Source organism: Pseudophryne corroboree, chromosome 5, assembly GCF_028390025.1.
Source record: "Pseudophryne corroboree isolate aPseCor3 chromosome 5, aPseCor3.hap2, whole genome shotgun sequence".
In the NCBI taxonomy this organism is placed as follows: domain Eukaryota; kingdom Metazoa; phylum Chordata; class Amphibia; order Anura; family Myobatrachidae; genus Pseudophryne; species Pseudophryne corroboree.
This window is the reverse complement of record NC_086448.1, coordinates 557,237,241-557,381,419: the sequence shown is the minus strand read 5'-3', so window position 1 is coordinate 557,381,419 and position 144,179 is coordinate 557,237,241. Positions and strand designations below refer to the sequence as shown.

Here is a 144,179-nt window from a genome sequence, read left to right as displayed (position 1 = left end):
CCCATTTTCACTCCAGTCTTGGAGAGTGTAGTGAGATGACGTGTCTCCATCCTCAGTGTCTGTGTGGGGGCGGGAAAGTGGCGTGGCGAGTCGACTTACTGCTGTCTTGTGCTGCTCAGTCCAGTCCAGTGTAGTCAGTGTCTTGTGCTGCATCAGTCCAGCCAGTCACAGTGTTGGTCTCCACTGCTGCTATATGTCCCCAGTGCAGCTGGCTGCTGTATAAGTCCCTTGCATTTTAGCTGTGTTGTCTTGCATCAGACCAGGGGTAGTGTCTTGTGCAGCATCAGTCCAGTGACTAGTCACAGTGGTGGTGTCCTCTGCTGCCGTATATCCAGTGTAGCTGTATAAGTCCCTTTTAGTGCTGCTGTGTTGTCCTGCATTAGACCAGGGGAAGTGTCTTGTGCAGCATCAGTCCAGTGACCTGTCACAGTGGTGGTGTCCTCTGCTGCCATATATCCAGTGTTACTGCCGTATAATTCCCATGATACTGGCGTATATTCCTGTGACATTGCCGTATAATTCTCTGAATACTGGCGTATAATTCCTGTGACATTGCCGTGTAATTCTCGAAATACTGGCGTATATTTCCTATGACATTGCCGTATAATTCTCTGAATACTGGCATATAATTTCTGTGACATTGCCGTATAATTCTCTGAATACTGGCGTATAATTCCTGTAATATTTCCATATAATTCCAGTTATCCTGCCGTATAATTCCATATAAATCCACATAATTCCGTATAAATCCAGTCCAGTGGTGCTGCCATATAAGTTCAGTGGTGCTGTCCTGTGCTGTATATTATTTACTCCAAATAAAGGGGTTATTAATATTTAATCCAAATAATTTTTACAGGGTTTGCCCTGTGTGGTGTAGGGGTACGCTCTCTTGTGCCGCATATTGTGGTATATAACTCCAGAAAAATAATGGAGAACAAACATTTTGAGGAGTTAATAGGGAAAGATCAAGAACCACTTCCTCCTACTGCTGAAGCTGCTGCCACTAGCCATAACACAGACAATGAAATGCCATCAATGTCGTCTGCCAAGGCCAATGCCCTATGTGATAGTAGAGGGCATGTAAAATACGAAAAGCCAAAATTCAGTAAAAAGAACCAAAAAAAGAAATTTAAATCGTCTGAGGAGAAACATAAACTTGCCAATATGCCATTTACGACACAGAGTGTCAAGGAACGGCTGAGGTTCATGACTAGTGGTTCAGCTTCACATGACGATGGAAGCCCTCATAACTGAGGCCTTGACACTTATGTTGGTGTTAGATGTGCGTCCGGTATCCGCCATTAGTGCAGTGGGATTTAGACAATTGATGGAGGTATTTATCCCCGGTAACAAATCCCATCTAGATTCCACTTCACTAGGCAGGTGATAGCGAGATTTTGCCATTTAATTCCAGTGATTTGGACGTATAATTACAGTGATTTTGCCAATTAATTTCAGTGATTTAAAATTATTAATTACATTGATCTTGCCAATTAATTCCAGTGATTTGGACGTATAATTCCAGTTGGAATTGTTTGTGTCGCTTGGCTTAGTCATACAGCTACCTCATTGCACCTGTTCAACATCTTTGCATGAAGTGCTGTTTGGGGCCTAGGTTTTGAAAAGTGCCATCCTGTGTGACACTGTCAAATGAGTCCAGGGGTACTGCTGTATTAGTCCTGGGGTACTGCCGTATAAGTCCACCAATTGCAGATTTTTTTTAAAAGTGACTGGAGCGTGCTGAAGATGCTGTCAGTGGACTGAACAATTGCGGCCCACTCTTGACATTCAGCCACTGCGTGACACTACTAGATGGGCCAGGTGGTTGTGTCGCTTAGCTTAGGCCTACAGCAACCTCGGTGCACCTTTTTTTCTTCTTTGCATCATGTGCTGTTAGGTGCCTTTTTTTTATATCTGCCCTCCTGTCTGCCACTGCAGTGCCACGCCTAGATGGGCCAACTGTTTGTGTCGCTTGGCTTAGTCATGCAACTACCTCATTGCAATTCTTTTTATTCTTCGCATGATGTGCTCTTTGGGGCCTTTTTTTAATATCTGCCCTCCTGTCTGCCACTGCAGTGCTACGCCTAGATGGGCCAATTGTTTGTGTCGCTTGGCTTAGTTATACAACTACCTCATTGCAATTCTTTTTCTTCTTTGCATCATGTGCTGTTTGGGGCCTTTTTTTTTTCTATATCTGCCCTCCTGTCTGCAACTGCAGTGCCACTCCTAGATGGGCCAGATGTTTGTGCCGCACACTTGTGTCTCTAAGCTTAGTCATACAGCCACCTCGGTGCAACTTTTAGGCCTAAAAGAATATTGTGAGGTGTTCAGAATAGACTGGAAATGAGTAGAAATTAATGTTATTGAGGTTAATAATACCGTAGGAGCAAAAATACCCTCAAATTATGTTATTTTAGCTGTTTTTATAGGGGTTTTCTTTTCAAAAATCATCCAGATCCAAAACTAAAACCAAAACATGAAAGGGTGGTTTTGGCAAAACCAAGCCAAAACCAAAAAACGAAAATGGAATTAGAACCAAAACCAAAACACAAAACACGAAAAGTGTCGGCTGCACGTCTCTATTAAATAGGCATCTCAGTATTTTTCTATGGTGCTGATTCTGTTATTCAATAAAATGATTGGGTCCACAATACTTGCAGTGGACAAACAACAATCCTTTCTATTCAAGTCAAGTAGGACCACCATACTCGCTCAAGAAGACAACATTTTCTACTCCTCTGTTACTAGCACAGACTAACCTTGGTCATTTTATTTTAGACATGGATGGAGAATTAAGATAAATGCAGGCTTCTTTCAAGAAAATAATAATAATAATTAATAATAATAATAATAATAATAATAATAATAATAATAATAATATTATCGTTGTTGTTGTTGTTGTTGTTATTATTATTAATATTTATTTTAAAGTTTTCTTTCAGAAAAGAAAGATGCCAGCAGTTTTACAGAAATATTGAAAAGCCTCGAAATACACTTGTAGTTTTTTTTTTTTTACAAATTAATGAATTTTCTTTTGTCATAATTTTCTGGGCTAATTCTAAATAATGAACTCACTATACCTACAGTATAATTTCTTTGTGCTATAAATTTGGAATGTAGAAATTGCCAAAGGTACCTACAGTATCATTCTTAGTTCTATTGTTGACAAGCCATGGTAGTATTTGTTTAGCTTTAATAAATTCTCATTAAATATAGAAATCTCCCAGTGCTTAAATTAGTAAAAATACCTTACAACATAAATGAGTGAACTGTTATTTTGTGTCCCATGATATCATAAAGTAGAAGTTGTTACATAAATATACATAATACTGAGCCAAATCTGTTTAATTCCAGTCAGCTTTTATCATTCAATCACCAAGTCTCTGTGCAGAATAGGCCATGCTAATTTCTCCTAGCAACAGCTTCTGCCTATCAGGAGACTCCGTGTACTGTGCAGCTGCCAGCTAGGGAGCATATCTCTAAGTAGGTCAGGCCTGTATTTCAAAAAATGCCACGGTCTGGTAACCCTGCTGTCCCGTCTGTCTCCCCTGCCCCATAATAACCTCAACTGCTTAGTGACACAATGACATAGCACCCTGTTAGAGCACAGTCAAATCATGCTGTATTATTCTGCTCTGAGCATCATCGCTTGATGAAGAACCTTTCCATGACCAGCATTAATCAGAAAGCCATTCATGTCCAGTAGCACTTCACTCTAGAGATGGTTCTTGCATTAATGACCAGCTGTTTGAACTAACACAAACAAAACAATGTTTTCCACATGGTTGACTGCACTGAATTTAATATTCGAATCAGGCAGGTTATTCTCATTTACTGAGTCAACGTTATAAATTGCCCCCTTTCCTTGCAGCACGGTTTTACCATTAGAATATCAATTGGACAAAACAGCTCCAACAGCATACAGTAGTTGACCCTTTCTGTATATTTAAACTTCTTTGGTGAAAGATGTGCTAAAATATATAATGTGTCTGTATGGAAGCAGGTTGTATTAATTTCAGCAAATTCTTCAATTGTAGAAAACATATATGTATGATATGTATTTGATGTATTTGCTGACTTTAGTTGTTACAGTATATAAAAAATTTTGTTGCAATTTAAATTGAAAATGTATAGTGCACTTTATCAGGTAGCAACATTTAGAGCTGGGCAATGAAGTAAGCATAGATACTGGGGTTTGGTTACTGTGGTGTGACATACTGTAATTATAAAGGAATTCTAATATAGCACACATTCATTATTCAGGATAGAACATGGAAGGAAGCCGTACAGTATGTAGTGTGACAGTATGGTACACACGATTCTCAGGATTAAAGTTGACAATAGTTTATTATGATATGATTCGAGCTTATTTTAAGAAAAACATTAATTAGAGATTTGCATTTCAGTTTTGTTGAAAACTAAACACACCTGAACTTTGGGGATCCGAGTAGAACCGATTCCCGGCTCAAGTTACTTATGGGGATCTGAATGGGCCACATGCGGAGTCAGGTCGTCCCTCGAGTTTGGAAGTAAATCTTGGGATTTGAATTGCATGTAAGTATTTCCCTGATTTCAGGTGCCATGGCCCAGATCACTTAGGTGAGGTGGGCAAAACTGACTGGAAATTAATGTTATTGATGGTAATAATACTATAGGAACAAAAGCAGGTTCAATTTACATGATTTCATTGTTTTTATCAATCTTTAAAGAAACCAAGATCCAAAACCGAAGCCAACACACTTGAAGGTGGTTTACAAAACCAAAACCACATGGACTACTAATAGGCATTTCCCAGTGGAAAGGGAAATGGGTACTGTATGTTTCCAGGCCAGGAGTTAAAATTGCAGATTCCAGAACCCTGTGAGAAACATGGACGGAGCCAGTATTGGACTGGTCCACAGGGGTATTGGGGAACCCACTGTGGGCCCCACTGCCTGGGGCCCACCTCCTTCTCTAGGGATCAAATTCTAGATAGTGCACCCGAATTATACATTATACATATTTTACCATGTACTGCACAGGACTATAGTGTATTTTCTATTGTGCATTGCTGTTATTAATCTGGTACATTATCATGCATGCACTAGCAGTATTTACTATATAAATATATCAAGGGGCCCAGATCATGCACTCTATAATTAGACGGTGTGTCCTTCATGCCCCAGTCCAACACTGGATGGAGCTTATCAGACCCGAGAACTGGATGCCTGCAAATGTGCAGATGTGGGAAGGCAACCATAGATGCAGCACCGTGAGATATGCTGCAAGAGACTAGATGAGTAATAGGCCAGGGACGGTGACACAAAGCCAAAAGTGAGAGAGATTGGACAACTGAGAGTATATGCCTAAGAGAGAGCTGTGGATGACACCTGCTGGGTAAGTTGCAGATTGGAATGGATGGAGGCAGTTGGCGTGCACCACTGAGGAAGGACATTCTGTAAAGCAGTCATGTTGGAGGAGTATTCAGAATTAAGCCACAGAACTACTACCTGCTCAGATATGGTAAGTAGACACAGTTAATTCAGCTGTCACTGATTGACAAGTGGGGTGTGTACTGTGTTTGGCCATTAGGGCTGGACAGTTAGGGATGCAAACATATGTAGAGAGGACACCAACTATTTGCTTACTCCACACTACTACTTTACCACTGAGGAGTTGTTTTCTTATGGGAGTTGTGAGGACATTGTGAATATGAGTTCCTTGACAAATGGAACTGTTTACTAGAGACTGTGGGGTTGATGTACGGTATCAAGCAGTGAAAATAGTCGGGAAATTGGCCAGTGGAGAAGTTGCATGGCATGCAAACAATAATACAATGTATTAGAATAATAGTTACACAACAACTTGTGCATATCAAAACAAGTATTATGCAAATGGTAGGAATGCCTCTGCATTTGGTGCTGTATGGTAAATGGTATTTACAGTACGATTGGTGTTGACAACTGACTTAAGTGGTGACAAAGCCTCAAAGCAGGGGTGTTTCTGGAGAGGAGGAAGCCAGTGTGCAGGCTCTGTCTGTGCCCCCTCGCCTCTAGCCGGCGGCAATGCTTAGCTCTGGGCACTAGGGTCCATAGGGGACCCTATCTCTGTCCTAGAGTCTACAGCACATGCGCAGATCTCCAGGAAAATGGCACAGTAGCTATTTTTCCAGTGATTTTTTTACTGTGCATGTGCAAAACACCGGGAAAATGGCGCCGTGCCATTTTCCCAGTGATTTCTACAATGCTGCTGCGCTGCGGGACTGCAAAGGGTAAGTAATACAAATAATGGGTGCAGGGTGTTGGATGTGGGCACCCCTGGACTCCAAGGGGCCCATGTGTACCACACATGCTGCACCCATTATAAATATGCCAATGTCTCAAAGTCAAGGTAAAGCAAATACCGGCATACCACATTCCTGCAGTGTGTGTAAGATGCAGTCTCTAGGTGGAGTCTCTTGGAGGTGATCCGGCTGGAGTTAGCATCCTTTGTTAAGGCACCCTATTTGGTGGTGTAAGTACATCCTGCTGTGATGCTAAATGCACTGGCATCCCAGCCAACCTGCTGTCGGCTGCCACTGGCACAGTGTTTTCAGCAGCAGCTGGCACCTGTATTGTAATGGGTACTCTCTTTCATGCCGTTGCTGTGTGTGCCATGATCAGGAGCATAGAGAGCCACACCAGACCCCGGTAATGAACATTGGGCATAGCCTAAAAATAATACAATGCAATTTTTTTTTTAAATGCGTGCCCACTTTGGCAGTGGGTCCCTCCTCCTCATCCAGCACCATATGCCCAGTGATACTTTTGAAAATGGCGCATGTGCAGCGGACCCGGACACCTCCAGTAGCCTTGACTAAGGTAATTAGTACCCACTCCCCCCTCTTTCAGATGCCAATGGCTGCAATACCACTAAGATCCCTCTCAACCATCACAGCAGAAAGAAAATGCTTAACTGTGAACAGCACCCACAAGTATTACAATACCTGGTACACGGAAGCAACCTGGGACTACACAACTCACGGCATGCACAGCGACAGCATGGAAATGAGTACCTGTTACCACTGAGGACCAGCTGCAGGTGACAACACAGCAGTGGCAGTAGCCAACTGCAAGGAACCTGGAAAGCCACCTGGGAATCAGCTGACTGTATGAAACATGCGGGGTGCATCCAGGTCAACAGGAACCAAAAAAATAAAATAAACAGCCTTAACAAAGGAGGATCTCACCAGAGTGGATTGATGCCCTATGGTGTGTCCTCTTTTATCCTTGCTGCAGTCATGTAAAACAGACCTTAAAGTCATGCCGTGGTGGGACTCGATAGTGCCGAGCACCGTTTTGTGCATTTTTTCCCTTCGTAAATGAATCTTAGTTGCAAAGCAATACTGTAGGATGTACAAGCAGCTTCTGTTGATTAAAATGATATGCAGCATGCCTTTATTCTGTGTGTAATTGCAGCTGTATCCGCATTCAAAATGCCACATTACAGTGTTTTCCAGGATTTTGTAGCACCAAGCATCTTTTTTGCATTTTTTCCCATGAAAAAGCGCCGCCATAAGATGCACAAGCAGCTTCTTCGGATTAAACTGATATACAGCATGCCTATATTCTGTGTGTGACTGTGACTGTATTTGCATATAAAATGTTATGCTACAGTGTTTTCCAGGAAAACACTGTAGCATAGCATTTTGTATGCAAATACAGTCACAATCACACACAGAATATAGGCATACTGTATATCAGTTTAATTAGAAGAAGTTGCTTGTGCGTCTTATGGTGGCACATTTTCGTGGGAAAAAATGCAAAAAAGACGCTTGGTGCTACAAAGTCAGACAGCACTCACGCATTATATGTAATGCAACTTGTAGTGTACGGAGCAAAGATGTAAGATGACACATCTGTACATCTGTACGTCACTTCCAAGAGACTCTACTTCAGAATCCCATCTTATACACACAACAGTGAAGTGGGACGACACAGGGGGTAATTCAGATCTGATCACTGCTGTGCGTTTCCATACAGCGGGCTATGAGATCTGAATTGTACATGTGTCAGAGCGTGTTGCACACCAGCAACAGACATCGGTGCCTAGAGATGGGATGGTGCGAAAAATCCGAACGCACGGGCATTCGCAAAGAGATTGACAGGAAGAGGCCGTTTGTGGGTGACTGTTTTCCAGGAGCGTCCAGAAAAATGCAGGCGGGACCAAGCGTTTCAAGTGAGGGTGTCTGACGTCAGCTCCGGGCCCTGATCAGCAGGATTCCATCGCAGTCGCTGAGTAAGTTCTGGGCTGCGCAGCGACTGCACAAACTGATGTTTGTGCAGCTCTGCTACAGAAGTGAACACCCACTTGCACAGGCTCTCCCCCCCCTCCCCCTACCCCATAGCAGGCGACTATCTGATCGCGGGGCAGCAAAAAACGCAGCCCAGCAATCATATCTGAACTACCCCCACTCTCCGCTTTACCTTGACTGAGACTTTTTCACTATTTAAATTAGTGGTCAACACCACTAATAACTTAAATGTACTTTATAAGTGACACTATCATTTACCATGCAGCACTAAGTGCAAAGTGCAACCATCATGCATGGTACTTGTCTGATATGCACAGATGTTATTTGTGTAATTATTATTCTGACACGCTATTATTATTTTCATGTCATATGCTAAACTGAAGATACATAGATATTTTGACACATTGTAATACTTAAAGTTAGTTACAATATTGATATGATATTGTATTGTTCATGTTTTCATTTAAGTGACCCATTAAAAGTGTTTATACTTAACAGATTGATATTGTGCTGTTGGAATGCAGACACATAAAATGTTTGAAGTCTAAATAAAAGCCACTGTAGTACCTGATGAATAGGTTTTTGTTCTGGTTTTTGCACCTGAGTATTGTTTTTGCCCATATTCTTTTTGATACCATATTCCATCAGTGTATTGCTGTGTTTCCTGACTCCAGTCCTCAGGGACCCCTAAAGTGCATGTTTTACAGACCTCAAAGAGACATAATCAGACCACTTGTGTATGTTTTATTATGTGTGCCACCAGTCAGTAATGAACCTGTGCACCAACTAGGAAATCTGGAAAATGTACACTTTTAGGGGTTCTTGAGGAATGGAGAAGGGAAACACTGGTCTATTGAATTCTGCTTAAAATAAATGCCTCTCCATTTCACGTGAAGTGTCATTTGATTGCCATTTATTTGTCATGCTGTTCTTATGTTCAAAAGTAGATTTTTATATACAGGTGATATTTATCAAGCCTTGGAAAGAGATTAAATGGAAAAGTTACCCAAATAAACAAATCAGCTTCTAACTGTCATTTCAAGGACTGTGCTAGATAAATGACAGACGCTGATTGCTTTCGGTAACTTCTCCACTTTATCTCTCTTGAAGGTTTGCTATATTTAGCCCAAAATCCCAACAGCTGCTTATAGCCATCTTGTCAGCATGTGGTTACCCTGTCAACATTCAGAATGTCACTGTATTGACACATGGGGCTGGATGTTATAAAGTCCAAGTTGGCCTGACATTTTTTTAAAGCAGGAATCATTTACAAGCATGGTTTTGCATTGTACATTATTGCCGCTTTAATGAAAAAAACATCCTTGTTCGTCCAGGAACTCGCACCTCCAGCCAACTTGGACTTCATAACATCTGGCCCATTGTGTCACAGCGTAGTAGTAGTGAACAGGATGTTTCCCGAAACTCTCCCTTGTGTTTGTTTCCAGGATACTCCCCAGAAGAGCCAAGTCATGATTGGAGAGGAGGCTGATTGCAGAAGAAATAGTGTTTGCATTATCCTATATGCATGTACCCTCACATTTTGCATCACAGAAGTGGGTGTTACAATTACAACTGCTTCAAGTTTATTTGCATGATTGGAAAGTCCAACATCCCTCCTTAGAATCAGGTGCAATCTTTATTGATCAGATTATTGAAAACACATGTTACAAAATCTTGCATCAGCAGTTCAGGCCACCACTCCACATTCCCCACTTTTCTATTCACCTACTCTTTTATGCATAGCTTATCTATTCTACATACCTTCTGTATGCTGTATAGTGTTTTATCGTGAAAACAGGCACATAGCCCACAAGATACAGTATTTCATGAGAGTATGAAAAATACTGAGCATATTGAGTAGTAAGGACCCCTTTACGGAGCCACAAATAGCCAATGTCAGAAATATATGGCCTGTTTAAAGTCATCGAGTAACTGTAAGTAAAATGTAGTACCTTGGGCCTAATTCAGCATGGAATGCTGCTGCAGCAGCGTTTGCATGCTAAAGCCCTGTTAAGTGTGCACATGCACAGCTACCGCACTGCGCGTGCACACACAGCGAGATGCGGAAGCATTTCACTTGTGCGGACGTCTCTGCCTGATTGACATTCAGAGGCCTTCGTGGGGCAGAAGGGGGCATCGCGGCGGCATTAAGGGGCATCAACTCGGTGTTGGGGGGGGGCGCGGTCCGGACAACGCAGGCATGTCTGGACTGTTTGTGTGGTGGGCCACGGTGGCTGTGTGACGTCACACGCAGCCGCTGCAACCCAAAGCATGGCGGGTTGCCATCTGCCTTTGTCGTGCAATGCTTTTGCATGTTTGTGGCGTGGGGCTGGATCCGGCATGTGGGACAGACTTGCCCTGTGCTTGGCATCCCACCGCCTGTCAGGGTAATGGATCGTAGATGTGCGTTTTTTCGCTGAATTAAGCACAGTATGTATGAAAATAGTTTCCCAATCACTTCACAAATCTGGTTCTTAACTATTTATTGCTTCTTCCACACAAGCATCAGAAGCAGTTATTATTTCTTCTTGTGTGTGACATTGTATCTGAAACTGAATCTGTATCTCTGCATATGCTCGTGACTTAGACGCTAAGCAGCGAATGCAAACTCCAACATACAGTGGCATAACTCGACATTTTAGTGCCATGTGTAAGAAAGAGTATCGCTGTGATAATATGTAGTTCACTGTAATGTATTTAGCGGTGTGCACCTGGCAGAGAAGGAGCCGGGCACACTCCAGTACAAACATTACAGTGGGCAGCATTGTAGCTAGCAGCAGTGGGGGCGGGGCATGAGAGGCACTGGTGCCATTGCAGTTCCTGCAGACTAGTTCTCCGCCCACAGAGCATATCCACTGCATATACGCTTTGTGCCAGGCACTGTTGACAACACCCTAGTTATGTCCCTGCCAACATATGTGACCTTTGCTATAAGTCACATGACCAGTTATCTATAATAATCTGACAAAACAAACTTGGAACTTAAAAGCAGGTTGTTATATTCAATGGAAGCCCAGCACACTGCATCAGTCAAAGAATACAAGAGATCTATATACTTACCTAGAAATTGATTAAGTTTGATGAGTAAAAGACATAAAAGATGCTAAGGGGTATATTTAGTGAAGCGCGGTTTTTAAGAAGTGGATTCTACATACCATTCACATTCTACTTACCATTTATCTACTGTAGCACCTTTTAGAAGATAATAGCTAGAGTCTGATTGGTTGCTAAAAACTCACAATTTAGTAAATATATTCCTAAGAAAAGCTTTTTCATAGTCCATCAAGAAAATGTCTATCAAGAAAATAAACAAATCTACTCATTGTTGGTTATAGAATATCAAAACACATATCTTTGTATGGCTTTGTATATGTCAAATATGAATAGAACATTGCTCACTGTATAATTAGACAGGGCATAACTTTGTTTAAAAACGAAAAAATGATCAAATACTGACAAAATGAGAGTACATTGGTACAGCAGAGACCTATGTCTGCTCACATTTGGTGAGCTGTGAATGCTTTCAAAACATTTTGCAATGAGAGTTACCTAATGGGAGTAGAAACTTTTCTGTTTGTTCTATTTATACTTTTACTCTCCTAAAATACCAATATTAATAAAATATTGCACTGAGGAACAAGGTTTGATGAGCCTCCCGCAAGGGAAGTAGCTTTGAAGATCTCTTACACACAACAATCAATAACCTTGCTAGAAGAATAAACAATGCTGCTACCGTTTAGATGTGCCCGTAAGTTACTTTCCCTACTAACTGTTGCATATGTTCTCACATTACTAACTTTTGTAGGTTTATGTGAAGAATATTTTCATTTCTAGACAACAACTATGACTGTTATTAAAATGGTAGAAGCAGCAATGCCCTGAGACACAAAAATATGGTTTTTATTCTCTTGTGTAGGTAGCTGCATCCTTTCCCCGTCATTTCATAACCAACACTAAAAATATATGGCAAACAATATCAATCATTCTGTACAAATAAATAACTAAATAAATAAATAACAAGTTGCTCCAGGAGGGTTGGGGTTGGGTGGCCGGCGGTCAGGATCCCGGCGGTCAGCATACCGACACCAGGATGGCCACCAGGATGCCGGCAGGGGGCAGAGCGCAATGAGAACCCTTGTGGGCTTTCTGTGCTCGCCACGCTACAGGTTCTATTTCCACTCTATGGTAGCCCTGCTCCCCCTGCCAGCATCCTGGTGGCCGGGATCCTGGCTTCGGTATGCTGACTGCCAGAATCTCGACCACCGGTCACCTGACTACATCCTATCCAGAACTGTGTTCATGGAAAAAAAGTGTGCATTTGCCCATATGTAGAGTTGTGCACAAATTGCATTGTGCCCACTCCCTAGAGTATGTGTATTCTTGGTTTGCTGTTGTCATTATCATCATCAGAGAGAACCCCCTGTACTACAATACCTATACTAAGTACAAAAGAATAGCCTGCAATCAACCATCTTTATGCCTACATCCAACTCTGTCTAGCCTGCAGTCCTATTAACTGAATTAGCCTACATGAGAATGCCCCATTATAGTTCAGTTATGGGTCTTCACAGGGGCATATCTAGAGGGGTGGATGCCCATGTGTAGGCTCTGTCTGGTCCCCCTCCCCTCTAGCTGGCAGCACTGTAGAGCTCTTGGGACCCTAGTGCTGTCCCATAGCCTAGAGCGTATGCGCAGATCACCGGTATAAAAGGCAAGGCAACCATTTTCCCAGTGATTTTCCGATTGTGCATGTGTGAAAACCAGGAAAATGGTGCCATGCCACTTTCCCAGTGATTACTGCAGCGCTACTGCTGTGCTGCTGGACTCCGGAGGGTATTAGAAATATTGGTTGCAGGATGTGCGGTGTGGGCCCACCTCGACACCAGGGGGGGGGGGGGGGGGCATGTGCACCGCACATACTGCACCCATTATAAATATGCCAGTGGCTCTTCAGTCACGGTTCCTTCCCAAAGCCTGCCTTGTTTTGGATTACTTATTGTGATCTCAGGCATCAACACTCAGGTTTCACACATTGATAAAGGCTCAATGTAGCGAAAATACATTGGATGAGAATAGAAGGAGGACCTCTGTTTCCTGACTTGGACATCTATGGTGGACTTCCATTCCTAGGAGATTCCTGGTTATTGTCTTGTTTAGTGTTGATCTCACACCTTACTTTCTGGTATGCTGCATTGCCTTTGGTTTTTATGACTTTTGCACTTAATAAAATCCTAATAAAATAGTATTTCACCATTGAGAATACTTGTCTCCTTTTACATATGTATGGTGGATGAAAAAACACCACAAAGGAGAAAGAAAGAAATAGAGGTGGGCATTACTCTGGAGAAAAATTGTTAAGGAGCTTATGAATATCTGGGCGCATGGCATTACTGAACTGGTGAAAGTAAAGAAAAAATAAATATTTCCTCTTCCATCAGACATCAGGAATACAAACCCAATGTGGTTAAACAGTACTTTTTATTGGATCTACAAGAAAGTTTTGACCCATATTGAAGTATTCCAACATAGGTTGCAAGAAACCATTGTCCTTTATATATATATATATATATACACACAAATGTTATGCAAGCCTGGCACTCTATATAAATATATAAATGATGTACACAGCCCCAGTGCCATCCAAAAGGAATAAAACATGTGTTGCTGTGAGAGGCGGCACTCAGAGAACTTCTCATAAAGAAACACACTGCACAACCGCAAGTACAGTACTGTACTTGTGGTTGTGCAGTGTGTTTCTTTATGAGAAGTCAACTGAGTGCGGCCTCTCACAGCAACACATTTTATATATATATATATATATATATATATATATTCATATGGTGTTTAGGGTGACCACATGGTTTGTAGGTACACCTCTTTGAAGTGCAGAACTTGTCACCTGTTCTTTTTTTACTCAGGTTTTCCTGTTTTAAAAGGTGTCCTTAGTGAAAAGAGAAAAAAAAGTAGCTGGACATTGCAAAAATCTAAATAATTTGGACTCTGCTCATCACCCCAGTATCATTTTTTGTTTATAAACATGAAAAATTGTCCCATCCCCCTTTACTATTCTAGTCCACCACCCGAGGGGGAATAGAATAGTGTGACGAGCTAAGATCGTCACCAGCCCAAAGCATGGCAAGCGCAGCGGGATCCCATACTGAGTCCCTTTCTTGATATACTGTAAATAGGACTGTCCTTGAGGTATTTAAACAGTAATTTTTTTTGTGCTATTTACAGAGATATAGTTCCATGTCATAACTTTGAGAGTGGTATGTTAATTATTAATTATAAATTATATTGTATTAAAAAATCTTTAAAATATCACCTACCTGAATTTATTTGATGAACGCTGGCTTAAAAATGTCCCACTTACATACAATCAATGTGGCAATAGATTCAGTGTGGTCATTCACTTTTACTGAGGGATCTAGAGATAAAATGTACACTTCTTTGGTGCACCAACCTTTTAAAAATATGGATTTCATTGAAAAATTATAAAATCTCAAATTAAATAGATTATTAAATTATAATTTCTAATTTAAGGCTGTATTCAACCAGAGCTACATGGAATATACATCCTCTACAGTCTGGTATATGCAGTTAATTGTTCCAGTGTGACAACGAACATGAAGTGGGTACCTTATTGTATTTACAACTTACAGTTTAGTTTCTTTTATCCTTAGGTTTCATTTCAAGCAGATATTCTGACTGCATATTTGGAAACCACGTTCAATTTGGACATATATACCAAAATGATTGCTGGATCTGTGTGGGACATCAATTTAGACTTGCAAAAAATCTATTTAAATAATTAGAAAATTGTGATATAATGAAGCTGCAAGGCTACTATCATACAAACAGGAGGTGCCTACTGCCCTCTGTGTATTTTATTTATGGAACAGGTCCATAGATTTACTTAATAATAATAATAATAATAATAATAATATTATTATTATCAGTAAAAGCAGATAAAATGTATGTTAGTAAGTGGATTATATAATAACATGGCTTTCAGGCACTGTTTTGCATTAAACCATACTAACTATCAATAAACAGAAGAAAAATATTTGTTGATTGGTCACTGTTCACATTTTTTATATCATTTTAGTAAATAACAATTACTGCATTCATTTTACAGATATGGAACATGAACATATATTTTGATAATGTTTAAAGTTATAAAAATATTTTTTTTTAAAGCAGATCATAAATATTTTCTATTCTACCTTTACGCATCATATCTGTATTTTAACATTGTAACTTCATATTTATTCTTGAAATGTATAAATTTACAGATTAGATGTAAAATGTGAAAAACAGGAACAATAATAAGTGAATTTAAAAAAAAAATTAAAATAGCACTTTATAAACCTCTGGCATTTCACAGTGGTGCTTAGTAATTGAAAGTATAATGAATATAATTCAAAACAATAAACCTACACTTAAGCAGTAAATAATATTCCTCATTCCATTTGAATTTACAAAATAATGTAAGTGTAAAACACGTTATATATTGGTAAATATAAACATGTAAATCTCAATCAACTAATGTAAAACAACAATGATTATGTACAGTATGAGTTACATAAAAAGACTGAAGGTCATGTTTATCTACATTAATCTCTTATCAAAACAAACAACAAAACAGAGTAGATTTGTTACTATGTCTCTGTGGCTGAAAATAACTAATCTGAGTTTAGTGTTGGGGACAATGTCATAGTGTAACATCCAATCAGGTTATAACATCTAGTCTTAATGAAACAATCACCACAGTGACAAGCTGAAGCATGTTTTTCCCTGTAGCTATGGAAAACTAAAATCTATGCAAGTTACTCATTTGGAGGAAAAATACAAGATATATGCTTTTTGCATAGTAACATCATAGATTTGGAAAGAAGCAATATTACTGGTTATTGCCAACTTGCATGGGAGTGCTACTTTTTAAATATCAAAGTAGAAAGTAAGTATTTTACTGTCTGTTACTTCGTACATTTGATTTATGCTGTTAAAAAAGTATTGATGAATTAAGTTACATGTAAATAATTTGATACAGTCCAGATCCGCTTTAAATATTTTACAATTTTCAGTATGCCAATGCAAGAAAACCTCTAGTTAGTCTGATAGCCTGGCTAGTGTGGTTCACCTAATTGTAGGGGATGCAGTCAGCTTCCTGACGGATGGGATTCCGGTGCTCAAAACACTAACGCCGGAATCCTGTCCACAGCAAGAACACCAGCATCTAAATCCCGACAGGAATCAGGATCCCGGCATCTAAATACTGACGCCGGGAATCCTTATCCTTCTTTCAAGTGCGTCCCGCCACACAGAAGAGGGGGTAGGTTTAGCCATTAGACGGGAGGTGAGGGTTCAGGGATGAGAAGGTTAGGGTTAAGGTGTGTACACACGGTGAGATAAATCTGTAAGATTTTGACTATACTGTATAGTCAAAAACTTATGAAAAGTTAGTGCATATCTCACGGTGTTAGGCAGCTTGTGATACAGATTTGATCCCGATGCGCGCTCCCATGGGGTTGGTATCATAAGGCTAGATAGACTGTGCAGGCAAATCAATCTTGACTATCCAGTGTACTATCTATTACAAAGTATAGTCAGGATTGGCACTTAGTCAAAATCATACATAGACAAAATCTCAAGCACAGATAGTCAAAATCTGTACAATCTGTGCTATCTGGGCTCTGGCGGAGTTCAAGGGAAATCGCATAGTCAAAATCAGACATAGCAAGGATCTCACCGTGTGTACACACCTTTAGGTACCAGGGAGGCAGGGTTAGGCACTTAGCAGGGGAGGTTAGTATTTGGCACCAAGCGGGGAGGGTTAGGTTTAGGCAGCAGGGAAGGGAGGTCTAGGGTTAGGCACCACCAGGGAGGGTTAGGGTTAGGCACCCACAAGGAAGGGTAGGGAACAGGTGAATATTAGGGGGCTTAATGGGGGGCTGTCAGAATTCTGATGGACGGGATGCTGCTGTCGGTATTCTGTCTGCCAGCATATCGTCCATCGGGAAATCATACTGAACCCAATTGTACTCTGGTACAGGGGTACAGATTTATAAGTAAAAATATACAAATAAGTTGCATATTAACCATCGAAACTCCAAATGACTCACATTCATCCAGGAGCACTCTAATCTGCCCAGCATATCCTGCTGAAAAGTGCAAACTCTTTACCTCTGTAGTTGAACTAGAAGGAATTTATTTGAAATAGTAAAATAACTAGCCACGCTAAAACTGTATAGAGTACACACTATAAGATTCTGTCCAATCTTTCTGGTTGTAACAAAAATCTGGTAATGTGTGAGAGCAAATGACAATTGACCATTTCCTCCCAAACACTAGAAAAGAGACGAAAATGGTCATTCTGACAAGTTGGTTAAATTCGTTTGATTTAACCAATTTATACGAACAACCAGTTTTGTCCATTTTCCAGATTTTGGGAGCAAATGGTTGATTGTCATTTGCCCCCAGACATTACCAAATGATCGGATAGATAATCTTATAGTGTGTATCCAGCGTTACATAGAGATCAGTGCAGCAATTCAGCAAAATTCACATAATTTTATTGATTTTATTACACACGGAGTATAAATTCTTTAAAGAAATTGCTTGGATGAGTAAATACAGTAACTGATTTCAAATAATTAGCTAAAACAGCTGTACAATTTTACATTATAAACAATACTTGTTTCTATGAACGTATATTTTCAAATATTGTTTTTGTGAATTGGTAAAAAGTGATATTTTTATGGGTTTAAAAAGAAATAAAGCTATTAATTTCAGCAATATACAGGATTTTTCAGAATTAAGATAACTGAAAACTCTGAATATTTACATACAGATGTGTCCACTTACATCTTTGCTATTTTGCTCAATTTGGCACAACATGCAAAACACGGCTAAGCTATTTTTCACGAGTAGCGAGTGGATAGATTTAAAAAAAATTGTTTGCCATAATAGAATATGTATAAAGTAACATATTAAAGAAGCAAATTAAGAAAAATCACAAGCCATGGATAAATCTCTGAGTCTATGCAATGCAAAACCGTGCCATACATGGCGGGATATAGCAGAAATGTATGTGGACACAAGCACAAGTTCTCAATCTTGGTCCTCAGGACTTCAAACAGTTCATTTTTCCAGGTCTCCTCACACAGGGCGGAATGTTTTAACATACATCGCCACCCCTCGCCATGATGTTAATTGCATATGTACTAACATGCGATAAACATCGCAATGTAGTGATGGAGGCCCTTGCGATACCTGTGAGGTGGTGTGCGGGGGGGGGGGGTCACATCCCTGGAGTCTTCACCTGTTCACCTGCCAGGAAGCAGGCAGCAGGCTGTCCTGGGCACCTCCTCCTCCTCCCTGCAGCTGGAAGGACCTTCAGCTGTGTTGCTAGGGGGAGGAGGAGTTTAGCTTCCGGGACCAGGGCTTCCTGGAAGAAGGGATGCCGGGGGGAGGGGGTCTGCAGTGGGGGGGGGGGGGGGGCACCGAAGGCGGTGGGATGCCGCTGCCGGCGTTAAGAAGCCCATAGGCTTCTATAAGGTATCACCATCCAAAGAAGGCGATACCCTCAGGGGCAAAACCGTGGCGGACGGGGGTTAGTACATACAAAAATGCGATAAAACCCCTGGAAATGGGGGTTTTATTGCATTTCCCTTTAGTACATCCCGCCCATAATCATATGTTAAATAATTAGATACACCTGTGGATCTTTTAAAATGTGTCAGTCAGTAATGAATTCACCTGTGCACCTGCTGGGTTTAGTGCCCTGAGAACCGAGTTTGACAACCACTGTATTAAAGGAACCAAAGAAATGCAGGAATGCCATCACACATTGGCATATTTAAATTAATGTCACAATGCACTTTTTGTAATTTTAGTACAACTGCAGTAATGACAGTGAAGCATTGTCATGATAAATATCATTGTTCAGAATGTCTACATTGTGAATGACGGACCCTAATTTCTACTTGTCTCAGAATATATTTGTTTCAACATATTACGGTACACTCAATTATTTGTCACAATGAATTTGCTAATGAATTAAACAGTGCCCAAATAAAAAAGGGTGTTATCATACTTAGACATAGGGGGGAATTCAATTTCTGCAGCCACAGGGTTTGCCAAATAAATTAGAGAGAAAATAAAACATTGTGATATCTATACAAATCACCATATCTTTTTTCAAGCACCTGCAGACCAAGTCTGATTTTTCCTAAAATCAATATTTTTTTTATAAAAATTCAGCGGGACTTGCTCTGGCACACCTGAAGTACCCCCCTAAGGTTTAATTAAGCAATTGTAAGTTTAGAATTAGCTTAATTAGCCAGTAATTACTCACCTTTCATAGCTATGTCTTCTTCATCCAGCGTCGGGATCTGGACTTCTGCAGCACAGGTGTGTGTAAGTAGGTGTGTGAGTGTGTGTAAGTACAGTATGTCTGACTGTGTAAGTACAGTGTGCGTGAGTGTGGGCGTGACCTCCCCTCTCAGCAGCCCCCTTGCCTCCCATCATCCCCCTCCCCAGTGCAAAGATATAGGGGAGACCATGGGTGCTGCGGAGACCACCTGACCTGTAAGTATAATTTTATTTTCTCATACCACCAGGTTTTCAATGCTGAAAAACTCACGTGCAATTTTTTTATTGGATACCGTGGGTATCGGGAGTGGGCATACCTGCGGTAATCCAAAATTGGTAGAGAGGCCACAAATTATTATTATTTTGGGGGTAAAAACTTTGCTCCCAATTGAATTCCCCCATAGAAAACGTTTTAATTGGTATCCAAAAAACAAACAAAAGTAGAGTAAGAGTAGATTTTTTTGATGGTAAAAAAAACTACTTGTAGAATCCTGCTGATTGCAATATTAGAACAATTAGTTAATGCCAAAACAAGAATTGCTAAGTATTTATTTGTTTTGTTTATTATAAAAATTAATCACATTTGCTTTTGGTTCACTTTCTTAAAATGTCAATAAAAAACGTTTATTTGGCCATGTTAGTTACATTTTATTTGAGCAATAAGCCTAAGGATAATTTCAGAAAATACAATTTCTGGGGGGAAAAAAAATTGGTATATTTTTTGAGGATATTGCATAAAAAATTATTGATATTGATGTTGGAATGTGAGGCGCACTAACGTCGGAAAATGACCTCAGCACAGAGATGAATAGATCCTCAGCAGTAAAGGGTTTATTGATTTAAAAGTTTTAGTAGGGAATAGAGATAGATGACCGTTTCTGGGACAGGGCAAAGGCAAATAAAGAAACAAAAAAAATGGGTGGCACAATTACCTTGGACCTCATTTTGTCATTACTGAATCCACCATTTTATTATTATTACTGTATTATTATTATTATTATTATTATTATTATTCTTTATTTGTATAGCGCCACAATGAATCTGCAGCACCCAATTAAAGAATACATAAAGAAAGAAGCAAAACAAAAAAAATCCTGTGACTTACAGTTCAAGACAATATAAGGACAAGTACAAGGTATATAAACATAGCTGCATCAGCAGACAACACTGAAATAAGTATTAGAGTGGCAGGGATTTGGTGCCGCCGAAGGGAGTATGGAGTAGAAGATGGTTTAAGTAAGAGAAGGAAAGGCACATGAGGGAAGATGGCCCTGCTTGTGATAGCTTATTTTCTCCACTTACCACATTAAAATTCCCTGGGCAGTATGTACTAAGGTTAAAATGCATTAAAAACTCTGAAAATTGCCACCTTCAGATGATTGTCACAATCCCCATTTGTAGCAAGCCCCAGAAAGCTAACCATTCCGGTGCTTGAACCTTATAGGCAATGCCATCTATAGATAGTGTTGCCTTTAGAAGCTTATGTACTCCTACTGTATTCACAGAATTTCTCTGAGAGGGATTCAATGGCCGTACGTGTGCTTTAGGACTCCCGGGTCACCAACCCATAAGTCATCACAATGCAAAGGACAGCTCTTATCAGAAGAGCTGTACCTTGTGTTCATATTTCTAATTATTAACGCATATGGCATGCAATAAGACAGCCCTGGCCAACCTGTGGCTCTCCAGCTGTTGTGAAACTACACATCCCAGCATGCCCAGCAACACTTGTGCTGTTAGGAAATGCTAAAACTGTTGAAGAGCATGCTGGGAGGTGTAGTTTCACGACAGCTGGAGAGCCACAGGTTGGCCAGGCCTACAATAAGAGGTGGGATGTATTGCATAGGAAGAAATAAAAACAAGATTGCGCTGATACACCCAATATGATAACTGCCAAATATGTATTTCTTTGAGTACATGTGTGAGGTGTGCAATACCTCTCCCCTTGACTGAAGAAGATATAATTACACCCATTTCTAAGGGGCAATTAGGTCCTTGAAGTTTTATATTTTGTGGGATGTACAGTATAGAATGCAATATGCGATCCATGATACATTGTGGCCCCTGTTAAGCTCCATGATGATATCTCTGAGGGAGAGATTTTTAAATTTAGGAGAGAGTTTCTGTCATTTTACAGTGTCACAACTGAGGGCCTGAGCTGACGGGAGGCAGCCTCAGTTGTAGGGGCTGAGATGTAACGGAACCTGGGAGGTTGTATCAGACCCCTAGACATGTAAGTAACATGTAGAATAACTGCCCGAAGGCGTGACCACGACAACCAGGATAAAAGTCAATGATGTTTATTATGACAAACTCCGTAACACAGCAGCAGTAAAAGGAAACATAAAAGTCAACAGAGGATAAATACAATTCCTGGGTACTACAGGGTGACAAGGGCCACAGGCACTGGTAGTGTGAGACAGTTCTTATAATCTTCTAGTTGGAAAGTCCTTACCAGGCCTGACTGTAGCAATGGAGAGAACCCAGGATCGTACCAGCTGATGTTCCAGGAAAGGCTGGGCTGCTGAAGGTAAAACGGCTGCTGTGGATACTGGCTGGAACCAGACTGTTGTTGGTACGGAGTGGATACTGGCTGGAACCAGTTAAATAATAAACGAACTTGAGAGCGATGAAATAATAATGAAGTTTGGAGTTTGAGAGCGGTGAAATAATAATTCCGGTGGAGAGTGGTAAACTGCAGAAAAGGACACCGGCCCTTTAAGAGAAGCTATACACTGCTGGAAGCTGGGCTGGAAGCAGGTGATTGTTTGAGAGCGGTGAAATAATAATACCGGTGGAGAGTGGTAAACTGCAGAAAGGACACCGGCCCTTTAAGAGAAGCTGTACACTGCTGGAAGCTGGGCTGGAAGCAGGTGATTGTTTTAGCTGGAAACAGGTGAGTCCAGAATGGATCGGAGAGTCAGGCTACACCGCAGATGGAATGCTGGTGCGGGTCTCTATAGCAGAAGTCTGGAGACAGGAGCTGGAACCTGGAAGACAACCACAGGAGAGAGACAAACTGGAACTAGGTTAGACAACCAAAGCACTGACGCCTTCCTTGCTCAGGCACAGCTTACTTATACCTGCAGCAAGGAAGGGGTTGGCTAGTCAATTATGCAAATCAACAATACAGACAGCAGATTGGTGGAAATGCTCAGATGACAAAATCCAAGATGGCTGCGCCCATGCAGACACTTGGAGGGAAGTTTGGTTTGTAATCCATGTGAGAATTGAAACAGTAATGGCGACGCCGGCCACAGGAGACGCCAGACTGACAAGCGCACATTTAACCACGCGGGCACAGCGGAGGCCACGGCTGATGAAATCACCACTCTGACATTCTGCATGTGGAAACTCAGGAACAGCGGGATCCGGACCTGGAACGCTGAGCCAGCCTTAGGAGGCATCTGAAGGGTAAGTAATGGCGTCCAGATACCCGGATCGTGACAGCACCCCCCCCTTTAGGAGTGGCCCCAGGACACTTCTTAGGCTTTAAAGGAAACTTTGCGTGGAAATTTCGGACCAAGGCAGGAGCATGGACGTCTGAGGCATTGGTCCAAGAGCGTTCTTCAGGACCATAGCCCTTCCAGTCAATGAGGTATTGTAACTGACCGTAACGGAAACGTGAGTCCAAAATCTTGGCCACCTCGTACTCGACTCCCCGTTGAGTCTGAACTTTGGGAGCTGGAGGAAGTGCGGAATGAAACCGATTCAGGATCAGCGGTTTCAACAAAGAAACATGAAATGTCCTAGGTATTTTCAAGAAGGATGGTAACTGTAACCTGTAGGCAACAGGATTGATGACTTGTTCAATCTTGAAGGGTCCGATGTAGCGAGGTGCAAATTTCATGCTGGGAACTCTCAACCTCAAATTCTTCGTGGACAGCCACACACGATCACCCACCTTGAGAGCAGGAACCGCTCTACGCTTTCTATCGGCAAACTTCTTATACCTGAATGAGGCTTTAAGCAGGGCTGCACGGACGTTCCTCCAGTTATTTGAAAACTGACGCAAGGTGACATCCACTGCTGGAACAGAAGTTGCGGGAAGCGGTTGGAATTCTGGAACTTTAGGGTGGAATCCATAATTAATGAAGAATGGTGTAGAAGAAGATGAGGAATGGTATTGATTGTTGTGGCTGAACTCGGCCCAAGGAAGGAGTTGAACCCAGTCATCTTGAGAGGAAGACACATATATACGGAGGAAGGCCTCCAAGTCCTGATTCACCCTCTCGGTTTGACCATTGGTCTGAGGATGGTAAACCGTGGAAAACTTTAACTTGACTTGGAGGGCTTGACACAAACTTTGCCAAAATTTGGCTACAAATTGTACTCCACGATCCGAGATGATCTCTTCAGGAAGACCGTGAAGTCGTAAGATCTCTTGTATAAACACTTGAGCCAACTTGGAAGCTGACGGAAGACCGGTGAGAGGGATGAAATGTGCCATCTTGGTGAACCGGTCAACTACCACCCAGATGGTATTAAACTTGTTGCAGATAGGTAGATCGGAAACAAAGTCCATCGACAAATGGGTCCAAGGTCGATGGGGAACAGATAATGGAACCAGTTGCCCCGCAGGCGACTGGCGGGAGACTTTGTGTTGGGCACACTTTGGGCAGGAGGCAATAAATTCCATAACGTCCTTCTTCAGAGTTGGCCACCAGTAGGACCTAGAAATAAATTCAAGGGTTTTCTGAATGCCTGTATGTCCAGCAAAACGGGAAGCATGGGCCCAATGCATGAGCTTCTTCCTTAGAACTGGCTTAACAAAACTTTTCCCTGGTGGAGGCGTAGAGTCCATCCCTACCGTGGAGAATGCCAACGGATTAATAATAGGATGCTTGTCTGCAGACTCGGACTCATTTTCTTGCTCCCATGAGCGGGAAAGGGCATCGGCCTTACGATTCTGAGAACCCGGACAGAACTGGAGTTTAAAGTCAAACCTAGAGAAGAAAAGTGCCCATCTGGCCTGACGAGGATTCAGACATTGTGCGCCTTTGAGATATAAAAGATTTTTGTGGTCGGTAAGTATGGTGATTGAGTGGGAAGCTCCCTCCAACAGGTATCTCCACTCCTCCAGAGCGAGCTTGATGGCTAGCAACTCCTGATCGCCAATGGCATAGTTGCGCTCAGCTGGGGAGAACTTCCGGGAGAAGAAACTGCAAGGATGTAGATGTCCATCTTTGGCCCTCTGGGATAACACTGCTCCTACTCCAACGGAGGAGGCATCTACCTCTAAGATAAAAGGAGAGTCGGTGTCGGGCTGTTTCAGAACTGGTGCAGAGATGAACCGTTGCTTCAGAAGGTGAAAGGCCTGTGTAGCTTCCTCGGACCACTTGGACGGACTAGCACCTTTCTTGGTTAATGCAGTGATAGGCGCCACAATGGTGGAAAAGTCTCGTATAAATTTTCTATAATAATTGGCGAACCCTAAGAACCTCTGGACCCCTTTGAGGCTTAAGGGTATAGGCCAATTCTGGATTGCTTGGAGTTTCTCAGGATCCATCTCTAGTCTGGAACCGGACACAATGTAACCTAGAAACGGAATGGTTTTAACTTCAAACACACACTTCTCCAATTTACAATAGAGGTGATTGACACGGAGACGGGAAAGAACCTCTTTTACCCAGAAACGATGATCTTCGAGATTATTAGCAAAGATGAGGATGTCGTCTAGATAAACCACGACATGGCGGTACAAGATGTCCCTGAAAATCTCATTCACGAAGTGCTGGAAGACTGCTGGAGCGTTGCTCAATCCGAAGGGCATGACGAGGTACTCATAATGTCCGTCACGGGTGTTAAAGGCGGTCTTCCACTCGTCACCCTCACGGATTCGGATGAGATTATAGGCACCCCTCAAGTCCAGCTTTGTGAAAATAGTTGCACCACTAACTCTATCAAAGAGCTTGGTAATCAGGGGTAAAGGGTATCGGTTCTTGACGGTAATGTCGTTCAGACCTCTGTAGTCGATGCACGGACGCAGACCACCGTCTTTCTTCTTAACGAAGAAGAAGCCTGCGCCGGCTGGAGAAGAAGATGGTCGGATGAAACCCTTCGCCAGGTTCTCTTTGATGTACTCTTCCATGGAGTGTGTCTCAGGCGGAGACAACGGATAAGTTCGGCCTCGCGGTGGAACCTTCCCTGGAATGAGGTCGATTGGGCAGTCCCATTCTCTATGAGGAGGAAGGATATCAGCAGAGGCTTTACTGAACACGTCCGTGAAGTCTTGATATGGAGGAGGCGGAACATCAGACGACCTGGGGAAGGAAGAACAAACAGGAAGAACTTTGGCTAAACAAGTCTCAGCACAGGAGGAACCCCATGCCAGTATTTGCGTAGTCGTCCAGTCAATTGATGGGTTGTGGAGACGGAGCCATGGAAGGCCTAAAACCACTGGATGTGTGGCTCTTGGAATCACTAAAACAGAAATATACTCAGAATGAAGAACTCCCACTCTCAGACGAACTGGAAGAGTCCTTAAGGAAATGACTGCGTCAAAAATCTTGCTGCCATCCATGGCAGTCAAAGAGATGGACGAGGACAGTCTCTCGGTGGGTAGGGACCACCGTTTAACATAAGCTTCGGTTATGAAATTCCCAGCTGCTCCGGAATCAAGGAGGGCAATGACGTTCCTGTAACGTTGAGCAATTTGGAGCGACACTGGGAGGTTACAGTCATGAGGAGATGGAGAGGAGATCATTACTCCTAGCCGGCCCTCTCCTTGGCGAGCTAGGATCTGGAGTTTCCCGGACGTTTGGGACAGGCATTGATAGTGTGCGACGGAGCTGCACAGTAGAGACAGAGAGACTCAGAGAGACGTCTTCGGCGCTCAGCGGGAGATAGACGGGAACGACTAATTTGCATAGGCTCATCCTTGGATGGAGATGGTTGACGAGGAGGAGGAGCAGAAGATTTAGGAGTAGATGATCTTCCTCGCTCAGTTGCTCTCTCTCTGAAACGTAGATTAACCTTCGTGCAAAGAGAAATTAGCTCATCCAACTTAGAGGGCAAGTCTCTGGTAGCTAACTCATCCTTGATGCGTTCTGATAAGCCATGCCAGAATGCAGCATACAGGGCCTCGTCGTTCCATGCCAGTTCGGATGCCAGGATTTTAAACTGTATAAGATACTGTCCCACAGTACGTGTTCCCTGGCGTAAACGGAGAATCTCAGATGAAGCAGATGTTATCCGGCCTGGCTCGTCGAAGATGCGCCTGAATGTAGCTACAAAGTCAGTATAGGAGGATAGCAGGGGATCAGACTTCTCCCATAAAGGTGATGCCCAGTCAAGGGCTGAGCCACTGAGAAGGGAGATGATATAGGCAATTTTGGTACGGTCACTGAAGAAATTGCCAGGTAGAAGCTCAAAGTGGATTTCACATTGATTGAGAAATCCCCTGCAGAACCTTGGAGATCCATCAAATTTTGCTGGCGTTGGAAGATGAAGATGTGGACTGGAAATGGGTAAGGTGGGTGGGGTTACAGCTGGTGTCACTGTAGTGGACGCACCGGACGTGCCAGGTCCACGGAGGGTCGTTTGAATCCCATCCAGCCGTGTAGAGAGATCCTGGAGACAGCGGATGATGTGGCCCTGTGCAGCCTCCTGATGTTCAAGTCGGGCTGCCAGTTCTTGCATCGGCCTGGCCGCTTGATCCTGGTCTCCGGCTGGATTCATTAGGTCAGTGCTTACTGTCACAACTGAGGGCCTGAGCTGACGGGAGGCAGCCTCAGTTGTAGGGGCTGAGATGTAACGGAACCTGGGAGGTTGTATCAGACCCCTAGACATGTAAGTAACATGTAGAATAACTGCCCGAAGGCGTGACCACGACAACCAGGATAAAAGTCAATGATGTTTATTATGACAAACTCCGTAACACAGCAGCAGTAAAAGGAAACATAAAAGTCAACAGAGGATAAATACAATTCCTGGGTACTACAGGGTGACAAGGGCCACAGGCACTGGTAGTGTGAGACAGTTCTTATAATCTTCTAGTTGGAAAGTCCTTACCAGGCCTGACTGTAGCAATGGAGAGAACCCAGGATCGTACCAGCTGATGTTCCAGGAAAGGCTGGGCTGCTGAAGGTAAAACGGCTGCTGTGGATACTGGCTGGAACCAGACTGTTGTTGGTACGGAGTGGATACTGGCTGGAACCAGTTAAATAATAAACGAACTTGAGAGCGATGAAATAATAATGAAGTTTGGAGTTTGAGAGCGGTGAAATAATAATTCCGGTGGAGAGTGGTAAACTGCAGAAAAGGACACCGGCCCTTTAAGAGAAGCTATACACTGCTGGAAGCTGGGCTGGAAGCAGGTGATTGTTTGAGAGCGGTGAAATAATAATACCGGTGGAGAGTGGTAAACTGCAGAAAGGACACCGGCCCTTTAATAGAAGCTGTACACTGCTGGAAGCTGGGCTGGAAGCAGGTGATTGTTGTAGCTGGAAACAGGTGAGTCCAGAATGGATCGGAGAGTCAGGCTACACCGCAGATGGAATGCTGGTGCGGGTCTCTATAGCAGAAGTCTGGAGACAGGAGCTGGAACCTGGAAGACAACCACAGGAGAGAGACAAACTGGAACTAGGTTAGACAACCAAAGCACTGACGCCTTCCTTGCTCAGGCACAGCTTACTTATACCTGCAGCAAGGAAGGGGTTGGCTAGGCAATTATGCAAATCAACAATACAGACAGCAGATTGGTGGAAATGCTCAGATGACAAAATCCAAGATGGCTGCGCCCATGCAGACACTTGGAGGGAAGTTTGGTTTGTAATCCATGTGAGAATTGAAACAGTAATGGCGACGCCGGCCACAGGAGACAGGAGACGCCAGACTGACAAGCGCACATTTAACCACGCGGGCACAGCGGAGGCCGCGGCTGATGAAATCACCACTCTGACATTCTGCATGTGGAAACTCAGGAACAGCGGGATCCGGACCTGGAACGCTGAGCCAGCCTTAGGAGGCATCTGAAGGGTAAGTAATGGCGTCCAGATACCCGGATCGTGACATACAGGCTGTGCTAGAAAAATGTCAGACTCTTATTGGTTGGTATTGTATCTCTCTCCAAGATCTGACAACTCTCTGAAGACTACATAGGAGTTATGGGTGCATTTTACGGTCTGATCACTTTTTTAACTCTACTGATGAAAGTTAAGAGTCAGCTACTGTATTGTGCATCTTCTAAATCTATACCCATTCATCACGTGAGCAAAGGATATTCACCCAAGGAACCAAGATTAGTTTGTTACAAATGTTACTTCTGTTTCAGAACTGCACTTTCATATATGCCTTACTTTTCAGGTATATAATGTAGCGCAAGGTTTTGTAGAACAGGAGCAGAACAAATGAAAGATATTCAAGCTTATTTTATTTATGACTGTTGCACTTCTTAATATGTACTGTACATGTAACTATTGGACTTACAGTAAGCAGTTCCCATTTAGGCAATGAAAAGAGTGAGACTGTTTGGTCAAACCCGGCATGCCGACCTGCTAATAGAGCGATTCACAGCATTTTAACAGTGTCAGCTTTACAACTTTAAACATGATGGTAAATTATAATGTTTTTAAGCTCTAAAGCTATCACTGGATATGTAGGTGTTCAGATGACAGTACTCTTCCAAGAAAATCCCATTGGCACTTTAGCATAACATAGTGAAATAGTAGGCTGTACAAAAAGAATAAAATAAGGGATGGAAGAAAAAGGATAGTCAAATTTATTTTTCCAAACTTTTTAAAGCTTTCATTCAATGACTTATCATGTATATATATGGTATACTGTAGTTCTCATGTGTGTGGAAGGTGTGGCAGGAGCTTTCTAAATGTGGACATACAGTATTATCCCTTTTACCTGGGATGCTCATGGATTACACAGGTTCTGTGGCTGATTAAAACCTTCTGAAATGTAGGCTTGAAGTCAGCCAGCCACAGAACCTGTGTAATTCATGAGCCTCCCAGGTAAAAAGGATAATATGGTCACCCTAATCTTGGTGCTATCAATATTGAGCACCCTGGTCACTTCTAGCCTGACACAGAGCAACAGCCGGCCAGCTGGCTGATATTGGCAGGGAAGAAACTTCCAAATGCTTGGGCCATGGATTCATTTCCAATCAAGGTTCTTAATAATTCTGTTGATCCTCTGCTTATGAGGATTTCTTATGAGTGCTCAAGTTTCCTCCCACTCCCCAAAAATATATTGTTAGGCCGATAGGCTTCTGAAAATTTTAACCATAATGTGAGTGTCTAGCTGTCTTTGAGTAAAAGAATAAAGATTGCAAGTTCCAATGGTGCAAAAACTGATGTGAATAATTGATTCTTTTCTATATAGCATTTCATAATATGTAGGCAATATAAAAATTAAAATAATAATAATAATAATAATAATAGAGCAGCAAGTTTTAACTAAATTATAAATTAAATCTGCAATATGCCACTTCTGTTTATGACTTAATTTGCTTCAAAAACAATTAAACTCTCCCAGTAGGAAATAATCATTGTAATGCCTCTATAGGGACCAATATAAATGAAACATTTCGAATCTGCATGTTGAAGGTGATAGTTTAGCAAGGACTAATCACATACCAAAGGTACTATTATATTTGCAGAGCAAAAGTTTTCCTATGCAAAAAGATATTTACCCAAAAAAGTGCAGCAAAAAGTAAACAATTGATTTCATGAGCATACTGTAGGTCTTACCTTTTAAGGTCAATGTGTTATAATTTAGAAGTTGTTACAAATGTTTGTGATGAATAGACATGGATTAGAATGAAGATTGAGCTTTCAATTTAGTGCATTGGCTTGATCACTTCCTATGTGTTTGATAATTCTTGTATAGTAAATACTGATATGATCTGGCCTCATACCCCAGTACCCATAATTGAATGAGCAATAATGGGGTTGGAAGGTGTCACTGGAAACGAAGGAAAAAGATACACAAAAGGAGGTCTGTTTCATAAAAGTGCTCAAAGTTTTTGTTTTATATGGGCCATACATTTATCGCCCCAATTCCCTTTTTCTGCCAATCTGCAGCCATCAATGATCAGGGATCCATTGGCAGACCAGGGAAAACCAGCAGGATAAAAATCCCTGGCCCACCAGTCTCGACCATTTGTTGGTCAGAATCAGTCAGGAATATCGAATTGGACCCCTGCATCAGCAGAATGGGGAATTGCCGCAATATCTGCCTGATGTGTTAAAAATTTGAGCAAACAGCCTTTGTTGGGTGCAGAGGTGTAGCTAGGTGCCATGGTGCCCAGGGCATGGGTATGTTTTGGCGCCCCCCTCTCATGTTACACTTGAAAATAAAAAATATATTAGAAAATCCTAAATTGGTGACAGAGTACATTTTGTTGTATTATTCTTAAACACAATACTTAATCCTGTTCACCAGACTTCAAAGTCTCAAAATGTTGATAAGATCTGCCTGTGTCTGTGTCTTCAATTCCGAGTGCCGCCTTCATTGCATTGTATGTTGGGTCCTGAGCGAGGACACCCAGGAGGGCACTGGGTAATGTGAAATTTAGCTACTGGTGTGCTTCCTTTGATGACTGTGTGCTATATTGACAGTGCACCTCCTTTTCTCCATTATTTCTTTTACATATATATATATATATATATATATATATATACTCCCAAATGAAGACAGCGGCACTCGAGGATTTAAGTAGACGAAAAGTGTAATCAAAGCATACAGATAGCCAACGTTTCGGGGCTCACATGCCCCTTTGTCAAGGTGTGTAACGTTACACACCTTGACAAAGGGGCATGTGAGCCCCGAAACGTTGGCTATCTGTATGCTTTGATTACACTTTTGACCTACTTAAATCCTCGAGTGCCGCTGTCTTCATTTGGGAGTATGCAAATTTGTCTCAGACGGCACCGGGGTATAGAAGCAAGCCAGGAAGAGTGCCGGTCCATTCTACAGTATATATATATATATATATATATATACACATATATATAAAATTTAAATAATGGAGAAAAGAAGGTGCGCGGTCAGCAGAGCAGCTGGTGAGGGGGTTGTGAAGCCCCTAAATAAGTACAACAAGGCACAGTACAAAATATGTGTATACCAGAGCACTTATGAAAAATATTTAAATAAAAATAAATGTACAGATGTGTCCACTTACATCTGTGTGTGTGTGTGTGTGTGTGTGTGTGTGTGTGTGTGTGTGTGTGTGTGTGTATATATATATATATATATATATATATATATATTTAGATAGTTTAAAAAATGTATTCAATTTATTAATAAAATAGATATAAAGAAGTTTGGCAGAATTCATGTATGTTATTAATAAATTGAATAATTTTTTTAAAACTATCTAAAGGTGGGTACACATTAGTTAATGTGCTCTATGAGCGATGTACCCTAGTGTGTTCGCTTCCCTGCCATGGCAGTCGGCGGCAGTGTGTACACACTGAGCAATATGACGATATCGCTCAGCGACATCATGCCGTGTCTGGGCCGTGCAATTGAACTGCATGCACAGCCGACAGCGAGGGTTGTTAATGACCTGTGGGGCTGTGCATCGCTCATCGTTGGGCAGCGTACACACTAGTTGATATGGTAAACTATGTCGCTCAGGAAGGGCAAAATGAGCGATCTCGTTTACTTCACCGGCAAGTGTGTATGCACCTTAAAACCGTCTAGCATATATATACATTTATTTTTATCTAAATATTTTTCATAAGTGCTACTATTCACATATACCGTATATATATATATATATATACAGACATATATACATATAAATATATATATATATATATATATAAATGTGTGTATATATCTATATATATATATCTATATATATATATATATATATATATATAGATCCCACACAATGGAGGCACTCGGTGTAAATAACTGACAACACCACTGCCGGTACATATATAAAACAGCGTAGGACCGGCACTCCACGATTAATAGTTTGCTCAGCCAGTGCCCTCACATGTGCAGCAAGCATGGAATAGCAAACAAAGGTGCGGCACTCGGCATAAAAAATACACAAACCAGTACTTGGTATAGCAACGTTTCAGTGCCCTTTATGCACTATCATCAGGATATAACATATACAAACAATTAACATACCTTTTATAGCATAAACACCCTGTGAAATCACCCTCACCTGGAGTCCCGCCAGATCTTCCTCCCCGCAGAAGAGACAATGACGTCATTCACCAGTGACACCCATCACCATAACAACCACAGATACAAAATAGTGGTTCTATAAAAAATGGTTACAACCTCACATCATATACCAGATATATGCAGTTTGCTATACTCTTTTCAAATATTTTGTTTATTTTTTATACTCTGTGCACCCGGACACTCAGCTCCTCTCTCCAAGTCTCCAGTCCTCTCTGAGTCCTCACCTCTCCAGTGCCTCCACCAGTCACACGTGCGCTGTGACATCATGATGTCACATGCACAACTCAGGAGCACGGAGGGAGGAAGCAGCTCAAGCTGTTACTGACTGAACAGCTGTGAGCTGCTAACTGCAGCAACGGGCGGCCAGGCGTCAGGTGCCGGCGGACTAGGGCTGCGGCGTGCCTTCCAATATTTTAGGTGCCCGGAGCTTGAGCTCCACTGCAGCCACCCTCCCTACGCCCCTGGTTGGGTGGCCTCAAACCAATCTCAAAAATATGTGAAATTTGGGTTTATTCAACAAACATTATGCGCATTTTTAACTGTTATACTGTTCGCTCAAGGTCAATTTTTGGATTTAAGAGTTTAAGAAAGAAGTTCATGGTTTCAACTCAAAGTTAAAAGATGCTATTTTATAAGACTTTCAGTGACCATAGTTGATCCACGTTCCATCGGTGGAACAGGAAAAAACAGATGAGGAAAATCCCCAACTCAAAGATCTCAACCATTTTTTGGTTAGAATCAGTGAGTCGGAGAAATCCCACATGTTGAATATCTCTGATCCCCCTCCCACATCAGACTAGGAAATATACCCAATTTCCCCCTGATGCATTAGTCACATGAGTTAAAAAATTTAGCAAACTGGCCGGAAACTTTTGGTCATACCAATCTCAAGAATACTGAAATCTAATTTTTTTCAAAAAACACTGAACTTTGCCTTGATGAGAATGGGCGGTTAGTTACAGCCCACTTATGCCTTGTCACTTGCAAGTGGATAAGTGTTGAAAATGCATTCACATCTTTATCATTGTACATAAGTTCAGATTCAAAGAATGCCTGGTGCGAAAACAGGCAAGATGTGCTCCACAAACAGGTAATTCTGCATAAGCCCCATAAAACTTTTCCACAATTAAGCATAGGCCCAACCCCTACTTAAAGTATCTACTCCCCACATCACAACCATCTCCCTGGGAAAAGGCAGCCTCTTTTTGAAACCAAGATGGTTGATGTGATAGAGCAATTTCATTCTTGGATTCAAAACAAGGCTACCTCTTCCGTGGGAACTGGCTAAGATGTAGAGAGATGACTGGAGAGAGCAGTACAATAAGACTGAACAAGGGTTAAACACTGACGCAGGCCCCGAATTGTATGCTGGAATTAAACTTCTTGTTATGCCACTGCATGTGGCTATTGTGGCTAGCCAGTCAGTCAGCAAGAGGGAGATGAAGTTGGACCTTAGGAATCTTTATGTATCAGAGCTGCAGGGACTCAGGCCTATTTGCTGATGACCCTCCCTACCCTTTTTTTCTCTCCTCTTTACAGTAATGTAGTGGAGGGATCTGGATGATCAATTCATTTGTGGTGCACAGCAGGTACATCTTTTTCCACAGTGGTGTGTCGGCTGTTAGACTCTATTCCGGAGACCTCCATCTTACCAACTACAGTAGGTCTTACCTTACTGGCGTGAATATGGAGGAGAGTTTGCCTTCTAGCACCTTAGTGCTGGATGATTACACCCCTTTTTTATATCTAAAGGCTATTGTGGGTGCATAGCCTTTAACCTCATACTGTATATGGGGCTGGATTATTACACCGTTTGACATACTGAATGAAGGCTACTGTGGTTGCAGAGCCTGTTATATTACCTGACTATATATTGATCTGCCTGCCACTTTTTTCTTTTTCCTTGCCAACTATTTAAACTAAATTTTAGTGCCATAAACAGTTGTCATGTCTTTATTTATTGGGATAAAGTTGTTATTATTGATAAAAAAAGGTGTTTAATTGGTACAAGCCAGCGTCTGCCCTAAGTGGTTTAAACAACAGTGACCGCTATCTAGGTGAATAGCATATGCCCTGAGGGGCAGAGTAAGGTATTTCTAGGAGAGGGAATAGTTTGGGTAATGCATGCCCTAGGGAAGTACTGTAGGTAGGGCTGCTAGTGTATGTGAAAGCAGCCAATGTGCAGGGATGGTGTGTTGTTGCACACCACTTGCTCTGCACCTGTACACTACTACGGGCCTGATTCATATTTGAAAGTATAGCAAAAAAAAGCATGTAAATTGTGTGCGGAACAAACCATGTTGCCATGCAAGGGTAGTAAATATATTTATATTTTTTCTGTGCAGGTTAAGTACTGACTGCTCTTGCATGAATCCCACAATTGTTAGACATGTATTTTTACACTGCAATTTAGATTTCAGCTTGAACATACCCACCCCCATTCTAAATATATCTGCACATATTACATCCGCCCCACCTTCAGTGCAACATGGTTTTGTCCAGTTTCTTGCTTTTTTGCTTTACTTACAAACATGAATAAGCCCCACAGTATGTCCTTAAGTGATTAACAGGAATCACATGATGAACTATATAACTGGATGCTGATATAAGACAATACCATACATTCTATACCATGTTATCCAATAAAAAGCTATTTTTTTATTTAATCAGTTGAACTGCACATTCTACATTTTAATTGCTAATTAATACAAATATACAATGCAAACTCAATGGCATATTATTTTCCTACTGCTTATCTAGGTGACATAGTAAACAAATCACTTTATGACCTTTCAAATGGCACAAAGTGAAAAAGTGTGACACCACTTCTCCACTTCACAATGCATAATTTACTTTAATTAATTATTAAAAGATATTACTTATATACCATCTTAGATTTGACAGGCGTAGACTTATCTCTGTAAAAACAAAAACAACAAAAAGAAAAACAAGCCGTTTTAAATGACTCATTGATAATTTATATGATACAAAAAATGCTGTTCCACATTTGTCAGCTGGATGGCAGCAGAATTATTCATATAATGCATCACCCAAAGTTGATTCAATTTAAGTGAATTCCTGAAAAACATATGTTATGTCTTTGTAACATGAATAACCCTTCTATTATCATCCATTGCAATCTGTATCTGAATCTGCATCCTGAATAATTGATTTTAGCCTAATAAAAGGCTTTCCAAGTTTTTTTTTTTTTTGCAGTCTGGCCCGTCGGCTCAAATTGGATAAAATATATAACTTCTCTTTAAAAAATGCATATACACGAGGGATATACCTCATTCATACAATTGCTTACCTAAAACTCCTGGTGTTTACTATACAATGATAGAAGAAAATAATTCAAGTGGCTATGTATGACAAAGGCTATTTGCTATTTGCACAACTAAAATACACAATAAAGAAGAAATGGAGATATGGGCAGAGAGTACTATAGAATTTCATTAAAGTATAACATACACTACATTCTGTAGTCAGTTGTGTATATTGTGGATATTGTCAGAAATATAGGCTATGTACAGTGGCGGCTGCAGCGCCAACTACCTTGTGCAGGGGGGAAACGCTAAGCACATATAAACATACATGCGTAGATCAGGGCCGGATTAAGCCTTTGGGGTGCCTGGGGCACTTAAGACAAGGGGGCACACATTGGAAGGCGGGAAAGTGTATTTTAGATTGTGCATACCTCCAAACATGACTTATTCCAGGAGGGACAAAATGCTCTTTACCTGGACTTCCCTCTTAATATATGATGGGTGTCACCTGTGTTGAACTATTTAATAGATAAGAAAGGTATTTCAACACAGGTGATTGCGGTCATAACTTAAGACAGCATGTTATCCCTCCATGACTGGGTAAACTTTAGGATGTATGGATTTTGTATATTACATTTAACCAAATGGCGTATATTAGATTTAAGCTAATAGTTTAATAATGCCTGAGTACTGTTTATAGCTCTAATTGAATGACAACTATTTTATAACATTTTCTTGTAGTGAAACAAAGACAATTTAAACAACCCTGGAATACACATAGAAAAAAAATCTATAATTTATCTTGTCACATGCAAGAATAGCAGCAGCAGCCTCTGTACTACTTACACACTGGTACAGGACTCAGGAGGACTCTCTCTCTAGACCCTCACTAGATAACAGATTACACAGGAATCAGATACCCAGTAGGGGAGGGGGAGAAGCTGTGATCCCTGTGTCACTTACAGCTCTCTGCACCCTCCTATCTCTCCTCTCGCAGGAAAGCTCAATCGGTAGCTCATAAAACCTGGTACTCTTCCTGCAATACATACTGCCCTGCTCGCATTCTTGCTGTCTGGTTCTGCTACTGCATGAGAGGGAAAGCTAGCGATGTTGGTGTGCTCTGGCTGGGGGGGCCCCTAACCAATGGGGGCCTGGGGTACAGTATGTCCTGTGACCCTCCCTTAATCTGGCTATGGTGTAGATGTATGTAATATATGTGTTGGCATGTGCACGGATCTACTGTGGTGCTGTATAGCACAGCTGCCGTGCAGAACCCTGGATTAGGCACTAGGATTCCCTCTCCTAAGTCCGCCCCCCCGACTGTCAATGGCTAGTGTCACAGGAGTCTGGGGCTGGGCTTAGGAGAGGGAAGCATAATGCTGAATCCTGGGTTCTGTATGGTTGCTGTGGTATACAGCGCCATGCAGATCAGGACACACACAAGAACATATATTACAGACATCTAGACATGTGCAGTAGTAGTGCCCCTTACACCTAATGCCCACAGTAGTAGTGCCCCTTACATATAATGCCCACAGTAGTAGTGACACACATAATGCCCACAGTAGTAGTGTCCCTTACACATAATGTCCACAGTAGTAGTGCCACAGATAATGCCATCAGTAGTAGTGCCTCTTACACATAACATTCAATGTAGTATTGCCACACATAATGCCCAGTAGTAGTGCTCCTTACACATAAAGCCCACAGAAGTAGTGCCACACATAATGCCCATAGTATTAGTGCCACACATAATACCCACAGTAGTAGTGCCCCTTACACTTAACACCCACAGTAGTAGTGTCACACATAATACCCAAAGTAGTTGTGCCCCTCATGCATATGTCCACAGGAGGGGAGAGGGGGAGTGTGTGGTACTTACACAGGAGATCAGCATGAAGCTGCTGGTGCCGCTGCCTGTCATAGAGCTTGACCGATGCAGTGGGGAGGAGAGAGGAGGAAACTGGAGGGACCTATAACTGAGAGCCATGATTCCCATTGCCAGCAGCACTGCCTGTCATGCTGTATGACAGGCGCAGCAGCAGCCAGCAGCAACAGCAGCAGCAGCAGGGTAGCAGAATGGGTAGAGCTTCTCTTCAGCCCAGCAACTCCATGCACTGCATACCCTTGCTGAGTGGGTTGCAGCAGCTCTGCTTCCAGATGTCAGTTGTCAGGGGTGTGCAGAAAAATCTGTTCACTGCAGCCACACAGGCTGTGGTTATAGATGGCTTGATCTGTAGGGTCCGGGGAGCAGCTTTCTCTTGCCAGTGGTTGCCTAGTACAATAAGTTTTTTTTCTTTATTGCGGCACGGCGTGCATGACATCATGATGTCTTGCAGCACTACTGATAGAGAATCTGTGGTACACAGAGGAGGTAAGTAAGAGACAGAAAGAGCTTGTTGGAGTGACACTGGGTATTCAGATACAAGGGGCTTGCTGGAGAGACAGAAGGAGGCTGGCAAGACAGAAGGGGGCTGGTTGAAGAGACAATGGAGAGGTGGAGAGACAGAATAGGGGCTGGTTGTTGAGATACTGGGGGACTTAAAACATAAGGGGGCTGGCTGGAGAGACAGAAAGGGGCAGGAGCTGAAGAGACACTGGGGGGCTAAGCTGCAGAAACATAGGGAAATGAGGCTGGAGAGGCACAAGAAGGCTGAGGCTGAACAGAACTGGAGGAAAGTGTCTGGGGATAATTCACAACTGTCAGGATTATATTACATCCAAAGGGGGGTGGGTTTGCACCACCATCTATATTGCCTCCTCTTGCCTGGTATGTACTTACGCTACTAATCTCAGTGGAATTATTCTAAACAATTTTACTGTTCCAAACTCAAGAACAATGTAGAACATGTACTAAACCAATCATTCACACTGTACAAATCAGACAGCCTATACACTGTATATCAATTCAAAAAAAAACTTTTCTTGGTCTTTGATGGAGGTCTCTTGAAAACTAGCTCCAGGATTTTGCAATATGCTAGTATTTTCCAAAGTATCTATGTAAATGATGAGTATTTTCCAAAGTATCTATGTAAATGATGAGTATTTTCCAAAGTATCTATGTAAATGATGGCCACACTCAAAACTCCAATCTGGATTTGCAGAGATATCTTCCAACATAGTAAGCCCTTACCATGGCAATACTGAGATGTTTGATGTACAGCACAGATTATTTCTGCAGGCAATTTATACTTGAAGCCTCTGTTAGAGACTGTAATGTATTGTATGTCCACATTTGTTTCCAGTGGTCCCATTTAGTATTGTTCCTTTGGTTCCAAGTTAATATAATGTATCACTAGAAATGAACAGACAGAAACAATAGCAAGAACAATGTTTTTATTCACTTAGTTACAATTTTCTGCAATAATAGTGAAGCAGACTGTGGTCCAGGAATCCTGTTATTATCAAACAGTTGTGGTGACAGTCATTTGAACCTGGACACTGTGACATCTCTTTTGTTCTAGATGAGGCTGCTGCATACCTTTATAAGCTACATGGCAGTGACTCCCCTTGCTTATGCACAATAATATCTATCTATGCATGTCATCCAGTGATACAAGTATGCAGGTACGCTCGGGTACAGTGTACCCTTAAGAATTTGGCAGCAGGTACGCAGTACCAACCACTGCACACTTTGCACCCGTGACTGCCATTACCACAATGCGTTGCCGAGCAACAAGACCATGGTATTTGGCAGCATGACAGCACCTACCACTTTGTCAGGGCTACAGGGAGCGTGACGGTGATGTCATGAGATCACATCACGCTTTCTCTCCTGGCAGGCGCGGCTGGCACGAAGAGAGGAGCCCGGGGGCTGGGCTAGGTGTCTTTTACCACAGTGTTTCCCTTCACTTGGCTAGAGTGACGCATCGGCACTAAGCGGCTTTTGTTCTTCACTGGCTGGGCTGCTGGGCATGTCTCTGGCTTCACTGTGTGGGGTCATTATTTTTTTATATAATGTGGACACTACTATATATTTCTATTATTATGAGGGCATTACTATATATTTCTATTGTAATGTGGACACTACTATATATATATATATATATATATATATATCTACTATACCAGGGGCACTACTACAGTATATATTCCTGTTATTACAGAGGCATTACTATATATTGTTATCAAATTGGGGGCATTACTATATATATATTTATTATACTTGGGGCATTACTATATATTTCTATTATACTGGGGGTATCACTATATATTTCTATTGTAGTGTGGGACACTACTATTTATATGTCTATTATTATTATGGGGACATTACTATACATTTCTATTGTAATGTGGGACACTGCTGTATGGGTGGTATTCAATTCTTTTCACCCATTTCCACACCCGTTCTGTTTCTGTTAATGGGTGTGGTATCATAATTTCAGCTTGTTACACCCTGGGTAAAAAGGCGCCCAACCCTTTATTCAGCTAAACTTGATCACTTTGGGCGTGATATGTGCGATAACGGGGATCACTTTAAAAAGGAGATTGTAATGAGGACACTACTTTATATTTCTATTGTAATGTGGACAATACTATATATTTTTTATTATTATGGGGTATTACTATATATTTTTATTTTAATGTGGACACTACTATATATTTCTATTATGGGGGCATTACTATATATGTATTTTGTAATGTGGACACTGCTGTATGTGTCTATTATTATGGGTGCACTACTACAGTATATATTCCTGTTATAATGGGGGTGTTACTATGTATTTTTATTAAATTGGGGGCATTACAATATATTTATATTATACTGGGGCATTACAATATATTTATATTATACTGGGGTTATTAATATATATTTCAATTATACTGGAGGCAGTACTATATATTTCTAGCCTTGCCTCCAGAGTGCAAAGAAAAGGGACTGTGCTGTGCCGCCACAACCATAGTGTAATGTAGCCACTCCCCCAGTGTCATGTGGTCAGGCCCTCTCATGACACGTGACCACGCCCATTTTTCCAGTACACTGAGTACCACTAAGAACATTTTTCTACTTGCACCATTGATGTTATCACATGATCAATGAATGCTCAGAGCTTAATAATAGTCATGAACATCCTCTCTATCACAATTTCTTACCAGCACAGTGAGCAAAGTTACCAGTGTAATGTTCTGTGACTCCAGTCCTACAGTATGTATCTACAGTCTCAGAATCACTATTCTTTACTAGGACTTGTGAATATGTATCCATGGCAATACATTCTATAAACCAGTGGTTCTCAAACTAATTTGTAAATGTGCACTACCACAGATAAGATCTACAAAGTATCATATAATTATGGCAACTGCAACACATTTGGGTGGAGTAACAACTTTGTAACACAGGTGGAATGCATCCCGGAAGCCGGAAGTCCCATACTTGAAGTTGAAGACTTTCCCAGTCAGCAGTGATACGGGATCCGGTCTGAAGATCGACAGTGTCTAGGTCGACAATGTTTAGGTCGACCACTATAGGTCGACAGTCACTAGGTCGACGTGGATGGAAGGTCGACAGGGTTTCTAGGTCGACGTGCTAGGTCGACAGGTCTAAAGGTCGACATGAGTTTTTCACATTTTTTTTTTTGGATTTTTTCATACTTAACGATCCACGTGGACTACGATTGGAACGGTAAAGTGTGCCGAGCGAAGCGAAGGCACCATGCCTGAAGCATGGCGAGCGAAGCGAGGGGACGCGGTGCACTAATTTGGGATCCCGGTCACTCTACGAAGAAAACGACACCCAAAATTTTTTTTCCCCTCATGTCGACCTTTAGACCTGTCGACCTAGCACATGTCGACCTAGAAACCCTGTTGACCTTCCATCCATGTCGACCTAGTGACTGTCGACCTATAGTGGTCGACCTAAACATTGTCGACCTAGATACTGTCGATAAAATGAACCACACCCCAGTGATACATGTAGGCAGACTAGTAGTGCCCCATAGAGGTAGTGGTGGATAACAGGAGTAGAGGCCCCTCTACCTTGTGGTATGGTGCCACCCAGTGATGACTCACATACTAAGGAGGATCCCACTGGAACAGCAGCATTGATCCGCTCACCCCAGCTGGCTGCAGGTTATCCAAAACTGGGAAACAAGTGAATGTGTGAGTTTAGCAGGTATTAAAAACCTTTTCACCAATACTGACACTCATTAACAGTTTTCTGGGAAAATGTCTAATACCGACTACATTTTGTGACTGTGCTGCATTCTAATTATCTGCTTCCTCCTGCTCTGAGACTAATGCTATTTAACATCTGCCACTAATACCTTTGTGCTAATGACTGGGACAATTTCAATAACTATTAATTAATGAGATTGAATTGCAGTTGATAAAATTAAGCAACGAATACTAGTTATTTTATAACATCCAACTATGTACATTGAATTATAATGGTATGCATTTATGATATGTAAAAATTGTTTTTATGGTTAACCCTATTGTAAATGAATGTGTTTTAATAAATGAACTCTAATATTTTCAAACCAGCACTTGTTATTTAAGTGCTCCCATTATTTTATTTTGTATTGTTGATTATTGTAGGTCTCCAGTCCTACATTATGGGGGCAGCTAAATCATCTGGCTCACTTTCAATATGTATTAATATTAGAGATGAGCGGGTTCGGTTCATCGAGATCCGAACCCCTACGAACTTCACGTGATTTATACGGGTCCGAGGCAGCCTCGGTTCTTCCCGCCTAACACATAAAACCCGAACAGGGGAAAACGTCATCATCCCGCTGTCGGATTCTCGTGAGATTCGGATTCCATATAAAGAGCCGCGCGTCACCGCCATTTTCACTTGTGCATTGTCGATTGAATGGAGAGGACGTGGCTACGTTCTCTGCCTGAAAAGCTCACTATCTGTGCTCAGTGTGCTGCATTGTGGTGACCACCAGTATATAGTAGTACAGTAAAGTAGGCCATTGCTGTATCTTGCAGCTCCGTGTCAGACTCAGTTCTATTCTCCTGATCAGTGCTCAATAGCTGCTGCATTGTTGTGACCAGTATATAATAGTACATTGCTGCATTGTGGTGACCACCACTATATAGTATTACAGAACAGTAGGCCATTGCTGTATCTTGCAGCTCCATGTCAGACTCAGTTCTAGTATCCTGATCAGTGCTCAATATCTGTGCTGCATTGTGGTGACCACCAGTATATAGTAGTACAGTGCTGCATTGTGGTGACCACCAGTATATAGTAGTACAGTACAGTAGTCCATTGCTGTATCTTGCAGCTCCGTGTCAGACTCAGTTCTAGTCTCCTGATCAGTGCACAATATCTGCTGCATTGTTGTGAGCAGTATATAGTAGTACAGTGCTGCATTGTGGTGACCACCAGTATATAGTACTACAGTACAGTAGGCCATTGCTGTATCTTGCAGCTCTGTGTCACTTTTAGTATTCTGATCAGTGCTTAATATCTGTGCTCAGTATCAGTGCTGCATTGTGGTGACCAGTATACTACAGTGCAATAGTCCAGTGCTGTTCTCGCTGCTCAGTGTCAGTTCTCCTTAGTATCATCAGTGATCAGTATAATCAGTTCTCAGTATAATCAGTGCGCTGTTAGATGTGCGCCCGTTTTCCACCACTAGTGCATTGGGATTAACACAATTGATGAAGTTATTGTGTACCCGGTACAAAATCCCATCTAGATTCCACTTCACTAGGCAGGCGATAGCGAGATTTTACCAATTAATATCAGTGATTTATAATTATTAATTACAGTGATCTTGCCAAATAATTACAGTGATTTTGTCATTTTCTTCCAGTGATTTGGACCAATAATACCATTGATTAGAACTAATAATTCCTGTGATTTTGTCATTTTCTTCCAGTGATTTGGACCAACAATACCATTGATTAGAACGAATAATTCCTGTGATATTGAGGTGTTTGTGTCGCTTAGCTTAGTTATCCAGCGACCACAGTGCACCTCTTTTTCTCTTTTCTTTGCATCAAGTGCTGTTTGGGGCCAATTTTTTTAAGTGCCATCCTGTCTGACACTGCAGTGCCACTCCTAGATGGGCCAGGTGTTTGTGCCGGTCACTTGGGTCGCTTAGCTTATTCAACCAGCGACCTCGGTGCAAATTATAGGACTAAAAATAATATTGTGAGGTGTTCACAATAGACTGGAAATGAGTGGAAATTATGGTTATTGAGGTTAATAATACTATGGGATCAAAATGACCTCCAAATTCTATGATTTAAGCTGTTTTTGAGGGTTTTTTGAAACAAAACACCCGAATCCGACAAAACTTTTTAAGGTAGGTTTTGCCAAAATGCGTCCGAATCCAAAAGACGGCCGTGGAACCAAATCCAAAACCAAAACACAAAACCCGAAAAATTTCCGGTGCACATTACTAATTACTATATTGGTTTAATTAGCTAATTAGTGCCCACAGTTGGTTTTTGGATTATGGCAAGAACTGTTTTTCTTACTCTTACAATCAGATTTTAAAAAGTATTCTGTATTATGAATTAGGGAGGAGACAAATCCACTACATCAATATCCTACATTTACTGTAACTTAATTTAGCAATTTTGAAGCTGGACCAAGTATCCACCCAGAAAAAGAATACACTTGAGAAATTTGCTAACAATCAAGTTGGGCTGCGATCCATTATCACCAGAACATTTTGTGCCACAACTTGCACATTTACTAAGAATCGTATTTGCTTGTGTATTGTCATTCAATAATATTACTAGTTGTGTCACGGCGTGTACAAGATCAGTCGTATCCCGTGTTTTTTGCAACTAAATTCGTATATTGGAGATATGACAGAACTTACATGACAAAACGCAAAACCCAAACATGCCTGATCTTACACCTGAATTCACAACGGAAATTGGAGTCAATTGGAATAAATCACAAACATTCCAAATGGAATTTGCATATGCTACAGTGGCTTCACTGTGTTGTTATAAAAATGTCCCCAAACCACCAAAAACACATGCTTTTGTGTTGAAAGGAGTGAGAGGAGACATTTTTTGGAGATTTTGTGATTGGTGTTTGGTTGTAGAAGATGTCTTGTCTTTTAATGTTTTCTCATTAGGCTTTAAAGGGCCATTTTTTTTCAATTAAGGATGTTTTTTCGCCTAGGCTAAATAATGGCACTTTACGCTATTTTTTAGGGCAAATGGGGATTCACCCTATTCAACAGCAGGGACATTTTTTGCCTAGGAGAAAAATTTATCAGGAGTGAAAAACATGTGGATCAGTTAATCCACGTGTTTTCCCACCTTCACCAACAAAAACATGTTCCATTTTCGACGATTTTGAGGCATTTATTGCCAATGCCTTTTCACTAAGAAAAGAAGTTGGCAAAAATGCCTTAAAAACAGGCAAAAACGGGCAAAATGGATGCAATTGAATAAGCAGGGGGGTGAATTTGATAGCTCTGAAATTGTCGGAGCAAAATTAATACCCCCCAAAGACTTTTTGTGTCCTGTGTAATTTTTATTGTTGTCTTGTCATTATTTATGAGTGTCTGTGGAGTTTTTGTGCGACGAGTGTGTGTGAGGTGGTGTTGGAGTAGTTTGTTTTTTTATTTTATTTCTCAGTATTCAGTGTTTTGTGTTGAGATGGAGGAGGAGAGTTATACAGTAGCAGGAGGGCTGGGGAGATGGAGTCTGACGTGGAGGCGGTTTCAGTGCAGCAGCCTTTGGTGGAGTCAGAGTTGGAAGAGGATGATGATGGCTCTGTAGTCATGGGCAACACCAAGATTAGCCACAGCATGTGGTTTGCATTTGAGGAGAAGGTGGCCTTCGTAGAAGAGGTGATGAGGCATTATGAATACTTGTTTGGTCGTTCCACCTCAATAACAAGTGGTCACAAGAAATCATTCATGTAGCAGAACATTTTGGTGTAGGTGAACTGCTCAGGGACTCTGAAACATTCTGTGGATGTCTGTAAGAAGTATTTCAGTAACAACAAGTGTTGAGTCAAACACAAATTGGTCACAGAGGCATAATGCCATAGGTACTGTAGATTGGTGGTGGCTCCCCAATCCAGCAGAAGTGACTTAAATATGAAGAGCCATTGCATTCCATCATCCCTCCAGAGGTGGTTCAGGCTCTGCACATATGTATGTGGATGTGCCACCTAAACAGAGTGAGTAAACCCCTAATGATAACTTTTATCATGTTAGTTTAATGTGTTCAGTGTGACATAATATTATGTTTTTGTTTTATTAAACTGTACGTTTATCCTCTGAGGTCATGGGTTCGATTCCCACCATGGCCCTAACTGTAGGGAGTTTGTATATTCTCCCCGTACTTGCGTGGGTTTTCTCTGGGTACTCCGGTTTCCTCACACAATCCAAAAATATACAATGCTGGCGTGGCTGGACCGTTGGGGGGGCGTGGCACGGTGGCTGCGTGACATCTCACGCAGCCGCTGCGGCCAGCGGCAGCTACACACAACTCCCAGCCAGCTGCAGGAGCTGCGCTGGCCGGGAGTTACTCCACAGATACGAAGGCATCACCTATGTGCGATGCTTTTGTATTTGTGGGGGGGGGGGGGGGGCGGCACTGACATGCACTTTACGATCGTCGCTGTGCTAAATTTAGCACAGCTACGATCAACTCGGAATGACCCCATACATTTGGTGTACAAAGCTAAACATCAGCATATTGGACTGGTAAGCTGTTTGTTGTTGTCTGGGGAAGGCCTGTCTGATTTTTTTTAACTTTTCTATTTTTGGGCTATAGTCTACAACTAGTCATTCTTCTTTTTCTCATCTATTTAATCATACTAATACTAGTCCTACTAATCTAATGTTTTCCTTTAGTTCCACGAAGTCAATATCCCTAACATTATAGCCACTTGGTGATCCTGAGGAAACACAAGATGTCATTTAATAAGAAAGATGTTTCCAGCCACACCAAGACCAGCCAGACCATACTTACAGGCAGTTTTGGACTGGGGCATGTAGGGACTACCGGAGTAATGCAGTAGTAGGGGCCCAAGTTAGGGGTGTGACCAGTCTGCACTTCATTGGGTTGACTAACCATTAGAGAGTGCAATGTCTGGCCCCTTCATAAATATATACAATAAATTCAGCTGCTGCATGCATAATGTACCAGATTAATAACAGCAATGCACTGTAGACAATACACCATAGTCCAGTATAAGGTAACATATGTATGATGTATAATTCAAGTGCATAGTCTGGAACCTGATCCTTAGAGCAGGAGGTGGGCCCCCAGGCAGTGGGGCCCACTGGTGGTTTCCCCTGTACCCCTGTGGGCCAGTCCAAGCCTGCTTACAAGAGCCACCAACAAAGACACCTGCTGATGCTGCCTCTGCCTTCATCTCTGCCATGGCAGCATTCCATGACTGTCATGTGGCACTAATGGACAGACAAATGAGACACTTGTTAGAAATTACCAGGCATTTGCGTTGGCGAGACAGCAGCTTTATACACCTAAATGAAAAAAGTGAGTAAGCTCAATACAAATGTAATTGGTAATTTTAAAATAATGTCAAGAATCCTGGAATCAAACCACCATGTGTTAGAGGCATAAACAAATACAAATTTTAGTTTTCAGGAAAGTTTTTTTTATTAACGTTCCAAGTTCAAACCAATGTTCTTAGGGACATGAACCAAAACATTATGTAATTTAGGACACAAATTGTTAGCTGGCTCGCTGAGGCAACAAGTTGCACCAGTACCAGTTTAAACCCCTCACCTGCGCAAAAAACCACCCAGGTTTGAGGCCCGCACCAGAGGTAATGCTGAATTTCCAAGTCACTCTTTAACCTACACTAGTCAGACACCTAGAAGGAGACAATCACAAGAATAATAAATTAGATGTTGAACAGTTATATCTGTATGCCGAAAAGAATTGCCTAGTTTTTTAAGTTTATATTTGTATGCTGAAATAAATATTTTATCATTTGCTGAAAAGACACTTCTATTTTCTTATATATTTGTACACTGAAAAAATGTTTTTTTGTTGTTATATTTGTATGCTGTAAACAAAGTACTCTTTTTATATTTGTATGCTCAAAATAAAGCACAGTTATTGACATGTCTGTTTGTGGCCTAATTAAAGCATTTGTTATTTTTTGCTATACCACTTTAATAAACAGAGAGTATCAAACATTGTATGCTGGCATTGACAAAATAAAACATATTAAAAACCTTAATTTAAAACATAACACACCTTAAAACAAGAGAACACATTTTGTTTACTTTTTATGTGAAAAAAGTTGTAATACACTGACATGTTAATGAAATAGTGTAAGGGCCAAATACAGTCACATATTTCACCTCAAAGTGACATGTTTTATGGTTGAGCATGCAAATGATATGCACCACAAACAGATGCATCCTACTAGTGTGGTTATTTCACAGGTTTCATAGCAAAAATATTGTATGCTGATGTGTTTTTTTCTTTTTGAACTGACATACTGTAGGCAAATGTTGAATTATTATTATTATTATTATTTTTTTTTAATGGAGCAAATGCATATCATTGAAGAATGTCACAACAAATGTGCTACAATGTCACAATAAACATATACATAATTTATTAACATTGGCAAACATGTTAATATTGATATACTAAAAATATGTAAAAATAAAATGGTATTATAAATATAATAAATAAAAATTGTATGTGCATCTATGTTTCAAGTGATAAAATAAAGAAGATAAGAATACCGGATTGAGAATCATATAATGATAGGAGGGTCCTGTAGGAATATACAGTTTTCATAAGAGGGTGGTTTGGAAGCATTTCCAAATATGTTCCTTGGTAGAGGTAGGTTGGGAGTCAATGCAGCTTTCCCATACTGTATCTCAGAAAATATTTTGTGCATTTCTCTTTCTGGAGAGAATCTCCTATCCAATCCATACACATAAGGAAAAATAATTTGCTGATACAGCCAGGAGCAATTTTTTCCCACCTTTAGAAACTTGTATGCCTTGTGGAAGTATCTCTAGGAAAGCCCATTCAGGATACATGGGAACATAATTGAGTAAGCTATCCAAAGCAAGCCTGCAGACATGGATCTAAAACCCCCTAATAACCAGACAGGACCATAGACAATGGAAAAAATTAACATCAGAACCTCCATACTTTGGGCAATGGAAATCTGAACTAAGGCTAATAATACAGTATATCTTCTATAAGACGATAAATAACCATGATGAAATATGTTGAGGAACATCTATGCATATCTTGAGAAGGGAAGTATCTTTATTCATGTGTGAAGGGCCTGTAATAGGTCATACATGTCTAAATGAAGGAAATGAGAGAACCAAGGTTGCAGACCAGAGGAGAGCAACCTTTGGTCTAATGGTAAGGTTAAAAAAATCAATCATAGGGTATGACTATGGCTCATTTAGCAGGAGGGGATTGTAACAATAATTTATTAAGTACTGTAGGTTATCCAAGTCTAGATGAGGGGAAAAAATTCAAAAGAAAAATGACAAAAGTTTGGGCCTGAGAAAAAGCTGCAATTGAGAATCCAACACAAGAAAACAAGGTAGTCTCCAAAGAGTAACTAAGGGCTGAAATTGAGGAGTTGTCTAATAATTGACCTACATATCTGAAGCCTTGAGTAGCCTGGGCAGCCATGACATTCTGAAAGTCAGGATTATGCGTGAAAGATAGATGGATGGTTTTGTAAGGGTTCAACTGAAATCTGACATGTAAAATAAACCAAAGTTAAGCATGGGGGTTATACAGAAAAGCTTCTTGGTCATGACAATATTAAAAATTTGATGAACTTATATCAATTAGAAAACCAAATTCTAATGAATCATTAGCATATGTATTGCATATATATGTGAGCCAATTACAGAGGTATGGCATATGAGCTGCATAACTATAATGCATAATGTTTGGAAAATTTACATCGCCATCACAAGTTGTTTGTTGGAGTTTAATAAGACTAATAAGGATCATCTTTCTTGCCAGCTAAAGGAACAAACAAGGTATTATTCCATGTCTTATCTGAAGTAGTGGGAAGGAATGTCAAGGATTGTAGGGAAAACAAGAATTTAGGGAATTAGACCAAAAAGATGAATTTGTCCAAAATAATCACCCTTGGTCATATTTGGAAAAAAATGAATAGCTGGAGCAATAAAGGTGAATACTATTGGACAATATTCCCCTATGTGCCCCAAATGCCCTAAGTGTCACATGCCACCCCAGCAGCATGTCCCATACATTGCACTATGGGCCTAATTCAGACCTGATCGCTAGCAATCAATTTTTGCACTGCTGTGATCAGATGGTCGCCGCCTAAGGGGAGTGTATTTTAGCTGTGCAAGTGTGCGAACACATGTGCAGCAGAGCTGTACAAACAGTACAGCTGTTTGGGAGATAAAAGAGAGATATATTTGTCCCAGGTTTGTGGCCTATGTATTTGAAACCCCCAGGAAATGTCTATTTGGTAAACAAACTTGAGTAGAGATTTTGCTTTTTGGGGTGTGGATGTCAGAGATAAGGATGGGCTCCATCCAAGAGGCCCATTTCGGGTCTTTAGGCCTTCAGCCTGAGAGCAGGCTAATTATTGCCTGCACCTGTAAGATGCTGATATAAGCTGAGTTAGGGCTTGGCCTAGGTCTCACTACATGGGGAAACAGGCAACAGGCCTGTTATGAGACACTGTGATTTACTGACTGTATGTACTGTGCATACAGTGTTTGTGGTAGGGGTATAAGTGCCCAGATGGGCTAGGATTTATTTCTATGTTTTGTTTTGTACTTTACGATAGTCATGGCTAGATTGCACAAAAACCCTGGACTGGTGTGCTGTTTTCCTGGTTGCTGTGTATTATTTAGAGGTGCCCATCTACCCAGGGAAAGGGCAAAACACAAATTTAAATTCTGCAATCCGAGCAATGAGAGGGCATAGAGCTGAAGCTGAGTTAGAGACACAAAACAGCAGATCATCTGCTAAAGCAAAATTGTTAGGAGTCTTTTGTCCTATTTGTATTCCTCGAAAGGTTTTCCAATTTTGTAAAATACGTAGCATCAGGTCCAAAGAAACATTAAACAACAGGGGGGAGATGAAGCATCCTTGTCTAGTACCTCTAGACATCATCAGGAAATTTTAAAAGATGTTAAAAAGTGAGGTAGTAGGAGTAGTACACAAATAGTTAAATAAGGGTCATAAAATCAAAGCCAAAATTTCTATTTTGTAATATTTTTTTGTAGAAAATGACAGGAGACAGTGCCCCCGGATGAAGCAGCTATGCCACAGCTCTGAAGCTGTCATCTTCCCTCTCCAGCCTCCGCCGCCAGCAGCAGCTGAGACTGGAAATTACAGAATCAGTGATTCCCTGCATTGCCTGAGAGGAGTGGGAGGGAAATGCCGCACACACTGCAGCCGAGAGGAGATGGAGTGGGTACTAATTACCCATGTCCACTGCCGACCTCTGCCCCCCCACCCCCTTTCCCCGTACTGCCAGCAACAATAGCAGCAGCATTGGGCTCCAGCCAGCACACGCTACTGTGTGTTGGCTGGTCTGTGGGGTTCTGATACAGAAGATAGACATTAAAAAGATAGACAGTCATTAGGTCGACAGCAAAAGTCCGACAGGGTCAAAAGGTCAACAGTTAAAAGGTCGACAGGGTCAAAAGCTTGACAATCAAAAGGTTGACAAGGTCAAAAGGCCGACAGTCAAAAATAACATTTTGGGTGTTGTTTTGTGTTTTTAAATATTTTTTAACCCAATTTGTTGCTTTGCCTCTTCCCAGGGAGGGTACGACTCTGTTTCCCCTTAATTTTCTGTTTTATCTATGTGTTTTTTATGGTTGTATGAATAAATCCTTTTTGACTGAGATCAACCTTCTATGTCTTGTATGATCACTGCAAGGTCTGGGTCGCTGGCTCAACACTTGCTAGACAGTTGTCTGCTTTGAAGCTGAAAAATACCTTTATGTGAAAGCGTCCAGCTTATTAAAGTAAGTGTCTCTTCATTGGGAGAGTATTGCAATTGGCTTGCAGTGTACATCGAGATATAAATCCTGCCACTTGGGAAGATTTGTATATATAGCTAACGGCTCATCATTTATCAACAGTTTATGTGAAGGCAGCGCTGTGGTTTCTTTTCCCATTTGTTTTGACAATGTTTAATTTGATGGTGACTTGCTGTGATTTGGTCTTTGAATTCATGTTTGATATGCGAATTGGCCATTATTAAATTCCCGATTTGCAAAATCACTGCATTATCGCTGAGAATTGACCAAACACAATTCTTAGTAAATCTCCCCCACTAAATGTGTACTTTACATTCACATAAGAGTTCTCTGATGTGTAAATATTATTGCTAGATTTCAATAATAATGAACTAAATTTTCACCCAGCTACAATATTAGGAGATCTCAATTCATTTATGAATAATTCAGCATCATCATATTACACCGAATAAATAAATTTTATTTACATACAATTTTTGCAAGATTCATTCTACATATTTCAGTATCAGATACGAGTATACAGTAGAATACATACACATTCTTAAATGAGTGCTCATTCTCCGCCTTCAAAGTATTTTCAACAACGGTCTTGTTGGAATAGCAATGTTCAGTACTTTGCATATGCACCACAACCATGCTGCACAGGGATTGACAGTTTGATGTCATTTGGCAGTAAGGAGGGGGCAGTGATGGCCTCCAGTTCCCAAAACTGAGGCATGTTGCCGCCATTGTCTGAAGAGTGCTGAGGCCAGGATCTCTGTTGGAGGATGGGAATTTCCTGGAATCTTGGTAAGACCTGTGGTGACCAGCTTGCTTGCAACTATAGGGTCATGCAGATGGCCGATGGTGTCACTGATGATCCAATGCAGTGTCCTAGGATACTGCTTGGATCACTAATGCAAGCAGGAGGCATGATGTCTCCTGCTGTATTAACATATAAGTGCTATCATTGCTGATTCCATGTAAGCAGCAGCGATAGCCACTCTAACCACATCTGAATTAGACCCAACAAGTACTGGACTCCCTTAGCAAGAGCAGCCCCCCATCCAGACAAGGGTAAGATAGAAGTGCTATTAAACCCCCCTCTATAACACACACACAGTCCAATTCATCTGAGTCATTCTCCTCTATGCCTAGGATCTTCAAACTTGTTGCAAGATTTCATTCTACTGCCTATACAAGGAATGCATCTCCTCAAGTCATTTGTATCATGTGAGAACAGCTATGTGTCTTCCTGTTATCTGCACCATTAGAGCTCTGGTCTATTACTGTTACAGTATCTAAAATTTTGTTTTGAATAAAATGCATAGTACTTTATCTAGATCATTGAATAATATTCTTGCCGTATAAATCAATACATATAACACTAGGCCGTTTCACTACATTTTTAGAACACTGTAGAATTATGCACATGGAATGTACTCTTTATGGGGAAGATGTATACTATCTAGCCTTTGAAAGAGTAAAAGAGGAGAAGTTACCTATGGTAGCCAATCAGCTTCTATCAGTTATCAAGCAATAAAATGACAGCTACACTAGAAGATGATTGGTTGCTGTGGGCTCTTTGTTTTGTCAGAAGATTTGATACATATCTCCCTATTATGTCAGGACCTTAAATTATATATTACTAGTTGCAGTACCTGATTCCACTTGGATGGAAGTCAGTGATAATGGAATTTCATTTTCTTCAGAGGTTTCCCCTTGCCTACGTACGTAAATGTGTTCTCTCTCTTTGCAAGGCTAGGCGAATAGTTATCTGCTGCAAAGTTTCTGTTTGACACTGAGAATACATGTCTCTGTCTTCTTAGAGGCGATGTTCTCTCTCTGGGCTAACATAATTTCTACTCGCAATGCGCACTCTTTTAGTGTGAAGATTTTCTCCTAGGCATTGTGAAACTTCAACAAAAATAAACCATTTTCTTTTTTTTTTTCTTTTCAATGGCTCTTTGACCTACATTTATAGATTTTGGTCCAAAGAAGTACTAACTAATGATGCTTACCTACAAATAAGTCTATCACTGTACACATGTGCAACAATATTCTCAGCGGTCACTATTGAACGTATGGCTGTTGCTGACAACTTGCCAAGAGCAGTGCAGGGGACCCCTTCCTGCCCACAGTCCCCCTGATATCCGATCGTGATGATACTTAACCTACAACCTGCCTGGGAAAATTACTTACACAACGGTGACAACTGCATCGCAATTGGTTCAGTGTTTAGAGTTAATCGCAATCAGACAAACGTTCTCATTTATAAGATGTAGATACCCAGATACTTAGTGTACTGAATATGTAAATCAGTTATTTGTTGTCCTTTCAGAGATTTAAAAATATTGAATTACTGGAAACAAAAGTTACATTTTTTTGCATGAACTATGGAATTACAGTATATCTTGAAAACGTACAATCCCTAAACCTTATCAATAAGTGTTTGAGATTCTCTTTAGACTTCTTGCTAATAAATTTACATTCTTTAGATTTCAATGACAGTAAGTTTGCAAATATAATGTAAGTGTTCATAAACCCTCCGATAGTGATTTATTTATAAGAAATTATTTTTCATTTATTCCATCATGCTACTGTAATGTCATAGCTTTTATTTTGTTTCTTCAATATAAACTATATGCTTTCATAAGCTCTCATTTGCACAATAACAATCTGGATAATGCTGCTCCAGGATTGCTACGGTTTAGCTAAGCTGAGTAAGCCCCAACTGGCAAGTGATCATTTTCTGAGCACCCTCTTAGCTCCCCTAATTAAATGTCTCATTACTATTATAATGAATCCAACCAGCTATTCTACAGTCAAGATACTTTCTTGCTTTATAGTGCTAACTTTAAAAGACTATTTAAACCCTGTATTTCTTTTTAAAACCTTTCTTTCCTCTTGCAAGATATATTTTCTTATTGAAGGCTTTTGCATTTGATCACACTTTATAGGCTTATCATTTTGGGCACTTTCTGTTTAAAACAGGTAATCTGTCAATTCTGATAAATATTTCAGCCCCAAAGATCACATATTTAGGCGTGTTGTTGTCCAGCTCTCCCTCTGCATAAATAATACTGTGCCCACACAGATCATACGACAGTAACACACACAATGGTGCAGCACTTCTGTTGTCTTGAAAAATTTCACAATTGCAAGCATATATGTGACCTGGAGTGCTGCACCATTGTACACACACACACACATATATATATATATATATATATATATATGCTGCAAACGGTCCGGTACTCCAATAACTTGTGCTGTGGTCCCTGGTGCCCTCACTTTCCAAAATGGCAAATAGGGTCAGAGCAATGTGCGGCACTCAGGATTACAGAAACAAATAATCACCACTGGCTGTCCAATCAACGTTTCAATTTTACTTGAAAATTGTCATCAGGATCCTGATGACAATTTTCAAGTAAAATTGAAACGTTGATTGGACAGCCAGTGGTGATTATTTGTTTCTGTAATCCTGAGTGCCGCACATTGCTCTGACCCTATATATATATATATATATATATATATATATGTTCATTATCTGACAGACAAGGGAGTAGGACAGACCAGGAAGGAAATCACTATATTTAAGAATTAGAAAAACCAGTGGGACATCTATAAACCTTATTCTTCTGCAAACTTGGCCGTTAATAACAATTGGAAAATTAGAAAAATATACACTAGAGGTTAGCCCTTGGGGCAGATACTCAGCTGAATACAGGATAGAATACTCTGGAAAAATAGAATCCTTGGGAAAAGGATAATTAAATTCCCTGAGGAAAAACTCATAGGTAGCTACATACTACAAGACAGGAGGCACCAGCCAATGATACTGTCCAGCCACTGATACTAATTTGAATAAAAGAAAAATCAAGAAGAGCACTTTAATGACAGCCACTTCAATACTAATTTGAGAAATGTATACTAAATACACCCCTGATGAAGTCTTAAATGACGAAACGCGTTGGGTGATATAGTATTGGGATCCGTAAAGGAAATGGAGAATTCATCTACCAAATACCCACAGAAAAATGTAATTGAGAAGAAAAAGACATACCATTTTACTTGTTTTTGAATTAGTATAAGAGGTTCATTATCTCAATTCTTAGAAGGTCATAAAAATTAGGCACACCCCAAAGAAACAATAACTTTAGATTCTTGCAAAAGGTCAATTCAGGTAGAAGACCAATCATTGGAGTTGCTGCCGACTATTATTATTTTAAGAATAAGTTGAAGTAAAAATATATTTTGGATACAACAATTCCTGTCATATCCAAAATTATTAAGTTTAAAGTGCAATACTAGGTAACAAAAACCTCTAATTAATATATATATATATATATATATATATATATATATATATATATATAAAAGGAAAAACAACAAGGAGAGGCACTTACAAATACAAATTCAATTAATTAAAAGTTCAATCTAACTTTACTTGTAATAACTGCTCACAAGCATCAAGGTTAAAATCTGCAGACTTGGGGGGTAATTCAGAGTTGATCGCGGCAGCAAATTTGTTAGCAGTTGGGCAAAACCAGGGCCCTCATTCCGAGTTGTTCGCTCGCAAGCTGCTTTTAGCAGCTTTGCACACGCTAAGCCGCCGCCTACTGGGAGTGAATCTTAGCTTATCAAAATTGCGACCGAAAGATTCGCAATATTGCGAAAAGACTTCTCTGTGCAGTTTCTGAGTAGCTCGAGACTTACTCTGCCAGTGCGATCAGTTCAGTGCTTGTCGTTCCTGGTTTGACGTCACAAACACACCCAGCGTTCGCCCAGACACTCCTCCGTTTCTCCAGCCACTCCCGCGTTTTTCCCAGAAACGGTAGCATTTTTTCACACACTCCCATAAAACGGCCTGTTTCCGCCCAGAAACACCCACTTCCTGTCAATCACATTACGATCACCAGAACGAAGAAAAAACCTTGTAATGCCGTGAGTAAAATTCCTAACTGCATAGCAAATTTACTTGGCGCAGTCGCACTGCGGACATTGCGCATGCGCATTAGCGACTAATCGCTCCGTTGCGAGAAAAAAATAACGAGCGAACAACTCGGAATGACCCCCCATGTGCACTGCAGGTGTGAGAGTTAGATTTGGGTGGGTTATTTTGCTTCTGTGTAGGGTAAATACTGGCTGCTTTATTTTTACACTGCAATCTAGATTTCAGTTTGAACACACCCCACCCAAATCTAACTCTCTCTGCACATGTTATATCTGCCACCCCTGCAGTGCACATGGGGCCTAATTCAGAGTTGATCGCAGCAGCAAATTTGTTAGCAGTTGGGCAAAATCATGTGCACTGCAGGGGGGGGGGGGGTAGATATAATATGTGCACAGAGAGTTAGATTTGGGTTGGGTGTGTTCAAACTGAAATCTAAATTGTAGTGTAAAAATAAAGCAGCCAGTATTTACCCTGCACAGAAACAAAATAACCCACCCAAATATAACTCTAACTCTCACTGCAAATGTTATATCTGCCACACCTGCAGTGCACATGGTTTTGCCCAAACGCTAACAAATTTGCTGCTGCGATCAATTCTGAATTAGGCCCTTAGTCCTTCCACCGTGGATGACCTCAAACAGATCTTTGAACACATGGATCACCGCTGGCTCTGGAGAACAGTGGATGACCTCAAATAGGCCACATCATAGCCACGACCAACACATTTCATTATTTAGGACTTTGTACTATATACAGTATATACATATGTATATATATTTTGTCAGTCAGAGAATCACAACCTAGTCTGTAAAGATACTCCCTGTCGAGCTCGCACCTTGCAAAAGGTGAGGGGATATCTAGATTCCACCTTACAAACGTGTTGGCTGTGTACTCTTTTAGTTGCATTTTATTGACACAATTTTATACTTTGAACTGTGTATATGTTATTAAAATAACTTTTTACTAATTGGCCTGTTGGCCTCTTGTTTGGATGACTATTTGGTGAGGGGTATCTGTTACAGGTCCCCAGATTTAAATACCCTCCAGTCTACATTCCGCCGAAAATAACGCTGGAAGAACTGTGTAATTACATTCTACTTTAGCGCACTTGGGAATCTGTGTTTATATATATATATATACATATATATATATATATATATATATATATATATATACACATACAGATGTAGCCATGCTCCTCGTGGCATGATGCATGGTGGGCTGGTCTGTGACAAATCACAGCTGGCGATTGCTCCATTGGTATGCAGTTATATTCCTGACTGTAGGGATCCCGGTGGCCGAAATCTCAACACCAAAATCCCGACAGTCATTGAAATGCCGACAGACGGAATCCCGACTGCAGGTCAGAAACCCTTGGGTGGTGGTCCACGCCAATACACGATGGCGGAATAGAACCAGGTTACTCGCGGTCAACCGCTGACCGCAAAGTTCCCACCATTGGATACAATGGAGCGCCTATGCGCTACATTGTATCTCTGCCGTGCGCAGCCTGACTGACAGCTCAGGAGCGCACAGCCAATCAGGAGAGTGCCACGACGTGGAGCTCCCTGATTGGCTGAAGGGACCCTCTTTCACAGGAGTCACGGGGGGTCCCGGCAGTTAGGGAAAGGGTTCGTGGAAAGTTGCATGGTTCGGGTTTTTCGTAGAGATGAGCGCCTGAAATTTTTCGGGTTTTGTGTTTTGGTTTTGGGTTCGGTTCCGCGGCCGTGTTTTGGGTTCGAACGCGTTTTGGCAAAACCTCACCGAATTATTTTTGTCGGATTCGGGTGTGTTTTGGATTCGGGTGTTTTTTTCAAAAAACCCTAAAAAACAGCTTAAATCATAGAATTTGGGGGTAATTTTGATCCCAAAGTATTATTAACCTCAAAAAACATAATTTACACTCATTTTCAGCCTATTCTGAACACATCACACCTCACAATATTATTTTTAGTCCTAAAATTTGCACCGAGGTCGCTGTGTGAGTAAGATAAGCGACCCTAGTGGCCGACACAAACACCGGGCCCATCTAGGAGTGGCACTGCAGTGTCACGCAGGATGTCCCTTCCAAAAAACCCTCCCCAAACAGCACATGACGCAAAGAAAAAAAGAGGCGCAATGAGGTAGCTGTGTGAGTAAGATTAGCGACCCTAGTGGCCGACACAAACACCGGGCCCATCTAGGAGTGGCACTGCAGTGTCACGCAGGATGTCCCTTCCAAAAAACCCTCCCCAAACAGCACATGACGCAAAGAAAAAAAGAGGCGCAATGAGGTAGCTGACTGTGTGAGAAAGATAAGCGACCCTAGTGGCCGACACAAACACCGGGCCCATCTAGGAGTGGCACTGCAGTGTCACGCAGGATGGCCCTTCCAAAAAACCCTCCCCAAACAGCACATGACGCAAAGAAAAAAAGAGGCGCAATGAGGTAGCTGACTGTGTGAGTAAGATTAGCGACCCTAGTGGCCGACACAAACACCGGGCACATCTAGGAGTGGCACTGCAGTGTCACGCAGGATGTCCCTTCCAAAAAACCCTCCCCAAACAGCACATGACGCAAAGAAAAAAAGAGGCGCAATGAGGTAGCTGTGTGAGTAAGATTAGCGACCCTAGTGGCCGACACAAACACCGGGCCCATCTAGGAGTGGCACTGCAGTGTCACGCAGGATGTCCCTTCCAAAAAACCCTCCCCAATCAGCACATGATGCAAAGAAAAAGAAAAGAAAAAAGAGGTGCAAGATGGAATTATCCTTGGGCCCTCCCACCCACCCTTATGTTGTATAAACAAAACAGGACATGCACACTTTAACCAACCCATCATTTCAGTGACAGGGTCTGCCACACGACTGTGACTGATATGACGGGTTGGTTTGGACCCCCCCCAAAAAAGAAGCAATTAATCTCTCCTTGCACAAACTGGCTCTACAGAGGCAAGATGTCCACCTCATCTTCACCCTCCGATATATCACCGTGTACATCCCCCTCCTCACAGATTATCAATTCGTCCCCACTGGAATCCACCATCTCAGCTCCCTGTGTACTTTGTGGAGGCAATTGCTGCTGGTCAATGTCTCCGCGGAGGAATTGATTATAATTCATTTTAATGAACATCATCTTCTCCACATTTTCTGGATGTAACCTCGTACGCCGATTGCTGACAAGGTGAGCGGCGGCACTAAACACTCTTTCGGAGTACACACTTGTGGGAGGGCAACTTAGGTAGAATAAAGCCAGTTTGTGCAAGGGCCTCCAAATTGCCTCTTTTTCCTGCCAGTATAAGTACGGACTGTGTGACGTGCCTACTTGGATGCGGTCACTCATATAATCCTCCACCATTCTATCAATGTTGAGAGAATCATATGCAGTGACAGTAGACGACATGTCCGTAATCGTTGTCAGGTCCTTCAGTCCGGACCAGATGTCAGCATCAGCAGTCGCTCCAGACTGCCCTGCATCACCGCCAGCGGGTGGGCTCGGAATTCTGAGCCTTTTCCTCGCACCCCCAGTTGCGGGAGAATGTGAAGGAGGAGATGTTGACAGGTCGCGTTCCGCTTGACTTGACAATTTTGTCACCAGCAGGTCTTTCAACCCCAGCAGACCTGTGTCTGCCGGAAAGAGAGATCCAAGGTAGGCTTTAAATCTAGGATCGAGCACGGTGGCCAAAATGTAGTGCTCTGATTTCAACAGATTGACCACCCGTGAATCCTTGTTAAGCGAATTAAGGGCTGCATCCACAAGTCCCACATGCCTAGCGGAATCGCTCCGTGTTAGCTCCTTCTTCAATGCCTCCAGCTTCTTCTGCAAAAGCCTGATGAGGGGAATGACCTGACTCAGGCTGGCAGTGTCTGAACTGACTTCACGTGTGGCAAGTTCAAAGGGCATCAGAACCTTGCACAACGTTGAAATCATTCTCCACTGCACTTGAGACAGGTGCATTCCACCTACTATATCGTGCTCAATTGTATAGGCTTGAATGGCCTTTTGCTGCTCCTCCAACCTCTGAAGCATATAGAGGGTTGAATTCCACCTCGTTACCACTTCTTGCTTCAGATGATGGCAGGGCAGGTTCAGTAGTTTTTGGTGGTGCTCCAGTTTTCTGTACGTGGTGCCTGTACGCCGAAAGTGTCCCGCAATTCTTCTGGCCACCGACAGCATCTCTTGCACGCCCCTGTCGTTTTTTAAAAAATTCTGCACCACCAAATTCAAGGTATGTGCAAAACATGGGACGTGCTGGAATTGGCCCAGATTTAATGCACACACAATATTGCTGGCGTTGTCCGATGCCACAAATCCACAGGAGAGTCCAATTGGGGTAAGCCATTCCGCGATGATCTTCCTCAGTTGCCGTAAGAGGTTTTCAGCTGTGTGCGTATTCTGGAAAGCGGTGATACAAAGCGTAGCCTGCCTAGGAAAGAGTTGGCGTTTGCGAGATGCTGCTACTGGTGCCGCCGCTGCTGTTCTTGCGGCGGGAGTCCATACATCTACCGAGTGGGCTGTCACAGTCATATAGTCCTGACCCTGCCCTGCTCCACTTGTCCACATGTCCGTGGTTAAGTGGACATTGGGTACAGCTGCATTTTTTAGGACACTGGTGACTCTTTTTCTGAGGTCTGTGTACATTTTCGGTATCGCCTGCCTAGAGAAATGGAACCTAGATGGTATTTGGTACCGGGGACACAGTACCTCCAACAAGTCTCTAGTTGGCTCTGCAGTAATGATGGATACCGGAACCACGTTTCTCACCACCCAGGATGCCAAGGCCTCAGTTATCCGCTTTGCAGTAGGATGACTGCTGTGATATTTCATCTTCCTCGCAAAGGACTGTTGAACAGTCAATTGCTTACTGGAAGTAGTACAAGTGGGCTTATGACTTCCCCTCTGGGATGACCATCGACTCCCAGCGGCAACAACAGCAGCGCCAGCAGCAGTAGGCGTTACACGCAAGGATGCATCGGAGGAATCCCAGGCAGGAGAGGACTCGTCAGACTTGCCAGTGACATGGCCTGCAGGACTATTGGCATTCCTGGGGAAGGAGGAAATTGACACTGAGGGAGTTGGTGGGGTGGTTTGCGTGAGCTTGGTTACAAGAGGAAGGGATTTACTGGTCAGTGGACTGCTTCCGCTGTCACCCAAAGTTTTTGAACTTGTCACTGACTTATTATGAATGCGCTGCAGGTGACGTATAAGGGAGGATGTTCCGAGGTGGTTAACGTCCTTACCCCTACTTATTACAGCTTGACAAAGGGAACACACGGCTTGACACCTGTTGTCCGCATTTCTGGTGAAATACCTCCACACCGAAGAGCTGATTTTTTTGGTATTTTCACCTGGCATGTCAACGGCCATATTCCTCCCACGGACAACAGGTGTCTCCCCAGGTGCCTGACTTAAACAAACCACCTCACCATCAGAATCCTCCTGGTCAATTTCCTCCCCAGCGCCAGCAACACCCATATCCTCCTCATCCTGGTGTACTTCAACACTGACATCTTCAATCTGACTATCAGGAACTGGACTGCGGGTGCTCCTTCCAGCACTTGCAGGGGGCGTGCAAATGGTGGAAGGCGCATGCTCTTCACCTCCAGTGTTGGGAAGGTCAGGCATCGCAACCGACACAATTGGACTCTCCTTGTGGATTTGGGATTTCGAAGAACGCACAGTTCTTTGCGGTGCTTTTGCCAGCTTGAGTCTTTTCAGTTTTCTAGCGAGAGGCTGAGTGCTTCCATCCTCATGTGAAGCTGAACCACTAGCCATGAACATAGGCCAGGGCCTCAGCCGTTCCTTGCCACTCCGTGTGGTAAATGGCATATTGGCAAGTTTACGCTTCTCCTCCGACAATTTTATTTTAGGTTTTGGAGTCCTTTTTTTTCTGATATTTGGTGTTTTGGATTTGACATGCTCTGTACTATGACATTGGGCATCGGCCTTGGCAGACGACGTTGCTGGCATTTCATCGTCTCGGCCATGACTAGTGGCAGCAGCTTCAGCACGAGGTGGAAGTGGATCTTGATCTTTCCCTAATTTTGGAACCTCAACTTTTTTGTTCTCCATATTTTATAGGCAGAACTAAAAGGCACCTCAGGTAAACAATGGAGATGGATGGATTGGATACTAGTATTGGATACCTGCCGACTGCCGACACAGAGGTAGCCACAGCCGTGAACTACCGCACTGTACACTGGTTGATAAAGAGATAGTAGTATACTCGTAACAACTAGTATGACACTATGACGACGGTATAAAGAATGAAAAAAAAACCACGGTTAGGTGGTATATATTATAATAATAATACAATTATGGATGGACGGACTGCCTGCCGACTGCCGACACAGAGGTAGCCACAGCCGTGAACTACCGCACTGTACACTGGTTGATAAAGAGATAGTAGTATACTCGTAACAACTAGTATGACACTATGACGACGGTATAAAGAATGAAAAAAAAACCACGGTTAGGTGGTATATATTATAATAATAATACAATTATGGATGGACGGACTGCCTGCCGACTGCCGACACAGAGGTAGCCACAGCCGTGAACTACCGCACTGTACACTGGTTGATAAAGAGATAGTAGTATACTCGTAACAACTAGTATGACACTATGACGACGGTATAAAGAATGAAAAAAAAACCACGGTTAGGTGGTATATATTATAATAATAATACAATTATGGATGGACGGACTGCCTGCCGACTGCCGACACAGAGGTAGCCACAGCCGTGAACTACCGCACTGTACACTGGTTGATAAAGAGATAGTAGTATACTCGTAACAACTAGTATGACACTATGACGACGGTATAAAGAATGAAAAAAAAACCACGGTTAGGTGGTATATATTATAATAATAATACAATTATGGATGGACGGACTGCCTGCCGACTGCCGACACAGAGGTAGCCACAGCCGTGAACTACCGCACTGTACACTGGTTGATAAAGAGATAGTAGTATACTCGTAACAACTAGTATGACACTATGACGACGGTATAAAGAATGAAAAAAAAACCACGGTTAGGTGGTATATATTATAATAATAATACAATTATGGATGGACGGACTGCCTGCCGACTGCCGACACAGAGGTAGCCACAGCCGTGAACTACCGCACTGTACACTGGTTGATAAAGAGATAGTAGTATACTCGTAACAACTAGTATGACACTATGACGACGGTATAAAGAATGAAAAAAAAACCACGGTTAGGTGGTATATATTATAATAATAATACAATTATGGATGGACGGACTGCCTGCCGACTGCCGACACAGAGGTAGCCACAGCCGTGAACTACCGCACTGTACACTGGTTGATAAAGAGATAGTAGTATACTCGTAACAACTAGTATGACACTATGACGACGGTATAAAGAATGAAAAAAAAACCACGGTTAGGTGGTATATATTATAATAATAATACAATTATGGATGGACGGACTGCCTGCCGACTGCCGACACAGAGGTAGCCACAGCCGTGAACTACCGCACTGTACACTGGTTGATAAAGAGATAGTAGTATACTCGTAACAACTAGTATGACACTATGACGACGGTATAAAGAATGAAAAAAAAACCACGGTTAGGTGGTATATATTATAATAATAATACAATTATGGATGGACGGACTGCCTGCCGACTGCCGACACAGAGGTAGCCACAGCCGTGAACTACCGCACTGTACACTGGTTGATAAAGAGATAGTAGTATACTCGTAACAACTAGTATGACACTATGACGACGGTATAAAGAATGAAAAAAAAACCACGGTTAGGTGGTATATATTATAATAATAATACAATTATGGATGGACGGACTGCCTGCCGACTGCCGACACAGAGGTAGCCACAGCCGTGAACTACCGCACTGTACACTGGTTGATAAAGAGATAGTAGTATACTCGTAACAACTAGTATGACACTATGACGACGGTATAAAGAAAGAAAAAAAAATACCACGGTTAGGTGGTATATATTGTAATACAATTATGGATGGACGGACTGCCTGCCGAGTTCCGACTGCCGACACAGAGGTAGCCACAGCCGTGAACTACCGCACTGTACTGTGTCTGCTGCTAATATAGACTGGTTGATAAAGAGATAGTATACAATACATACAACAATATACTACTATACTGGTGGTCAGGCACTGGTCACCACTAGTCACACTGGCAGTGGCACTCCTGCAGCAAAAGTGTGCACTGTTTAATTTTAAATTAATATAATATTATGTACTCCTGGGGGCTCCTGCTATAACAACCTGCAGTGCTCCCCAGTCTCCCCCACAATTATTATAAGCTTTGCCTTTTATACATTGATGTGCAGCACACTGGGCTGAGCTGAGTGCACACAGACTGAGTCACACTGTGTGACTGGCTGCTGCTGTGTATCGTTTTTTTTCAGGCAGAGAACGGATATAGCAGAGAACGGATATATTAAAATAAATAAAAGTTAACTAACAACAACTGCACTGGTCACTGTGGTAAACTCTGTCTGACTCTGCACAATCTCTCTCTCTCTTCTAATCTAATTTCTAATGGAGAGGACGCCAGCCACGTCCTCTCCCTATCAATCTCAATGCACGTGTGAAAATGGCGGCGACGCGCGGCTCCTTATATAGAATCCGAGTCTCGCGAGAATCCGACAGCGTCATGATGACGTTCGGGCGCGCTCGGGTTAACCGAGCAAGGCGGGAGGATCCGAGTCTGCTCGGACCCGTGAAAAAAACATGAAGTTCGTGCGGGTTCGGTTTCAGAGAAACCGAACCCGCTCATCTCTAGTTTTTCGGTTTGTTTTTTTGCCAAGTATGTGGATTACAAGTAGAAGAGGACAGATCTACACTGGATTGTGTGAGTATAATTTTATTCACAGGTACCCCGTGGATTCTACATGGAGAAGTGGACCGAGCCTCGTGTGAACATAGGTAAGTATCTATGTATGTAGGTGTGCATTTATGTAATAAAGTTTTACTATCACGGTGTGTGAGTGTTCTGTTTTTTGTTGGGTATTTTTTTGTAGTAGTACTACAGGTACCAGCGGGCCCGTTTTTCCACCGCATGCTGGTACTTGTGGTTCTCCAAGTACCAGCTTGCGGGAAGGCTTGCTGGGACTTGTAGTACTGCTACAGAAAACAATATTCTTTTTTTTACACTTGGCTATCAGCCCCACATCCGCCATCCTTGGATGGGGGGGGCAGCCTCGGGCTTCACCCATGGCCCTTGGGTGGCTGGAGGGGGGGTCCCCTTGATTTAAGGGGTCCCCATTTCTCCAGGGTACCCAGCCAGGGGTGACTAGTTAGTGATTTAATGCCAGGGCTGCATGGACCTATATAAAAGTGTCCCCCGGCTGTGGCATTATCTCTCTGACTAGTGGAGCCCGGTGCTGGTGTTAAAAATACGGGGAACCCCTACATTTTTTGTCCCCCGTGTTTTTGGCACCAGGACCAGGCGCAGAGCCCGGTGCTGGTTAATCAAATATGGGGGAACCCCTGTCAATTTCCCCCCCATATTTTTTCAACCAGGACCGGCTCAAAGAGTCCGAGGCTGGTTTTGCTTAGGAGGGGGGACCCCATGCATTTTTTTTCTAGATTTTGAACACTTTAATTTTTTTTTAAAGGTGCACAATGAAGCCCTGCACAGATTTCACAGATCCGGCCGAGATTCATTGTGTAAATGTCAGCAGTGTTTTACTATTCACTCCCGTAAAACACTGGCCGAAATTCCGAATGACATCGACATCGGAAAAAACGAAAATGCAGAATACGACAGCATAGTAAATGTGGAGAAAAAAATTCAAAAAGTTGCAAATTCACACATTCGATGTCATTCGTGTTTAATCTCCCTCCAAATTGACACAAATACGAATTTTAGTAAATATACCCCCAGGTCGGGATTCCAGCTGTCGGGATTCCAGCATCAGTATTTCGACTGGGAAAATAGTGATCCTGCTCCATTAACTTCATTAGCAACTAATAAAGCAGTTGCTGATAGCAAATAGTTGCAGCCCAGCATTCCATGCAGCAAGCCGTGTTGCAGCCTTCCGCATCGCAGCAAAGATGATCATAGCTATATATACATATATATATATATATATATATATATATATTATTCTTTTTTTTTTTTTTCAGGCAGAGTGCACTGCAAGATGCCGTTCTTGAAGGTCTTTTGAAATATGATGTCAAGAGGAAAGGTGTCCTGGCACTGCCTGTCAGCGTAGTGTGTGGAAGTCTCAACTGCAAACTAACTCTGCTAGCACAGAGCAGAGGACTCAGCAGCAGTGCAGCCTGCTAACATCATCAGCAGGTGCATATCCACACTTCCTCCAAGGGAGGTGTGGATGGGCATCATGCTGATGAGGGTGTCATAGCCGCACATGTCATGCCGCCACAGTCAGTCACTTAGACTCCCGCTTGCCTCAGACACTTTCTCCTCTCACTGGCGCACTCCCGCTGTTCCAGTTAGGTCTACAATCTCTTCAAAGGATTGGGTTCTGGGAGCATATACAAATTAACTGACAAAGAAAAGCTTTATTTACAAAAACAGTACAATGCTTTTTTAGAAAAGAATGTTAACAAGAAATTGTTACAAATTACATACAGTATATGCAAGTAATTCAAATAAAAAAGAAACTTACAGATTAACGTGCAGAAAATATTTCCATGGTAGATAGAAAGAAAGGCAGAGTAAATGCATTTTTAAACTTCAATGCATTACAGGTTGAGTATCCCATATCCAAATATTCCGAAATACGGAATATTCCGAAATACGGACTTTTTTGAGTGAGACTGAGATAGTGAAATCTTTGTTTTTTGATGGCTCAATGTACACAAACTTTATTTAATACACAAAGTTATTAAAAATATTGTATTAAATGACCTTTAGGCTGTGTGTATAAGGTGTATATGAAACATAAATGAATTGTGTGAATGCACACACACTTTGTTTAATGCACAAAGTTATAAAAAATATTGGCTAAAATTATCTTCAGGCTGTGTGTATAAGGTGTATATGAAACATAAATGCATTCTGTGCTTAGACTTGGGTCCCATCACCATGATATCTCATTATGGTATGCAATTATTCCAAAATATGGAAAAATCCGATATCCAAAATACCTCTGGTCCCAAGCATTTTGGATAAGGGATACTCAACCTGTATTGACCTCCCAGTGTGAACCCAGAACAACAGGTCATACCTTTTATCATCAGAGTACAACACCTTGGATGATGTCACATATGTCCCTGCTGATTGGCTAATTAGATAATTAAAGCTGGGGTCATCTCTGAACTGCTCAACTCACTTTTAACATAAATCCCCATAATTATGCATAACTGTCTCCGGCAGCGACCAGGACACCTATGTGCTTCCGACCCCCAGCTGCCGACTCCTTAGTTACCAGGATGCTTTGTAAGGCAGGGGGATCTTCTGCCCTGTGTCCTTGTGAGTTGCCTGGTTACACTGACGCAAGTCAATCACAGGATGACAGGGGCGTGCAGGGAGGCAGCTGCAGGGGATTTAGTTAAGTAGTGGCTGGTTGCCACATTTCATTCTGATTGGCTCATGCTGCCTTTATATTTCTGGTCTGCCTTTCACTCAGTGCTGGTCATAGCCTCTGGTCACAGCAGGAGCCTTTGTCCCCGTGGAGTCTCAGCCCATGGATTTTTCCAGCTGTTCAGCAGTACTCATTCCAAGACTGTGTTCCTGTGTCCAGTCATTGTTCTACACCTTAGTCTGCTGAGCTGCACCTAGTGTCTTTACTATAAGCTATTGTTTATTTATTTCTGTTATACGCTTGTTCACAAGTGTTTCTTAGAAGTTATTTCTCCTCCCAGTCTGGAGGCAGCTCCCCAGTTAGGGGTTATTTCTGTTATCACCTCTGTTCCATTCTCCCCACAGTTTGGTCACTCCATTTCCTTTCATACCTAAATTCCAGCCTCATCTATATTGTTTGCCTTCTCTTAGCCCTGTCCTCCTCTGCTCTGTAGTGTATTGCCAGTACTCCTTTCTGCCGGCATTGATCCAGGTCACTCAGGGTTGAGCTCGTACTACCACCAGCGGTGTAAGACTTGGCAGCATCCCAGTACTGGTAGGTACATTCCGCTTTATGGGAAAAGCAGGTGTTATAGGCGAGAAGACCCGCTGGTGAGTTCTACAAGTCTCAACCCTGGGTGTACACGGGTCACTGGCAAAAGACATTTAGGAGACGCGGATCCCTCCAGGAGAAGATTATAAAAATAACTTCCCCTGTGATGATGATGATGATGATGAATGTAAATGTCCTTTGTCTGTAATGTGGAATTGTTAAGATGTTTCATATCTTGAAAACTCAAGGGATATGAAATATGCCCACCACATGCAAATAGACCTCAGCTTTGTTTCATATAATTTTTCACATGCTCTGCTATTATAAACATATCATTTCAAGTCATAACCATATCAATGGTGTGCTTTAGTGAATCTGAATACACTTGTGCTTGTTCCCCACTATTGGGTCACATTCCCTTTGTGAGTGGCAGAGAGGATGTCAGTTGTTACTGAATAGCTAAACTAATTAATTTTGAAATGGTCACTTGCTGCAGATTGGAACATTTGGTTAGTATTGTGACAGTACTAGTATGCTTCAACTCCAGGTTACGTGCCATTCTGGGACTCTGCAAGGGGGAGAAGGTGAATCAGTCTGGCAGGCAGGGGTGAGACCCTGTGTGGGGTGAGCAGGAGGAGGGGTCGGTGCTGGTGATGCAGATGATGTGGATCAAGGGGCAGATAACTGGCTCAGCTGCTTTATATATACTGTGTGCCGGTGGAGGGCCAGGGTCCTGTGACCACCCCTCCCACACCCCACACAGGCCATGCTCAGGCCCCTCCAGACAGCTGCTGGTGGCTATTGATGTCCTCTACAGAGGCGTAACTAGGGTTGGGCAAGCAGGGTGTGTGCCCTGGGCACCTGGTCAGGCCCAGCCCGCCCAGAGCATCGTACTGTCTGGACGGAGATGGGGCCACTGGCACTTACGACCATTTGCCGGACGCTGTCACCATGGAGATGGAGGAAGGTGATGGAGCAGTGCAATGTCTTGGAGATACACAGTGATCAGCAACCTTCCTCCCTCTTCCTGCACATTGCCACACTGATGCTTCCTGGGTCCCTGCTCCTCTCCCCCAGTCATGTCTACTCTTCCCCTTCTCCCACTGTGAAATGCATGCCCAACGGCGGCCACTAAGAGAGAGGATGAAGCAAGCCACTTGGTGCACTCCCTGCCTTGCCCTGTTTCCCGGAGCCCAGCACTGCAACCTGATGGATATGGGAAGAAGGGCCGCACTGTGCTACCTCAGGGCAGCCTGCGTGCTGGGCACCCTGCAGCTCAGTCTACTGCTTGCCCTCAGGGAGAACAAGGTAAGAATGATAAGTAAGATAAGGAGTTTCCACACAATGTTATTTTGGAATTTTGGTGGTGTTCAGCAGTTGGATCATCTTTTAAACTACCAAAAAGGCTTGTTACATGTTTGGGCACCTTGGAGATGTTCCCTGATAATTCACAGCAGGCTGACCGCTCATCATCTATGTTCATCTCCTAGCTGACCATTTTAGCCCAATTACTCATTATTATCAATATTACTACTTATTCCAGGCCCTTCACATCTTAATGCTTATACCCCAGACAGAGGCGTTTTTATGCGGGCACCCACTCCACACCTCATATTGATAGTTTTTCATGTTATCCTGAGTATTATTTATTGATAAAGTGCCAACACATTCTGCAGCTCTGCTACAGCCAGGTTATAAACAATGTGACATGCATTCAACTACCCCTAATACCAGGGAGGGGGGCCCTGCCCCTGCCTACTGTATTTTGTCAGTCCCGGGCCCCACAATTTCTGATGGAAGCCCTGGCTGCATGTGTATGACCATTCTTACATTGCCCTACATATCAGCGTGCTGTCTAAAAGGTAGCAGCACCGATAATGACAGGGGCGCATAATGCACCGCCGCTATCATACATGGGGGAGAAGCGGCATCAGTGCACATAACGTGCGCTGATACCACTTCTTCCCCATATCGACGTTCAATACATTTTCCTCACAGAGAGACAAAAATTAAAGGGGGGGGGGGGGGGGGCAGAGAGGCAAAGAATGAAGAGGGGACACATAGAGATATAGAATGAAGGGGTAGACGATGCAGGAGTGGAGATGATGGTGTGTTGAGAGACGATGCAGGGGGAGATGATGGTGTGCTGAGGGATGATGCATGGGGTAGGTGATGGTGTGCTGAGAGATGATGCAGTGGGGAGGTGATGGTGCACTGAGAGACGACGCAGTGGGGAGGTGATGGTGTGCTGAGAGACGATGCAATGGGGGAGATGATGGTGTGCTGAGAGACGATGCAGTGGGGAGGTGATGGTGTGCTGAGAGATGCATTGTTATTTATGTGGGGGGGGGGGCACCATTATTCATCTTGCCCTGGGACCCAAAGACCCTAGATACGCCTCTGGTCCTCTACCTCCCGACTGCCATGGAGTTGTGCAGGCACTGGGTGAGCTTACACGTGCCAGTACTGGTGTATATAGTACAACATAATTATAGCCTGCCCACTACAGATAAACGATAAACAATATATATATATATATACACACACACACACACACACACACACACACACACACACACACACACACACGTGTGTGTGTGTGTGTGTGTGTGTGTGTGTGTGTGTGTGTGTGTGTGTGTGTGTGTTTGTATAAAAGGCTAACACACACTCAGCATAAAAGAGCCCCAGCACCCAGCTGCAGGACTTCCAGAAACCCAGCAGCTCCTGTGTGAGTAACCACCACCCCTATAACGTACCTCCCAACTATCCCTATTTTCGCGGGACAGTCACATTTTTTTTTAACGGTCCCGCTGTCCCACCCGTGGGCTGCAGTGTTACACGGTGGGGGTGGGGGCAGTTTGGAGGTTCCTTTCAATCACTGCTCTACCTAGCAAAGCAACGTTGAATAGACACAATGCGCATGCACACAGCATCTATAAAATGGAGACAGAGCCTCATCTCCAGCGCCACCTCCGCCCCGATGACGCCGCAGTCCCCGCCCCTGGATAGCAACCCGACCTGGCAATATGCGGGGTCGGGATGGCAGCATGTAGTGTCAACCCGGCATTTGCTATGTGAAAGGGGTATAAGCTTCCCCCTAGGGCCTAACCTTAACCCCACCCCCCTTCTCCCAGCCTATGGCTAACCCTCTGCTGCCACAGCCTAATCCTAAACTTATGTACAATGTCAATATGTTGACATTCTGCAGATGTGGACATGATCCAGGTCGACATTTCAACAACCTGGACATCATAACTGTCGACATTTTGGTGTCAACTTTACTTTCATACAGTATATCATTTTTTTATCCAATATCTTTTATTCAATATCCAATTCAAGTAAAGATGTATCTTCATATAATTTGTAACTATTAACATAAAACAGCACAATAACAAGCCCTCATTGAAAACAAGGAATGAAATAGAAACCTACAGTATCTGACATGTGAATATCATTTTTATAATATTTGTTTGATGTAATTGATGCGCAGATTCCCTTTCATATTATCAAACAGTTTTCGGACGGAATCAGTTGGTTTGTTGCTGGATATTTCTTTTGAACATTTCCATATGTTTTCTCTCTTTTTTGAAATCACTGAACAAATGAAAGCAACACACAAATCATATAGATTTGATATATCTACAATTTCTTTCTGATGGGTGTTGATTGATGTGTGCATCTATAAAGCTACATACATATCACACTGGATGCTCACTTTTTATCCTGTCTATATTGCTGAATAATTTGTATAAAATTGATTGCCACAGTTTTCTGTAGAAGGCTTAATTGCATTTCTAGTATAACTTAAAAATGATAACTTTATCTTAATTAGTACCATGTTGCTATATTGCATTTGAAAGCCTCAGAGGATTACCTTGCATTTTTAAACAGATGCCAGAGGGCTTCACTTTTATTTCATGCACAACTCATAGGCTTCAGTTGATTTATCAGGAACAATAAAAGATTTTAATAAAATTGTAAGAGAGCACGTATAGTTATGTCACATTATCTCTTGGCACTTTGCATAACCTGATGGAATATGCTACCAGCACATTTTATTTTATTCTCATTGGGGAATGAAGGAGAGAAGACATTGATAAAATATATTATACAATATAAACAAATGTAAAGTACGGTATATATAATTTTTTTGTAAATCTCTGGCATGAATGAGAAGTGTCCAAACATGGACAGCATAATGGGCAGGATGTAATGAAGTCTGAGTTCGGCAGCCGTGTGGGATGTTTTTTTTAAAAGGCAATCATAATCAAGGCATAGTTTACCGTTATACATGATTGCCCCTTTAAAAAAATGTCAGAGTTCGTCCGGCATCCCGCAGGTCCGTGGAACCTGACTTCATTACATTCGGCCCATTATCTTTGAAGACTACTTTCCGAAAAAGTAGGAAGGGACATTAGATCCACTCTGATCTCTCCTGTAGGTCTGCATATTCATTACTCATCAATGCACTATTTCTTAGAACACAAATACCAAAATCCTAGTATTACACTATATTCTAATGTTACTGCCACCAGGTACTGAAAAAAGGCACTAAAAGCCTATACCTTAAATCAGGGATGGGGAACCTTCGTCTCTCCAGCTGTTGTTGAACTACACATCCCAGCATGCCCTGCAACAGTTTTAGCGTGGCCAAATTGCAAAACTGTAGCAAGGCATGCTGGTATGTGTAGTTCAGCAACAGCTGGAGGGCCGCAGGTTCCCCATCCCTGCCTTAAATACACAATGATGCAACTCTGCATCTGTTTAGCTAGAAAAAAACTAATTTTCACAGCTTTACTGATATAAGATTACACAAGTAGATTAAACAGTCTTGTGTTGCAGCTATAAATCAGGCTAATATGAAGAAAATGTATGTATAAAATTTTCCAAAAATACAATGAAAATGTTATAAGAGTTACACAAATGCGGATAAGCAAAAAAAAAAAAAAGCAAAAACAATCAGTTTTTGTCAGGAATTATTTATGTTGTCTGGGGGAGCATAAAAAGATGAGGACAATACCACTGTGCAGGGGCGTAGCCAGAACTTTGTGGGCCCCATAGCAACATTTTGAAGGGGCCCCCGTCCCAATGCTTCTCTGCAGCAGTTACTTTTATGCCCTATAATAGTGCCCTAGTTCATTTTCTGAACCATAGTAGTGTGTTATTTAATGTTATGCCCCATAGTAGTGCCCTAGTTTCTTTTATGAATAGTAGTAGTGCTTAAGTACACCCTATGTTACATTTCAGAGATGCCAGTACACATTATGCAGCACAGTACCTCCAATTCATATTATGATATATAGTGCTCCCCACTTATATTGTGCCTCGGTTCATATTATATAACATTAAAATGCCCTCCAGTTCATTTTACCACACTACAATGAGCAAGTCCAGGGGCACACCTACAGTAGATGTATTGCAAGCCTCAAGGAAAAAGTTTGAAAGGACTCCTACGTACCACCCAATGGCGAAAAAATAAGATTTTACTCACCGGTAAATCTATTTCTCGTAGTCCGTAGTGGATGCTGGCACTCCGTAAGGACCATGGGGATTAGCGGCTCCGCAGGAGACTGGGCACAACTAAAGAAAGCTTTAGGACTACCTGGTGTGCACTGGCTCCTCCCACTAAGACCCTCCTCCAGACCTCAGTTAGGATACTCTGCCCGGAAGAGCTGACACAAATAGGAAGGATTTTGAATCCCGGGTAAGACTCATACCAGCCACACCAATCACACCGTATAACTCGTGATACTATACCCCAGTGGTTCCCAAACATTTTTTAATCACGGCGCCCTAGAGTATCAGAATTTTTTCACGGCACCCCTAGGCCAAAAGTTTCTTTGAGAATTTTAGAAAGCAATAAGTAAATTATGTTTATGTGTCATCCTTAGTTTCTTTAGTGTGTTGCGGGACAATATTTCCTTCTGTTTGTCCTCATATTTTATAATTGGCAGCCACAAGCACTGGTTTTGTCTATTACTTTGACCAAAAATAGTTGGTTCTGGACCACCAATCCAAGGCACCCCTACTAGTGTCCCGAGGCACCCCAGGGTGCCTAGGCACACAGTTTGGGAACCACTGCTATACCCAGTTAACAGTATGAAATATAACTGAGCCTCTCAACAGATGGCTCAACAATAACCCTTTAGTTAGGCAATAACTATAAACAAGTATTGCAGACAATCCGCACTTGGGATGGGCGCCCAGCATCCACTACGGACTACGAGAAATAGATTTACCGGTGAGTAAAATCTTATTTTCTCTGACGTCCTAAGTGGATGCTGGGACTCCGTAAGGACCATGGGGATTATACCAAAGCTCCCAAACGGGCGGGAGAGTGCGGATGACTCTGCAGCACCGAATGAGCAAACTCTAGGTCCTCCTCAGCCAGGGTATCAAACTTGTAGACTGTTGCAAAAATGTTTGAACCCGACCAAGTAACAGCTCGGCAAAGTTGTAAAGCCGAGACCCCTCGGGCAGCCGCCCAAGAAGAGCCCACTTTCCTCGTGGAATGTGCTTTTACAGATTTAGGGTGCGGCAGTCCAGCCGCAGCATGTGCAAGTTGAATCGTGCTACAGATCCAGCGAGCAATAGTCTGCTTAGAAGCAGGAGCACCCAGCTTGTTGGGTGCATACAGGATGAATAGCGAGTCAGTTTTCCTGACTCCAGCCGTCCTGGAAACATATACTTTTCAGGGCCCTGACTACGTCCAGTAACTTGGAATCCTCCAAGTCCCAAGTAGCCGCAGGCACCACAATAGGTTGGTTCACATGAAAAACTGATACCACCTTAGGAAGGAATTGGGACCGAGTCCTCAATTCCGCCTTATCCATATAAAATACAGATAAGGGCTTTTGTATGACAAAGCCGCCAATTCTGATACACGCCTGGCCGACGCCACGGCCCACAGCATGACCACTTTCCACGTGAGGTATTGTAGCTCCACGGATTTAAGTGGCTCAACCCAATGCGACTTCAGGAAATCCAACACCACGTTGAGATCCCACGGTGCCACTTGAGGCACAAACGGGGGCTGACTATGCAGCACTCCCTTAACAAAAGTCCGAACTTCAGGCAGTGAAGCCAGTTCTATTTTGGAAGAAAATCGATAGAGCCGAAATCTGGACCTTCATGGAACCCAATTTTAGGCCCATAGTCACCTCTGACTGTAGGAAGTGCAGAAATCGACCTAGCTGAAATTTCTCCTTTGCGCTCACAGCACGCAACATATTTCCACCATATGCGGTGATAATGGTTTGCGTTCACTTCTTTCCTAGCTTTAAATAGCGTAGGGATAACTTCCTCCGGAATGCCCTTTTCCTTCAGGATCCGGCATTCAACCGCCATGCCGTCAAACGCAGCCGCGGTACGTCTTGGAACAGACCGGCCCCCTGCTGCAGCAGGTCCTGTCTGAGTGGCAGAGGCCATGAGTCCTCTGAGATCATTTCTTGGAGTTCTGGTTACCAAGCTCTTCTTGGCCAACCCGGAACAATGAGTTTAGTTCTTACTCCTCTCCTTCTTATTATTCTCATTACCCTGGGTAAGAGAGGCAGAGAAGGGAACACATACACCGACTGGTACACCCACGGTGTTAGCAGAGCGTCCACAGCTATCGCCTGAGGGTCCCTTGACCTGGCGCAATATCTTTGTAGCTTTTTGTTGAGGCGGGACGCCATCATGTCCACCTGTGGCCTTTCCCAACGGTGTACAATCATTTGGAAAACTTCTGGATGAAGTCCCCACTCTCCCGGGTGGAGGTCGTGTCTTCTGAGAAAGTCTGCTTCTCAGTTGTCCACTCAGGGAATGAACACTGCTGACAGTGCTAACACATGATTTTCCGCCCATCGGAGAATCCTTGTGGCTTCTGCAATTGCCATCCTGCTTCCTGTGCCGCCCTGTCGGTTTACATGAGCGACCGCCGTGATGTTGTCTGACTGGATCAGCACCTGCCGGTGTTGAAGCAGGGGTCTAGCCTGACTTAGGGCCTTGTAAATGGCCCTTAGTTCCAGAATATTTATGTGTAGGGAAGTCTCCTGACTTTTCCATAGCCTTGGAAGTTTCTTCCCTGTGTGACTGCCCCCCAGCCTCGAAGGCTGGCATCCGTGGTCACTAGGACCCAGTCCTGTATGCCGAATCTGCGGCCCCCTAGAAGATGAGCACTCTGCAGCCACCACAACAGCGACACCCTGGCCCTTGGAGACAGGGTTATCCGCCGATGCATCTGAAGATGCGACCCGGACCACTTGTCCAACAGATCCCACTGGAAAATCCTTGCATGGGACCTGGCGAATGGAATTTCTTCGTAAGAAGCTACCATCCTTCCCAGGGCTCGCGTGCATTGATGCACCGACACCTGTATACGTATTAGGAGGTCTCTGTCTAGAGACGACAACTCCTTGGACTTCTCCTCCGGGAGAAACCCTTTTTATCCTGTTCTGTGTCCAGAACCATACCCAGGAACAGTAGACACGGTCGTAGGAACCAGCTGCGACTTTGGAATATTCAGAATCCAGCCGTGCTGTTGTAGCACTTCCCGAGATAGTGCTACTCCACCGAACAACTGCTCCCTGGACCTCGCCTTTATAAGGAGATCGTCCAAGTACGGGATAATTATTTCGGCCATTACCTTGGTAAATACCTCGGTGCCGGGGACATCCTGTACCACAATTTTGAGGTACTCCTGGTGAAGAGGGTAAATAGGGACATGCAGGTAAGCATCCTTGATGTCCAGTGATACCATGAAATTCTCCAGGCTTGCAATAATCGCCCTGAGCGATTCCATTTTGAACTTGAACCTTCGTATATAAGTGTTCAAGGCTTTCAATTTTAGAATGGGTCTCACCGAACCGTCTGGTTTCGGTACCACAACATTTTGGAATAGTAACCCCGGTGTTGAAGGAGGAGTACCTTGATTTCACCTGCTGGAAGTACAGCTTGTGAATTGCCGCCAGTACTACCTTTCTCCGAGGGCAGCAGGCAAGGCTGATGTGAGGTAACGGCGAGGGGGAGTCGCCTCGAACTCCAGCCTGTATCCCTGTGATACTATTTGCAGAACCTAGGGATCCACCTGTGGGCAAGCCCACTGGTCCCTGAAGTTCCCGAGACGCGCCCCTACCGCACCTGTCTCCACCTGTGGAGCCCCAACGTCATGCGGTGGACTCAGAGGAAGCGGGGGAAGATTTTTGATCCTGGGAACTGGCTGCTGGTGCAGCTTTTTCCTTCTTCCCTTGTCTCTGTGCAGAAAGGAAGCGCCTTTGACCCGCTTGCTTTTCTGAAGCCGAAAGGACTGTACCTGAAAATACAGTGCTTTCTTAGGCTGTGAGGAAACCTGAGGTAAAAAAATTTCTTCCCAGCTGTTGCTGTGGAAACGAGGTCCCAGGGACCATCCCCAAACAATTTCTCACCCTTATAAGGCAGAATCTCCATGTGCCTTTTATAGGCAGCATCACCTGTCCACTGCCGGGTTTCTAATACCCTCCTGGCAGAATGGACATTGCATTAATTCTGGATGCCAGCCGGCAAATATCCCTCTGTGCATACTTTATATCTAAGACGACGTCTTTAATATGCTCTATGTTAGCAAACTATTATCCCTGTCTTAGAGTATTAATATTATCTGACTGGGTATCAGACCACGCTGCAGCAGCACTATTTATGCTGAGGCAATTGCAGGTCTCAGTATATAACCTGAGTGTGTATATACAGACTTCAGGATAGCCTCCTGCTTTTTATCAGCAGGCTCCTTCAAGGTGGCCGTATCCTAAGACGGCAGTGCCACCTTTTTTGACAAACGTGTGAGTGCCTTATCCACCCTAAGGGATATCTCCCAACGTGACCTGTCCTCTGGCGGGAAAGGGTACACCATCAGTAACTTTTTAGAAATTACCAGTTTCTTATCGGGGGAACCCACGCTACTTTACACACTTCATTCATTCATCTGATGGGGGAACAAAACACTGGCTGCTTTTTCTCCCCAAAAATAAAACCCCTTTTATGTGGTACTTGGGTTCATGTCAGAAATGCGTAACACATTTTTCATTGCCGAGATCATGTAACGGATGTTCCTAGTGGATTGTGTATATGTCTCAACCTCGTCGACACTGGAGTCAGACTCCGTGTCGACATCTGTGTCTGCCATCTGAGGTAACGGGCGCTTTTTTGAGCCCCTGATGGCCTTTGAGACGCCTGGGCAGGCGCGGGCTGAGAAGCCGGCTGTCCCACAGCTGTTTTACGTCATCCAGCCTTCTATGTAAGGTGTTGACATTGTCGGTTAATACCTTCCACCTATCCATCCACTCTGGTGTCGGCCCCACAGGGGGCAACATCCCATATATCGGCCTCTGCTCCACCTCCACGTAACCTTCCTCATCCCACATGTCGACACAGCCGTACCGACACACAGCACACACACAGGGAATGCTCTGACTGAGGACAGGACCCCACAAAGTCCTTTGGGGAGACAGAGAAAGAGTATGCCAGCACACACCAGAGCGCTATATAATGCAGGGATTAACACTATAACTGAGTGATTTTTCCCCCAATAGCTGCTTGTATAAACAATATTGCGCCTAAATTTAGTGCCCCCCCTCTCTTTTTAACCCTTTGAGCCTGAAAACTACAGGGGAGAGCCTGGGGAGCTGTCTTCCAGCTGCACTGTGAAGAGAAAATGGCGCCAGTGTGCTGAGGGAGATAGCTCCGCCCCTTTTTTTGCGGACTTTTCTCCCGCTTTTTTATGGATTCTGGCAGGGGTATTTATCACATATATAGCCTCTGGGGCTATATATTGTGATGATTTTGCCAGGCAAGGTGTTTATATTGCCCCCCCCCCCCCCCAGCGCCCTGCACCCATCAGTGACCGGAGTGTGAGGTGTGCATGAGGAGCAATGGCGCACAGCTGCAGTGCTGTGCGCTACCTTGGTGAAGACTGAAGTCTTCTGCCGCCGATTTTCCGGAACACTTCTTGCTTCTGGCTCTGTAAGGGGGGCGGCGGCGCGGCTCCGAGACCGAACATCAATGGCCGGTTCCATGCGGTCGATCCCTCTGGAGCTAATGGTGTCCAGTAGCCTAAAAAGCCCAAGCTACCACCAGTTAGGTAGGTTCGCTTCTTCTCCCCTTAGTCCCTCGCTGCAGTGAGTCTGTTGCCAGCAGATCTCACTGTAAAATAAAAAACCTAAAATATACTTTCTTTCTAGGAGCTCAGGAGAGCCCCTAGTGTGCATCCAGCTCAGCCGGGCACAAGAATCTAACTGAGGTCTGGAGGAGGGTCTTAGTGGGAGGAGCCAGTGCACACCAGGTAGTCCTAAAGCTTTCTTTAGTTGTGCCCAGTCTCCTGCGGAGCCGCTAATCCCCATGGTCCTTACGGAGTCCCAGCATCCACTTAGGACGTCAGAGAAATGTATATAACACTTGTTACTTTGACAGGGAATGTGGGCCCCATAGCAGCTGCACTGCCTGCACCTATGGTAGCTACACCCTTGCCATTCGCCCTTGCCATTGTGATCAGACAACAGATAATTGTCCATGACTGTTGCCACCTTATTCACAGAGTACTGTACAGTATATAAACATTTTCACCTAGGTGGGCATTCAAGAAGGCATCCGGGGTATATGTAGATACAGTATCTTTTATGTGTAAATATTAGGGGGTAAAAATATTGATTACATATTTCTTCAGAGACACAGTATAATACATAATTTCTCAAGTGGGTATAACCTCCGACACATTTTCATATATATTTTTTTAATTCTCAGTGCATAAATAAACTTAATTTCTGAAAATGCATTATATATATATATATATATATATATATACTGTCAAAGTCGAAAAATATCATGATTCACATGCCTTGTACTAACCCCAGTGCATATGCCCACTGCTCGTGCACCCACTCCCCCGTGCGTACGCATCCCCTCAGGTTGCGTAGGGGACGCTCCAATATCTCCTGCGCATGGAGATGTGTATTTACGGCGGAGTTTGTAAGCGTCTAGCGAGCGACTCGATCGCAACATATTTAACCCATATAGTGTGTTTTATAGATAATATTCCCCTTAACAATGTCAGTAAGTATGTTTAGTTTAAACGGTTCTTGGACAGAGAGATCCCTCTTTGCATGATAGGAAGGGTCAGATAAACGTTGAACAGTGGCGTCTAGTATCCAGCTGTAGAGTATTTTAATGGTAACATTTCGGTGTTGGTTAGGAAAAGATTGCTCGCTCCTGCGTATAGTTATGTACAAAAGTAGTTTATGGACATTTACTGTATTTGCTGTTCATTATCCATGCGGCGGGAATCCTGAGGATACCTCCCACCTGAGCAGCTGGAGAAAGACACAGCCCACCTGTTCAAACCCACCTATGACCTTTTGTTATAATGCAGAGACACATTCCTGTGTCCAATGAACAATGAGATTATAGGGACCATTGTATTGTTACTGTATGCTGTGTATATAAGGACCACCATTGCCTGGGCCAGTCACTCACTCTCTCTGAAAGGCTTTCTCATTGAATGCTGAGGGCTGGATCCAGGACGCGCTTGCGAATCATTCCCACGTATGTATTGTTCTCTGTAGCCATTTTATTATCCTTAGTGTTTGCCATTTATTCTCATTCTGTTTGCTTGTGTTTGTAATTGTATGCTATTGTTCATATTATTCCTTGTTATTCTGTTTAGATTTTGATGTTAGTTTTGTAGTGTATAAGCTGTACTGTTTTTCCCTTTTTACTCTAAAGAATCATCCACGAAGGTGTTAGAGCCGGAGTGGTTTTTAAATCCAAACCAGGTCTTGTGTTTTCTTAGCGTCTCAATTGCTCAAACAGCTTTCATATTATCAAGGTGAATAAGCGTTACATCATTGTAGTATTACATTGCTAAGGTTTTGAGTGTAAGCATACCCTTACTGTGTGTTGTTAACAAGGTTTACTGTGTGTCATTCTGTGAGCGTCTGCGCCGCTCGTGTCTCACTCGCACGGCGCAGCGTCCGCTACGCGGATAGCATAGCATTACGGTACTTGGGATGCCTTTAGCGTGTTCGATACTAAGCGTGAGTCTGTGAGCGTACGTGTCGCTCGTGCGTCGCACCCACGGCCTAGCGTCTGCTACGCTAAGTGCGTACCCTTACGGTACTCTGTGCGCCAATAGCGTACTTAGTCCGTAAATAGTATATTACTTACGTTTAAAGGTAATATTTGACATTATGAATTGGGGGCATCGTCCAGGCCTCCTCATATCCACAGCCTAGCGGGACAAGGCAGACTTTATCCATCAGCAAAGGGCGGGAAGGTAGTATCCCCTGTTAGCCGTTCGGTGGTCGGGGATACGGTAGTGCTGATTAGATAAGCGTCTACTCCGCTTGGTTTGTAGGGATGCTGGTGGGATCCGGATCCGAAAGGTAAGAACGTTAAGCTATTGTCTTTTAAATCTGTTTTAATTTCTGTATTGGTGCAAATTGCACACGCAACACACGCACACACCTGTATTTTCATTTGTGTATTTTCGCATATCTACCCTCTTGTCTGCCATTAGCATTGATCACGTGCTGAGAAAATTTGTTGCTATTTAGTTAAAAGTAAGATTAATATTTAAGGGAGTAATTGTAAAGCACACACGCAGCCTGACCCAGTTATAAAGGTTATACAGGAGAAACTGTGTGGTGCTTGGTAAACGATTATAGTTAAATATTGTTTGCATTTAAAGAAGCGTGTTATTTTGTGTTATTGCGGACGTATCCGGCCTGTGTACACGTGTCTCTGACCGAGTGCGAGACAGCGTACGCAACGCAAAGGCCTACACACGTGGCGTAAATTACGCAACGTGCGTACGGATACGCCCACTAAATACAAATCACACGATAACATTGTTTTAGTTTAAGTGATATGGAAGGCAAGCGATAATAGCACAAATTTGTTCAGTTTCCAAAATTTTAGTGCATTACCTCTGGGATTAGCCTGTTTTACCTGAATGAAAGTAATTTTCTGTACAGAAAAATCAAAGTGCATATGAGTGAGCAGGAGTGAGTGTGAAAAAAAATTAAGTTTTTTGTGAACCCATAATTCGGGATCCCGTCGGAAACCACATCAGGTGAGTGGACACTTGGTGGCGTGGGAGTGGCTTTCTCACGTTAACATTGTATAAGGTATAAAGGAGCACTTAGTATTACAGCAGACCAAAAGGTCGTCGAAGTCATAAAAATCGTTAAAGGCACCTAGCGAAGTTCTGAAAACCCTAACTTGAGAAAAGTCAGAGGTAGTGAGCGCAGCCCCGGGGGTTTGCGTAGTACCCATATAGGCCCGTTCTGAGAATACGCTCCGGATGAGGTTTCGCAGCCTAAACAACCGATTCCGTTGGTCGTGCAGCGGATAAGTAATAGTTACTTATACGCAGTGCGACTGGACCGCACGCTACTGTGTACATTAGTTAGTTCACCTTGATACCCACTAAATTTGCTGCGGGATCATAGACGCTAATTGTACAGGTAAACGTGATTTGTGTAGGATTTTTTTATTTTAAGGGAGTTTCGCTGTTCACTCAGGAAATCTCCAACAACTGATATTTACTGGGAGGGGTAGCATACTCCCACACGCTCTCAGTAAATAGAGGTTATAAAAGATCCCGAGGTTGGGTACTACTGGCACTGGCAACTGGTTACGGACACAGGGCTGGTGTATAGGCCAACAGGGGTGTGAGTGGGTGAAAGCGCTCGGAGAACTTTCACCGTCGCCTTACCTCTGAGTAAGTTGGTTTTTGTAAGGGTTCGCTGAAAAGGCAATACCTGCAAAGAATAGGGGCCACTTGCTCAAGTAGGGGACGATCAACAAAGGTTCACGTTGATATTTGTTGGCCCAAAGGGTCGGCGAGGTACATAATGTGTGAGAAATATGGATCACACGCAGAGGTCTTGTGCAATGAGTGGGAACGTATGACTGTGAACGATGGGGAACAGTTCCCCAGGGTAGGCAGTTTTAATCCTGAGGTTTTGCAAAATTTAAGGAGAAGGATATGTCTGATTAAATCCGGAAAGCAACGGATTAGACATTATGATTATTTACAGTTATGGCAACAGGAAGGTGAGATACAAAGGGGATTAGCTCAAGCAGCTGGTTCCAACCCTATCAGAAAACTGATAGCCACAGCACCACCACCACCATACATAACAGGAGAGAAAATGGCTACAGAGAATGGCATACTGGTATATGATAAAAGTGCACTTAATAAATGTATTAGTGATAAGAGTAAAGTAGATAAGTGTATTGATGCTAACCCGTGCAAGTTATATCCCATCCTAAACTTCTCTCAGGACTGCGACCAGGAAGATGAGCCCACAACGATATCAGCACTCTCTTTAGCAGCCACCATACAAGAGACTACAGTAGGCACGGCCCAACCAGTAAGAGGAGTAGTGAAGGCCCCTAGTGGAGGGATAGGTGAGGTCGTGTCCACGGGTAAGTACGGAACTGTACATTATGCGGAAACAATTACACCTCACATTGTAGAAGAAACACAGAGTGATGTAATTGAACTCAATCCTGTCAGGGTGATCGCAGTCCCAAATGGAAAGACTGATGCTCTGGGAGTCACTCCCGTCAGGAACATTGCAATGCATTGTCCCTTCTCCCGGACAGAATTGAGGACAATTATGTCTGAATTTCCAGATCCAAGGAAAGATCTAGCCGCATGCCAAAGGTTCATTAAAGAACTAGGTAACGCCGCCGAACCCACTAACAAGGATTGGCGGACAGTACTGCGGGCATGCTTGCCCTCTACCACTGACCCTTTGAAATTAATTACTGATTGTAAGTTAGATGAAGAGAAACCTCTCACTGATGCTTACAATCAGGAAAATGTTAAACAGATCAACCTGCAGTTAGGAGTATATTTCCCAACTGTTGTCAAGTGGAACAAAATTTTCTCCATAAGACAAAAAGAAGGGGAAAATGCTTCTGACTACTTCCATAGGGCATTAGAGGAAATGGCTAGGTACACTGGAGTTGTAGACATTGAAGAAAATGTGCACCATAGAGAGGTAGCGGTGTCCGTATTAATGGACGGTTTAAAGGAAGTGTTGAGAAATAGGACACAAACCACTCAACCAAACTGGAGAGGTATGTCGGTGGCTGCTTTGAGAGAGACCGCTGTCGGGCATGATCGGAACATCATTAGACACAGGGAGTCACAGGGCGATAAGCTGATGGCAGTGAGTATACAGGCCCTTACAACAAGCCCACCTCAGCCTAAGCCCCAGACCCCTGACGCTAAGTCGTATGTGGTAAAATGTTATAACTGTCAGAGGGAAGGACATTTTGCATGACACTGAACCTATAGAAACCCAAATAAGGTATACCAACCCCCTAGACAACAACACGAAACACGTAATTGGGATCAGGGACCGCAGAGGAGGAGTTATGAGCCACATGCAGGGGAAACCAAAAGGTACCCACCAAAAAGAGACTGGCAGGTCTCTGAAAATTCTCTGTTACCCCCCTCACATATTGTAGCTGCCAACGCGCTGCGGGAGGGCCACAACTTACAATAGGGGTCAGGCCACACCTGTAGTCTGCAGCCAGTGAAATTAATTGCGAGCCTTGGAAGTGAACCCGAGGTCACAACTGATGTAGCTGGTAGATCACTACCTTTCCTTGTAGATACCGGGCGGCCAAGTCAGTGTTAAATTCAACAGTGGGTATGAAAACCACTGGTAAAACAATTCCAGCCATGGGAGTAACAGGAGTAGTACAACACTACCCTTTAAGCAAACCAGCAGAGATTACGATAGGGCCTTTGCAGACCAAGCACTCCTTTTTGCTAGCTGCATCGGCTTCGACTAATCTACTTGGGAGAGATTTACTGTGCAAGATGGGGTGTGTCATATATTGTACTCCTGGAGGTGTGTTCTTAGATATACCCGAGAATCACGCTCAGGAAGTGCAGGATATGCTAGACTCCCCTCAAAGGTTAATGTCACACACTGCTGTTACAAACAGGTGTCCATCCAAGGTAGAGGAAATTATCTCCCAGATACCGGAGTCACTTTGGACCAAGGATGGACAAGACACTGGATTGATGGCAAATGTAGCTCCTGTAGTAGTTCAAGTAAAAGATGGTAGGATAGCTCCAAAAATCCCACAGTATCCTCTGAAACCAGAGGTGGAGTTAGGAGTTTACCCAGTAATAGAGCGCTTACTACAACAGGGCATTCTGGTTAGGACGTCCAGCACTGCCAATAGTCCCATCTTCCCTGTGAAAAAGAGTGGGGGGAGGGGTTACAGACTAGTGCAGGATTTAAGGGGGATCAACAAAATAGTTGAGAGCCAATTCCCCGTAGTGCCAAATCCAGCTGTCATCCTTATGCAAATCCCTCCCACTGCGAAATTTTTCACTGTTATTGACCTCTGCTCCACTTTCTTTTCGTTTCCTCTGCACCCTGACTGCCAATACTTGTTTGCATTTACATATAGAGGAGTACAGTACACCTGGACTCGTTTACCACAAGGTTTCATTGACAGCCCAAGTATTTTCTCACAGGCATTGCATGATTGTTTACAATCCTTTCAACCTGAGAGCGGATCAGTATTAATACAGTATGTAGATGACTTACTGCTGTGTTCTGATTCACTCGAAGCATCCTTGAGAGACACGAAACAGCTTCTGTTTCATCTTTCTAATACGGGACACAAGGTTTCAAAGGATAAGTTACAGTTATGCCAGACCAAGGTAAAATATTTGGGACATTGTTTGACACAAGGACTGAGACACCTCACCGCTGATAGAATACAGGCGATTCGCGACATGACTCTGCCACAAACCCAGCAACAGATCCGCACTTTCCTAGGAATGTGTGGGTACAGCCGCAACTGGATCCCAGGGTTTTCCATACTAGCCTTACCTTTACAAGAGATGGTCTCATCAAACAAACCAGATCGGATTTCGCACACAGATGAGTCCGAACTGGCATTTGAGAGACTCAAACAGTGCCTATCGCAGGCACCAGCATTAGGTATGCCAGATTATGGGAAACCCTTTGAACTGTACGGAACGGAAAATGCTGGATGTGCGGCAGATGTTTTAACCCAGAAACATGGTGATGCCAGCAGGCCGGTAGCTTACTACAGCGCTCAGCTAGACACCGTAGCACGATCTCTCCCCACATGCTTGCAAAGTGTTGCAGCGATAGCATTGCTAGTGAGTAAAAGCGAAGATGTAGTGTTGGGACACAACCTGACCATTCATACACCTCATGCAGTGTCAGCCTTACTGAATTCTGCCCAAACCAGACACGTCTCATCTGCACGGTTTACAAGGTGGGAATTAGCACTAATAGCCCCTGTAAACATCACCATAAAGAGATGCAGCGCACTAAATCCTGCAACGTATCTCCCAGGTTTGCCTGGACAGGCTCAAAGGGTGGGGGATGAGAGTGATGGTGAAGGAGGATTTAGTACAGACACTGACACACATGATTGTATGGAATATTTGACTCAAAATTTCACTGCAAGGCCTGACATCAGTGACAACCCACTGGAAGGTGTAGATTTTACTTTTTACACTGACGGTAGTTGCCACAGACAGACGGACTCGGGAGACTTGTGTCCTGGATACGCAGTCGTAGATGACAAAGGTACCATAGAAGCGGAACCCCTGGGCCCACCACACTCAGCACAAGTTGCTGAGCTGGTCGCCCTAACCAGAGCGTGTGAATTGGCTAAGGGTAAGTCAGCCAATATTTACAGGATTCTAGGTATGCCTTTGGAGTAGTACATGATTTCGGGGCCCTATGGCGCCTCAGAAATTTCATGACGGCAGCTGGCACACCCGTGGCGCATGCAACCCACATCAAAATACTTCTAGCAGCGATACAGGAACCTGACAAAGTGGCTGTTATCAAGTGTAAAGCCCACACATACAGCTAAGACCCAGTGTCACTTGGTAAAAGCCGGGCAGACGAAGCTGCTAAATCAGCAGCCAGTACCCCCATACAGACAGACATCACACAACTGACGGTATTCAATACCGTCAACACACAGAAATTGAGTGAAATGCAAAATTTGTGTTCCCCACAGGAAAAGGCAGTCTGGAGGTTAAAAGGATATGGCCAGGAGTCCTTAGGACTCTGGACAGATGGACAGGGTAAGCCAGTGGCACCCAGAGCATACCTTTCAAGTTTAGCTGAGGCGGCACATGGTCTGACTCATCTAGGCAAAGAAGGTATGTGCAAGTAGGTAAGAGCCTACTGGTGCGCGCCAGGATTTTCTTCTCATGCGGGCAAGAGAGCAATGACATGCCTCACCTGTTTGAGGAAGAATATTGGAAAGGCGATACCAACTGAACCATCCCATATCCCGCCAATGGACGGCCCTTTTCAGGTAATACAAATTGATTTCATACAATTGCCACCTTGTAGAAATTTAAAGTACTGTATGTATTGGTTTGTATTGATGTGTTTTCAAATTGGGTTGAATCGTTCCCCGCTGCCACAAATACTGCTGTGTTTACTGCAAAGAAAAATGTGCAGGAATTTGTGTGCAGGTATGGTATCCCTAGGATAATTGAAAGTGATAGGGGTACCATTTTACAGGTGAAATCTTTCAGGTAATGTGCAAATTAATGGGAATTAATAGTAAAGCTGCATACTATGTACCGCCCACAGGCGAGTGCGAAAGTGGAAAGAGTAAACAGCACTATTAAGAACAAGTTGAGCAAAGTGATGGCTAAAACTGGATTGTTGTGGCCAGAAGCTTTGCCACTTGTACTGTACAGCATCAGAACCACTCCCAGGTCCCCTCTTAACTTGTCACCCTTTGAGATTCTTTTTGGTCAACAACCCCATGTAATGATTGACCCCCAGGATGATTTGAAATGTAACAATGAAGTAACTGTAAAGTATTTGGTTAAGATGAGCAAGCAGTTGAGGAATCAAAACAGCAATCTAAAGCTAGTGATTCCTGATCTGCCAGAAAGCAATTGTCATGACATTGAACCTGGGGATTATGTAATGATTCGCAATTTTCTACGCTCAGGTTGCCTGATTGACCGGTGGGAAGGACCGTACCAAGTCTTACTGACCAGCACAACAGCATTGAAGGTTGCCGAGAGGGAGACTTGGGTCCACTCGTCCCACTGTAAGAAGGTCGCTGACCCAGAGAAAGCCCGTGACAAAGAGCAGAGTGTGGAGGAAACCATATCACTGGAGTGTCTGTTCCGGGAAGATTGAGAGGCAGGACTGTTGTCACGGCACCTGAGCACAGAGAACTACAGGATCAGAGGCGGTTGTTGCCTCCTAATTATTTTCTTTCCCCCATTACAACTTTCTCCCCTGCAAGATGGACTTGCCCCAAGAGACTGCATTCCGTGTTTTCCTGTTGACCCTGTTGTTGACCAGAGCAGTCTGTTTCGGTGAGAGTACCAGAGAGGTCGAGAAAGGATCTGGAATGGGTTCTGATGACCAGGATGGATTCGTAGAATTCCGAGAGCAACACAATCACCGAGCAAAGGCGAGTATCAGAAAACGATCTGGTAGCCATGACACTAAGAGACATTGTGAAGGATTGTTAGCTGAAGAGAATTGTATCTGTAGGAATTGTGAAAATATAGTTGAGGATGGGTGCATCCAGAGATGTCAGTCCAGCATTAATATCAACATGGACCATCATCCATTGAGTGACTATCACTCATTAGTGGGTAAGGTTTTAAACCAAACGGAATGCTGGGTGTGCTCACAAGTACCTCAAGGTCATAGAAAGTCAGAACTAGTGCCATACGCTTTAACGATAGATGAGGTACTTGAAATAAGGGATGGGAGACCGGTGGACAAGAAATTTAATATTTCTAAGCCTCCTAGTTTGAAGCTCCACCAATATCATGTGGATAGGTCCTTAACATGTTTTAACATTTCCAATCCCCGAAAGCCGGGAAATTGGGAAGTGACATGGAACAACCAAACCATGACATTCTCACACACAGCCGATAGAATGCCCATAGACTTAGAGCTTATACGCCAAATAGCCAACGGTGGGAGATATTTTCAGTATAGGTACACTCTAGGAAGTAGGACCATGCGAGTTGGAGAAGTATCATCAGGATACTGTGCGCATATCATACAGCCTGATACGTGTACTAGACAAATGAGAGAGTTAGGGATAGGATTTTTCACCTGGAAGGTTTATAATATGGTGATGTCATATTCTGTCCCATATGTCCTCCCCGATGATGCATATTTCATATGTGGGAGGAAGGCGTATAAGTGGCTTGCCCCAAACTCAGAGGGATTGTGTTACATTGGAAGAGTGTTGCCAGAAGTAATGACCATTACCCATGAAAAGATGAAAGACGTTCACCGCAATGCTCAAGCTCCTTACACTCACACCCATTACGAACACATTGTAAAAAGACACCTTATAGATAGGACAGAGCATGCAGCCTCTGATTTGATCCACAAATCCACCGGGATTCAACTCCTACTCGCGCTAGATATCACCCGTACTGCCAGAGGAGTTATACATTTTAGGTATATAACTGCGCTAGCGAACCTGATAGACAATATCACCGAGATGTATGATGACACCTTTAGGTATACTGGGAGAGAATTGTAAGCCTACAAAACGGAACTGATCCAGCACAGGATGGTTCTAAATTACATCACAGCAGTGACAGGCGGGTATTGTGTCACCCTAGCAACTCAGTATGGTGTAAAGTGCTGTACGTATATCACAAACAGCACTGATGACCCAACCTAGGTCATAGATCAAAAGATGGACGATATCTTGCTTTTGAAGTGGGAGTTCCGAAGGAGGCACAACCTTACCCTTACTTCTGTGAGTAATGAACTGACCGGCTGGGTATCATGGTTGGACCCACGCAATTGGTTCTCAGGTTTAGGAGAATGGGCCCAAAATGTTATCGTTACTGTAGGGAAATTCCTCTTATGTATCCTAGGAGTTGTCATAATGATTGGATTGATATTGAGATGTGTTCGGATTTCAATGATTTGCAAGCGTAGTACCAAATTGAGGAGTTTGAGGAGCGAGGGCATGGTAACAACTGGTTTAATTTATGACCCATCAATCGAGACAATGCTGTGATAAAATGTGATTCCACTGTCTGTTTCTTTCACCTGTTTCTCCTTTGTTTTTCTCCAAGGTAAAAAGACACCGACTCGGAAGAAGATTTTGATGACCCTTTATACAAACCACTGATGAACTTTTATACAGACATTTGATGAACTTTTAGAGACTTTAACTTTATGGACACTTGAAAAACTTTGCTTGCCATTTACAGCAAAGATACAGCAACCCGGACAAGACATCAACAAGACTTCAACAAGACATCCAAGGACAATCACATACAATATCATATGAATGCATTTATAACGCATGTTTCTTATCTTCATCTCTACTATCTTCAGGTAGTGACACACATAGTTGACAGGTAATATAGGCACATATATTAGCACTCACATATTTTCCCCCCTTCATGTATCATCAACTAATGTGCACCCCATTTGTTGGAACTAAAAAGCCGAAAAGAGCTCGGTAGAGTTTGTTAGCCCACTTACAGACCCTTAATACGGGATAAGAAGGATTCAATGTATACTTCGCAATACCTTGAAGCTTATTTTTTTTTAGAACATGTACGGCACAATGATACATGACCCCTCAGACATGGATTTCATACATACATGCTTTTTACTATCTCACTAGGTCAGACATTTCCCACCTTCTCTTCTCCTCCCTACTCCCAATCATAATAAGGTATTTAATGGTAATATATATTTTTCTGCTTAATTGTTTATATAGTGGCAGTTATTGTTGACTGCCAAAGGGTGGACTGTCAAAGTCGAAAAATATCATGATTCACATGCCTTGTACTAACCCCAATGCACATGCCCGCTGCTCGTGCACCCACTCCCCCATGCGTACGCATCCCCTCAGGTTGCGTAGGGGACGCTCCAACGTCTCCTGCGCATGGAGATGTGTATTTACGGCGGAGTTCGTAAGCGTCTAGCGAGCGACTCGATCGCTACATATTTAACCCATATAGTGTGTTTTATAGATAATATTCCCCTTAACAATGTCAGCAAGTATGTTTAGTTTAAACGGTTCTTGGACAGAGAAATCCCTCTTTGCATGATAGGAAGGGTCAGATAAAGGTTGAACAGTGGTGTCTAGTATCCAGCTGTAGAGTATTTTAATGGTAACATTTCGGTGTTGGTTAGGAAAAGATTGCTCGCTCCTGCGTATAGTTATGTACAAAAGTAGTTTATGGACATTTACTGTATTTGCTGTTCATTATCCATGCGGTGGGAATCCTGAGAATACCTCCCACCTGAGGAGTTGGAGAAAGACACAGCCCACTTGTTCAAACCCACCTATGACCTTTTGTTATAATGCAGAGACACATTCCTGTGTCCAATGAACAATGAGATTATAGGGACCATTGTATTGTTACTGTATGCTGTGTATATAAGGACCACCATTGCCTGGGCCAGTCACTCACTCTCTCTGAAAGGCTTTCTCATTGAATGCTGAGGGCTGGATTCAGGACGCGCTTGCGAATCATTCCCACGTATGTATTGTTCTCTGTAGCCATTTTATTATCCTTAGTGTTTGCCATTTATTCTCATTCTGTTTGCTTGTGTTTGTAATTGTATGCTATTGTTCATATTATTCCTTGTTATTCTGTTTAGATTTTGATGTTAGTTTTGTAGTGTATAAGCTGTACTGTTTTTCCCTTTTTACTCTAAAGAATCATCCACGAAGGTGTTAGAGCCGGAGTGGTTTTTAAATCCAAACCAGGTCTTGTGTTTTCACTAGTTACTGTAAAGGGTTTTCTTAGTGTCTCAATCGCTCAAACAGCTTTCATATTATCAAGATTAATAAGCGTTACATCATTGTAGTATTACATTGCTAAGGTTTTGAGTATAAGCATACCCTTACTGTGTGTTGTTAACAAGGTTTACTGTGTGTCATTCTGTGAGCGTCTGCACCGCTCGTGTCTCACTCGCACGGCGCAGTGTCCGCTACGCCGATAGCGTAGCATTACGGTACTCGGGACGCCCACGGCCTAGCGTCTGCTACGCTAAGTGCGTACCCTTACGGTACTCTGTGCGCCAATAGCGTACTTAGTCCGTAAATAGTATATTGCTTACGTTTAAAGGTAATATTTGACATTATCAATACATACACATACATGTACTGCCCTGCAAGCGACGGCACTCGGAGAATGGTTTCAGCAGATAAACAGGTACAGTGCAAACAGTGTCTTTAATTGATTCCAACGCTTCGGGGCCGTGTTGCCCCTTTTTGATGGCCCCGAAATGTTGGAATGAATTGAAGACACTGTTTGCACTTTACCTGTTTATCTTCTGAAACCAGTCTCTGAGTGCCGCCGTTTGCAGGGCAGTACATGTATGAGGATTTCACCGGAGGGCACCGGAGCAGCTTACAATTATGAAGTGAGTGCCGATTCGCTTGTGTGGTATATATATATATATATATATATATATATATATATACCAATGTGTACAGGATCAAATGAGGCGGCACTCAAAGGCTTTGAAATGCAAAAAACGTGTATTGGTGCTATCTAAGTTTCGGGGACCACCTCCCCTTCATCAGGATATCTGCACAAGTGAAACAACAAGTTTAAATAACAGTGGACTTACCCCCTTTGCACGATTCCCCCACACACGTTCTCCTCTGGCCACGCCACCCGGGCATCCCATTCGGCGTCACCGCTCGCACCAGCGGTATTTGCTATATATATATATATATATATATATATATATATATTTTAAGAATGAGAAAGGGCACCTCATAGTGCATCAACCAGTTTCAAGCAAGATTTATTTCCATTTCTTTACACACAATCTGTTTAAAAGTGACGGGTTGTGGCCTGGCGTGAAGGAGCAGACGGCAGTGGTGAGCCTGCTGATCGTTACTGCTTGTGGTATATCCACTAAATATCTGTTACTATACGATTATGCCTACGGTGGTTGAGACCGCCGCATTTGGTACGTCACTTTTAAACCGATTGTGTGTAAAGAAATGGAAATAAATTTTGCTTGAAACTGGTTGATGCACTATGAGGCGCCCTTTCTCATTCTTATTCTAGAAATTACTTTCTGCTGGTAGTGGATACTGGTTTAAAGGAGACGCCGATCTCAAGGATTAAAAGTGCTTCGTAGACCTTATTTATACCATAGAACACACCTGGTTGGTCTTGGAATTCTATCTCTGAAGCTGGGACTTGTGGTTCCACGGACTGGAAAATAGACTTGCGCACTGACTTTTTTGTACCTCATTTTATATATATATATATATATATATATATATATATATATATATATATATATATATATATATATATATATATATATAGCAAATACCACTGACTCATCACAAAATATCCTGAAACATAAGCACTAGGAACTTGAACTTTGGACAGTAGATTGCTTTTGTGATGTAGGCATATTTCAAAACTCCACCCACAAAAGGGGTTAAAAAGGGTGAGATAATTCCCCCCTCACAGAGGAGAGCCCACCCAGCCGAGGCTATAAAGAATGCTTGGTGACGGGGATACCAAGTCACAGAGAGGGGAGGACACAATGCTCTGTTCCTTGACTTCCGTGCAGTGGTAGTTGCAGAGCACTCCATTATTCAAATAGAGGAGCAACTGCCACCCCTAAACACTGTCAAACATCGCTGAGTGTGGCTTCCCTATTTGAAGAGTGGACAGCTCTAAAACTGCCACTGACCTGTTCAAGACCGCAGAGGAAAGTTATAGCTGGTTATTCCCTAGAGAGATAAATATAAATGCTCAATTTTGTGATGCTTTTCTCAGCAAGCTAACACTGACTTGAGGCATGATGTATATTATATTTGAAAGCAATTATATAACCTTCTACCTGTAGTGTATATTAAAATTGTAAAACTATTTTTTTTTTAACAGAAATCCCAGTTTGTTGATGGGGTGAAGGTCCCAGTGCATATAATTGGAGATTCTGTCACTCATTGATGAAGTGGTTTATTAAGAGCCACGACCGGTTCTTGCCCTTGCGGCGCCCCGGGCAAAAGTTAGGGGTGTGGCTTAACATGGGGGCGTGGTCAGTCACGCCCCCCATTTGTAGCGCCGCTGAAAAAAAAAAAAGTATACTTACTGTACCCCGCTCCTGTTTCCAGACCCTGCAGACCGGCGCCGCTCTTCTCCTCGGATCTATGGGAGAGACGTCAGTCATAACGTCTCTCCCATAGCACAGCATAAGCGCTAGAGGTCAATTATGACCCCTAGCGTCTATGCCACAATGCTGTGCGGTGCGCGATGACGTCATCGCGCACCGCACACCAAAGGTCCTCTCCATGAAGGGAAACTAGACGCTTAGCGGGGGAGGACCAGCGCCACGAAGGGAAACCAGACGCATAGCGTCTGGTTCCCTTCTCACAGCGGGAGGGGGGGCACAGCGGGGGGACACTGCTGGGGCGCACACTGACAGTGGAGGATCTTGCCATGGTGTGGCGCCCTCCGGATGGTGCCGGCGCCCTCCGGAAGGCGGCGCCCCGGGCAAAAGTCCTGCTTGCCCGTGGCAAGATCCGCCACTGTTAAGGGCTACACCCAGCAAGTTCACTACACTCATACCCCCAGTTCTGCCAGGATGATGCTAGTGAATGCCTTTTGGTCAACTGAAAGGATGCTGTCGCTGTTTACTAAATAAGAATGAAACTGACATTGGGCTGGTACCCAGTGTTGTTGCTGCTTGTATCAGTACCAGCCACCTCTGATAGAATTTCCCCAATGAGGTTAGAGAACCTGGCTAAGGACCACTTTCACACGCAGCATATCAGCAATAACACAGTAAATGCTACAAAGTTATATTTATTTCAAATGTTTTTTTTAATTGACAACTGTTTTTTGCCAGTTTATGCTTGTTCAGATGTGTGACTAAGGGGACATTTACTGAACAGTGATAAGAGCAGAGAAGTGAGCCAGTGGAGAAGTGGCTCCATCAACTAATTAGCAGCTCTGTATCAGTCTATAGTATGCAAATTATAGATGTTACTTCAGTGCTGATTGGTTGCCATGGGCAACTTCTCCACTGGCTCACTTCTGTGCTCTTATCACTGCTTAGTAAATGTCCCCCTAATTCAGGTTGCTTCTGCTAAAAAAATGCGCAAAGTGCAATCCAGAAAGTTAAAAGGCACCCACGATGCATTTGCAAATTTGCGTATGCATTCGCATAATTGCGATGCATATGCAGAAACCAAGAGCCCATCGACCACAATCAATAATACTGGATTACCCATGCCTATGCAGGGTATACTTGGCTGCAGTTGCAGCAGCACCATGTTTTCAATCGCAGCTGACGTCAGATGCACTCCCCCGAAAACGGCCATGACACACCTGAATTTTTTCAACCTCTCCCCACAAACACAAAGTAACATCCCACAAACAGACACTTCCTGGCAATCCCTATGTGATCGCAGATTGCTCGCTCTGTGATCACGTTGCATTAGCATTTCGGCCTTCACGCACAAACGATTCAGTCGCAGCGCATGCACGGTTATCCGATAATCAGCTGATTTGTGATTTTGCTAAATTGCAACTGAAGCTACATAAGGCCCAGAGTGGTTATAAAAGAGATTTTAGGTCACAGTTCCCATGGGCTGTCTATTAAATGCTTTAGGTCAATCAATGGGACAGTGCTTCTCAAATCCAGTCCTTAGGACAAGCTAGCAGTGTCAGTTTTCCATGGGATACGGTCATTAGATCGACAGCACTTACAGATGTGTCCACATACATCTTTGCTATATCCCGCCATGTATGGCACAGTTTTGCATGCCATAGACTCAGAGATTAAGCCATGCCTTGTGATCTTTCATAATTTGCTTCTTTAATATGTTACTTTATTCTATTATGGCAACCAAAAAGTTTAAAATCATCCACTCGCTACTTGTGAAATCAGCTTAGCCGTGTTTTGCATGTTGTGCCAAATTCAGAAAAAAGCAAAGATGTAAGTGGACACATCTGTAGGTCGATAGTCATTAGGTCGACCACTGTTGGTAGACATGCATTAGGTCGACATGATCACTAGGTCAACATGGTCAAAAGGTCGACATGAAAAAAGGTCGACATGAGTTGTCCACATTTTTTTCATTTTTTTTTTACTTTTTAATACTTTACGATCCACGTGGACTACAATTGGGAACAGCAACAAGGCACCTTGCCCAAACATGCGAGGGGACATGGTGCACTAATTGGGGTTCCCTGGATTGTCACTTTACAAAGAAAACAACACCAAAAAAAGTAAAAAAAACCTCATGTCAACCATGTCCATGTCGATCTAATGACCATGTCGAACCTGTGAACCTAATGCATGTCGACCAATAGTGATCGACCTAATGACTGTCGACCTAAGTGTGGTCGACCTAATGACTGTCAACCTAAGTGTGGTTGACCTAATGACCCATACCCATTTTCCATATATGTGAACTGCTTAGAATGGGTGCAGTCAGTGGTAATGAAGTTTCAATGATCCAAATTTAATAGTGGGATCACATGTGGTGTAGGAAATATGATAACAGTGAGTGTACAGTATATTTGATATAATTTCTGGAGTAATATAGTCAAAAACAGGACTGGTAAAAGGGAAGTGGGAGTTAAGCTAGGTACACATTTGTACAATAACACTTTCGATGCAATGGTTCAATCAACCGTACTCCCGTTCGGAAGTCCAGATCACAGTGCAAATAAGCGTGTACACACATATACAATCATACTTGCAAACTTCGATCCTGTGCCGACGAAATATCGCAAGTAAATGATTGTACCAGTGTACACACTCTCCAGATTGTGGGCTGCACTCGCAGCGGGTCTACCTAAAATTAGCATAAAGTGCAGGGAGCAGTGTGATTATGAGCCCAAAACAAGCCTCCGTGAATAACCTCACCATTTTCTGAATACAGTATGTTCTTTTGCATAGGCGGATCTGGGGGGGCGGGGCACTCTGGCCCGTGCCCCCCTGTCGTTTGACTTCTTTTTTGTTTCGAAAGCAGAACAGCAGCAGCACTACTGCTATTTCCGTCAGACAGATTTGATAAAAGAGCCAGCAGGCACTAGGACCCGCCGCTGCTCTAACAGCATGTCCATGTGTTAACCAATGGGGATGCTGGAGCTGCAGCTCCGGCCTCCCCCTGCTCACACTGCAACCTACTTCCCCCACTGCCAGCCATCCAGAGTCCAGCCCAGGCGCGGGGTTTAAATACCAGCATTGAGTAACACTTTTACTTATGACGGCGCAGAAGGCTTCATTAGCCCTCACTGCACCGCACAGTTTCCCAGCACTTCCACCGCACAGTTTCCCAGCACTTCCACCTCCACTTACATTACCACCATGCTAGGTGCAGTTAAACTCAGCTCAGCTTTGAGAAGGCGGCCCGTGTGATTGTGACAGGGCTGTACTGCAGAAGTCTTATGCTGCTTGTTGGAGAACCAGCTGGCTGCTTCTGCTAATCAAAGATGGGCAGTTCGTGTCCTGCAGTCTGAGTCTCAGTGCAGTGCCCAAAACAAGGTATGCTGCACCTGCCACCACCAACTAAAAACTATAATAATTATATTGTGCTGGGGTGCCTTCCAGGCTCCCATAACTAATGGAACAGGTGTCCAACATTTCAAGGCTCAATCAGCCTTTTCATCAGGGTGAAACATTGGCAATAAACCATGATACACTCCTACAGCCAATCATTACCTGATGGCGTATTCTGTGAGGCCACGCCCCCTGTGATACCACTCCTCTTATCTGGGAGCACGCGTGCCTTAGGTGCATGTAAATATCACTATTACCGTTCCCTTATCATGGTGCCCCCCCTTTCATTTTCTTCTGGATCCGCCCCTGTTCTTTTGTGTATTTCCCCAGCATGAGTGTAGGCATGTTATTTTGCTCATGAAACATCATACACTTGTGAATCATTCTTTTATAAAAATAAAAACTTTATTTTGAAATATATGGAAAAAAGCCTTGTGGTATACAGTATATGATGGGAAAAGGTTTTAAAGTATAGAGTGGATGCTTTTGAACACTTGCACTTGTGGAACTACTGAACACATGCCAGCAAGCCCTGAAATACTTTATAAGTTCCACCAAGCCCTGGCTTACACTATAGGTGTACGCAAATTTTTAAGGTAAAGGGTGTATATAGTGGAGAACAAATGAAAAAAGGATGAATATTTACATAATGAGGTACCTGACACAGAATTTTTCCTGATCTCAAATTAATTATGCACTCCTACATACCTCCCAACATGATCCTCTCCAGTAGGGACAGAATGCTCTGCTTCTGGACTTCCCTCTTACTGCATGATTGCCATCACCTGTAATGAAATACCTTTCTTATCCATTACCTGTTTAACACAGGTGCCGGCAATCATAAATGAAGAGAAAAATCCAGAAGCAGAGCATTGTGTCCCTCCTGGAGAGGGTCATGTTGGGAGGTATGCGCCTACAGAGCATACTTGCCTACCTGACCCTCTCCATGAGGGAGAAAATGCTCTGTTCTTGGACTTTCCTGGTAATGTATGATTTACATCACCTGTGGTGAGCTAGTTAATTGATAAGAAAGGTGTTTCACCACAGGTGATGGCAATCATACATTACCAGGAAAGTCCAGGAACAGAGCATTTCCTCCCTCATGGAGAGGGTCAGGTAGGCAAGTATGAAGTGATCGTTCATTTTGACTGGTTTTCTTTCGACAAAACATAATCAAACATGCGTACATACTGTACTCTTCCAAAATCGATCGAATTGCTGAAAAATGTAGGAATGATTGTGCAGGTGTGCACCCAGCTTAAGATCGCTACATAAAAAAAAACCTGCACTGACAATCATTAACCCCTCATAATTACAAATAGTTTATTAATAGTATAATTTCAAGAACCACTTAACTGGCAGGGTCAGATTTCATGCAACTGCGTCGTCCCACCCTGTCCCCCCGTTTTTGACAAGGAGATCCGTTCTGCAGATGTGCATAATATAATGTTTGAATATTTTAAAAAATACTTTTTCAACTTTATTAAATAAAATACATTTTAAAAAACAATTTTGTTAATGCTTTTGAAGGGAAAAATTGTCAGTTAAGTGGTTTTAAGAAGGAGATGCTACCAAGACAAGAATGAACATGTGACAGTTTCCAATGAAGCAAGAAGTCCCTAACTGGTGCATATATGTACTGTACCTTGTATTCTTAAAACTTAACTTTTATTATTTTCATCAGATAAAATAATCATATAGGCCAGAGCTTCCCAAACTCCACTATTACAGTCCAGGTTTTAAGGCTATCCATGACTGAGCACAGGTGACTTACATAGGACCTCAGTCGTTTTTTATTTAACCACCTGGACTGTAATTGCAGAGTTTGGGAAACTCTGAAATAGACTACTGCTCATGACTAGTATAAAACAGTGTTTTGAATTCTATAACATATACTATAGATCACAGGTTCTCAAACTCGGTCCTCAGGACCCCACACGGCGCATGTTTTGCAGGTCTCCTCACAGAATCACAAGTGAAATAATTAGCTCCACCTGCGGACCTTTTAAACTGTGTCAGTGAGTAATTAATACACCTGTGCACTTGCTGGGTTGCCTGCAAAACATGCACTGTGTGGGGTCCTGAGGACCGAGTTTGAGAACCACTGCTATAGATTATGAGAAATATGCTAATTAAAACAAATACGTTTAGATGTAAAAGGAAATAAAGATTTTGTTTCAAAAACTTGCATCTTGCAACTTGCACACAAATAAAATAACTGGAAGCAACAAAACTACTTGGCTAAATTGCACAGATCAATTAAAACTGCAACATTTGTACATCTGTGCACAGATAAATCTGTATCTGTATACGAAGTGCTATGATGCAGAGTCAGCGTCTTTTTCGCATGCCAAGTTCTATTGTGCTTCATCTGCAACTTTGTATGTTTCAGACTATTTCCTGCACAGTTAACTTTACAGCCCAACGTCTGTAATATACTGAGTAGTGTTTCACTGTGTCTGAGATGTGAATAAAATATAAACTTTAAAGAAAAAGACAGTACACTACACTACACCTCTTGGAGAGGTTCGGTCCCACCAGGCGCCTTGCGCCATATGGTGTATTCAGGACACATCTGTGCACAGGCCCTTATTCCGAGTTGATCGCTCGCTAGCTGCTTTTAGCAGCAGTGCAAACGCTAAGCCGCCACCCTCTGGGAGTGTATCTTAGCTTAGCAGAAGTGCGACCGAAAAGGTTAGCAGTTCTGCTATAAAATATTTTCAGGCAGTTTCAGAGTAGCTCCAAACCTACTCCTACCTTGCGATCACTGCAGACAGTTTAGTTCCTGTTTTGACGTCACAAACACGCCCTGCGTTCGGCCAGCCACTCACCCATTTCCCCAGGCACGTCTGCGTTATCTTCTGACACGCCTGCGTTTTTTTGCACACTCCCGGAAAATGGTCAGTTACCTCTCAGAAACGCCCCTTTCCTGTCAATCACTCAACGATCAGCAGAGCGACTGAAAAGAGTTGCTCGGCCTTGTGTAAAACTGCATAGTTTTATGTGAAAGTACTTCGCGCGTGCGCACGACGGCCCATACGCATGCGCAGAAATTACGATTTTTTTTTGCCTGATCACTGCGCTGCGAACAACGGCAGCTAGCGATCAACTCGGAATGACCCCCACACTCTCCAGTACTCTTTACTCTTCACAATTCTGGAAGACAGTTATTTGGAATCCTGGCAGTGTAAACCTTTCACTAGTATTCGCCAACAGCTCACTTCCTTCATGCAATTTTTAAGTTAGATCCACCTACTGTCTTCCTTCATATCAAAGTTACAGGTAGGTCTCCTGCACTCCCAGCCTCCAGCTCACTGCCCAGGTATGGAGGGGCAACTGAAACTACAGGTCCTTTACCCTACCTTGTATCTTCCTTTATCTGCAAACATTTATATATTATATATGTACCATTCTGCTATACACATCTGCCGATGTTGATTTTTTATTTTTTATTTTATTACTTGGAAATAAAATTCACATTTTATTTGCTGAAATATTTCTGTATAAACTAACCTGCCCTGTGATCATATAATTGTGTATGGTCTAACAATTCTCTTTTGCTGTGTTCTTATGTGCACATAATAAAACTTTGATACAGCATTTACATGTTTCTTTTTTCTAATGCAAATTGGCTAGCTAGTACAAAGGGCCTAATTCAGACCTGATCGTAGATGTGCTAAATGTAGCACATCTACGATCAGTCACACAGACATGCGGGGGGACACCCAGCACAGGGCTAGTACGCCCCACATGTCAGGCCCGGCCCCCTCGCACAAGTATAAAAGCATCACACAGCAGCGATGCTTTTGTACTTTAGGAGTAGCTCCCGGCCAGCACAGCTCCTGCGCGCTGGCAGAAGCTACTCATTGCTGTGAGGGTCGCAGCAGCTGCATGTGACGTCACGCAGCTTCCATGGCCCGCCCCCACAATGGTCCGGGCACTCCTCCATTGTAGTGTGAATATTGGGGTCATTCCGAGTTGATCGTTCGCTAGCAACTTTTTGCTGTGCTGCGATCAGATAGTTGCCGCCTATGGGAGAGTGTATTTTCACTTTACAAGTGTGCGAATGCTTTTGCAGCCGACGGCACAAAAAAGTTTGTTGCAGTTTCTGAGTAGCTCTGGACTTACTCAGCCACTGTGATCACTTCAGACTTTTTTGTCCCGGAATAGACGTCAGACACCCGCCCTGCAAACGCTTGGACATGCCTGCATTTTTCAAAACACTCCCAGAAAATGGTCAGTTGACACCCATAAACGCCCTCTTTCTGTCAATCACCTTGCGATCGGCTGTGCGAATGGATTCTTTGTTAAATCCAACTCACAGCAACGATTCTCTTTATACCCATACGATGTGCCTCTGCATTGCAGTGCATACGCATGCGCAGTTTCGCAAAAAGTTGCTAGAAAGCGATGAATTCAGAATAACCCCCATTCTTCCAGAGATACAGCTTGTGTAGATCTTACAAAACCAAAAGCTCCATTTGGGAATACAGTACTATCGGTCAATCTTCAGACACATTTGATAGTATTAAATAAACATGACCAAGATTACATTCACAATTTTAATATTGTAATGCTGAATTTTTCTGAATGTCGACAATTTCATTCATAATGCCGACATGTTCCAACTGTTTATACATGTCTATATAATGCAGAGATCAGCAGGGTTAGGCTCAGGGGGGCTTTAAGAGAGGAGGAGGCCAGGGCCATCTTTTTATATGGGCTCAATGGGCACTTGCCCAAGGGCCCCAGGAATCTATGGGCCCTAGGCTGATAGATGAGGGTCCCCTCTTTCTAGCGGTACCAGATTTTTTAAATTCGGCACTCAGGAACCTGAGATTTCTGACTTCATATCAGTGGTCCCCATCCAAGCCTGTTAATTGCTCTTCCCAACCAGATATCTCAGGTTCTGTCTGACTTAAAGTTTTTCTGATGGTATACTACAAAACCTGGGACTCTCCCCTTCTGGTGTACACTGGCATATTGTCTCTACTATGCTCACAACCAGACATATCAGCCTTGCAGCAAATGGTCCCTGGTATGCAGTTTTATATTTTCGTTGGTGGATTGCTCTGGATCCTGCACTCTGATCCCCAAGTCCCCAGTGCCTCCTGAAAGATGGGACTCTCTAGTGTTTTACCCCCTTTGAGAGCTAAGAAGTCTATTTCCAGCAACTGGAGATATCTGCAGTCAAGCAAGTTGCTGCCTCACTAGAAAATGATGAATATTAAGCCTACTCCACTATACACCCCGCACCTGTATATTAAACGTTGCCCTACATACCCTACCACCCTGTAAGTCATGCCCCTTCATTCAGCCCAATGCCCCTTCTACAGTTTGGTGTTCTCCCTCCCACCACATCTCCCACCATCTGTGCAGTAAGATTAATTATAAGAAATTACTGCTCCAGGTCCTACATACCAGTGGCGGATTTAGCGGGGGGCGATTAGGGCGAACGCCCCCCCTACATATACCGGCACCGGGATGGAGGCCGGGTCCCGGCGCGGTATTGGTAACAGGGTGGACAGCGGTGCAGCGCGGCGGGGGACGAGGAGAGAGAGGAGCGTCCTGACTCGCGTACAGCGACCTCTGTTCTGACCCCGCCCCCTCCTTCCTGTACATGCGTCAGGAGACGCTCTCTCTCTGTCTTCGTCCTCCGCAGTGCTGCACCGCTCTGCACCCCGTTCCCAATATCCTGGCGGGCCCGGCCTCCATCTATGAGGTGGGAGTGTGTGTGAGTATGTGTGAGTGAGTGTGTGTGAGTGTGTCTCCCATTTCTCTCCCCCCCCCTCTTCTCCCTGCATTATTTGGCTGAATTTTGCCTAGATTCTGTGTGCTATGTAATTTTTGCCTCATACAGTGTGCTATAATGTGATTTTTCCCTCATTCTGCGTGCTATCATGTGAATTTTGCCTCATTCTGCGTGCTATCATGTAATTTTTGCCTCATACAGTGTGCTATAATGTGATTTTTCCCTCATTCTGCGTGCTATCATGTGAATTTTGCCTCATTCTGCGTGCTATAATGTCAATTTCGGCTCATTCTGAGTGCTATAACGTCATTTTTGTCTCATACAGTGTGCTATAATGTGATTTTTCCCTCATTCTGCGTGCTATCCAGGCCCGGCGACAGGGGGGGACATCCTTACCGGGCCCCAAGGTTCTGGGGGGCCCCGAGGGCGAGGGTAAGGAAAACACTTTACAGGCGTCACCAAGTCGACTCTATCTTTCCCTCCCACGGGAAAGATAGCAGGGCAATCACGCTGTGACCCCGCCAGTGCCGTCAATCTGCTGCCGCGCACTCACCTTCTACCAGCAGCATGCCCGTAATGTGGGAGGGTTCAGGAGGCCTCTCCCGTCCCACCCAGCGGCCACAGGAAGACATCGGCAGCACGGACCTCTGGCTGCGCTCCCAGCACAGAGACCCTCACACTGCCCCCACTCGCTAAACGGCACCCAGCTGCCGGCCCTTCGCAGCCCGAGACTAGATTCTGGCAGCAGCAGGCCGCCCCTGATTACTCCCACTACCCAGCCAGCAGCAGCAGCAGCACAGATAGACTAGATCAGTGGCAGCAGCTGTGCTGTCCGCGGCCTGCGCTCTGCCCATCCCCCAGCTGTAAGCAGGATTAGAGACACCAGGGCACGGGCAGAGCTGAGATGGGAAAGTGGTGTGCAGCGGACTGGATACCTACAAGACCCTCCCTGTGGGAGCATTGCTCCACCAGACCACCACCCTGTGAGTACCTAGCTGTGGGAATAGTAGTCCTCCTAGCATGTTTGTTTACTGTACACTTGGCATGGTGTTATGTGACAGTGTAACTACCATTGCCAGCATGTCTCTCAGTGGGGAGCTTTAACAGGCCACCCCCTACCATAGGAATTTTTTGCTTTGTGCTCCACTTAAGGGCCCTACACACTCGGCGACCCGCCGCCGAGCTGCCTGACTGCCGATACGAGCGACAGGCGACCCGGCGGCGGGGGCAGTGACGAGGGGAATGAAGTTTCCGGTTTCCACCAGGCTCCATAGCAGTGCAAGCTAATATGGACGAGATTGTCCATATTGGCTTGCATGCATAAGCTACCCGCCACCAACGATGAAAGAGTGCGGGGCCGCGCATCGTTCATTGTTGGTGCCTACATACTGAACAATATGAATGAGTTTTTCGTTCATTAATGAATGAGAACATTCATAATGTTCAGTTATATCACCTAATGTGTAGGGCCTATTGGTCTAAAACTGTCCCTGCCCTCTAGGTTACTCAGTAATTTGGTCCGGTCTTGCAGTCCACGCTTCATTGTCGTCATGACGCTGCGCTGGCCCTGACTTACTTGTCTGTCCCTACCGGCTTCGAGGAGACGGGCATCCCAATAGTAAAACATGTACATGTATGTATGTAGCTATATATATATATATATATACATATATATATATAAAAACGCTCTCTGCTATAAAGTGGGGGGGGGGTGATTATGGGGGGTTGAGGGGGCCCGAGAAGTATCAGTGTACCGGGCCCGAACATTTCTGTTGCCGGCCCTGGTGCTATCATGTGAATTTTGCCTCATTCTGCGTGCTATCATGTAATTTTTGCCTCATACAGTGTGCTATAATGTGATTTTTCCCTCATTCTGCGTGCTATCATGTGAATTTTGCCTCATTCTGCGTGCTATAATGTCAATTTCGGCTCATTCTGCGTGCTATAACGTCATTTTTGCCTCATACAGTGTGCTATAATGTGATTTTTCCCTCATTCTGCGTGCTATCGTGAATTTTCCCTCATTCTGCGCGCTATCATGTGAATTTCGGCTCATTCAGTGTGCTACAATGTGAATTTCGGCTCATTCAGTGTGCTACAATGTGAATTTCGGCTCATTCAGTGTGCTACAATGTGAATTTCGGCTCATTCAGTGTGCTATAATGTGAATTTCGACTCATTCAGTGTGCTACAATGTGAATTTCGGCTCATTCAGTGTGCTATAATGTGAATTTCGGCTCATTCAGTGTGCTACAATGTGAATTTCGGCTCATTCAGTGTGCTATAATGTGAATTTCGGCTCATTCAGTGTGCTACAATGTGAATTTCGGCTCATTCAGTGTGCTATAATGTGAATTTCGGCTCATTCAGTGTGCTATGATGTGAATTTCGGCTCATTCAGTGTGCTATATTGTGAATTTCGGCTCATTCAGTGTGCTATGATGTGAATTTCGGCTCATTCAGTGTGCTATGATGTGAATTTCGGCTCATTCAGTGTACTATAATGTGAATTTCGGATCATACTGTGTACTATAATGTGAATTTTAGCTCATTCTGTGTGCTATAATGTGAATTTCGGCTCATACAGTGTGCTACAATGTGAATTTCGGCTCATTCAGTGTGCTATGATGTGAATTTCAGCTCATACAGTGTGCTATAATGTGAATTTCGGCTCATTCAGTGTGCTATGATGTGAATTTCGGCTCATACAGTGTGCTATAATGTGAATGTCGGCTCATTCAGTGTGCTATAATGTGAATTTCGGCTCATTCTGTGTGCTGTAGAAACAGAATTTGTCGGCAGATAAGAACCACTTGGCCCATCTAGTCTGCCCCTTTTTTTTTTTTTTTTACATTATTTTTATCTCTAACCTTATCTGATCCTTATTTCTTTGTAAGAATATCCTTATGTCTATCCCATGCATGTTTAAATTGCCCTACTGTCTTATCCTCTACCACCCCTGATGGAAGGAATGGCGATTCGCCAGTCTGTATCACCAGTGCGCAGGGTTCTCTCCACTAACTGGCAACATTTTATTAGTAATGGCAACAATAGGAAATTTTAGAAGCGAACGGGAAGGGCATTACTAAGTGGGAGGGGCTATGATTAGGGGGAGGAGTCATCATTCTTAAACCGCCCCCAATAAAAGTTAAGTCTAGATCCGCCACTGCTACATACTGAGCGGAAGATAGAACACCCTCTAAAACCCACGGGACATCAAAGCTGCCACTGATAGCACCTCCCAGCCCTACCGCTGTAGGATGGGTAGGAGCCCCAGTGCATTGCTTTGCCCAGGGGCCTACACTGCTGTTAAGATGGCCCTGGAGGAGGCCCATGTGCAGCCTCCTTTATTCAGGCCCCCTCCTCTCTAGCCGGCAGCAGTGTCGAGTCTGAGCACTAGGGGTTCAGACTTTAATGCACATATGAAGATCGCTTCGCTATTTTCCCAGTGATTTCTGCAGTGATGCTGCCATTGGCGCATGACTCCGGAGGGGTAAGTATATAAAAAATGGATGCAGCGTGTGCGGTGTGGGCCCCTCTGGATCCAGGGGCCTATGTGCACCACACACACTGCACCCATTATAAATACATCAGTGGACATTGACTGTTGACATGTGCACCATTGACATTCATAATGTTGACATGTTGAATGTTATGTCAGTGTTTAAATACTGAATTTTTTTGACATGACAGTTATTTTCTGTTACAACCTGTTGACATTCACATATGGTCACACATAACACTTGTACATTGCTTCCCCAGCTGCTGGGTTGCCCTCTACCTTATGTGCATACCAGATACAACATTCCCTCCCTGACCTTCCTCCTTGCAGGACACTGCAGCCAACACACTCACACACTCTCTCACACACACACACACACACACACACACACACACACACACACACGCACGGCTGGTGCTAGGGTGTTTGGTGTCCTCCTGCAAACTATAAGTTTTGCGTCCTCCTACAAATACAGAAGTTTCCTCTCTCATCCTACCAGCCGTATTGTGTTTGTGACTTGTTGCAGCTCATTCGCGGGAGCCTACAGACCATGCAATCCGATGAATCGCGGGTGCATGCACACCCACAGGCGCGCTTATCACGGCAGACTACTTGCATTTGTCGCAATTAGGATTTAAGCTGAAAAGGAACACATCTGTATGACTTCTTCACATACCTCTTTACAATGATTCATTGTTTGAAATGAGAAAGAGAGAGGGTGACAGGGAGAGGGTAAAAGTCAGTGGGTGACAGGAGAGAGAGGTGGTAGGGAGAGGCACTGGCGTTTCTATAATGGGTGCAGTGTGTGCGGTGCACACATACCCCTGAGTCCAGAGGGGGCCCCCACCGCACACGCTGCACCCATTTTCTAAATACTCTCCCCTCCAGAGTCCCGCGGCGACGTCCATGACGGTATTAAAACTCTGTGAAAATGCCCAGCGGCCATTTTCACAGAATTCTGCACATGTGCAGTAGAGAAATCTAAGGAAAAATGGTTGCCGTGCCATTTTCCCGGAGATCTGCACATGCGCAGTAGAGTTTGAGCACTCTAGTGCTCAGACTCTCAGCGCTGACGTCAGAGAGGAGGGGGCTCGAATGGAGGAGGCTGCACCCGGGCCTCCTCCTCTCTTAAACCGCCCCTGGGGAGAGGGTAACGACAGGGGAGAGGCAGTGGGAGACGGGCAGAGAGTGACGCTATGGAGAGCTAGTGGGTGATAGTGAGAAGTAAAGGGTGACAAGGAGAGAAAACAGAGGGTGATGTCAGTGGGTGACAGGGAGAGTGTGACAGGAAAGAGAGGTGACGGGAAAGGGTGAGAGTCAGAGGATGACAGGAGCGAGAGGGTGATGGGGATTGGGTTAGAGTCAGTGGGTGACAGAAGAGTAAATACGTGATAGGGAGAGGGAAACAGGGGAGAAGTTAATGGCAGGAGGAAATGGTCAGAGAGTTACAAGCAGAGAGTGAAAAAAGAGTTAGTTGGTGACAGGGAGAGTGTGATAGGAGAGGGGAAGAGTCAGTGGATGACAGGGAGAGTGTGACAGGAGAGAGGGTTAGAGTCAATGGGTGACAGGAGAGTCAATAGGTGACAGGAGAAAGAGGTGAATGAAAGAGGGTAACAACATGGGGTAGATGGACAGAAAGTGACAAGCAGAGAATGGAAAGAGAGGGTGAGAGTCAGTGTGTGACAGGAAAGAGGTTATGGGGAAAGGGTGAGAGTTAGTGTGTGACAGGGACAGTGTGATAGGAGAGAGAGGTGACGGGGGTGAGAGACAGTGGGTGACAGGGAGAGGATGAGTCAGTGGGTGACAGGAGAGAGAGGTGACTGGGAGAGGCAGTAGGTGACAGACAGTGGGAAACTATAAATATTCAGAAAAAAACCTAGTAACACAACAATAAAGTCTGGACTGGCAGTCCCAGAAGGAGTAAATACCTCCCACTCTGACTGCCTGTCTGGCTGTAATTAGCAGGAAGTGCTTCCTATGGTCAGTCACTGCCACTGTTAGTTAGTTCCTGCAGGTGGCAGGAATTGCTCTGAATTGCTGTGGCACCCAAACCCCCTCCCCCCATCCCATGACTAATTAAGGAAATAGAAGTTTAAAATTAGCTCAATTAGTCTTTCATTACTCACCTTCCACAGCACTACCTCTCCTCCAGTTTTCCTCTTCCATTCTAGCGATGCAGAAAGATCTTCCAGGGACCAGCCTGGCACAATACCACCGCTAATTTCCACACAATACACTTTCACCACTACCCTGGAATCCCCTCTGCACACACACTACACTACACTTATTTTCTATGGCCGGCTTCTTTCTTCATGCAGTAGCTGGTCCAGGGGTTGGAAGATGCAACACCTGGGAACAGAGGACAGTGGAGCACCGGAGCAGGCGAGTATTTCCTTACTTTTTTTTCCTCACACCACTGGATTTTCAAAGCAGAGAGCAGAGTGCATCACAATTTGTTGATATGCCACTTCTGACCTCCCCCCCTCCCCAAGGACACATTGCTAATATGCCACTACCTCCCACTCAGCACACATTGTTAATATGCCACTTCCACCCTCAGCACACATAATTAATATACCCCTCCCCACATAACATACATTATTAATGCCGCTGCACCCACATAGCACATATTAATATGCCCCTCCCCATAGCACACATTATTATAATGTGCTACCCCCCTCCCCATAGCACACATTATTATTATGCCACTACCCCCCTCCCCATAGCACACATTATTATACCACTACCCCCTTCCCCCATAGCACACATTAATATGCCACTACCCACTTCCCCCATAGCACACATTATTATTATACCACTACCCCCTCCCCCTTAGCACACATTATTATTTTGCCGCTACCCTCATAGCACACATTATTATTATACCACTACCCCTCTCCCCATAGCACACATTATTATTATACCACTACCACTCTCCCCCATAGCACACATTATTATTATACCACTACCCCCCTCCCCCATAGCACACATTATTATTACACCCCTACTCCCATCCCCCAGAGCGCACATTATTATTATACCACTACCCCCTTCCCCATAGCACACATTATTATTATACCACTACCCCCTTCCCCCATAGCACACATTATTATTATACCACTACCCCCTTCCCCCATAGCAAACATTATTATACCAGTACCCCCTTCTCCCAAAGCACACATTATTATTATACCACTACCCCCTTTCCCCATAGCACACACCGGGAGGTGGGTGCCTGGCTTCCGTTATGACCACAATGAAAGAAAGGGGATAGACAGGCGCAGCTGCCTGCTGGTTATCCATTTTGACAGGTCAGAGTGGAGGAGCAGGGATGAGAGAGAAGGGGGGAGTGCCCGAGAGGCAATTAGACTGGAGGGGAGGAGTAGTCTTCAAACTGCCGTGGCCTTTTGCTCTTCCTGTCAGTGTGACAGGCCAGGCTGCGGCAGCCGGCAGTAAGTGCACAACAGCTTAACAAGGTAGCAGAGCAGGGGGAGCGCCTCTCTAGCCCAGTGCCTCCCTGCTTTGCAGAACTTGCTGAGTGGCTAGCCGGACCTGCACACACACTATGCACAAATACATACACACACACACACACACACACACACACACACACACACACATACATACATACATACATACATACATACATACTGTAGTCATGCATCTATAAACATACATAGTCATACACATGTGTGACACCCTCCTGGGTAAGTATCACAAAATCCTATAAACTAAGTGTTTACTGCAGCTTATAATACAGTGCAAGTTATGTTTTATTACGCACACTCATTGATTATACAATTTTCTACAAAGGAATTATATTATTTAAGTGGAGCACTGCAGTGAGACTTCCTCCACTGTAAAGAAATTTTAGAGATTATCATATTCCATAAATGAAATGCAAGCATAAATCATAAAGTACAGGAAAACATATGAACCTTTAACAATAATATCACATTTAAATTACAAGGTTAAGGAACAATTGCGTTTAAAATATCCCATCAATTGGGACCCCAATAAACCTCTGTCTTTTCTAGCTAGCTATAAGTGCATCTCCTGAGGTTTGAGGTAATTGTAACAAATGGGAGGTTGATATATACAAAATGCATTCATTTTGATTTGGATTTTTCTCCTGGCTGTAACAATAACTTAACAATGTAGCGTTCTTTCCTTTGCTGTGCCTCAGCAATAATCTTTAGTGACTTTGTATCTCCTTGACTACTATCTGAATTATTTCAAAATCTACTCCATTTGCTAAAGGGCCCCATACACTTACACGACATGTCCGTCTGACATGTCGCAGGCGATCACCCTGGCAATCTCCCTGGGGGCAGGATCGCCCAAGATACATTACATGCTGTCCTTTTGTATACGTTGTATCTTGGGCGATCCTGGGCGATCACACCCATGCCTGCAGGGTCGGACATGATTGAATGTACAGCACATTCAATCTGGAGGATCCGATCCGATTCTCACGGAAATGTGCATCGGATCAGAAACACCTCCAAAATGCCTGATTTCATCCGATATACAGTATAGGGCCGAATGCCTGAAATCAGATGAAATCGGGCATTATCGTCCTAGTGTATGGGGCCCTTAACTCTCGCCAGCTGGAGTTAGTGCTGTTGAATGAAGACTGTCCCTCCATAAGTTGACTGTGGGACGCAATTAATTTCCTGAACAAATAATACTGACACTGGAATCCTGACAGCAGGGAAAATGCCAGCGGTCAATATTCCGACTGCAGCTCAGTATTCCCACTCAGGTGGTGGTCTACGCCACCACCTAAGGAGGAATATAATAGTGTGCAAAGTTCACCACCGAAGCATGGCAAGCACTGCAAGTCCGCAAGGAGACACGCTGCGCTCAAGGTTGGGATTCTGACTATCGGTATTCCAGCATCGGTATTTTGACTGTCGGGATTTCATACTGAATCCGACTGTGATCCATGTCATTTTCTAATGAATAACTGCTTATTCTGGCTATGTCCCTTAACAATAGTCTATGAGCTACAGCTACTAGTTGCTGGTAAGAAGCCGCATGCCCCTGGACAACTGTCTATTTACAGAGAGCTGCTAATTGAGTTGGCTGATGATAAGTACTTGGGTGGTTTGCTGTCCCAAAACCACTCTCGTCTTATGCATTCAGTCTAAGTACAATATGTAGGGAGCTATAGTCCAGTTAATTTCACCTAGTCATAGGAATGCAGGTGAAGCTGCTGGGAAGCGATGAGTTAACTTTATGTAATTGCTATCCCTATCCTCTTGATAGTGGGGGTAATTCAAAGTTGATCGTAGTAGCAAATTTGTTAGCAGATGGGCAAAACCATGGAGGTCATTCCGAGTTGTTCGCTCGCAAGGCGATTTTAGCAGAGTTGCTCACGCTAAGCCGCCGCCTACTGGGAGTGAATCTTAGCATCTTAAAATTGCGAACGACGTATTCGCAATTTTGCGATTACAAACTTCTTAGCAGTTTCAGAGTAGCTTCAGACTTACTCGGCATCTGCGATCAGTTCAGTGCTTGTCGTTCCTGGTTTGACGTCACAAACACACCCAGCGTTCGCCCAGACACTCCCCCGTTTCTCCAGCCACTCCTGCGTTTTTTCCGGAAACGGTAGCGTTTTTTCCCACACGCCCATAAAACGGCCTGTTTCCGCCCAGAAACACCCATTTCCTGTCAATCACACTACGATCGCCTGAGCGAAGAAAAAGCTGTGAGTAAAAATCCTAACTTCATAGCAAATTTACTTGGCGCAGTCGCAGTGCGGACATTGCGCATGCGCACTAAGCGGAAAATCGCTGCGATGCGATTAAATTTACAGAGCGAACAACTCGGAATGAGGGCCCATGTGCACTGCAGGTGTGGCAGATATAACATTTGCAGAGAGTTAGATTTGGTTGAGTTATTTTGTTTCTGTGCAGGGTAAATACTGGCTGCTTTATTTTTACACTGCAATTTAGATTTCAGTTTGAACACACCACACCCAAATCTTTCTCTCTCTGCACATGTTATATCTGTACCCCCTGCAGTGCACATGGGAGGTCATTCTGAGTTGATTGCTAGCTGCCATTGTTCGCAGTGCAGCGATCAGACTAAAAATTGGCATTTCTGTGCATGCTCCGCAATGCACACGCGCATCGTACAGGTACAAAGTCCTTTGTGGTTTTGCACAGGTTCTAGCGAAGCTTTCAGTCGCTCGGCACAATGCAAGAAGATTGACAGGAAAGGGGCGTTTCTGGGTGTCAACTGACCGTTTTCTGGGAGTGTTTGGAAAAACGCAGGCGTGCCAGGGAAAATGCAAGTGTGGCTGGGCGAATGCTGGGCGGGTGTGTGACGTCAAAAGCCATCCCATAAACCAGGGGTGGGGAACCTCCGGGCCGCGGGCCGTATAAGGGCCGCGAAGCCGTGTGCTCCAGCCCACCCGCTTCTGTCAGCGAGACACGCCGCCGCTCAGTCCGGTGGCAGCGTGTCTCAGCTGTCAGGACAGGGAGGAGAGCGCGGCTATGTCGGGTGGTTGCGGCGGCGTGTAGTACTTCAAACCAGCCGCCAGTTTGTGAGCCAATCAGAGCTCGCGGACCGGCTGCCAATCAGAGGCCGCGGCTGCCGGTCCGCGAGCTCTGATTGGCTCTCGCACCGGCGGCTGGTTTGAAGTCCTACACGCCGCCGCCACCCGACATAGCCGCGCTCTCCGCCCTGTCCACTCCTGACACATGAGTAACGCCGCCGAATGGAGCATTAAGCAGCAGGGAGGGGGGATCTGTATACCTGGCACTGTGCGGGGCATCTGTATACCTGGCACTGTGGGGACATTTGTATACCTGGCACTGTGGGGGACATCTGTATACCTGGCACTGTGGGGGACATCTGTATACCTGGCACTGTGGGGGACATCTGTATACCTGGCACTGTGGGGACATCTGTATACCTGGCACTGTGGGGGGCATTTGTATACCTGGCACTGTGGGGACATCTGTATACCTGGCACTGTGGGGGACATCTGTATACCTGGCACTGTGGGGACATCTGTATACCTGGCACTGTGGGGGGCATTTGTATACCTGGCACTGTGGGGACATCTGTATACCTGGCACTGTGGGGGGCATTTGTATACCTGGCACTGTGGGGACATCTGTATACCTGGCACTGTGGGGGGCATTTGTATACCTGGCACTGTGGGGGGCATTTGTATACCTGGCACTGTGGGGACATTTGTATACCTGGCACTGTGGGGGGCATTTGTATACCTGGCACTGTGGGGGGCATTTGTATACCTGGCACTGTGGGGGGCATTTGTATACCTGGCACTGTGGGGGCATCTGTATACCTGGCACTGTGGGGGGGGCATTTGTATACCTGGCACTGTGGGGGGGGCATTTGTATACCTGGCACTGTGGGGGGCATTTGTATACCTGGCACTGTGGGGGGGGCATTTGTATACCTGGCACTGTGGGGGGCATTTGTATACCTGGCACTGTGGGGGGGGCATTTGTATACCTGGCACTGTGAGGGGCATTTGTATACCTGGCACTGTGGGGGCAATAGTGGATCTGGCACTGCACTATTGGGGACATATGTGTATCACGTCCCATTTTAGCTGGCCACACTCATTTTTTTGGTGCGCGCGCCTACCTCTAAGGGGCAGACCTACTGGGGGGCAGGGTAATTTTTTAAGTTGAGAATTTTTGTATGGCCCCTGAAGGATTTTATAAATATCCAAATGGCCCTCGGTAGAAAAGAGGTTCCCCACCCCTGCCATAAACATTACAATCAACGCACACAAAGAGTAAGTCCAGGGCTGGTCTTGTTCTGCACAAAATGTTTTTGCAGGCGCTCTATTGCACAGCCGTTCGCACTTCTGAAAAGTGAAAATACACTCCCCGGTGGGTGGCGACAATGCGTTTGCACGGCTGCCAAAAACTGCTAGCGAGCGATCGACTCGGAATGACTCCCATGGTTTTGCCCAACTGCTAACAAATTTGTTGCTACGATCAGGTCTGAATTAGGCCCAGTGTGAGCTGTGCAGTGTAATTGAAGGGTTTTACAGACTTCTTTCTCTCCCGTGTCACAGCCTGATCAATGCTGCAGCTGGCTCACCTCTTTTCGGGCCGCCTCTCATGTCATCTTATTAGTGGGTGGGGAGTCATGTCACCGCCCTCCAGCCACACTGCAAAGGGATCCCTGTTGCTACTCCGCCCCCATTCAGCGCCTGACAGAAGCTGCTGCTCGCTGCGAGAAGACACACAGCAACTCTCCCCTAAGTCACTGGGAACAGTAGTCAGGACCGGGTAAATATCACATCACTTCTCCTCACTGCCAGACACTGGCTCTTCTCTAAGATGGCTGCCCAACTGCTCAACTGTCACTAGACAGCATGAGCCAGCCTCTCTTTGGAACTGCATGTGACCGCCTACTGTCAAACTAGCCAGCACAAGCCATATTAGATCCACCCAAGGTATCGTATCATGTGTGCACAATGGCACTGTACATAGGGGTATCACACATGCACACATTCATACAGTCAAACACCTACAGTATACACATACATATATACAGTGACACATATATATATATATATATATATATATATCAATTGGGGGGATTAAATTGAGGGCTAAGGGTGTGAATTGCGATTGCTACAGCATTTAGATGCCAGCAACGGCAGCCTGACTTGCATCCTTCTTGTGGCCAATTTGCACCCTGATTCACTCAAAAGTGCTTGCTACCTTTGGGCTAACGAACACTTTTGAGTGAGATACCCCTGCCATAAAGTGCAGCAGCTGCCACGCATATTTGGCTGGGTGAATCCATTTGTCCTCAATTGTAATCTGCCAAAGTCACACACATGCCCGAGACACATACATACAGTATATAGAATCACACTTATATATAAATAGTCACACACATGCAATCACACATATATACAGTACACATACACAGTCACACACATACATACATACATACATACATACATACTGTACATACAAACAAACGAGTAGCGGATCTTGCTACGGGCAAGCAGGATCTTTGCACAGGGCGTCACTTCCTGGAGGGCACCGCCACCATCTGGAGGGCACTGCCGCCATGGCAAGATCCGCTACTGGTGCCGGTTCTGTGCAGTGCTGTACGGTGCGCGATGAAGTCATTGCGCACCCGCACTGCATTGTGGGAGCAGCACATAGACGCTAGAGGTCATAACTGACCTCTAGTGTCGATGCGGTGCTATGGGAGAGACATCATGACGTCTCTCCCATAGATCCGAGGAGCGGCGCCAGCGGCTGGAGACGGAGGGCAGCAGCGATCGGGAAGCAGGAGCGGGGATTGTAAGTATTAATTTATTTATTTTTTATAAGCGGCGCAACTAGGAGGCACTATTCTACAGGCGGCACAGTACTGGGGGCAATACTACTGGGGGCACAACTCTACAGGGGGCACAACTACTGAGGGCACAGCTACAGCGGGCACAGTACTGGGGGCACAACTACTGTGGGCACAGCTACAGGGGGCATAACTGACCACGCCCCTTCTCCATGAAGCCACACCCCTTTTTTCACCCTGGGTGCCACAAGGTCTAGATACGGCCCTGATACAAATGGACCGTGGCCACCTCCCTGAAGCCTTCTTACCTTTTAGGCTGGCTGCTCTTTATTAGCACCCTGGGTCTTCAGCAGCTGCTACAGCTTCCCCTACACTCTCCCAGGCATGCAGTGCCGTGATGCCTCCTGCTCAGAATCCTCCTCACATTCATCTTCTATAGATTACTGTGCTTTTCTTGCTTTGCACTGCAGCTGTGATCAAAGGATGGGGAACACAGGTGTGCGCAGGACATTTTATTAGGGGGTGCACGATTAGAAGGGCGTGTTTAGCACCACCTATTGGGCATGTCTAACACCACCTAATGGGCTTGTCTAGCACCACCTATCAGGCGTGTCTACCACCACATATTGGCACTTAATGCAAACTAAATAATATAGAGAATTGATGCACATTATATATATATATATATATCTGTTTAATATATGTTAAACTTGAATATTTTATTACCACAGATTATATCCTAATCTCTCGAAATATATATTGGTATTGAATTTGAAATTGTCCTCCTCCAAGAGGAACGCTGTATTCTGTGGCGTTGGCACATGTTGAGGAGAGAGAGAGCGTGGGTGGGAGCATGAGCGCGCATGCATGCGGCATGACATCATCACAACACATCCTACAGGTTAGAGAAACTGGGAGTAGGATTACGTCAGTGATACTGCACCATACAAATGAATGACAGCCAGACTGAGCGGAGGGGGTGGCGGGCACAATGGGCGGGAGGACAGAAATGAGCACACTCTGCGATCGCCGATAATGTAGCAGCAGCAGGTGTGTGTGAGTTGGTGACAGACATTAGGGGGTGCCTGTGCGCACCAGGAACCCCCCCTGCGCACACCTATGTTGGGGAACCCTGAGAAAGGAGGCCCGGGGGGGACATGCAATCTGTGCATCCCCCCCCTCCCTTAATCTGGCTCTGTGTATAGGGACATGTTACTCAAGCAACTTTACCTGAGGAGCTTGGGATTACACTTTTTTCTTTGTTTAGATTTATTACTGGAGTTTTGTTGATTATTTATGGCACTACTGGGTTTATATTTGTTTTGTTTTAGTTCTGGAAGAGTCATATAAACATATAAAGAACTGCTCAATTGAGGTGCAAGTGCAAACCCTTTTTTTCTAGCTGCAGTGAAACGATGTGCTAGTTTTGTACTATTTGCAGTATATAATGTTAATTCTTAAATTTTTCAGTATATTACATAATTACTAAAGGTTATATTTTAGATATTTAAAAAAAAATCTATTTCTCAAGAGCGCACCACAAAGGAGCCTTCTTTCTGCTCTTTGATAGATAGATAGATAGATAGATAGATAGATAGATAGATAGATAGATAGATAGATAGATAATTAAATGTCACCTTGTGCCTCAGTTTTCACATCCAGTAGTGTTTGGAAAAGATCCAGTTACATATCATTAATCAAAATGATCAAATTCTGACGATTCTTACTTTATTATCTTGTACATTATATAACATTTTTAAACTAAAAAACAGTATAATAAACATATTTTTAAACTTTACTCTCCTCTGGTTTTGTGGCTGGATTTGCTTTTGATGACACGTTTTGTCATACAATCAGCAAAACATATCTGATGAACTGTTTCGACAATGGGGCATAACTTTAACTAGGAAATATAAAGCCACAAAGAGATTGGCTATAAAAGAGGAACCTTTGCAGGCTTGTAATTAGTATCAATCAATGTGACATTGCTGTTGGCATCTTTATTACTTTAAGCACACTAATCAAATACTTGTGCATTCAGATATAAAGATTGATAGGCAGATAGACAGGAGGAACTTCCCCATGGAGGATTATTTGGAATAATCTTTTTAAAATATAACAAAAAAGAACAAGCAAAATTATATAGAGGAATAAAGCCTGTACTAAATTTGCAGTTTTAGTTAAGTAAATGGCCTAGGAATAGTAAGCGTGTGTCATTTCAATAATGGATTCTGCTCACTAAAATGCATTGTCAGTTATGCTCAGAATCATCCCTGTAAAAGCTCGTACATTTTGGAAGAAATATATTTTTTTTATTTTCATCATGCATATAAGCAAAACTAATGGTTAACAAATATGTTTCAAAATTTAAAGTTAAATAGCAAACTGTTCAAAGTTTCAGGCTTCCTAGAACTTTAAAGTCCTTGCAGGTGCGTTGTAAGTGTTATACAGTAGTTCGTAAGCACTAATAACTACTGTTGATTGAGATAACAGAGGTGAACTGGAAGACAATAACGGTGATGTTATCTAAAAAGCAAAATTCACCTGTATGATTAGTTTGACTAAAATAATATCATACCTTCAAATGATGTACACTAGGGAAAAATCCAGTATATGGATGCCAGTTGAAGAAGAGATGGGAAGAAATGGAGACTGTAGGCAAGATGTTTTAGAATGACAAAAATAAGCTGAAGGAATACAGTTTATGTGAGGAGGCTGGCAGGCACCTCTGGCTTATGAAGCATAAATGGCATAAGAGCTGATTTAGCCTATGATGGAGACTTCAGAGACAAGTGAGTTTGCTATAATGATAATGAAAATCTTGCCCCAGTGACAGGTCAAATTTTGAAGAGATAATTCAGGCAACTTTTCACACCCTTTCTTATATTGCTCAATGTGCTATATTGTTTGATCACTGCTATTTAGCATATTTTAATTAGCCTATACGTAAGTCAACACTTTGATTCATTTATGTTATCAGTATGTTTTGAGTAAGACATCTTCCTGTTCTTTTGTCAATTTCAAAAAATTTAAATTACTTGAAATGCTAGTCATCATTATTATAGTAAGTTATCTATGACAGAAAACCAGGACACACCAGGAAGACTGTCAGCAATACCCAAGTAAAGAACAAACCATAAAGAAAAAAAAAGTGGTACATGTTTGAATTGTCCTTGGGCCCTCCCACGCACCCTTTTGTTGTATATAAAAAAGGACATGCACAGTTTAACAAACCAAGTACTTCAGCAACAATAACTGCCACTTGTATGGCTGAAGTGCTTGGTTTGTATGGCCCCCAAAACCTAAGCTTCCAAACAAAGACTATGAAACAAGCATTTGCAAGAGGACCCAAGTATGACAGCTGCCTTCCTGTTCCACAGTAATTAACGGAAATATATCCACAGAAAAGAGGAAAAAACAGTCTTGTAAATGAGGGAATGAAACTAAATACCACCTTCCACGGGATCTCCTAAAGTTTTAATACCTGAGAGTACCAATTGGAAATATTGAGATTAAGGATTAAATTAGTAATGTCCCAAATGAAAAGAGCAGGAATATTGATAGGTACCTCTGGGATTTAGGAGACTAAGTTGTCCCAAACTTGAATAAAAGCTTTCATAGAGGAGAGAATTGAAAAAGAAGGAGGTTGCCTATGTTTAGGTGTCCACAAATGGTCTTCCAAAGGATATCCAGGCAAGGGTATCCTTTGACTTACCCTTGCTATCTGGATTGCAGTCTTCCGGAATTGCCATAAAGATTTGCTCAGCATGGATCTGTGTTACTAACTGCTGCAATCCTTTCCATGCTTATTATGCACCTGAGTGTTCTTCTGTGAGGATTAAGTGATTGGTCAAACACCAACTGGAAGTTTGTCTGTGATCACATGACACTCCCAGCCAATCCACAGGCAGCCAGGGGTTTAAATGGGTCTATTAACAAAGCCTTGGATAGAGATAAAGTGCACAGAGATATAGCGGGTAATTCAGACTGGATCGCTGCAGCGGCAACGATCACAGTCTGAATTACTTTGTGGAGTGCGCATGCGCAGCGGCCACACTGTGTGTGCGCACACCGGGAGCCCAGTGAGATGCTATCAGCATCTCACTGGCTGTGATCGCCTCTGCCTGATTGACAGGCAGAGGTGGTCACGGGGCGGGAGGGGGCGTGCTAACGGTGTTAGAATGCCATTGAAGGGGCATGGTCCAGACAATGAAAGCATGTCCAGACCATTGAAGGGGCATGCCATGGCGGCTGTGTGACATCACACGCAGCCGTTGTGACCCGGAACGCGGCATGTAGCTCCCTGCCAGAGTGCAGGAGCTGCGCTGGCAGGGAGCTACTCACCAGGTACAAAAGCATCGCTGCCGTGCAATGCTTTGTGCCTGTGCGGGGGGGTAGGGCATTACATGCGGGGCAGACTAGCCCTGTGCTGGGGATCCCCCCGCATACAGAGTAACTGATCATAGATGTGCTAAATTTTGCACATCTGAAATCAACTCTGAATTACCCCCTAAGTCCCAGCCAATCAGCTCCTAACTGCCATGTCACAGGCTGTGTTTGAAAAATAACAGTTAGGAACGGGTTGGTTGGGACTTTATCTTCATGCACTGTATCTCCATTCAAGGTTTAGTAAAATAGACCCCAAAGAACGCATTCCAGGACACTTACAAGCTGTCAGTGCTTTGATGTCTTTAGACCTGCTGAGACCTCTGTTGAGAATGTCTCTGGCTAGCATTCTGCCTATTGACTCCAGGGCAATTGTCATCTTTAGAATTCACTGACTCCCCCCCCCCCCTCCCCCAGCAATCCTGCAATAGCTGGTACTGCACATCCCGGTGTTCCTACAAAAGCTAGTACTGCAACATCGCAGTGTTCCTGCAGTAGCTGCTACTACATATCCCAGTGTTCCTGCAGAAGCTGGTACTGCAACATCCCAGTGTTCCTGCAATAGCTTTTACTGCAACATCCCGGTGTTCCTGAAGTAGCTGGTACTGCTACATCCAAGTGTTTCTGCAATATCTGGCACTGCAACATCCCAATGTTCCTGCAATAGCTGGTACTGCAACATTCCAGTGTTCCTATTATAGCTGATACTTTCCATTCCAGCATTTCCTGTTATAACTGGTACTGCTCTGCATCCCAGCATCTAATCCTGTGCAGCTGGTACTGCTCCACACCTCAGCAATCCTGTGTCGCTAGTACTTCTCAGCAAACCAACAATCCCATGTAGCTGGTACTGCTCTGCTGTTCAGCATCTAAGTCTATATAGCTCTGCTAAGTTTACCTGCTCACACAGTACTAGATATAGTACTGTCCAGTCTGCATTTCAGTCTAGCATGATAAAGAAAAATATTAGACCACCCAGTTTCTTCCCAGGTACTCCAGACTCAAATCTAGTAACACAATCTAGTTATATTCATATATATTTATATTAAACTAGTAGAGTAAGCATATGTAGTATAAACAGATGAGCAGGGGCGGATTGGGCTCGAAAACCAGCCAGGGAAATTTATGGAAGCATCCCTAATAGGGGTGGGGTCTGTTGAGGGGGTAAATCTGTCAAGTGGGCTGGATTACTGCTCAGAGGGCCCGACCACATGTACGCATGGAAAATGCGTGCCTTAGGCGCACAGAAATGTTTTAGGGGCGTGGCTTCATGGGGAAGGGGCATGGCCACATAATAGTGCCAATGCACATTATAGCACACAGAGTGCCACTTATACACATTGCACCAGATAGTACCTCCTATACACACTGCGCCAGGTAGAGCTTATTATAAATAGTGCGCCAGATAGAGCACATTATACACTTTGTGCCAGGCAGAGCACATGATACACATTGCACCAGGTAAAGCACTTTTTTACACATTGCACGAGGTAGAGCACGATATACACTTTGCGCCAGGCAGAGCACATTATACACATTGCACCAGGTAAAGCACATTATACACATTGCACCAGGTAAAGCACATTATACACATTGCACCAGGTAAAGTATATTATACACATTGCACCAGGTAAAGCACATTATACACATTGCACCAGGCAAAGCACATTATACACATTGCACCAGGTAAAACACATTATACACAATGCACCAGGTAGAGCACGTTATACACTTATACATAACGTGAGCCCTCTCATTTTTTATGACAAAGAGGTCAGTGCCACCCTACACACACACAGGTCAACTGCACACAAACACAGGGGTCAGTGCCACCCTACACACACAGGTCATCTCCACACATACACAGGGGTCAGTGCCATCCTACACACACACACACACAGGTCACCTACACATAAACACAGGGGGGTCAGTGACAGCACACACACACAGGTCACCTATACACAAACACTCAGGTCAGTGACAGCCTACACACACACACACACGTCGCTTACACAATCAGGGGTCAGTGCCAGCCTACCCACAAACACACACACACACTGAGGTCACCTACACACACACATAGGGGTCAGTGCCAGCCTACACACACACATACACATTGGGGTCAGTGCCAGCCTACATGCACACATGTCACCTACATACACACACACACACACACACACACACACACGTAACCTACACACATACACAGGTCACCTACACACACACACACACACAAAGGTCACCTACACACATATACACAGAGGTCAGTGACAGCTCCCCCCAACTGATCAGTGACAGCCCACAAAATTACCACACAGGACAGTACTAGCAGCCTACACACAGTGCCAGCCTATGGAGCTGCTGAGCTTACCTTGGGACCACCCACTCCTTCTCCAGCCTCTCCTCTGAGCTCTTAGCTGCCCTGGACTGTCAAACTCCCCAGCAAAGTTGCTTTCCATGTCAGCTCTCCCATCACGCCACCTCCTGGGTGTCACAGTGTGCAGTTCCCAACATGCAGGGGGTGGGGAAGAGAGAAGGGGAGGAATCCGCTGCTGCTTCCACAGCCACTGGAGAGGGAGCTGTGCTGTAAGCTTTCCATGGTGGCTTGCAGGCTGTGCTGGGCTAACACTGCCGCAGCCGGCCAGCATGGGGGGTGACGGCGGCCATTGGGGGGATGCCCGGACCAGCCAAACGGAATCTGGTCCGGCGTCCCAATCCGCTGCTGCATATGAGAGAATGCAAATGTAAAATGTAAAAAATATAGCTATTTGGACAAAGGGAGAAAATGAAGGCTCTTGTGTGGGCGCACTCTTATTTGGTTCGGTAAGTACTGTCAATGATATTACAAATAATAGAACATAACATTTATCATTATAATCTCTAAAATTAATATGTACACTCCAGACATAAAATACACAGCTAGTTTAAAATTTAAGATATGTTCTGGTCAATCAGTATTACAGATAGATTGAAAGGATGTAGATACAAGTTCTACATCAGTTTCACCCTGACAAGTACAGACAAGTCTGTATTAATGAGACCCTAAAAAGGGTCAAATGACTCAGGGAAGAGTCTTTACACCAACAGTAATGGTATGATACAGATAATATGATACAAGTAAATGATACAAGTCTGTATTAATGAGACACTAAAAAGGGTCAAATGACTTCGGGGAAGAGCCTTTACACCAATATGAATGGTATGATACAGATACTTAGTGTGATACAAGTAACTCAATAATATGATGCAGGTAACTTAATATTGAAGGGTATCACATCTGTTTTACCCTGACTGGTACATATGGGTAGGTATTAATTAGACCCAAACAGGGTCAAGTACCTCAGGGGAACCTTTGTACAAGTCAGAATATTGCAATAAAGGTAACCAAGTTAAGAGGTTCCGGTAATTCCAAGTATCTGAGAGATATTATTATTACATTTTATTTATAAGGTGCCACAAGTGTTTCGCAGCGCCGTAAAAAGGACAGTACAGGGAGATAAAACTTAGCATTACAGTGAATAAATAACAAATAGAGTACAGGTAACAAAGAGCACCACAATTCTCAAGACATAATACAGCTAAGATGTAAGTAGTGAGGGAGTGATCATCGTACTACTAGGGGCTGGTGGCCATCGATGGAGATGAGCCATTACCAGCAGGAGAAAAAGTGTGTATAGATGGTCGCTGAGTAGGGGAGAGCTGTGAGTGAAATGTGTTGAGAAGAGGGCTGAGATAACAAGAGGAAAGAAGGCCTTGCTCTGAAGAGCTAACAATCTAGTGGGAAGGGTCGACAGACAGATGACATGAGGTGCAAGGAAGCGGGAGGTAGCCTGATAGCAGTATGTAAGCAAAGCTGCGATGTTCAAGGCATGAGGCAGGAGGATGGAGGAGCTGCCTCAGGACTCGGTTATGTGTTGGGAGGGTATGCTTCGATGAATAGGTGGGTTTTTAGTGCCAGTTTGAAGATATCAGTAAAGGGGAGTCAAAGAAGAAAAATCGTGATTCTGCAGTCAGTGTTGAGATCAAATCACAGACCCACATTCTCTTATGTTCCTACAACACCTGGTATTCCTTGGAGGTCTCCCTTCCAAGTACTGACCCAGCCCTGCACTGTTTGGCTTCCAAGATCAGACGAGATCGGGCATATGCAGTGCGGTATGGTAGTTGACTGAGTGTGCTAGGTTGTGGGAACACTAATAATAGCACACCTATATAAGAAAATGAGATTAGAGTTAAGGGAAAGATGAAAGTATTAGGAGAGATCTCCAAAATGTCTAAACATAATGGATCTGCGTTCTGTGTTAGGCAGGTGTATAATTGTTGATATGTCATGGATCACAGATGAGTATCCACTGGAATGAGTATAGTCCGAAAAATTTATGAAATCAATTCATCAATTTTTCCTCCCTTTGTTCAAATGTATATATATCTGACTCTGGGCACACCACCAAGTGGACACATTATAAATGTTACTTTACGTTGCCTTACTGTCTGATTTTGGTTTTACCTTATTCTTTATAATTTTTTGATTGGTGCCGAATCATCACCCTTTCTTTCGAAAAATATAGCTATCACAGCAACTCCCGCATCCCAGGGGTTCCAGCAATGTGAACGAGGCCACACAAAGCAGGGCATGCCTAGTCCAGTTCAACCCTTAAATAAAATCCAAATATGAGGGATATTGGAACCAGTCAGGTTGTGCACCATCCAGGCTGAGTAGAAAGATTCTGACATTGCAGCTTGAAGAATGAGTTACTTAACTTGGAAGAAGTGAACACGGAGATGGTATTCTCAAGCCACCCAGACACTTACCTGGGCCTAGGGAAATGGTGAATATAGTTGATGAGGAAGTCTGTATCAGCAGTTTTGGGGAGCAACTTGCGGAAGAGAATTATAGCGTGCTCCAATGACTCTGAATGGAAACAAGGATTCCTTGGATTTTAATATTTTAATATTATTTCTCCAGGAGTGGCTTTCCATGTCCAATATTTTGTCCATAAATGACTCCAGCTAAAACTGTTGTTGTCATGAGCAGAAAATAAAAATCGTTATATGAGACAACAAATTCCCCCATCTTACATTCCATCTGATCAGTACAGCTCCTTATAGTAGAATGTTCAGATTTGACCTCACAAATGGCAGCTGTGAGTCTTGAGACTCATTTTGAAGGCCACCAGTACTTGACATGGGTTGTGACAGGCAGAGACTGGATAATATCTGTGGTGGAACAAGTCCAAGAACCCTGCACTGTGAATTTGAGTCCGTCAGGTAGAGTCAAAATCACCAGCAAGGAAAAATGTCAGGCTATCTGTGAAGAAGTCTAGGACCAGGCTCAGAGCTCCCATTCAGCAACAAGTACGAATAGCAGTGTAGAAAACTATGCCTCAGGTACAGTATGTGGTGGATAGAAATGAGGGTTACAGCTGTACGGGTAGTGGGAGCAGAGCAGACTGCACTAGGAAGCCTCCAATATGGCTGGCCACCCAGACTCCAGTTGCAGCAGTGGGTGACTAGCAGTGGTCACTAGTTGGGTAAAACAGAAAACTGCTGCTATTGTCACAGTCTCTGGGGATGGAGGTAGGAGTCAGAAGTGAGGCGTGAGACATATCCGTTACTGGCCACAGCACCAGGGTACTGGTAATGAGAGGAACAAAATAACACCTGTTGTGAGATCACCCAAAGGCTTACTCACTACCAGGAACATCCACGAGTCCTGGAGATGTTGCTCATGAACCAGTGGATCTCCCAGCATCACAGCAAGCTCCAGTGGAGATGAAAGGTGCTGTGTAATGCAGTGCTGGGTGCTGTTACATGCCACATGTGATGAACTGAAGGCAAGGTGAAGAAACCTAAAATGGCACTGGCAGGGTATACAGGATGAGAGTTCAAATTGTTGATTCTGGGCCGCTTCTCCATAGGATACTTAACTCTTAAGCAGCTCAACAATAAAGAAACCCAACCAAGATAGGATCCTATTATTTCCTGCTGCAGCACAGGGCTCCAGGAGATAAACACATACAAGTCTGCATTAGTCTGGGTTCCAAGATGGCAGCTGCTCGAATCCAACTCTCAGCAGGAGAATAAACTAGTCCACTATCTCATCCAGGTCCATGGAGAGGCAAAAGCTGAGGGTTCATCCTCTCTCCCAAAGAGTCTGGCCTTGTAGAGGTCATGGGAGGGTCCGTGGCTGGCCTGGTGTAGCAGGTCAGGTGCGAGAATTGTTTTGAAGTACAGATGTTGGGGTGATACCACCGTACAAAATAGCAAACACTGAAAAACTATATGCTATATTTTTTTTTTTTTTTTTTTTACTCGATTATAAAAAACTGGCAAGAAAATTACTTATTTGCAATAATAATTTAGGGGTAAAGACCACAGCACCCAGTAAGAACAGTAATATATGTTGCATCTCAAAAACACATTATGTGAACTTTTAAAATTCAATTATAAAAGACTGGCAAATGTTTTTACACGGCTCTCCTTTGAAAGGATTATTTTGGGTACAGATGTTGAGGTGATGCTGCCGCACATGGTAGCCGACACTGGAAATCACACTATGCAGTTTTTTAAAATTCCTTTGCAAAGCACTGACAATTGTTTTTACACACCAGGAACACAAAACAGTGCAGCTGATGGGGGGATTGTATGTTCTCCCCATGCTTGCATGGGTTTTCTCCAGATACTCCGGTTGTCTTTGACAATCCCAAAATATAGTGGTAAGTTATACTGTAAGACTCCTGACAAAAAAATTAACCCTAGTGTGTAAGTGTGTGTGTGTACATGTGCAAAGGGCAGACTGGACGGGCCAAGTGGTTCTTATCGTTCATCAAATTCCATGTTTCTATGTTACTGCAGATTTTCTTGAGAGAAAAAAAAAAGTGTGGGTTCAGTATTACAAACCAACAAAAGCCTATTGAATTTTTTGCAACGCCACACACAGGGGGTGAGTTGTGGAGAGCACCTACCACTGCTCCACAAAGCAGAGTAGCAGGTAAGCAGCAGGTGAGTAGATGCCATGTGCATACGCATGGCATCTATTCACAGTGCAAGTAGAGCCCGGAGGCAGCCCAGCATCTCAGAGAGTGCTGGGCACACTGTTACAGTGACACTTTTGGGTGTCTCACGTGGCTCCACCCTTTTTCAAAGAGGCTCCATCCCCTCAGTGGGTGCTTGCGGAAGTCCTGAATTGCAATTCTACAAAGATGGGAGGCATGGCGGATCTCTGCTGTAAAGTTAAATATATCATGTACTGGAATATATTTTTTTGTAGCATACTTATACACAGAATGAACCAAGGGCATAGCTACCATAGTTGCAGGCAGTGCATGCTGCTATGGGGCCCAGAGCTGAGAGGGTCCCACCTTCCTTGTCAAAGTTACAAATGTTAGATACATTTTTCGCCACTGGGTGGTACGTAGGGGTCCTTTCAAAAAATGTTCTTGGGGCCTGCAATATATCTAGGTATGCCCCTGGACCTGCTCATTGTAGTGTGACATAAAATGAACTGGAGGGCATTATAATGTTACATAATATGAACAGGGGCATTGTAATGAGGCACAATGTGAATGGGGAGCACTATATATCATAATGTGTATTGGGGGTACTGTGCGGCATAATGTGTACTGGCAGCTATGAAATGTGACATAAGATGAACTTAAGCACTACTGCAATTCATAAAATAAACTAGGGCACTTCTATGGGGCATAACATTAAATAAGGCTCTACTATGGTTAAAAAAATTAACTAGGGCACTATTATAGGGCATAAAATGAACAAATGCTGCAGAGAAGTATCTCTCTAGAAGCACTGGGATGGGGGCCCCTTTAAAATGTTGCTATGGGGCCCACAACGATCTGGCTATACCTCTGGAATGAACTACAAAATAAATAAATTTGCTGGTGAAAGATTTTAAATTTCTCATGCATTCCTTATATCAGACACTGGAGTCCACTTAGTCTGTGGGCCCATCAACTGATCCCCTGATAGCTTTAATACCCAGTCTAACCCTCTGAAAGCTTACTGTGACAATAAAATGAAAGAAGCCAAATAGGCATTTTACATATCAGATGTTTGTAGGGTAATAGTAACATAGACAGAGGGCCTAATTCAGCCCTGATTGTAGCAGCATATTTGTTAGCATATGGGCAAAACCATGTGCACTGCAGGGAGGGGGGGGGGGGCAGATATAACTTGTGTAGAGAGAGTTAGATTTGGGTGGGGTGTGTTTAAACAGAAATCTAAATTGCAGTGTAAAAATAAAGCAGCCAGTATTTACCCTGCACAGAAACAATATAACCTACCCACATCTAACTCTCTCTGCACATGTTATACCTGCCCCCCCCCCCCCCCTTCCCCTGCAGTGCACATTGGGGGTCATTCCGAGTTGGTCGTTGGTTAGCAACTTTTTGCAGTGCTTTGATCAGGTTAAAACTCTGCAAAACTGCACATTCGTATGCACCGCAATGTATGGGTACAAAGAGGATTGGTGCTGGGTGATGGATTTAATGAAGAATCCATTCGCACAGTCGATCACAAGGTAATTGACAGAAAGAGGGCATTTATGGGTGTCAACTGACCGTTCTCTGGGAGTGTTTGGGAAAACACAGGCGTGTCCAAGTGTTTGCAGGGCGGGTGTCTGACGTCAATTCCGGGACCAAAAAGACTGGAGAGATCGCAGCGGCTGAGTAAGTCCAGAGCTACTCAGAAACTGCACAAACTGTTTTCGTACCGATCAGCTGCAAAGGCGTTCGCACACTTGCAAAGTGAAAATACACTCTCCCCATAGGCGGCGACTATCTGATCGCAGAGCTGAAAAAAATTGCTAGCGAGCGATCAACTCGGAATGACCCCCATGGTTTTGCCCATCTGCTAACAAATTTGCTGCTACGATCAAGTCTGAATTAGGCCCAGAATTAATTCAGGTGATGGCAGTGATGAGTAAACAGTACATGAAAATGTAAATGAAAATATCCTGTGCTGTAATCAATATTCACAAAGGTCACTATTAGCAGTGGCTGTGATATTAATATTATTTCATGCATGGATTGTAAGAGACAGAAATGCAATGATAATTTGAAAAAAAAAAGTATTAAGCAAATTGACTTTTGTTTTCAAATTACACAGATATGTTTTTATGTGTAAGTTTTACACTCTTGGTTGTTGTGTTGAAAAAAAAAATAGAGAAGCTGGTAAAAACAATAATCTCAGACAAGTAAAAGCAACGTTCTAAGGAAGAGAAAGTGTGCACATTGTGATACTCTGTGCTGCTGTAACTGCAATAATGTATCACTCACATTGCTTTCTGTTTCTGCTTCCAAAATGTGCTGCATCCAAATGACATCTCTTTATCTCGGTGTCAGACTTCATGGCTTCTCTTTATCGTGGGGTTGGTTTCATGGACAGAGGATTCCATCTTCTGCACATTATTCCCTATTGACCCAGGTTACAACATTTATCTTAGCAACCCATTGTTTGCTATGAACTCATCTAAAATATACAATACCTCACTTTATGTGCTCTCGGGTTGTGACCTTACATATAAATGCTGCATAAAACACAAATCATGAGCATCTTTTAATCTTGCATGTTGTTTTTTCTTATTTATTTCATTTGCTGAATAAAAGCTGAATACTGATTTTTAATGTTAGCAAGGGTGATTTTCAGGCTACAAAAGTATATAACTACAGCCTATATTGTTACATTAAACATAAAGAAGATCCAGCTACTCATTCTGTACAGTGGTGCTGCACAGAAGCAACAACCTGGGGATTAATTCATGCAAAACAGAGCATAGGATAACATTGCATGGTTTGTGGCTAGAGTGCAGTAATATTTATAAGAAACACAACATATATCAGTGTCACGGGCAATGTAACATATCAATATTTATAATAAAAAACAATTATACCTGAAGCATTATTCAAAAAATAAAGTCATGTTCAAAAAATAAAGTCATGTTCAAATTGAGTCTGAGAGACTCAAATATGCTGTACACGAAACAACAATTGCAAACTGCCACAGCATAATCAGAATATTGTGTAAAACCGGAGATACCATTTCCTTGTAACAACAGCACATGACAAACAATTCACAGTGAATATCATTGTACAAAAACACATTGTCATGTCATTATTTCTTAGTAATAATGGAATAAATCTCCTGAGTAGAATAGAGGCACAATTTTTCCAACATCAATCTACAAATTCTCTACTGAATTCAGGAAGAATACATAACAGCAAAAAACTAGTATAATAGTATGGAAATAGCTATACAGGTTGAGTCTCCAATACACAAAATATTTGGGACCAGAAGTATTTTGGAATTTGGATTCTCTGTATTTTGGAATATTTGCATACCATAAGGAGATCTCTTTGGAATGGGACAAGTGTAAACACAGAATGCATTTACTGTATGTTTCATACATATCTTATACACATAGCCTAAGATAATTTTAAACAATATTTTTCACAATTTTGTTCATAAAACAAAGGTTGTGTATGGGCATGAAATTAATTTAAGTTGCACATACACCTTATACACATAGGGGTATATTCAATAAGTATCGGATCCTTTCCGACAAGCATTATCGGAAAGGATCCGACAATGACCTATACAATATGCTCCCAATTCCGACTGTCAGATTTGGCCACTGCTACTGCTGCTCACCCTGATCCCCGCTGCTGTGGCTACTGCTGCTCCCCTCCCTGCCGGCCGGGTGTCCACATCTTCCTGACCCCGGCGCCATGCGCCCGAGTCAGCAGCAGCTTCCTGTCTGCCTGTAGCAGCTGCCCTTCATCAGGTAACGAGGGACCCCCCCAGATGACACATATTTCCCATGCGCACTGCGGCGGTGGGCGGCGAGGGGGAGCTGACTTCGGCAGCTTGCGACGGGAGGACATGTCAGCGGTAGCGGGGGGAGACGCTGCCGGGAGTAAGGAGCCTGGCTGCGGGGATGCCTTGCTCAATCTGACTTTTTTTTAAAGTCGGATTGAGATTGTCGGAAAAGGGGGCCAAAACCTGTCAGATTTGGCCCCATTTCCGACAAAAGCACGCGCATCGGCATCTATTCCGCCGACCCACGTATTTTCTGACAAGTCGGGAATTCCCAACTTGTCGGGAAAAAGTGCCCTCTTTGAACAGGTCGGAAACCCTTCCGACAGAAATCTGTCGGAAGCTGCCATCTTTCAGACAAGATGGCAGCTTCCAACAGCTATTGAATACGGCCCATAGCCTGAAGATAATTTCGTGCAATTGTTTTTTATAATTTTGTGCATTAAGCAAAGTTTGGGTACACTAAAACATAGGAAAGCAAATTATCACTTTCTCAGAGAAAAAAAATGGTATTTTGGAGTAGTCTGTATTTTGGAATTTTTGATATGGAAGACTCAACCTTTAATCACATATCACTTTCCCGGTCACAAAATGTGGACCAATCTATGATTTAATACAATACTGTGTGTATGTTTTTGTACTTTTTGTGTACAATTGAATAGTTATCCTGTATCACTTTGAGAATACACCCCATAGAGTTTAAGGATAGATAGTCACTTAAATGAAATCCTATGAATATCCACTCTGCCTTGTATTTGGGTTCTCCAAAAATATATTAGATCTTAAAATGATTGCCTACAGTGTGTTCACTTTCTCAGCCACAACAGGGGACACTTGCAAAGGCCAAATATTCATCACCTCTCTGTTTTACTATGAAATAATCCCAACATCACTGTCATGTTTAAATACAGAAAGGAGAATCACAAATTATATGTGATCTTAGATGTGGCAATTACCTGCAGAAATAATCACCAATAATGACTTCAAGTGACTGTACATATATAATTTTGTATTCTTTAAGTTTAGATGTGACAAAATGGCTGACAGGCGATGTCCTGCATTTGACCTATGTGTATCTAGGCTGAGGGAGAGAGAGTAGATTCTGTCTTCCTGGAATCAATCCTTATCTACAGACCCTAAAGTTAGGGATGAAAGCAATGCTCCATGTGCAATGACCAGACCAGGGGTCATAAAGACTGGTAAGTGGGTTTCGTCCAGATCAGTCACCTGATGGAAAGTAAAGGAATTCCACATGTTTAGATGACTAAGCCACTAAACTTCATGGCTAGTCATAAAACCATCCAGGGGTGACAAGGTACAGATCCTCACAGACCCCACTTTCTTTGAAAGAGATTCCTGTGCCTTTGGGCTACACCCCCTCCCTTTCTCTTGTTTCTCTTTTCTATCACCAACAGTATGTAAAAATGGTGTATGTTTAGTGTCCATCAGGGAAGTGGTTACAAATCCCAAGGGTGGGGCTGCTGCAGCTGAGGGCTATATCTGTCCCTCTCACTGGGACAGAGAGTGCATTTCTTAGGGACTCAACGACATGTTGGAAATAACCATTGTCTCTTCTGTGAAACTACCACACAACAGAACCACCTAAGTTCGTTTGAGTAAGTGAGTTAGGTTTTCTGTATTTTTATTTCTTTTCATTTGTTTGAGATTACTATACTCTGTGTGTATTTTTAAAATATTCTAAATAATCTTTGTAACACCTTTTTGTAACTAAAGCTCTGAAGTATTCTTGGAATTAAAACTTAAAATTCTAGTTCTGATTTTCTATGTTTCTTATGAACCAAAGGCATGTGGCATGTTACCAATTTCTCGAAATATTAATAATTGTGTATGAAGGCAAGGGCCAAAGTCTGCCTTCAAATATGATACTGTTCCTTCAGCTGGTGGCAGTGTACCATGTTTGATTAATCCCGTGTGTCAGAAGTGACCCACAGGTCGCATGTGGCAATTCTCAAATTGGCGTATTTGTGGAATTGGCCGGCAGCATCATGACAATCACTGCGGTCCATTGCTTTTCTCCAACCTTGGAACAGATCTGGTATTTCATTTTTCAAAGTAGAGATCAGTAGCCCAGATGATCACTTTGTCCCCAATATCAAATGGTTTAATAACCAAACAAGTCCATTGTCTTATTTCTTGGAAGGCTTCTTTAAGTTTAAGTTTATCCTTGTTAGACCGTAATATGGTCATATAACATTTGAATAATTAATTTATTTCCTTTTTCACCAAATACATGTGTATATTTATCTCAGGAATCACATTGGTCAGACTAGAGCATAAAGGGTCCACCACAGAATGCCATGTAGGGGCCCATGCTGAAGGTGTGTGGCAGCCGTGAGAGAGTGTATAGCCATTAGGGAGTTCAGGTCTGAGAACATTAGGTCTTGCAAAGGGGAAATACATGCCTACATTATTATTGGTATGACTTAACTGTAGGTTAGTGAATGAATGCAGAGTTACAGTGCCTTTCTAACTATAGTCAGAAACTGCGTTCAATATACTAAAGCTTACCACTAACAAGAGGAGGGGTCAGGGGTGTGTTGTGACCACCCTCTTTGATTGGCAGAAGGGCAATGTTTGTGTTATTTCTTTTGAAGAGAACAAAGCACCCATGTTCATCAGTGGTCCAGCTCCAGCAGGTAACTGACCATCTAATAGAGTACAGTGACATTGTATAATTTGAATGCACAGTCTGGAACGTGAGCCCTAGAGTAGGGGATGGGCCCTCAGGCAGTGGTTCCTACCGGGGACTTCCCCTGTACCGCTGATGGACAATCTGACCCTACCTCCAATTTCTTACTGAAAAAAGTCAGTAAGTGAAAAACAAACTTATTCATTTATCTTTATCTTTTTCTATTTCTGGAGAATAGTATAATAACTGAGAACCTTTGTGACCCCTGATTAGTATAGCTTTGGGGGTTAGATGAAAAATAGTAGTGATTTTTGCATTCACCATGTACTCTTCACGATGATAGCATTCAATGTTATATGATACGAGAACAGGATTGTAAAAGATGCCAAACTGCCCTTAATTATTTATAGTACCTTATTTTCTTTTGAAAAAATATATTTACTAAAACCTACTAAACAGCATCTACCATAAGTTAGGGAAAGTTTAATTTCTCTAACGTCCTAAGTGGATGCTGGGGACTCCGTCAGGACCATGGGGATTAGCGGCTCCGCAGGAGACAGGGCACAAAAGTAAAAGCTTTAGGATCAGGTGGTGTGCACTGGCTCCTCCCCCATGACCCTCCTCCAAGCCTCAGTTAGATTTTTGTGCCCGGCCGAGAAGGGTGCAATCTAGGTGGCTCTCCTAAAGAGCTGCTTAGAGTAAAAGTTTGTTAGGTTTTTTATTTTCAGTGAGTCCTGCTGGCAACAGGCTCACTGCTACGAGGGACTTAGGGGAGAGAAGTGAACTCACCTGCGTGCAGGATGGATTGGCTTCTTAGGCTACTGGACACCATTAGCTCCAGAGGGAGTCGGAACACAGGTCTCACCCTGGGGTTCGTCCCGGAGCAGCGCCGCCGACCCCCCTTGCAGATGCCGAAAAGTGAAGGTCCAGAAACGGCGGCAGAAGACTCTTCAGTCTTCATAAGGTAGCGCACAGCACTGCAGCTGTGCGCCATTGTTGTCAGCACACTTCATAGCAGCGGTCACTGAGGGTGCAGGGCGCTGGGGGGGGCGCCCTGGGCAGCAATGATAGTACCTTATTCTGGCTAAAAATACATCACATATAGCCCCTGGGGGCTATATGGATGTATTTAACCCCTGCCAGGTCTCAGAAAAACGGGAGAAGAAGCCCGCCGAAAAGGGGGCGGGGCCTATTCTCCTCAGCACACAGCGCCATTTTCCCTCACAGAAATGCTGGTGGGAAGGCTCCCAGGTTCTCCCCTGCACTGCACTACAGAAACAGGGTTAAAACAGAGAGGGGGGGCACTTATTTGGCGATATGTATATATATATTAAAATGCTATAAGGGAAAAACACTTATATAAAGGTTGTCCCTGTATAATTATAGCGTTTTTGGTGTGTGCTGGCAAACTCTCCCTCTGTCTCCCCAAAGGGCTAGTGGGGTCCTGTCCTCTATCAGAGCATTCCCTGTGTGTGTGCTGTGTGTCGGTACGTGTGTGTCGACATGTATGAGGACGATGTTGGTGAGGAGGCGGAGCAATTGCCTGAAATGGTGATGTCACTCTCTAGGGAGTCGACACCGGAATGGATGGCTTATTTAAGGAATTACGTGATAATGTCAACACGCTGCAAGGTCGGTTGACGACATGAGACGGCCGGCAAACAAATTAGTACCTGTCCAGGCGTCTCAAACACCGTCAGGGGCTGTAAAACGCTCATTTACCTCAGTCGGTCGACACAGACACAGACACGGACACTGACTCCAGTGTCGACGGTGAAGAAACAAACGTATTTTCCTTTAGGGCCACACGTTACATGTTAAGGGCAATGAAGGAGGTGTTACATATTTCTGATACTACAAGTACCACAAGAAGGGTATTATGTGGGGTGTGAAAAAACTACTTGTAGTTTTTCCTGAATCAGGTAAATTAAATGAAGTGTGTGATGATGCGTGGGTTTCCCCCGATAGAAAATTATTGGCGGTATACCCTTTCCTGCCAGAAGTTAGGGCGCGTTGGGAAACACCCTTTAGGGTGGATAAGGCGCTCACACGCTTATCAAAACAAGTGGCGGTACCGTCTCCAGATAGGGCCGCCCTCAAGGAGCCAGCTGAGAGGCTGGAAAATATCCTAAAAAGGTATATACACACATACTGGTGTTATACTGCGACCAGCGATCGCCTCAGCCTGGATGTGCAGCGCTGGGGTGGCTTGGTCGGATTCCCTGACCGAAAATATTGATACCCTTGACAGGGACAGTATTTTATTGACTATAGAGCATTTAAAGGATGCATTTCTATATATGCGAGATGCACAGAGGGATATTTGCACTCTGGCATCAAGAGTAAGTGCGATGTCCATATCTGCCAGAAGATGTTTATGGACACGACAGTGGTCAGGTGATGCAGATTCCAAACGGCACATGGAAGTATTGCCGTATAAAGGGGAGGAGTTATTTGGGGTGGCCTCGGCAACAGCTGGAAAATCCACCTTTTTTACCCCAAATCACATCTCAGCAGAAAAAGACACCGTCTTTTCAGCCTCAGTCCTTTCGTCCCCATAAGGGCAAGCGGGCAAAAGGCCAGTCATATCTGCCCAGGGATAGAGGAAAGGGAAGAAGACTGCAGCAGGCAGCCCATTCCCAGGAACAGAAGCCCTCCACAGCTTCTGCCAAGTCCTCAGCATGACGCTGGGGCCGTACAAGCGGACTCAAGTGCGGTGGGGGGTCGTCTCAAGAGTTTCAGCGCGTAGTGGGCTCACTCGCAAGTGGACCCCTGGATCCTACAAGTAGTATCCCAGGGGTACAGACTGGAAATTCGAGACGTCTCCCCCTCGCAGGCTCCTGATGTCTGCTTTACCAATGTCTTCCTCCGACAGGGAGGCAGTATTGGAAACAATTCACAAGCTGTATTCCCAGCAGGTGATAATCAAAGTACCCCTCCTACAACAAGGAAAGGGGTATTATTCCACACTATATTGTGGTACTGAAGCCAGATGGCTCGGTGAGACCTATTCTAAATGGGAAATCTTTGAACACTTACATACAAAGGTTCAAATCAAGATGGAGTCACTCAGAGCAGTGATAGCGAACCAGGAAGAAGGGGACTATATGGTGTCCCTGGACATCAAGGATGCTTACCTCCATGTCCCAAATTGCCCTTCTCACCAAGGGTACCTCAGGTTCGTGGTACGGAACTGTCACTATCAGTTTCAGACGCTGCCGTTTGGATTGTCCACGGCACCCGGGGTCTTTACCAAAGTAATGGCCGAAATGATGATTCTTTTTCAAAGAAAAGGCGTCTTAATTATCCTTTACTTGGACGATCTCCTGATAAGGGCAAGGTCCAGAGAACAGTTGGAAGTCGGAGTAGCACTATCTCAAGTAGTTCTACGACAGCACGGGTGGATTCTAAATATCCAAAATCGCAGCCGTTTCCGACGACACGTCTGCTGTTCCTAGGGATGGTTCTGGACACAGTCCAGAAAAAGGTGTTTCTCCCGGAGGAGAAAGCCAGGGAGTTATCCGAGCTAGTCAGGAACCTCCTAAAACCAGGAAAAGTGTCAGTGCATCATTGCACAAGAGTCCTGGGAAAAATGGTTGCTTATTACGAAGCGATTCCATTCGGCAGATTCCACGCAAGAACTTTTCAGTGGGATCTGCTGGACAAATGGTCCGGATCGCATTTTCAGATGCATCAGCGGATAACCCTATCTCCAAGGACAAGGGTGTCTCTCCTGTGGTGGTTACAGAGTGCTCATCTTCTAGAGGGCCGCAGATTCGGCATTCAGGATTGGATGCTGGTGACCACGGAGGCCAGCCTGAGAGGCTGGGGAGCAGTCACACAGGGAAAAAATTTCCAGGGAGTGTGATCAAGTCTGGAGATTTTTCTCCACATAAATATACTGGAGCTAAGGGCAATTTACAATGCTCTAAGCTAACCAAGACCTCTGCTTCAAGGTCAGCCGGTATTGATCCAGTGGGACAACATCACGGCAGTCGCCCACGTAAACAGACAGGGCGGCACAAGAAGCAGGAGGGAAATGGCAGAAACTGCAAGGATTTTTCGCTGGGCGGAAAATCATGTGATAGCACTGTCAGCAGTGTTCATTCCGGGAGTGGACAACTGGGAAGCAGACTTCCTCAGCAGGCACAACCTCCACCCGGGAGTGTGGCGACTTCATCGGGAAGTCTTCCACATGATTGTGAACCGTTGGAAAAGACCAAAGGTGGACATGATGGCGTCCCGCCTGAACAAAAAACTGGACAAGTATTGCGCCAGGTCAAAAGACCCTCAGGCAATAGCTGTGGACGTTCTGGTAACACCGTGGGTGTACCAGTCAGTGTATGTCTTCCCTCCTCTGCTTCTCATACCCAAGGTATTGAGAATTATAAGACGTAGAGGAGTAAGTACTATACTCGTGGCTCCGGATTGGCCAAGAAGGACTTGGTACCCGGAACTTCAAGAGATGCTCACAGAGGACTCATGGCCTCTGCCGCTAAGAAGGGACTTGCTTCAGCAAGTACCATGTCTGTTCCAAGACTTACCGCGGCTGCGTTTTGACGGCATGGCGTTTGAACGCCGGATCCTAAGGGAAAAAGGCATTCCGGAAGAGGTCATTCCTACCCTGGTCAAAGCCAGGAAGGAGGTGACCGCACAACATTATCACCACATGTGGCGAAAATATGTTGCGTGGTGTGAGGCCAGGAAGGCCCCATGAAGAAATTTCAACTCGGTCGTTTCCTGCATTTCCTGCAAACAGGAGTGTCTATGGGCCTCAAATTGGGGTCCATTAAGGTTCAAATTTCGGCCCTGTCGATTTTCTTCCAGAAAGAATTGGCTTCAGTTCCTGAAGTCCAGAAGTTTGTCAAGGGAGTACTGCATATACAACCCCCTTTTGTGCCTCCAGTGGCACTGTGGGATCTCAACGTAGTTCTGGGATTCCTAAAATCACATTGGTTTAAACCGCTCAAATCTGTGGATTTGAAATATCTCACAGGGAAAGTGACCATGCTGTTGGCCCTGGCCTCGGCCAGGCGAGTGTCAGAATTTGGCGGCGTTTGTCTCAAAAAAGCCCATATCTGATTGTCCATTCGGACAGGGCAGAGCTGCGGACTCATCCCCAGTTTCTCCCTAAGGTGGTGTCAGTGTTTCACCCGAACTAGCTTATTGTGGTACCTGCGGCTACTAGGGACTTGGAGGACTCCAGGTTGCTAGATGTTGTCAGGGCCCTGAAAATATAGTTTCCAGGACGGCTGGAGTCAGGAAAACTGACTTGCTGTTATCCTGTATGCACCCAACAAACTGGGTGCTCTTGCTTCTAAGCAGACGATTGCTGGTTGGATGTGTAGTACAATTCAGCTTGCACATTCTGTGGCAGGCCTGCCACAGCCAAAATATGAAAATGCCCATTCCACAAGGAAGGTGGGCTCATCTTGGGCGGCTGCCCGAGGGGTCTCGGCTTTACAACTTTGCCGAGCTGATACTTGGTCAGGGACACACCCTGACTGAGGAGGACCTGGAGTTCTCTCATTCGGTGCTGCAGAGTCATCCGCACTCTCCCGCCCGTTTGGGAGCTTTGGTATAATCCCCATGGTCCTGACGGAGTCCCCAGCATCCACTTAGGACGTTAGAGAAAATAAGAATTTACTTACCGATAATTCTATTTCTCGTAGTCCGTAGTGGATGCTGGGCGCCCATCCCAAGTGCGGATTGTCTGCAATACTTGTACATAGTTATTGTTACAAAAATCGGGTTATTATTGTTGTGAGCCATCTTTTCAGAGGCTCCGCTGTTATCATGCTGTTAACTGGGTTCAGATCACAGGTTGTACAGTGTGATTGGTGTGGCTGGTATGAGTCTTACCCGGGATTCAAAATCCTTCCTTATTGTGTACGCTCGTCCGGGCACAGTATCCTAACTGAGGCTTGGAGGAGGGTCATGGGGGGAGGAGCCAGTGCACACCACCTGATCCTAAAGCTTTTACTTTTGTGCCCTGTCTCCTGCGGAGCCGCTAATCCCCATGGTCCTGATGGAGTCCCCAGCATCCACTACGGACTACGAGAAATAGAATTATCGGTAAGTAAATTCTTATTTACATTAACTTCATTGCAAGCTGCTACATATATTACAGGAACAATATTCTCTTTTATATATCATCTGAAAATATGCTACTCCCTGCAATTGTGACCACTCACAGCATGGGCAAGTAAGCATAAAATACTACCATTCTCTGATAAAGGTATATTGTTTTGTAAAGTTTCAATAACCCAAGCTGTTACATAAAGAGTAAAATCAACATCCAGTGTTACAAGGAGTAAAAATCATTATTGCACCGTTCCAGTAATTGTTACTGATACACAGGTCATGCCAGAGCGGTAGTGAAGAAACAGAATACTGGAAAGACCAAAATAGCTTTGAACTCTATGGTAAAATGCAGCAAATGCTGCATACTTGCCTACCTGACCCTCTCCACGAGGGAGAAAATGCTCTGTTCCTGGACTTTCCTGGTAATGTATGATTGCCATCCCCTGTGGTGAAACACCTTTCTTATCAATTAACTCGCTCACCACAGGTGATGGCAATCATACATTACCAGGAAAGTCCAGAAACAGAGCATTTTCTCCCTCATGGAGAGGGTCAGGTAGGCAAGTATGAAATGCTGTTATGTCAGAGCTGAAACAAACAATTAATCCCTTGGGGCCTATATGAAAGTACTGTGCTTGGGGTATATGAATGGACTAAATAAGCCAAATGGACTCAAATAATGATAAAAAATAATAGAAAGGTTGAAACTACAGATGTGTCCTTCTTTGTTGCACCAGCACTATTCATGGGTGCAACTGGTTTGCCACATTTCATGTACATGTGCACGTGCGAATAGTCCCACCTGCGATCCATAGGAAATTCGTAATGCACCCAGTCGTGTGTAGTCGCTGCTGCAATGCATGCGCACATGTGAACGCATCACAGCAACAATGCACAAGGACACATCTGCATGCCCTAGCAGGTAAAGACCAGTATTCCATAGCACTCCTTCACACTGCGTTCACATCTAACTTACTGCACCTATGAATTTGAAGATCTCTCTCTTTCTCTATCGGTGATTCAAAGGTGGACGCAGTTGCAGTAGCGGCTGTGTCTTTTAGAACAGCCGCTACAGAAACTTTAAGAAAAAGCCATGGCCGATGGGTGTTCTTTTGAGGTGCCCCCTGGCTAAAGCGCAATTCTGCCATTGTGCATATAAAGATTCACTATCCACAAAACATTAAGAAGACCATCAGACACTGCACCTGCCCATGGCAGACACAGAATGCCCAGTGACCATGGCTGCCGGTTCTTTATACACAGTCTTTTGCAACTGACAAGCAGCGACTGGTAGCTTGTCTACCCCGTAGTTACCAGCCACTGTATTCTTCAGCATTTTTGTGTAGGCAGAATTGTTTTTGTATTTTTCTATTCTGCAATGCAAAACAATGGTGAGTGTAGATTGTGGAACCGATGTAAGACAGCTGAAATGATCAAGGTACCACTTATGAAAGTTATTTATTTTTTTTGTTCTAGGAAATGTATTTACTTATTAATGTATTTGTGTTCAGGGTATCTTGCAATACACCATCACATTTTTTTTCAATGCATATTTTTCCTCATACTCAATGTAAACAATAACCTATTCTGTATAAAGTATCCACTGGTGACTTGCTAAGCCCTTACAGGACATAAAATTTATTTGGCAGTATAAAACAGTGCTTTAGTAATTAGTAATATGATTTCAGTTGTATGTGGAAATACTGCTTTTATAAACACTTAGGGGATATCAATATTAATATATTTATGTATTCAGTATATTGCTGAGCTTTGTTTCCCTTGTAAAATGAAGAAATAAGCAATGTTCTGCTTTACAGGCCAGTTCATTTAATTTAGATTTAAAATTAAACAGGTTTGGAAATACAAAGCAACTCATCATTTTTACTATACATTAAGATTTGTGCACTTGTGGGAACTTTTTAACTTTATAATTGATATTGTAGATAAGTTGGTTTCAGCAGCAGTTTAAAGATAGTAGTACACAAAAAACAAAATATAAATAAAGGATCAGCTTACCTTTCAGCTACTGATCCCTGTAGTGCTACACTGGAGGATCCTCGGTGGGTGCGGTGGGGGGGGGGGGTAAAATTAGGGTGAGTTGGCTCTATATTTAGAAATACATAAATGTATGACCCAAAGTGGTGCTATTATAATCTAGTGTAGGACCATCATGGCTGGTGGCTTACCATATGTTTGCATATGTACAGTATGTAACCGAGATCTCTGCATATCTATTATCATGTAGGATGTAAATTACTTTTGTTCGTCCATTACAGTGTGCTGGGGGAATTTGTTCTAGTTTTTTTTCCAGATGTAGGTCAGGTAATCTCTGCTAGGTGGTGCTCACGACCCAGAACTGACAATGGGAAGGAGATGCCAGGGCCACGTAAGAAGCACCCTTGGAGAGAGCAGAGACACTGGGACCCCGAGAAAGGGCAGCTCAGAGGCAGCAGTGGCAGCTCAGAATCAGCAGTGGAAACCACAGAGTCTGGAGCCCCCGCCCAACGTCAGGCAGCTTTAGTCTGGGACCCGATATACTGTATGTATATTTTTAATGTATATTTTTCCATTGAAGAAGTCAGATATGTTTAAATCTAATTTCATACATCCAAGCACATGCAATTGAAGCATAGGGCCAAATATGACAGAAGACAGTAAAGCCACGAGGTTGCTTGTGCAGGGTTCCTTTAAGATATTTGTGTTTTTTCCCTTTTATATGCTAATTGAATGATGAGGTTGTGTGTTGGTAGCCTATCCCATTTAAGAAGGGCATGGTTTTAGGTTTATACTGAAGCATTAGTGTTGGCCATTTTAAGCATCTTGCCTTCTGGAAACCCTCCCTCCCATTTTGTTTTCAGTTTTTTAATTTTATTAGTGGTGGCGGTAAGAACAGCTTTTAGATGAGGTGTTGGTTATCTGTCTAGTGGGTGCACTCTCCACAAACAATTATTAACATGATTACATCCCATCAGGGCATTTGATACCACTCATCCAGGTGTGTATACCAACCAATAACTGAGTTCCGTATTCATGATTGTTTCATGTTTTATGTAGTCCATTCTTGTTGTCCG

The 144,179-nt window shown here is 43.6% G+C and overlaps 1 long non-coding RNA gene and 1 pseudogene across 1 annotated transcript; both read right to left on the bottom strand.

Annotated features, from left to right (window-relative positions):
* Window positions 1–47,609: 47,609 nt before the first annotated feature.
* Window positions 47,610–116,186, bottom strand: LOC134929215 (uncharacterized). Its single transcript, XR_010178388.1, has 2 exons — window positions 115,938–116,186; window positions 47,610–47,851 (listed from the first exon to the last, which is right to left on the bottom strand). It is a non-coding gene; the product is annotated as an uncharacterized LOC134929215 (long non-coding RNA).
* A 9,408-nt stretch (window positions 116,187–125,594) lies between these two features.
* Window positions 125,595–125,713, bottom strand: LOC134930021 (5S ribosomal RNA; annotated as a pseudogene).
* Window positions 125,714–144,179: the final 18,466 nt, after the last annotated feature.